This window comes from Sapajus apella, unplaced genomic scaffold, assembly GCF_009761245.1.
Source record: "Sapajus apella isolate SASKATOON/1434 unplaced genomic scaffold, GSC_monkey_1.0 scaffold71, whole genome shotgun sequence".
Lineage (NCBI taxonomy): Eukaryota > Metazoa > Chordata > Mammalia > Primates > Cebidae > Sapajus > Sapajus apella.
In genome coordinates, this window is record NW_022437011.1 from 3,689,714 (window position 1) to 3,810,601 (window position 120,888).

At 36.0% G+C, this 120,888-nt stretch overlaps 1 protein-coding gene across 2 annotated transcripts; it reads right to left on the reverse strand.

Moving 5' to 3' along the window:
- Positions 1 to 16,726: 16,726 nt before the first annotated feature.
- SPINK5 (serine peptidase inhibitor Kazal type 5) lies at positions 16,727 to 85,198 on the reverse strand. Of its 2 annotated transcripts, XM_032250297.1 has the most exons (34): positions 85,066 to 85,198; positions 83,761 to 83,786; positions 78,549 to 78,676; positions 76,508 to 76,580; positions 66,374 to 66,492; positions 63,954 to 64,017; positions 62,728 to 62,855; positions 61,212 to 61,275; positions 57,970 to 58,097; positions 56,555 to 56,642; positions 54,550 to 54,677; positions 52,914 to 52,995; positions 51,632 to 51,759; positions 50,780 to 50,858; positions 50,308 to 50,435; positions 47,522 to 47,570; positions 45,355 to 45,482; positions 43,372 to 43,456; positions 40,431 to 40,558; positions 39,230 to 39,296; positions 37,715 to 37,842; positions 36,338 to 36,434; positions 34,544 to 34,671; positions 34,055 to 34,127; positions 33,026 to 33,153; positions 32,783 to 32,861; positions 29,691 to 29,818; positions 28,883 to 28,955; positions 28,110 to 28,199; positions 27,872 to 27,999; positions 26,657 to 26,753; positions 22,711 to 22,841; positions 20,232 to 20,322; positions 16,727 to 17,120 (listed from the first exon to the last, which is right to left on the reverse strand). In XM_032250297.1, exons 1-34 carry the CDS (start codon positions 85,118 to 85,120, stop codon positions 17,064 to 17,066), a joined length of 3,303 nt encoding a protein of 1,100 aa, XP_032106188.1. In that variant the 5' UTR covers positions 85,121 to 85,198; the 3' UTR covers positions 16,727 to 17,063. The 2 variants fall into 2 exon arrangements, with proteins under 2 accessions (XP_032106188.1, XP_032106189.1); XM_032250298.1 differs by lacking the exon at positions 28,110 to 28,199.
- Positions 85,199 to 120,888: the final 35,690 nt, after the last annotated feature.

Consider the following 120,888-nt stretch of genomic DNA (forward strand, 5'->3'; position numbering starts at 1 on the left):
AATCCAAATGCCTACCAATAATAGACTGGAGAAAGAAAATGTGGCACACAGACATTACAGAATACCACGCAGTCAAAAAAGTTAATGAAATCATGTCCTTTCCAGCTTTTTCACATGCAGTATGATGTTGGCTGTGGGTTTGTCATACATGGCTTATTATTTCTTTAATACCAAGTATATTGAGAGTTTTTACCATGAATAAGTGTTGAATTCTATTAAAAGTCTTTCCTGCATCTATCGAGATAATCACATTTTTCTTTAACATCGTTATGTGATAAATTACATTTATTGATTTGCATATATTAAATCAGTCTTGCCTCCCAGGGATAAAGCCTACTTAATTGTTTTGAATACATTTTTTTTTTTTTTGATGTTCTGCTGGATTCGATTTGCCAGTATTTTACTGAGGATTTTTGCATTGGTTATTTAAATTTTTGTGGGGTCCGTTTCTAATTGTGTTTATTTGGATGTTCTCTCTTTTCTTCTTTATTATTCTAGCTAGTGATCTGTTTTACTAATTTTAAAAAAAGCAACTTCTGGATTCATTTATATTTTAAGTGATTTTTTGTGTCTCAATCTCTTTCAGTTCAACTCTGATTTTGATTATTTCTTGTCTTCTGCTAGGTTTGGGATTGGGTTCTTCTTGGTTCCCTAGTTTTATTAGTTTTGATGTTAGGTTGTTAAATTGAGATCTTTGTAACTTTTTGATGTGAGCATTTAGTGCTATGAATTTCCCTTTTAATATACCGCCTTTGCTGTGTCACAGAGATTCTGGTATGTTGTATCTTTGTTCTCATTAGTTTCGAAGAATGTCTTGATCTCTGTCTCAATCTCATTATTCACCCAACAGTCATTCTGGAGTAAGTTGTTTAATTTCTATGTAATTGTATGGTTTTGTGTGATTTTCTTAGTATTGATCTCTTATTTTGTTGCACTTTGGTCCAAGAGAGTGGTTGGTATATGTTATTTTGCATTTGCTAAGGATTGTTTTATGTCCGACTTTGTGGTGAATTTTAGAGTATGTGCCATGTAATGATGAGAAGAATGTGTATTCTGCTGTTTTTTGTTAAGAGCTCTGTAGAGGTCTATCAGGTCCATTTGGTCTAGTGTTAAGTTCAGGTTCTGAATATCTTCGTTACTTTTCAGCCTTGAGGACCTGTCTAATACTGTTAGTGGGGTGTTGAAGTCATTCATTATTATTATGTGGAAGTCTGAGCCTCTTTTAAGGTCTCTAGGAATGGGCTTTATGAATCATGGTGCTCCTATGTTGGATTCATAAATACTTAGGATAGTTAGGTCTTTTTGTTTAATTGAACCGTTTACCATTATGTAATTTTCTTTTTTAAATTTGTCTGTTTAAAGTTTATTTTGTCTGAAATTAGGATGGCAATCCCTGCTTTTTTCTGTTTTCCATTGGCTTGGTAGATTTTCCTCCACCCTTTTATTTTGAGCCTATTGGTGTCATTGCAAGTGAGATAGGTCTCTGTATGAAAGAATACCATTGTGCCTTGGTTCTTTATCCAGCTTGTTGTGTTTTTAATTGGGGCATTTAGCTCATTTAAAGTCAATGTTAGTATTGACATGTGGGGATTTTATCCTGTTGTCATGATGTTAGCTGGTTATTTTGCAGACTTGTTTCTGTGGTTGTTTTACAGCGTCATTCGTCTGTGTACTTAAGTATCTTTTTGTTGTGGCTTGTAATGGTCTTTCCTTTCCATATTTAGTGCTTCCTTCAGAAGCGTTTGCAATGCACGTCTGGTGGAAACAGATTCCTTCATCATTTGTGTGAAAAGGATCTCATTTTTTTGCTTATGAAGATTAGTTGGGCCAAATATGAAATTCTTGGTTGGAATTTCCGTTCTTTAAGAATGTTGAATATTGGCCCACAATCTCTTCTGTCTTATAGGGTTTCTGCTGAAAGGTCTGCTGTTAGTCTGATGGGCTTTCCTTTGTAAATGGCCTTCCCTTTCTTTCTAGCTTCCTTTAATATTTTTTCCTTTATTTTGACTTGGGAAAATCTGATTATTATCTGTCTTGAGGATGACATTCTTGCAAAGTATCTCACTGATGTTCTCTGCATTTCTTGAAGTTAAATATTGGCCTCTCCAGCCAGGTTTGAGAACTACTTATGGGTGGTATACTGAAATATGTTTTCCAAGTTGTTTCCATTCTCCTCATTTATTTCAGGGACACCAATGTGTTGTAGATTTGTTCTTTACATAATCCCATATTTCTCAGAGGTTTTTTTTTAATTCAATTTTATTCTTGTTTTATATTTTTGTCTGTCTTATTTCAGAAAGCCAGTCTTGAAGCTCTGAGATTCTTTCTTCATCTTGATTTATTCTGCTGTTAATACTTGTGATTGTATTATGAAATTCTTGTAGTATATTTTTCAACTTTATGAGGTTGGTTACATTCTTTCCTATACTGGATATTTTGTCTGTCAGCTGCTGTATTGTTTTATTGTGCTTCTTAGCTTTCCTAGATTGAGTTTCAACATACTTCTGCATCTCAACTATCTTCCTTCTTATCCATATTCTGAATTTTATGTCTGCCATTTCAGCTGTCTCTACCTGGTTACAAACTTTTGCTGTAGAGCTGATTCAGTCATTTGAAGGGAAGAAGGCAGTCTGGCTTTTTGAGTTGTCAGAGTTCTTGTGCTCATACTTTCGTATCTTTATGGGCTGATGTTTCTTCAATCTTTGAAGCTGCAGTCCCTTTGATGGAATGTATTCTCTTACCAGGTCCACAAGGGGGCGTAGTTTTAAAGGCAAGAATTTCCCAGTGCCATGCCCCCTCCCATCATTCTCCATCTGGGAGATTTAACGGTTTATGTTTGAATTTCGCAGGCACGGGAAGAAACTAAGAGTCAGTCACTCCAGTGGAAGTTTAAAGGAGCTCCTTTCATTGGCCAGAGGAACTTGGGAAGGTGGGAATTTCTCCCAGGATAAATTCCCCCGCTCCTTCATCCACACGGGATTTCCAGCTCTCTGGGATCCCTTCGCACATAGTGGGATCTCTCTTTCCCCTCTTGGGTTTCCCCTCTGGAATCCCCTTCCACACTCTTCGTGGAAGCCTTTCTCTTCTTCTCCTTTCCTTCTCTTTTCTCTACCTAAATGAAATCACCTTTGTGCAACACTTCTTGGGTCTGATATTTACTTTTATGAGTGTACAGTTTACTGCAGTAGTCCCTTCTCTTACTCTTAAGAGAGCGGAGACCAAGAACCAACAGCATAGACTCGGGGGAGTCATGCCTCACTAACACCCCAAAAAACCCTGGTTACACCTTGGATTTTTTTTTTTATTCTATTTTATGACCTTGAGGGTTTGATTGTGTGTGTATGTTGGATTCCATCTCCTGGCTTCATTATCGGAAGATTTTAGGGAACAAACGCTAAGCTACCAGTAGCTGGATTTTGTGCTCTAATTTTGGGTGACTGGTATCAGGCCTCAACTTTGTTTTCTGAGTCCTCGAGGTTAGAAATCCATTATGCTGGGGATGGGGGTCAAAGTGTTTCCAGAACACTGGTCACCACACCCTGATGGGCGGTGATAACCGAAGTATTTTGTAAGGTGGGGGAGGCAGAATCTGTCCTTGTTCTCACGTGCCAGCAGCAACACGACAGGGTGCATGTTCATCAACTGCTGCTTGGCGTTAGGGGATGCCAACAAAGCAATGTGGGGTATGGCTGTGGACCTTGGGGAAACTGCAGAAGAGGAAGGGAGCAGGCAGGCTGCTGCATGTCCACAGTGACTGCTCTCCTGGAGCTCTGCTGGTCAGGTGCAGTCTGCCAGTACAAGAGCTATGATGAGGGTCTCCAGCCAATGGTTGCTGCTCTGCAAGCAGACACAACAAGGCTGGGACCCCAGGAGAAGCCAGCAGACTAAAAGGTGCTCAGGTCAGACTGGCCCTGTCTGATGAGCAAGAGCTCCCTTCAGAATTTAGGTCTGACAGTTCCCCCTGAGCTAAAATCTTCCATGGGAGCAAGTTGAGCCTAGGGGGATAGGCATCCCTGACCAAGCTCCACAACAGATACTCCTGCGCCAAATGCTCTGGGTTCCATACCAAGTGGAGTGCTGCCCCTACCACTTCACTAAGCAGCTCTGCCTGCCAACTCAAGTGTCCATGGTGATTGAGGGGTCTTTTCCTGCCAGGATTCCAGACACCCATGGTGAGAACAGGTTGCTCCTTGACAGTTCAACTCAACCATTCCCCTAGAGTAGTTGAGAGCCAGGAATGAATCTCAGTGTGCTGTACGGTAGCCCCGTGCAGGGTTCCCAATAATTTTTTTCTTTATAAATTACCCAATTTGAGGTATTCCGTTATAAGCAACAGCAAATGGACTAATTATAGCCCTCAAAGAAGAGGTAATTCTGCCTCCACATCACGTTCAGATTTGAGCGGCAATATCAATACATCTCTGGTTTTCCAGCCTGCTGCTCTGTCCTGCATATTTTGGACTTTCCAGCCCTATCATCATGTAAGCCAGGGACTTAAATCTCTCACTCTCTCGCTCTCTCTCCACCTCTTTACTTGCCGCTTGTTTTCCATTAGTCCAAACTATTTTTCTTCTTTTTACTTCCTTCTTTTTTTCCTTCTTTGGACTGAGGTGTTTTTTGTTTTGTTTTGTTTTTTAGTTTTTATTATTATTTCATTTTCTTTCCCTTATTGGCTATTTAATGTTGTTTTGGGGTTTAAAAATATACAACCTTAGTTTCTCACTTTGTAACTCTAAATGTTACTATATCACTTTACTTATGGTAAAGGAAATTCACAATAGAATACTTTCATTTCTCCTGTCCCATCCTTTATGCATATAAAAAAGATAAAAATAAAACTCTAGGACTCTAGCTGCAATTAACTAAATTGTGTTCCTGAAAATTTGTATGTTGAAATTCTCATCCCTAATGTGACTGTATTTGGAGACAGGGCTTTTAGGAGGTAATTAAGGTTAAATGAGGTCATAATGGTGGGGCCTCAATCCAATAGTATTGATGGCCTTATTAAGAAAAGAAAGATAACCCTCTCCTTCTTTTCCGCTCTCCCTTTCTTGCCCTTTTCCAACCTGGACCCACTTATGTGAGGACACACTGAGAAGGAAGAAATCTGCAAGACAGGAAGACAGGTTTCACAAGGAATGAATTAACCAGCACCTTGATCTTGGACTTTTCAACCTCCAGAACTTTGAGAAAATAACTTTACATTGTTTAAGCCACGCAGTCTGTGGTATTTTGTTATAACTGAGTAACAAGTAGACTGATTGATACGCTATGTCTCTAACACCTCATATTTTTCTTTTCATCTTGATTAAACTTCTAACACTAAATTATAGCCCTTGTTACATTTTATAGTAATTTTAACTCTTTGAAAGCATGTCTCTCTCACTAGTCTGAAAATTTCTTCATGAAATGGATTCGTCTTTTGCTCATTAGTATTGTTTTTCCACACAGGAAACATTGCTTTACCCTTCAAAGCTTTTCTATATGTGTTGCTTGGAAAACACACACACACACACACACACACACACACACACACACATGCATACACACACGCACACATGCACACATACATGTCTACAGCATATCTGGCAAGTATTTAACCAACCTATGTTTAAAAACCATGTGCTCTCCACAGTTAAATTTATAGGGCATTACTGTGTTCCAAACTTACTATTAGAAAATTCTTTTCTTTTCAAGGTGAAATATCTATCTAAGCAAGTTGAATTAATGCTCTGGGTGCTTTCTATGGCATGCTAGATGAGAAAATTCTGGAGTTTTCGTCTCATGATGGTTTTGAATATATCCTCATCTTTCCCACCTCCATTAGATTTTCCTGAGGCCTTTTTAGTGACTTCAACATTTAATCAATCAGATCTTGTTTTTAATGTCCCTGCCCCTTCAACATAGTGCCTTCTTTTGCATGTGCCCATGTGTGACTGGGTACTCTTTAAATGATGATACTTAATATATATATTATACTGGTCTGTTTTGATTAGTGTTTTGGATTCTCACTTTCTCCAAATCTGAATTTTTCACTATTCATTTGTGTGCCAAAGATATTATGAGACCAATGGACAGATCCATCCTCTGACCCATGTTTACTTAAAGAAAATCAGTCTTTAAAAAATGATACGAGCAGATTCTCCTCTCACCATTATGTGTATAATGTCCACTTCCCAATTTGTACAGAAATAGAGAAAATCTTTCCATATGACTTTTAGCTTAGGAAAATGACCATAGATATTCTCCTTAAGAGAAGAATCACATCCACAGACAGGTCTGACAGTCAGTTTCTTGCTGAGAATATTTTATTGAAGACTCAAATCCATGTTTGTACCAGACTATTGCTTGCCTCCTCAGCCATCCAAGAAAAACTGGTTATCTAAGTGGAATCTGCCAAAGGAGACTGGATATCCTTAAGCTTCATGGGAAATTCAGCAAACTCCATAATTTCTCAACCAAATTGCTCCACGGCTCATTCTACAAGAAAAGTTATTATTATTTTTTTAAATGGAGGACTTTGGCAATCTTAAATGAAAAGTTTCATATTTCTAGATTAAGCCAGCTAGATGAGTGCATGGCATTAAAAAATGAGTATTTAATTACTAAGCTTTAATACAGTAGAAAATAAACATTTCATGTTAGTAAAAGCCAGAATCAGAAGCCAAAGAATCTGTAAATTTTTCTCTTAGCTACCACTTAGTGATATTGATCAAATTTTTCATTTTCTTTACATCAATTTTTTCCTTATATATATTCTTCCTCCTCTTTTCCTCTCTTTCTTTCTTTCTTTTTTTTTTTTTTTTTTGCAAAAAATAACAATAATTTTTTTTTTTTTATTAACATTAAGCCTGTTAGGTACTAAGATTGTTTCTAGCTATTTCTGAGAGAGACTCTTTCTGCAAGTAATATATTAAATTCAGCACTTATGCAACAGCATTGCGAAAGGCACATTTGTTGGAATATACATTTCCATCAGATCCACAGTGAGGTGTGTAGTCCATGGTACATGTCTCAGAATACTTGGTACACTGAATCTGCACCATCATAAACAAACAAACACAAACAAGCAAACATGTTTTATCTTTCAAATCATTAAATCATAGAAAACAAACTTTTAAAAGGTCTGAAAGGATTATTCATTCCAAAATTTCATATGCAAAAAAAAAAAATACAGCCCCTGTAGCTTACATACTTTGTCTCAACAATGGTGGGAGTCTTATCATAGCAAGGGACAGCTCAGCTCAGTTTAGGCCCTCCCTCTAACTAACTCCCTATATCTAAGTGATAAATACACCTTGTGGATTCTATCTGGTGCTTCATTTCTGAGTCAGTCCTCTCCTCATCAAACTGTCATCCATTTTATTCAGGCCCTCAGTATGTCTTGTTCAGACAGCCCCAATTGTCTGCCAATTCTCTGCCAATTCTCCTTTTTATCTGAGGTTTCAATCACTCTCCACACTGATGCCAGACTGATCTTTTAAAAACCAAAATAGACATTGTTCTTCAAATATTTAACTGATTCCCCATTAGGAGATAATCCTTTCCTGACTCGCTTATCTCTTCAGCTTTGGCTGCAATGTCTCCTGCATCTTACTCTAATTAAACCTCAGGACTGAGTTCCCAACTATTCCCTGCCCCTGGGTATCTTAGTGCCTTTGTTCTTGCCATTTTTCTATCTTGCCTGACTTTTACCAACTGTATTAATCAGGACAACTCCCACTATTTCTTTAAGTGCCATTTTAACTACTTTTAGAACAGTTTCACAATGGTACTTCTCTTTCTCACCCATCAAATTTGGTTAGGTGCCTGTCCTTAAAAAAAACTGTCTTTATTGCCACTACCCCATGTTTACAGTTCTCTTATATCACATTTTAAACTCTATTAGAATTGATGACATTCCACTCACATAGCTTTTTACCCCTGAATTGTGTCTACACTTGTTTTTAAATTTTTTCATACTTTATTTATAACTTTTTTATTGCTATGAGACTATCTTTGAGTTTTTAATTTGACATTGTCACCTTAATCTTCTAATTAATTGCAATGTTAGAAAATAACTGTATGATAGCAATATAGTCCAATTAAGGGCTATGAGTAACGTTTGTGAACTCTTATTCTTATTCTGCTATATTTCAGATCTGCTTAGGCTGGCCAGATGCCTTACCTATGAATATAAATCATCATAATTTTTAGAATACATAGTTTTAAATAGTTGTTTTCTGTGAAAATGAGGCATTATTGTAATATTTTACATTAAGAATTAGTAAAATTTCTGTATATACTTACACATTCACCTTCATGAAGTTTTCTGGGTTGAAATTCTTGACCTCTAGAAGAGAAGATTTTATTGAATATCTAATGTGATAATTTGAGATTTCATAGTCTATTGAGTAAAATAATCATTTTATGTCTTTGTCATCTTACCTAGACTGAGAATCAGAAGTTCTTGTTGAATTAACTATCCCAGTTGGTTAGTACTGATAGTAAACATCTTTAATGTATGTGTGATATTGTGCTGGCCTGGAGCCAGAACCTGAGCAATGCTATTTTTATAAAATGCAAAACTGTTTTTAAATAAGTTGCAATGGCTGCCCCATTCTCCTCACAATAACTACTGTTCTTGGCCGCTGTAAATAGAACTGCTAGTTTGTTCTGCAAAACTATGTAAAGCTGCTTACCTTTTCTTATCAGTAACTGCTAAAATCTGTGACTTCTATCACCACCCAGACGATGTGTAAACAAATGTATATCTTGACTTCTGTAAACCACTGAGGTAACAAACAGAATGACAAAAGTCCCCTAGACCTTGGAATGTCCAGAGACCCCCGCCCTTGTCTCCACCCAGGAGGTGAATCACAGAATCCCCTAGCCCTTGGAATGTCCGAAACCTTTTCATCCCCATCCTCACTCTTCACCCCCACTCCCAAGGTGGTTTTTCGGGTATAAAAAGTCTTGGCACCCTCCTTTTGACGCCACAGGTTGGAGAGACGTGAGTCCTCTGTGGTCGCCGGCATAATAAATGACCCTGCAATCTGGCATACTTTTGTCTTGGTGCTAACTTTCTACGCTCCGTCCAATACAACATATGAATATTTTGAGTCAAGTAAGAATATAAGAACATAAGATCAGCACTAAAAGTAGATTGAGCATCTTTTTTAAATCCTGTGAATATTCAGATGAAAACTTAGAGCATAATATAGTGTGAAAACATTCACAACTTTGCAATTAAGCAAAAGAAAATACACCTAAATCTTTCTCTGCCACTTAAAGTCTGTATAATTTTGTTATAGCCACTTCTTTCTAAATATTAGATATCTGCTCTCTAAAAACAGAATATGAGATAATATAATTTTAATCTCTCCTGGTTGCATTAGAGTATGAACTAACATGTACTGAGAGGCCTTATTCTGAATAGCACTTGCTGTTATACTTGACTTTAAATTTTCAAAAGGACTAGAAAATAGAAGAAAAGAGGGAAGAAAACAATAAGAAAAAAGGAGCTTACTTCTATAAGTATTCACTCTGTGTTGGCTGCTTAGCAAAGATTTGGCATGCTTTATCACAGTGAATCCCAAATGCTGTTATAATTTCTCTAAGAAATGAGAGCTAGTAGTGATTTGGGTATTTGCATAATCTACAAATTAGAATCTAGATTCCAATCTGAATGTTTGACACCAACACCCATGATTTCAACCATGAATCATAAAGTATTGAAATCATACTACCAGAAGGCTGGTAATAATCATTGTTTCATTCTTCTAAAGGCTCAGATCTTGTTAAAAGTAAAGACTTAATATTGAATTTGTAGGGCTGGTAGTGGTAAGGATATGCTGATTCCAACTATTCCTTTATACTATCATTCTATTCCCTTAACTTTTCTAGATTATCATGAGAGAAAACAGAAATTCTAAAGGATAGGTCAAAGTCATATATTTCCATATAAGCTCACAAGGTTTTATGTGTCTATGGTTAGCAGCCTAAACAGAGATAGCTATCCTCAAAGTTCTTATATGCAGAAAGAAAGCTACAGGAGATTCATGAAAATGTGACCAATATATATTTCCTGCTTGAGACTCTATTTCTGTAAATGTAATGTGGGTCTCAAATGCATATAAGTAACAGTTAATACCCTAAAGGTAGTGTATAATGTAAATGAGAATTTGGTTGAATAACATACATGTATGTTATTCATATATATGTATATGGTTGATACAAACATAATTGCAGTTTTTGCCATTACTTCTAATTAATACACAAACATACACATATATATAGATTTACATATGTAAATCCACAATACACATATACGTATATTTCTTTAGAGATAGAGCTAAGATTTTCTTTTTCATAACTTTAACAGAGCAATGTCCATGGGGTATTGAAGAAGCACACAAAAAAGTAGCATTTGTTAAACCATGTTTTAAAAGACCAAGAAGATGATTTTGGCCAACGTGGGCTTTATAATCACAATAAAAGAAGAGTTGAGGCATCAAATTGAGTATAACACTTACAGGTTTTGCATGCAAAACATGCACTCATTACTGTACGTTTTGTGGTCTGGGCCACATATTGGTTTCCAGTTTCTTGGGCATGCGATCTTCAAACCTTTAGAGTTTCTGAGACAGTCCACTTATACTTGGAACAAAAAATAATGCCCTGTATTCTCATTTTTAAATTTTATTCTTATATCAAGATGGTGAAGGGGAAGGAAGTGGAAAGAGAACTAGCCTCTTCAGCTTTTCAACAAACACATCTGGAAGATCTTCTATGGGCCACGTGTTGTGCTACAGAAAAAACAGACCAGCATATGCCCTAAATCATAAGAGAATTTTTTGTTTAACAGGGAAATATAAATCTCTCCTTTAAGGGTTCTAATGGACGTCTAAAGGAATAAGAAATGTAGAAAATCAAACACTGCATGCTCTTACTCATAGGCGGGTGTTGAACAATGAGAACACATGGACACAGGAGGGGAGCACTACACACTGGGGTCTGTTGGGGGGAAATAGGGGAGGGACAGCAGGGAGTGGGGAGTTGGGGAGAGATAGCATGGGGAGAAATGCCAGATATAGGTGAAGGGGAGGAAGGCAGCAAATCACACTGCCACATGTGTACCTATGCAACAATCTTGCATGTTCTTCACATGTACCCCAAAACTTAGAATGCAATTAAAAAACAAACAAAATATATATAATTATTAAAATAAATGTCTATTAGTTTAAAAAAAAGAAATGTAGAAAATGCTCAGAAAATTTTAAATGCTATGCAAAGATAAAAGTTTGGTTTCAGGTCAATTCAAACAGATGCATTCTAAATTTTCTTTAGATGTTAACATTTATAATTTAACGAAGGCTGAATATATTACAGTTAACAGAAACGTGCGACTATTGGAAAGAAATCCTGACTCACCAGGCGGAGAGGTAGCCCAGGCTGTGGCTGCTAGAGCAAGGATGGCAAAACAGTGAAGCCCTTCATAGTGATGGCGAATGCCAATAATGGAGTTATGCTGCTCTGAGTCAAGGAGTCCAGAGAGAGAAGAGTCTATCCCTTCCAGGTATAAATACACGCATAAAGCAGGGTCCCTCCCACATTCAAGGTTGATCTTTTCAATGATGATCAACTGTTAACTCAAGTTAGGGTATTTGCTTTCTCTTGCGGCCATTTAGTGCTATAAATTTTCCTCTAGGCATTGCTTTAAATGTGTCCCAGAGATTCTGGTATATTGTGTCTTTGTTCTCATTGGTTTCAAAGAACATCTTTATTTCTGCCTTAATTTCGTTATTTACCCAAGTCATTCAGAAGGTTGTTCAGTTTGCATGTAGTTATGCAGTTTTGAGTGAGTTTCTTAATCCTGAGTTCTAATTTGATTGCACCATGGTCTAAGAGACTGTTTGCTATGATTTCTGTTCTTTTGCATTTGCTGAGGTGTGTTTTGCTTTCAATTATGTGGTCAATTTTAGAATAAGTGTAATGTGGTGCTGAGAAGACAGTATATTGTTTTGATTTGCGGTGGAGAGCTCTGTAGATGTCTATTAGGTACATTTGGTCCAGAGCAGGTTCAAGTCCTGGATATCCCTGTTAATTTTCTGTCTCATTAATCTGTCTCATATTGACAGTGGGCTGTTAAAGTCTCCCACTATTATTGTGTGGGAGTCTAAGTCTCTTTGTAGGTCATTAAGTACTTGTTTTATGAATCTGGGTGCTCCTGTATTGAGTGTATACATATTTAGGATAGTTAACTCTTTTTGTTGCATTGATCCCTTTACCACTATGGAATGCCCTTCTTTGTCTCTTTTGATCTTCGTTGGTTTAAAGTGTTTTTTATCAGAGACTAGAATGGCAAAAACAAAACAAAACAAAACAAAACAAAACCTGTTTTGTTCGTTTGTTTTTGCTTTCTATTTGCTTGGTAAATATTCCTCCATCCCTTTATTTTGAGTCTATGTGTGTCTTTGCACGTGAGATGGGTCTCCTGAATACAGCACACTGATACGCCTTGACATTTTATCCAATTTGCGAGTCTGTGTCTTTTAATTGGGGCATTTAGCCCATTTATATTGCACTGGCTCATGCCTGTGATCCCAGCACTTTCAAAAGCCAAGGCAGGTGGATCATGAGGTCAGGAATTTGAGACCAGCTTGGGTAAAATGGTGAAACCCTATCTCTACTAAAAATACCAAAATCAGCCAGGTGTTGTGGCAGGTGCCTGTTATCCCAGCTACTTGGGAGGCTGAGGCAGGAGAATTGCTTGAACCCAGGAGGTGGAGGTTGCAGTGAGCTGAGATCACACCAGTGCACTCCAGCCTGGGTGACAGAGCAAGACTCCATCTCAGGAAAAAAAAGCCATATATATATATGGGAGCGGAGGGAGAGTCATGTGTGAATTTGATCCTGTCATTATGATGCTCACTGGTTATTATTTTACCCGTTAGTTGATGCAGTTTCTTCATAGCATCAATATTCTTTACAATTTGGTATGTTTTTGCAGTGGCTGGTACCCGTTGTTCCTTTTCATGTCTAGTGTTTCCTTCAGGAGCTCTTGTAAGGCAGACATGATGATGACAAAGTCACTCAGCATTTGCTTGTCTGTAAAGGATTTGATTTCTCCTTCACTAATGAAGCTTAGTTTGGCTGGATATAAAATTCTGGACTGAAAATTATTTTCTTTAAGAATGTTGAATATTAGCCCTCACTCTCTTCAGGCTCATAGGGTTTCTGCTGAGAGATCCACTGTTAGTCACATGGGCTTCCCTTTGCAGGTAACCCGGCCTTTCTCTCTGGCTGCTCTTAACATTTTTCCTTCATTTCAGCCTTGGCGAATCTGGTGATTATGTGTCTAGGAGTTGCTCTTCTTGTGGAGTATCTTTGTGGTGTTCTCTGTATTTCCTGAATTTGATTGTTGGCCTGTCTTGCTAGGTTGGGGAAGTTCTCCTGGATAATATCCTGAAGGGTGTTTTCTGACTTGGTTTCATTCTCATAACTTAATCTTCATTGTAACCTGTAAGATAGAAATTATTAGTTCCCATTTTATAGAAGAAACAAAGATCCAGAGAGATAAAGTATCATTTCTATTGTCATAGAGTTAGTGAGTGACAAAGTCAGGATTTGAGCTTAGATCTGTTCAGTTCCAAAGTATCTGCCCTATTGTGGGATGGAAAAAACCTGGTGTTCCTGCCTTTGCTACTTCTGCCCTATGCTTGTGGCAGGAATTACCAATCAACTACAGAATTCTTTGCTGTTGGTTCCAGAGGTAACTTGATGTTTTGCTTCATTTTTAATTTTAGATTCAAGGAGTGCATGTGCATGTTATTACAGGGGTGTATTGTAGGCTTCTAGTGTACCCATCACACAAATAGTGAACGTTACGTCAAATAGGTAATTTTCCAACCCTCACCTCTCTCTCATCCTCCTTCTGGAGTCCTCAGAGTTTATTATCTGTCTTTATGTCCATGAGTGCCACTTACTGCTGAGAATATACAATATTTGATTTTCAGTTTTTGAGTTAATTCACTTAGGGTAATGGCCCCCAACTCCATCCATGTTTCTGCAAAGAACATTCCTTCCTTTTTATGGCTGCATAAGATTCCATGGCATATATATACCACATTTTTGATCCAATCAACTGTTGACAAATACTTAGATTGGTTCCATGATTTTGCTGCTGTGAATTGCACTGTGAAAAACATCCTAGTGCAGGTGGCTTTTTAATATAATGATTTATTTTCCTTTGGTAGACACTTAGCAGTGGAGCTGCTGGGTCAAATCATAGTTCTATTTTTCGTTCTTTGAGATGTCTCCATACTGTTTTCCATAGAGGTTAAAATAATTTATGTTTTCACCAAGAGTGTGTAAATATTCACTTTTCTCCACATCCTTAGGTATTTCTGAAACCTGAAAGAAATGAGAAGGCTTCAGGCGGACAAATATATTGGCAAAAATATTTTTGAGGTTAAAATAGAAAAAAAAACACAAGAAAATTAATTGAATTGGAGAGCTTATTGAATAAGCAAATTCTGACAACTTACTGTTTTATAATAAATAATGATGACAAGCATTTATTGAGAACTTAATATGTATGAGATCTTCAGTTTGTGACATTCATAAGCTATATAACTTAATCCTCATTGTAACCTGTAAGATTGAAATTATTAGCCCCCATTTTATAGAAGAAACAAAGACGGTTTCATTTCCAGTCTTCTGTTTCAGAAAAAGGAGTTTGAAAAAGATAGATCTCTGAAAACCCCTAACACAAAATGGAATCTGAAGATCTAATTATCTAGAGAAATGCATAAGCACATGGTAGTGGTGGACAGGTGGGGCTGACAGAAATATTTTTGCTTTCCTTGGTTCCATCTCAGGATTATTTATCAACTCCTGGTTTAGAATTTTAGATTTAGTTTAGAAACTTCAATGAGATGGTTCTGGTTTCCATTTACCTCTTGCCCATCAGGATATAACTTAAGTAACTCAAAGATTAATTTACTTGATATTTGATGCAGCTATTTATTTGTTACCATTTTGGCATGGATGAAAATATATATATACTCCTAGTTTGCATACCTTCAAAAAAAATCAACTTTCAGCTTTTTAAACCCCGAGTAATGTGTTCTACATATTCACACTCTTAACCCCAATCCTTGGGCCTCACTCTATTTTTAACTTTAATTTCCTTGACCTTTTTCTATTCCTGACCTCTGCATCCTTCCCGCCCCTCACCTTTGATTCTCACTCCTGAGGTCACTGGGCCTCTCCTCATTCCCTTGTCTCATCCCGTTCTAGACTATTATATCCTCTACCCCACTCTATCCCTAAGTTGAACTCTTTCTCTGTACTGAGTGATTGCCAAGAATTGGTTAAGTCTTAAGGACGGGATAAAAATTTCTTTTGAGCATATTAATAATGATAAAATAAATATAAAAGATTTGTGTTTATATTCTAATCAAATATTTAAAATGACATAACAAAACACCTTTTCAGAAAAGCATATGTTTTAACCAGAAGAAGAGAGTTTCTGGGTTTTCTAGAAGTGAACAGGAAGAAGATAGAATCCCATATATCATGAGCTCTCTGAACCCATGCTCAACATCCTAAAATTGCCAAATAATAATACGAAGAATTCAACAGGAATTACTTCATAATTTTCATGCTTGAAAAAATTATTTATAGGCCCTTCTTCTTTTTTTTTCTTAATGTAGCATAGAAAAGAATGCACCATAGGGATAATTTATTTTCACTCAGTTACAAAGGACAAAGATCATCAAATCCTACTATAATAGAGCTAGCAGAGACTTAAAAAAAAGTTAGAGAGGAAAAATAAAAAATTAACTTCCCAAATCCAAATAAGTCTGTCACATCAGGCTAGTTCTTCTGGAGCTGAGAACACCTTGCCCCATAATGGATTTTCCATATAATTTCTCCCTATGGAGTGTATTCAGCACCAGCCCAGAATTTTCAAGTGAGCAAAGAGGCTAGGTAGACTAGGGATTTATAGAGTTTCAGCATAGAGTCAGGCAATTACAAGCATTTCATCCACCCCTATATAATGCCTGCATTCCTCCTCTGATTTCCCATGTCCATTAGCTCATGGCACCACTGAATTGCCTAATAAGGTGACCTCTATTCACATGTATCTATTGAGCACTTGAAATGTGGCAGGTCCAAATTGAGATGTGTTGTAAGTGTAAAATATACACCAATATCAAAGACTTAGTACATTTAAAAGTTTATGTTGATTACATTAATAGTTTTGATATATGAAGCTAAATGAAATATATTATTAAAATTAATAATGTTATAATGATTATTTTTAACTTGTAGAAAATTTAAAATTGCATATATGGCTTAAATTACATTTCTATTGGAGAGTGCCACTTTAGAGACTTGTACACATTGATAATAAATTTTCTTCCCAGATTATGGGTACAAGTCTGTGATATAGTTAATTGTCACGAGGTAACTCAATGAACAGACATGAGAACTTACTGGTTTGTGTCTTTGGATGGGACCTAAATAACTGAGAGACAGTTATTCCATTCATGAAAATTTAGAAAGGAGAGCTGGCATGGTAATGAATAGTTAAGATGAAGCTGATTTACAGCTAGTTCAACTTTGTGTAGCTGTTGGCTGCTGGGAAGTCATATCTCCCCACCTCTCTTCTAGACAGTTCTTCTCAACTATGACAGCAACTTAAGTAGAAAAAAAGTGAGCATTCTCTGTCCACCAGTGGGTTTAGCAAGACAAAAGGGTAGAGTTTATTCAGTTTCTGTAAAAACACATTTCTATTATCCAGACAGTGACAAAGAAATCCCAGGAAGGGTGTTCTGCTGAGTTTACTTTTATTGAACAGGCAGTTGGACAGACAGCATTGTGATCAAGACTCTTCAAGGGTACAGACTTGGTGGAGATGTCTTTGTGCCCTCAGATCACAACATCTGGGAGAAAAGAGATGGAAAAGACTGAAAGTCAGTGAGTCCATTCCCAACAGCTCTGCATTGTTTTCCATAGCAAATAAGACAATCTCTCAAGAATTCCTTGTATATACAGATGTGAAGGTAGGTGATTCAGAATTGGGGTTTATTTTTTCCCTCATGGCTTTCAACAATCTTCCTGTCTTCATCCTAGAAGAGAAGATGGGTAGGTTAGATGCTAGAACCCAGAGATATTGCAGAAATGTGGGCTGTATATTTATAGCTGCATCTTAATCAAAGAAATCCATAGATTCCTGCACTCTGCAAATAAGTAACAACTTAAAATCACTTTCCCATTTTATCACTTTGATACAACAAGTATTGAGCACCTAGCATGTACTATGTGTTGAGGTGGACACAAAAATGAACATGAGTTAACTCTGCCTTTGATTACATGCAGGCTTCATGCCGATAAAAAGAAGTAGGCGTCATTAGCACCATTTTGAAGATGAGAAAATTGAGCTTCAGAGATTAGGAACTTGTCACTGTCATGTTAGGTCATGACTTGAATCCAATTCCTTTAACGTGAATGTTTTTCTGCTGTAGCTTGTTGTAGGCCACTAGAACAGAATCAGCTGTCTTCCTTTGCCTGACTCATTCAGGCATGTGAAATCAACCTTCAAAACATTAAATCAATATTTAAAAATATTCTTATAGGGGGTGAGGGCCTCGGGAAGTTTTCTTCCACATAACTGCACATCTTCAACTAGTACCACCTGGGGCATGAGCAGAACTGTCATTCCAAACTCAAACCTCCACTTTATTGCCTACATCCACACCAGAAGGTTTTCTTTGGTTTGAAAGTAGCAAGCTTTGGTCTTCCTGAATCCTTGAAAATCCATCATGAAATTGATAGATATAGATAAGAACAGTCATTTGTTTATCTCACAAAATAATATTGGTATTTTTCTTAATATAGGAATTGCTTTCCAATATAGCAAATCGTGCTTTAATTGAGATAATGCCTTCTTGAGAGTGCTTAGTCTTTAGAATCTCCTGACAACTAAGGAATGGTAGTAGAGCACTGGAAATGAACTCAGGATATCTACATTGAACTCAAGATATTATACTGAGTGACTTTATTAAGTGACATTTTCCCCCAGGCTGACTTTCTGTAGAATGGGAAAGACAGTGATCCCTGCCCTAATCAAATGACTATTGTAAGGGCACAAACAGAAAATGCACACAAACCTCTAAAGAGCTATGTAAATCTTAGTAGTTACTGTATAATAATTATTGCATAATAGGAAGTATTATGTACTTAGTAATCAAAGTGTGGGTTCCAGCATACTCAACCTACTTTCCCAGGAAAGTTGTGACTTCCTGGACTCTTAATCTATTTTTGAGATTCCACTTTCTTAGAGAAACTTTCACCCAGAAATAAAGTTCAGACAATAGTCTTCAACCCCAGTATATACATCCTTACTAGTCATCAGAACAATGTTAGGCCATGACCAATCTGTACTACCTGTACCCAAGATCACACCCTGGAATCTTACACAGGGACCTGAAATTCCATCTGTGTCCAGGACACTTTTAATTTTTGTTTCATTAACTAATAATATAATAATTTCTGTCATTATTAATGCCCGTTATGCAGCTCCAGTGGAAAGTATACACCCAGAAATGGAAGAATGGCACTCTTTTACAACACCTTGCGTGCTGAGTTCTGGCAAGATTCTTCATTGTTTAAAGAAATACATCTTACCAGTATAAATCTATGGCAAGTTCTTTATAAAGCAGTTTTTTTCAAGTTGCCTACACAGCATGAGAGTTACAGGGAAATGTGGTCTAAGGTGTGGTCTATTGGACTGGCATAAAGCTATTTTGACTTTTCTATCCTGAGGTATATGTAACTAGGTGAATTTGTGAGGAAATGTCACAGTATATTCTGTAAATAAAATGGGGAGCAAACTACTAAGAATTTCTATATAATAATATAGGGACTAGAACACAATATAGGGACTAGAGTAAAAGTTTAAACTCTCTTTTTATGAATTCTGGTAAATAGCCAGAATAAAGGTCTTTAAGTGGGTGGTAAATAACTTTGTCGAGTCCACATGAGAAAGATAGGGTCTTTGGATTTCATTCCTGTCCTTGGCTTCCTCTACACTGCTCTCAGCTGCTAATGTGAAACTAGAAAGACTCTAGCTTATGATTCTTGTTTTCACAGTTTCCCATAGCAAAGGTTGTTTGGTAAGTGTTTTTCATATGGCCTTCTCTAGTATTGCTTGACTAAGAGCTCCAAATCTGGCTGAATAGTTTCTGATTCCATTACTCCCAGAGCTTTTTGTGGCAGTGGAAAGGAGCAAAGACAGTGTGAATAATAATAAATAGTATTATTAAGTGTAACTCATTAAAATATTATTTATTAAATGTAATATTATCAAAGTATCATTGAAAATAATTTATTAAAAATAAATAAGCACTATACCATGGTCTGTTTTTTTTAAGTTCATACTTTGGACTCTTCTCTTTTTCTAAATTCATACTTTTGTCTTAGGCATAATAATAACAGTGCCATTAATTTTTCTGACACTGTGTCAAATGCACAGAAGCCAGTCTTCATTGAATATTTTCATAGCTCATTGGGGTCTTTGGTTTAGAGTATTTATGTGATTTGCCAAAAATCTCATATATGAAGCACAGTAAAATTTGAAATTTGAAGTCATATTTATCTGGTAACAAAACATTTTCTCTTATTTGAAAATTTCTATTTTTTCACATTATATACCATCTCTCTGAGGATGACTATTCAAATACAGTCATCAGGGAGAATCTTAAACTCAGTAACATATGTTGAAACATCCTTTCAGGGGTTTAAATGAAATTGATCAACTTTTAATTCTGGGAAGTAATTTAATACAATGTAAAGTTCAAGAATATGGGCATTATATAGAAATTGTTTAAATCCAGCTCTGTCACTCTCTGACCTCTCTTGGACTCTGTCTCATCTTTTTATTGAAAATCACAGAAAATAAAACCTATCCTGAACTAAGTAATGTTATGCTGGAGACAATGCTCATAAACAGTCTATTAATGAACCCAGTAAATAGTTTAAAATATTAACTGCTACATTAGTTTTACTTATTTCAGTAATTAGTTATCCTTCCAGTGAAAAATGTGACCAATTCTGAGTCACCTGACCTAGTGTCACCTTTCTAGCCAGAGAAATGTCCATTACTCAATGGAAGGGAACAAAAGCAGAACCCACTGCTCCTCACAACATAACCATGGAGCCTAGCCTACTTGTGTACTTACAGATGTGGGCATGCTGGCAGTGGTTGTTCCTGGGGTGCTGCTCTCCTCACACTTCCCTTTACTGCGGATGTGTGTATTTTTTTGGCGTATCCTAAAACAGATCAGAGGATGCTTCAACAGTGAGGAAATTCTCAGTTATAATAAGAAAATAAATAAGGACCAACGTGCAGGACATTTGGACATCAAACCAAGCTGCATTTAGAGGGAGAATCTGGGATCTCCATTCAACTATTTTCATTTTCAGTAGACATCGTTCAGGCTGTCTCTCTTCTGCTCCAGATTTATTCCCTAGCTCTGGACCTATTCTGTCACATTTCGTATACTTACATATTCATAGAAAATATTGGAAATAAACTTGCAGATCATCTGGTCTAAAGGAGATCTTACATTTATAGATGAGAGAATCAGATCCCAGAGAGATGTTTAACTATATTAAGTACCAATAATATGATTTGGAGAATATAAAATATAACAAGACAAAAATGATACAGTCTGAACTGTATTGTTGGAATGAATCTTAAGAAGTATGAATTTTAATACTTCTTACTGGAGAAATATTATGAATCAGATATGTACTTGTTTTCCTCTGGTGATGGGAAACTCATTATCTATCAAGGCAGTACAATGTGTATTTTGGCATTGCTTACGTTGAAATTGCTCTCCTATAATTTTCTCTAAAGCCTTAGAAAGGAATATTGTTTCTTCTTGTCTCAGATAAACTGATCCTTCTTTATAATATATACTCCCAACTCCCTTAGCCAAACAAATTATCCTGAGGCATGCTTTCTTAATATTTTCATCATTTCAGTTTCTTACTCTAAAGTTCCCTTAAATAGATCATTTTTTATGGGTCTATAAAGTTGATAAAAATGTTGAAGAAAATTATGTGGCTAATTTAGGCCCTGACATTTACAAGAAAGAGGAATTGCAGGATTTCTGACTGGAAATATGATATATATAGAAATGGAATTCCTGGACAGTTATATTTATTCCTTAAACAAGAATTTCTTAATCCTTAAAACCCTACAAGGTCTATGGATGAATTTCAAGTACTCCAGGTACCAACGAATATTATGTGTGTGAATTGTTCATATCACATAATTTTTAAAAAATGTTCTTGAAAGGTTACCTTTCTTCATATCGTCTAAGGAATCTTTTGTCTTTGAAAATTTAAGGAACTACTGTCCTAGAAATAACAGTAGGATAGTGAAGAAAAAAATAACTGTATTTAGGCCCAAATTAATAAGGCCAAAATCCTGTCTGATCTACTTCCTAGCTTTATAACTTTGAACAAATTATCTGGACTCTCTGACCCTCAGATTAACCTTCTGTACAATAAAGATAACAACATTCCATAGCAGCATAGCAGTTTGCAGGGATTCAGTGACTGAAATGTGAAGGTGCCCCCCTTATCTATAAAAGAAGGATTATATTCAGATTTTATGCTCTTAAGCATATGACCTGAGGAGTGCCTTTTTCTTTTTAAATACTTTTCCAGGATTAAAAAGCAGGATATCAGGGAGTCCTATCCTCATGTTCTGGCCCTTGCTTACAGCGTCCTAAGAAGGATAAAGTAGCACATGAACTGCAGTGTAGGTCTGGGGCGAGGCGAGATGGAAAAACCAAGCTTTGTCACCAACCTCTCCTTGAAAGCTGGTCAAATGGAGGCCAGAGGAAAGGGATGCACATGGAGTCAGGGAGAAATTACTTAAAAATTTCAGAGAGCATTTGAGCACAGAAGAAACAACAAAACTAAAGCCAATAATAAAAGTATTAAAATGAATCCCTTGTGTTGAACGTAAAATAAAAATATTTTTATATCTAGCAGTTCTTCTCAACCATCTGTGAAGTCAGAAGCTCAGAGAACTGTCTCCATTTCTCCAATGACGGGAGTAAGATTCAGAATGAGATAATATGCCTCCAGATAGTCATAAATATGAGAGCAGACATCAGATCAACCATTTATTTATTGTGCTTCCTTTTGTACAGTGCACTTTCCTTTTGCAAGGTACTACTTCTTTCAAGAGGCAGGCTTAAAGAAATGAGAAATCTGTGGCTATCTTATAGGCACAAGACATTTTAGATATCATATGCTGGGCTGACTTTATATAGCAGTAGTTCTCTACTGTTTTTCTCCACTACACACAGAACAAATGATGTTCACACTCCCATGAGTGTACACAAGTTTATACCAATATTCTGCAATTTTAACCCCACTATTTTTTTTCTTTCTCTTCTACTCAGTAAAGCATATAGCAATGTAGCTAAGCAATGTAGGTAAGCAATTTGGGGAATAACCTCAAATCTTTTCTATTTTACATAAAAGTAACATAATTCACAAATTTTGAATTTTTAAGTTCTATGATGAATAAATTACTTGCTACACACTCCAAATTTATATCAGTGCATTACTATGGCTTAACACTCTAGCTGAGAAATTCTAAACTGGAAGATATGATGGGGCAGCTTGAATACTTACAGGTTTTCATGACAGAGCATACAGGGATTGTTGTAGGTCTGACCATCGTCACCACAGACAGGCTTTAAATCCTTTGGACAAAGATAACCTATCCTGGGCAATACTCGGTACTCTTTGCACATCTCAGAATCCTGAACAAGCAAAACATTAAGCAGACTTACTTGCTGACATTCAAGGAGAGCGATGGGCTTGAGAATACTTCTTGAGCTCCTTAACCCAACTCGAATAAATGGTTGTGAAAGGAGTGTGGTATAGGTTATACAAACTAAAAGATTGCTTTTGCATCATATTTGTTGGATTTAACTTTCTGAATTTGGCAATTTTTAACTAGACAAGGCAAGTAAACAAAGGAACAAGGAATAACAAAACTTTAGTAAGGCAAAACCTCTTTATAATACGTGACACAATTATCTGTCCAAAAGAAGAAAACCAGGATGATAGCATGCTAGAAATAATATTTGCCTTTTTAAGTGAAGGTACAGGTTGTATACAGCCTAGAAAGGAAAGAATCGGAGGTAAATACCCATAAATTGCATGACTTTTTGTGTCCTAGCTCTACTACTAACTAAAGAAATGACTTATCTAACTTTTCGCAGCCTTAATTTTCTCACCTGAAAATCGTAAATAATAGTAGTTCTTACTTCATATTACTGCTTTAGGGGATTAAAACAGGTAATGCATATAAGTTCATGCTTACCACAGTATCTGTCACATACTAAGTGTTCAGTAAATTTTAGTTGTCAGTATGTTTGCCATGGTAGAATATATATGTATATTTTCCATGTAAAAGAAGAAACATATTTGTTCTTTGTAGTTTTTTGAAAGTATGGGTTTAGTGATTAATGATAATAACATGAACTTGATTAATTTTTTAAAAAGGCAAAAGGTAGAGCCAAAATATAAAAAAATGGGTTCAAAAGCTAATAAGATGATGGAAGACTTAAATCCAATGGTGTCAGTAATTACATAGAATATTAATAACTAAGTACTTCAGTTAAAAGACAGAAATTATCAAACTGGAAGAATGAAAAGAATCAACCATGTAATATTTATAAGAAATATATTTATAAGTAAAAGGATGAGTCCTAAATAACTCACAATTCAAAGTAATCATAAAATTTAGAAATTAATTGAATCACAAGGAAAATATAAGCTATCAAATCCCGGCACCAAAGCAGTAATTTGGGGGTAATTTATAACTTTAACACATATATTAGAAAAGAAGAACATTCTCAAATGACTTACCTAAACTTTTACCTGAAGAAGCTAGCAAATTATGAGAATAGAAATTTTTTTAAAATAAATAATAAAGAAGAGAAATTGATGAAATAGAACACACAACAAGGCAAAAAGTTAGCTGCTTGAAAAGATTAATAAACTGATAAGCTGTTGGCGAAATTGACCAGAGTCAAGAAAACACATATTACCAATATTAGAGATGAAAGGCCATCACTATATGAACTATAAATATTAAAAGGATAATTTAGAAATGTTATGAATAACTATATGCCGAAAATATTGACAATATAGATGAAATTAATAAATTCCTTGAAAACTACTTACTGAAAACAGACACAAAGAAGATATAGAAAATTTGTTAGGATTATATCTGTTAATATTCATTTCAGAGGAGTCAAGCAGTGTTTGTTTGTTTGTTCCTTTCTTTTGATAAATGATTCAAACATCTAAATGAATTGCTTTAGGTTGTGGTGAGTTCTCCATATTGATATAAATATTCATGGAGAATTCAGATCAGTAACTTATATGAATCTCTGGCAAAGGTTAGACTCAACCAGGTATATATCCATTGTATCTTTCAGGTAGCTGGTGCTATAATGTTCAAAAGGGACTACAATGTTTCTCAGTCTCTCTCTCTTTTCTTTTTTAACGTAATATATCAACTCAACAAATTCTGTTGACTCCACCTTCAAAACAGACCAAGTATCTAACCAGCTCTCAAGAGCTCCACCACTGCTAAGATGCTGTAAACTAACATCATCTCTTGTGTGAACTACTGCAATAGCTAACTAGCTGTCCAGCCCTTGCCTCCCTGCAGTGTTTTCAATAGACAGCAGTCAAAGTTATTCCTTTAAAACGTAAATCAAATTATATTACTCTTCTCAAAACCTTCATTCAGAATACTAGGTGAAGTCTTTAAAATTGTCTACAAAATCCTTTATAACAAGCCCTCCCATTAGCTTCCTGACTCCCTCCTCTACAACTGAGGTAGCTGTATTTCAACAACACTAAGTACTTTGCTATGTTTTCTGCCTGGAATATGTTTTCCTCAGATATACCTACGGAATCAATACCCTTACATCTTGCTGCAAATGTCACCTTCTGAAAGAGTTCTTCCTTTTATATGCCACTTAAAATTGTATTCCCTCCACTCCCCATCTCAGAGTTTACTGTACCATATTTTTCTGCCTTATTGCCTCCTTGACATTATATTTTTATTTATTCATATTATTTATTCTATCTGCTTTTCCAACACACTATGAACTCCATGTAGTGAGTGCTATCTGTTTTGTTTATAGTTATAACCTAGCATACATAAGTAATGCCTGGAAAAATAGCAGGTTCTCAATAAGTATTTGTAGACTGACAAACAGACTGCTGCCTTGATGAAATGATGACTAATGAAAGATTTATTTCTCCAAAAGAAATCTCAGCTTCAAAACAGATTGTAGATTAGGAGGGAGAATGAGAGGGCTACTGGTCATATCTTATTTCTTGCTGCTATCACAGATATGATCACTTTGTGATATTTCATTTAGCTATTTACTTGGATGTGTGCATTTCTTCTATGTGACTATTATACTTCAATAATTAAAAAAAGAAGCACATATTTTGTGAATAGCTCTTCTCCATGTCTTTGGATCCCTGATGTAGAGCCCAACTTACCAGAAATATGTAATTAATGCATAGTTCATGTATGTAACACATCTATTACCCTAGTTGAACTGGATGAACAATTAGGTAAAATTTATGTTGGATACCTTTCTTTCTCCTTTTCTGGGTCATCGGCCTAGGTGTTAAAATCCTCCTTTTAGGGCCCAATCTGAGAATCTGCTTGATGATCTCATATCCTCTTTGCTTCTTTCTACTCCTCATCTTGCCAAGGTTCTACAAAGTAAATCCTATCATGCTAATGTAACCATACTTACATTACTGATGACTATCAGCAGAGAGAAAGAGAAAGAGAGAGAGATGGGACCTTGTTCTGTCACCCAGGCTGGAGTGCAGTGGTGCTATCATGGCTCATGGTAGCCTCGACCTCCTTGGCTCAAGCCATCCTTCCACCTTGGCCTCCTAAGTAGATGGGACTATGGGCACAAGGCACCATGCCCAGCTAACTTTTTTTTTTTTAATTTTTTGTAGAGACAGAGCTTCCTCATGTTGCCCAGGGTGGTCTCAAACTCCTGGGGCCAAGGGATCCACCTGCCTTGGCCTCCCACAGCGCTGGGGTTATAGGCATGAGATACCACACCCAGCCCAGCCTATATTTTAAATAAGAAGTTTTAGCTACTGCGAATTGCTAATTTGTGGAAATCTACACCTGTGAGCATGCTCAGCATAGAGTTCTAGGATGTAGAAGTGGATTTGGTTGGGGGAGGGAAGTAAGCAGAAGCTTCTTGGCCTGCTAAAATTACAGAATTGAGGCACCTGACTACGTATTACCACATTTGACATAAGTCACAATTATTCCATACTCACATTGAAAAATTTTAAATGTTCTAATAATCTCAAAGGGCACAGAATAATCCACTAATGAGAAACCCCAGAGCTCTCACCAAGCATAAACTGCATTTAGTCCTCAAAGGACTTCAGGCCGCACTGAATAAGCAAATCTCAGAGCCTTCTATGAAAACAGCCAATGGCAATAGGTTTTAAAAAATCAAGAAAATTAAATTAATAAGTAGTTTTCAGAAATAGTCCTCCTTACCAGAGAACTGAGAGAATCTAGGTTATCTTCCTCTTGAGAAGCTCTAACATGGGATGGCTTTTTTTGAAGTTTTGCCCTTTCCAAAGCTTCTGTTAGGCTAGAGAAAAAAAAAAAAGTAATTTAAAATAATATTCACAGGGAACAGTTCCTATAATTTCCAGTGAGAAGTTAAGCAATCCTCATAAAATATGACAGAGGCCGGGTGTGGTGGCTCACGGCTGTGATCACAGCACTTTAGGAGGCCTAGGTTGGCAGATCACCTGAGGTCAGGAGTTAGAGACCAGCCTGGTCAACATGATAAAACTTCATTTCTACTAAAAATACAAAAATTAGCTGGATGTGGTGGTGCACACCTGTTATCCAAGCTACTCAGGAGGCTGAGGCAGGAGAATCGCTTGACCCTGGGAGGCAGAGGTTGCAGTGAGCTGAGATTGCACCATTGCACTCCAGCCTGGGTAACAGAGCGAGACTCTGTCTCAAAAAGTAAGTAAATAAATACATACATAAATAAATAAAACAGAATCACAGAACTTTAAGATAGTGACCAGGATGACACATTAAGAAAAGTACACAATTAGGAGCTGGTTTAGAGCTTTCATCACTTAACAGAGGACAAGTGGCTTCATGTTCTTAAGTTTTGATTTTTAGAACATAAAATGAGGGTAGTATTGGTAATTCCTTCCTCAAAGAAGACTCACTGTGAAAAGCTAAATAAATTTGATTATTGTTGTGTTCACAGTGCACTTTACAACCATCATCATCATCATCATCATTAACAATGTCCATGGGTCCCCATTTCTAGTTGCTTTTTAGAATAACCCAGAAAATAAATTCCATAGCCTCAAGATTCTGATTTAATATAGTTTGGGGTGTAAAAATTTGTATTTATTTTTAGAAGGTATCTCAATTGAGTCTGATCTAGTTATGAAATAAAGATCTCAAAGAATTTCTTCTAATTATGATGTTGAAAGTTGAAAAAAGTTGCTTAATGACACAGCTAGCATACATCATGGTTAGACTTTTCATGTAGCATTTCTGTCTCCAAGTCTAAATGTACTTTCTACTATATTAGGTGTTCTCAGCTTGAGGGCCTTAATTCTAAAGACATTTTAAAAATCCTATAGGGTTCATAAACATACAAATTTATTCAATCAGCAGTTTCTAAAAATGCAGTTCCCTTGTTAGCTGCAGGGGGAGCAGAATCCTCTTACTCACAAGACAGCTCTGCACATGAAGCACTTGTTTGTATAGAACTTTCCATCAGCACCACGGACTGGGTCACTCTCTCTAGGGCAGATGAGCTCATTGTTCCTTAAATAGTTTCGAAATTCACTGCATTCATCCTAGAAAATGAGAAAAGGAAAGTGAACGTGGCTTTGTCCCTTTTTTGGCTTAGTGATTTTTTCAAACTTGGTTTTAGAAAGTCCACAATTAGCTCTGTGCTCAGACTCACTGCACTTATCCTGGCAACAGAGGCCAAGGAACCCACAGGTTGCCTAAACTTTGCATCCTCCACTTCATTCTGAACCTCTCTGCACTGGTCCTGAAAATGTAGGGAAACATAAAACAACACTGGACAGACCTTCCTGTTTTCCTCCCCCTTTCATCCATCCTTCCTTTTCCCTATTTTCCACATGAAGAATGCTTTTGACAAAAGGACAATTGCTCAGGGATCTTACTCTATAAATGTGATTGTTACTGTTACAGAACTGAATGAAGATGTCTTCTCTGCAGTCTTGAAAATCAAATAGAAAAAAAAAGCATTACGCATGCACACTACTGATTTTTTAATGCTGATAAAATCATCTGGAGAAAACAGAAAAGAAGCTAAAAGGGAAGCTTAGTTTATATTGCCTGAATTATTAAAATAAATGTCAACAATCTACCCAAAGCCTTACTTTACACTTAAAATGTCAAACATAAGCATGCAGTTAAAGTGGTAAATAATTTTACCCTCTACTTTTCAATCCATGTTTTTCCCAAGGAGGAAAGACTAAAACAATAATTGACACATACTGTTAGAGAATTTTCCACAAAATCAAAAAAGGCATCAAACCCCAAATCCCCCAAAAAATCTTCCTATGATCCAAAGTGACAATATTAGCAAAATCAATTTTCTTTGGAGTTAAGAGATTAGTATCTGTATTATTCCCAAAACTGGAGAAGAATGCAAAATTCTGAGGGTGAAAAGTAAAAGAGTTATTTTGGTATCCTTTAAGAAATAACCTTTGCATCATTTGAGGCCTTGGCAGTTGATTTCTCTTCATTATTTTTTTTTCTTTCATTAGCTTCTCTATCACTGCAGAATAAAAAAAAAATAGGGTAATTTTTCTAGAGTTGTTACTGAGTTGTCTTTAATCACGCATTTCTTCAATTCCAAACATTGGCAAATCTAACACTATTTTCTTATACCTAAAAAAAAAAAAATCTAAGAATACATTTTTATAAGCTAATCAATTCTGATTGTTGGAATTTTCATAACAATATATTTGCAGAAATGCTATCAGCTTTCATAGATTTTGTTACTATACTCTTATTCGGAACAATATGAACCTACAAGGCCCTTATTTTTCTTACATAAAACAGACTTAAGACTCTCATCTTGAAAGTTATTATATTTCTCATGTTTACTTTTCTAATTAAATTATAACTAAACTCACACTTTTGTTTGTTATTTACATAAGTATAATGCTTTTAAGTTCATAAACCGTTTTTAAATGTCCTTGAATCTCCACAAAACTATATTGTTTCCTCAGGAGGAACTGAGGCTCTGCACGATGAACTGGCCTGTCCCAAGTTACTTAGCTGATAAGCTACCTCTTCCTACCCCAGAGGTTCAAGGTATGATTATGCTTCACAATATCAAAATTAAAAAAATCTTGTGAAAGTGCTTTGGAAACTGTCTCTTCAAAAGAGAGGAGCTATTTAATCATTAATGTGTGATGCCAAGTACCTTAGGTTTTAAAAGTAGCAAAAACTATTTTCTGGGAAACAGGTACAACTATGAAATTCATTGATAAACCTTTTTACGTACAAGATGCTCTGACACATAGCACATTTATTGACGTGCATCTTGCCATACGGGCCTCGAACAGGGTTATTTTCTCTGGTGCAGATAAGCTTCCCATTTCTCTGCATGCTTCGAAATTCACGACACTGATCCTACCAACAGTAGCAAAAAAAGATGTTACTGTGATGGCATAATATTTAAAACCTGAGAACATGATTGACTGATTAGACATAAACTCATAACACAGGAAACAAAAACAGAGAAAGTAAAATTTCAGAGAAGAAATACGTTTTAAAGGCACTTTATTCAAACTCTACCTAAGAATTTTGAATCTTCCCCATTGCATCTCTCTCAAATGATTGTCTTGCTCTAATGGAATTTCTCTACTGTCTAAAGCAGCCCATCCCTTTAAAAACTATATGTATATGTATATGTATATGTATATGTATATATGTATAAACATATGTGGTATTGTGAACACCATATATATATATGTATGATCTTGCTGTGTTGTCCAGCCTGGAGTGCAGTGGTTCAATCAGAGCTCATTGCAGCCTCCAGCTCCTGGGTTCAAGCAACACTCCCACCTCAGCCTCCTAAATAACTGGAACTACAGGCATGTGCCACCATGCCTGGCTAATATTTTCAAATTTTTTGTAGAGACGGGAGTCTCTCTGTGTTGCTCGGGTTGGTCTTGAACTCTCTGCCTCAAGTGATCCTCTCACATTGGCCTCCCAAAGCACTGAGATTACAGGCATATGCCCCAATGCCCTGCCTCACCTCTTTTTAATACAATTTTCTCTAAGGCAGAGACCTAAACCTGTCTTCCTGGAAGTGCACTCAGTATTCCACACATAAAAAGTCTACTTCAAAAGCCCTGGAATGAACTAAAAGATACTCTTCTGGCAAAACATACAAACATGTAAACTTTCAGCTTTATTCCTCAACAACAATTTACCAAGAAAAAGAAAAGTATTATTAATTGCTTGAGGTGCTTTGTCATGTGGTTTAATATATTTCCTTTAGTGGTCATAAAAATCGTATAAGATAAATATTCATCATCCCCATGTTACAGATGAGAAAAGTAAATCTCAGAGATATTAAATAAAGTCAGTGTTGAATTTGTGATCAGAAACCTGCTAACCACCAGACTATACGTTTTTACTTACTTGCTTTTACAAGGCAGAGAATAAAACTCCTATTTGTGGATGAGTATATACATAGCTGCCTTTTGTGCTCATTGAAACATAACAAGCTTGAAAAGAAGCCAATGGAACCAGGTCTACAGACAGAATCTAGACTGTGTTAAAATCTTCAGAGAGCTATAGAAGTCTCTGGAACTTCCTTTAAGCCCAAAGAGCCAAAGTGGAGATATGGGAACATTACCATAAAAAATACCACAGTAACCTAGATTGTGCTTGCCCTTCTTTCTTTAAATTGTGATGTCCATAAACAGTTCCAAGCCTCACTTTTAACTGTAGCATTAAAAAAAATTCTCTGGAATTAAATACCTATCAACATATTAAATGTCTCACAACCACCATTTTCACAAATGACTGGAAGTATTTTCTTTTCCAGGTGCTCACAATACCACGTATGTCTATAACAGCACTCATCTGCCTGTATTGCAACTCTGCAATTCAGCCTTTGGCTCTTCTATTCATTACTTATGTGTAGTTACTTCTCTTAAGTTTTTCTGAATTGTAAAATTGGAACAATACTACCCACTGCATAGATTTGGGAGAGGTTTAAATATAATTACTGGTAAACTTTATTTAACTGCATTTGTAGATAAAACTGTAGCTCTCTATTTGACTCTCTCTCTCTCCACCCCACCTCGGTATTTTCTTTTTTTTTTTTTTTTTTGTTTTGTTTTGTTTTGTTTTAAGACAGGTTCTCACACTGTTGCCCAGGCTGGAGTGCAATAGTGTGATCACAGCTCACTGCTGCCTGGAATTCCTGACCTCAAGTGATCCTCCCACCTTAACCTCCCAAGCAGCTAGAGTTACAGATATGAACCATCATGCCTGGCTATTTTTTTAAATTATTATTTGTAGAGACAGGGTCTCACTATGTTGCCCAAGCTGGTTTTGAACTCTTAGGCTCAAGCAATTCTCCTGCTCTGGCCTCCCAAAACACTGGAATTAAAAGAGTGAGTCCCCACACCCTGCATCAATATTTTTTTTTATTGTTGTTCTTGTTGTTTCGCTCAATATTTTCTACGTATGCATATATATATAGTATTTTTCTGTTCGAAATTTTAAAAATAAGTATCATAAAATTAAAAATTTACCAAGATTTTAAATAGATGCCATTTACAGATCATGTGAAGTTGTGCCATAAAGTATTTTCTCAAAGCCATTCATCTACCAAAATACACAACAGATATTCCCAAAATATTTTTAAATAATGATAATTAATATTAATGTTTCATTTTCTTTAGTCACTACAGGCTTAATGAAAAGTTGCCCTGCTAATAGAAAAAAATCTTCCTGGAGAAGTTTTACTATTTTGCTTTTCTAATGGGAGGTTATCAGTGGATTAAAAGAAACTGTGCTGTGTAATATTCTACGTGTTGGTGTTGTAGTGTAGAGTACTATTCATAAAGATCAAAATTAAACACTAGGTGGCAATGAAATGCCAGGTCAAGAATTTATCACCTCAAACTCCAAACTTTTGATACTAATTTTCTTTGTAAACTTTGGCATCTGATTGCTTGATATTTATTGTTTAAAAAATCCAGAAACAACTGGGTGTGGTGGCTCGTGTAATCCCAGCAGTTTGGGAGGCTGAGACAGGTGGATTGCATGTGCTCAGGAGTTTAAGACCAGCCGGAGCAGCAGCAAGACCCTATCACAAAGGAAAGAAAAAATTCAAAAATGAAATTAGCCGGGTAACTACAATAATTTGACAATTGCCACTGGCTCTACAATTCCATCAGAATCACTTTTGGGGAATTGAAGAGTATGCTATTTATTTGCAAGATGTGGCCATGACTTCATTGTTTACCATTATATCACCAATGATTGGGACAGAGTCAGCTTTTCATGAATATTTGTTGAATAAACATTCATGAACTAGCTGAATTTAGGTATTAGTGTGTCAACATCTATTACCTCCTTGTCATTGCTCTTTTCTCCTGTGTTGCTCCTGTTTTCATCCTCTTTCTTTTTTTTTTCAGCTGCTTCCCTTTCCCTGTGGAGGCGAAGAGGGGAATGAAACATTTCAATCAAAGTGAATAAACACCACATTAATTACTAGATCTCCTTCTAAAACAATTGTCGTTTTCCCAAACTGGTAAGAAATGATTATTATACTTTAAGACTCACAGTCAAAAAGTCATTTTGAAGAATACTCACAGTTTTTCCTTACACATAGCACACTTATTGCCATGTGTCTTGCCATCTGGACCCCGGACAGGGTCACTTTCTCGAGTGCAGATAAGTTTTCCATTTTTCATTTGGCTTCTAAACTCATCACATGTATCCTGCAAAAAATGGAAAGAGCATATTGCAAGTGCTGTTTTTACATAGTATTTGATTGGATTTGAGAATCAGAGAATTTCTTTCCAAGAGGCAGGCAGCCATGTAACCTTACTGTGGTAGGCAAAATAACGGCCCACAGAGAGAGACATCCATGTTCTAATTCCTGGAACCTCCAGATATGCTACTTTACATGGCAAGGAGGAATTATGGTGAGAATATGGAATTCAGATTGCTAATCAGCTGAATTTAAAATGGGGAAGTTACCCTGAATTATCCAAGTGAGACCCATGTAATCACAAAGGTTCTTATTCATGAAAGAGGGGGACGGGTGAGTCAGTGTGAGAATGACATAGCATGAGAAGTGCTTGACTGGCCATCACTGGCTTAAGGATGGCCACAAGCCAAGGGATACAGTTAGCTTCTAGAAGTTAGACAAAGCAAAGAAACAGATCCTCACTTAGAGCCTCCACAGAGAAATGCAGCAGTACTGACACCTTGGTTTTAGCACAATCAGACCCATTTAGAACTTATGGAACCCAGAAATACAAGATAATAAATTTGCGTTATTTCAAGCAACTGCTTGTAGTAACTTATAGCAGCAGCAAAATAATACAAAAACAAAAATAAATCCAATATATTCGCAAAACCTCATTTTCCCTATCTACGAAATAAGGTTAAAAGGCCATATTCAACCAGGCTATTGAGATAATTAAATAAACTATCATTTATAAAAGTTCCTTTTAAAGTGTCAGGCTTGACCTTAGGTTTCTTCACTGAACAAGTTATCAGTGATAGTCACTGATAACTGGGTGACTCATGGCTTTCTAAGGGCAAGCTCTAGCTTGATCATATTGACACCTTCTTCCATAGTTTTGATTTGCCAAAACTCAAATAATAACTCACCTTCCCTGATACTGATCCATTCTCATTTGATCTGGAACCGGAATAATCATTTTTTCTCTCTGCCTCTCTTTCCCTGGAGGAGAAAAATGTCAATAATCATCTTCTGAACACCTATTAACCCTGGATTATGCAGTAAGTGTTCTGTGCAAATGACAAGAAGTCAGCTTTCTTCAACTGTGCTGGCCAAGAATTGGAATGGCCATCACAAAGTCTTCCTAGGATTCTGGTACAATGAAGAACAAGGGTCTATCATGATAGCACTTAGAGTTCACAGAATTGTAATAGAAAATATAACAGGAATCAGCCACTTGGTTAGCTGCCCTTGCTGAAGCATATTGTTCCTTAGGGAATGCAAGAGAAAAATGTAATATTTGAAAATTAACAAAAAGAATAATTTTCATGGAAGGAGCCATAGCAAATGAGAAATAGCCATTCATTCAGGAGAAATGTGAGTATGTTTTAGACATGCCTGTTGAGAGAAATACTTACAGTTTTGCTTTACACATGGTACACTTATTGTTGTACGATTTGCCATCAGCATCACGTACAGGCTCACTCTCCCGTGTACAGCTGAGTCTTCCGTTTTTCATTTGTTCCCGATACTCAGCACATTGGTCCTGAAAACAGAGAAGAACAAAGGCCCCTTGGGTTATTTAGTCTACTGTATTCTTAGTAAATGTTTTTTACAATCTGAGTAAGAGAAGTTCTTTCACCTCTCTTTATAGGAAACATAAGATCTAGGTCTGCCATCCACAGAGAAAAAGGGACCAGAATCACCCATGTTCTAATTATAAGAGATGAACTGTCATGGCTACTACTGCTGCTTTTAAGGATCTACACAAGGAAATTATAAATATGACTGCATTTAATAACATATATCAAATGTCAGTAAACTGTAGTTGCCTCTTGGTACACCTGGGGGATTGGTTCCAGGATCAAAACCCATGCATACTCAAGTCTGTCAGTTGGTCTGTACAACCCACCTGTACAAAAAGTTTGCCCTCCATCTATGCAGGTTTCACATCCCACATATACTGTATTTTTTTATCTAAGTTTGGATGAAAAAAAGTTATGCACAAGTGGACCTGGGCAATTCAAACCCATGCTGTTGAAGGGTCAATTGTACAACCTGCAGGCAAAATCTTTCCTGCAGCCTGTTCTTACACATAAAGTTTTACTGAAACACATCCACACTCATTTATTCAGATACTATTTTTGGCTTCTTTCCCACGACAATGGTGAGTAAAATAGTTGCAGCAGACAACATATGACCCGCAATGCCCACAGTGCTTAAAATATTTATTATCTGGCCTTATACAGAAAAAAAAATGTGCAGATCTCTGGTGCAGACAGAAGAGAGAGAAAAATGCTGGAGGAAAACTCAAAGCTCTGTAAAATATCAAGGAAGGTAGGTTTGATCAAGTTATGGACAGACAAAATGTCTATCAGACAAGTCTAATCAATAGGACCATTCCTCAAAAGGGGAACTCAGCCTCCTAAAGCAAAAAAGACGGGGAAAAAACACAGCAGCCAGAGTTTATCAAAGGTAAATATTGGGCCTTTGTCAGATCTGGAACTGAAGACACGGTTTTGATATTCTAAGATTGTAAAAATTAAATAAGGTGACCGCAACTTTATGAAACAGTGTTCAGAGACCCAAGGAGTGACCTTATATGCAACATTACCATGCTGACACTTTAAAATGTCTCAAGAAACATGCTAAACCTTTGCCTAAATGATTTTCTTTTATCCCTGTAAGAGTACTGCTAAACCAGGGAAAGCAGAATTCAGTGAGCAGAAGTAATTTCCTCAATGTCTCCCAAGTCGAGGTGGTAGGGGCAGGATCATATCCCAACCTAACTCCAAAGCCTGTGTTCTTTTGTCCTATCATGCTGCCTTGGATCAATAGGAAAGATACGTCCAAAAAGTGGGTCTGTTCAAGGCAAGAAAGAATAATGAAAGAAAATGAAGAGCATGTGATGCTGATGAGAACAATGATTGACACAATGTCTAGATTACCACAGAGGGCTCCGGAGACTGGGAAAATGTCATTACATATTGTTAATTATTTCGAAATGTAAAAAAGTCAAAATAAACCCCAGAGCAATGAAAATGTGCTGATATCTTACTCTGCAACCTTAAGGAGAAACTTCTCTATTCTCCCAAGGACTCAGCTCTGCATAAAATCGCCTTTACCATAGACTATATATATATGTTATGTCATAGTCCTACTGTCAAGGAGTTAAGCCCACTCCAGTTATTGAAATTAGAAGTTGCTCTCACCTGAGTGCCCCCTCCTCCACTGCCACTGGAACCGTATCCTGCAGCATTTCTCTGATCTTCCTCTTCTTTCTTCTTTCTTTCCTCATCTTCTTTCTGGCTGGAAATTAGAAAGTGGGAGGTAGGAAATAATAGATTACAGAGAGTGGTGTGCATTTCTATGAGTTTCTCATTATATGAACAAATCACATATGTATAGAATTATCAAGTATTAATTTAACATCTATTATGCTATAGGCTTCTCTGAAAATAAAAATATGAATTATATGGAGTCCTTTGCCAGGAAGGACTCCCATTACAGTAAAAGAACACCACATATACATCACAAACAAAATGAGATGAGTAAAAATGGGTGTGGTGGCTCACACCTGTAATCCTAGCACTTTGGGAGGCCCAGGCCGGTAAATCCCTGAGGTCAGGTGTTCGAGACCAGTCTGGCCAACAGTGCAAATTTCCATTTTGCACAGTATTTTTGCCACTTACTGTCCTTTCTGAACAAGTTTTGCAGCTTCCCATTACATATAGAATTGACCTCAAAATCTTTGGTGCACATTCAAGGTTGATAAAGTTGGTAAGTTCTGACTAAACAAAATGACTTGCTTTTTACTGTACATACTACCGTTTTCGTAATTTTATATCTTTACCTGTGCTGTTCTCTTCTCCTCTCATCACTTTCTGTCATGTCCACGTTTCACCTGAATTATAAGGTCCAGTTCCAACCCACCATAAAACTTTCTATTAACTGTCCCTTTCTTGAAGTACCATAACATACTACAGACAAATTTTTCATTTAACAATTCCTCCTTTATATTATATTATCTTATGTCCATATCTAATCTCAGTGGACTATATGATTTCTGAGAAGATCATCTATTTCATTCACCTTTGTGTAATCATTATACATATTGTACATTGTAGATGTTCAGTAAATGCTATTGAGTGACTTAAATATTCTACATGTACTTACAAACTTTGTGTAAAGACCTACTTTTCATTTCCTGAAAACGTGTTATTTTCAACAATATAGGTAAGGACTTTGACATTAAAATCTGTGTGTTTTCTTTCCAATGTGAATTGAGAGATAATCCAGAGAAAGGATCCACTTGATAGCAAATAACTTAAGAATTTTATCTAGAAAGTGTAATTGACCAGTAGGCTCTACCCCAGAACTAACAGAGAATGTAGTAACTTAGTCATATATTTTTAATTCCTGGAACTGTGAATACTGGCCATTATAAAGAAAGAACTATTTCAAATCCTTTATAGATAACCTTTTGTTTCTTTTACATGTAAGGAAAGGACAAACACAATGTATATTATCTGGCTCATTGCTTTCCCAATTTCGCCATCCCACAGTAGGAGTTTTTTTTGTGCACTCACAAGACTGCCTTACACATGGCACACTTGTTGCCATGAGTCTTGCCATCTGGGCCACGCACAGGATCATTTTCTCTCGTGCAGAAAAGTTTTCCATCGTGCAAAAGACTCCGAAATTCATTGCATGTCTCCTATAAGGAAGAGAAAAGGAAAAAGCTTGAGCTTCTTCTTAGAAGTTAATTTATTGAGTTCCTACTAAGTGCGTTATGGGAAAAAAGAGAAAATAACCTGAGGATTTTTGTTTTTGTTTCTGGCAATTATAGAGTTTAATTTCTATTTAGCGCACAGGGCTTAAGAAGAAGCCTCTATTTCTTTTTCCTTGACAGCCCCAAAGTCCAGACTAAACCTGCAACCATACACAAGACTCTTAATAAACTGGGTTCTCTGATGACTGGGCACAATCCTTGTTCAGGGATACATGAGGAAGTGAGAGAGAATAAGCAATCACTGAAGATCAAAAAGTTACTAATGGCAATTAAAATCGAGTTTGTATTTTATTCTGAATTCTTTAGTTCAAATTGAAATTCATGAGGATGAAAGAGAATTTTTCTCCTACCTCCGCTTAAACGTTCATTGCCAGGTCCCCTAACTGTCATGTTTAGCAAAAGAAAAATGATATGAGAAGAGAGTTTGTCTATATCAGTAATGTGAAAACAGAAATTATCTCATACTGAAGAATTTTCTCTTGTAGATGTTGAAGGGTAAATCTATTTTTCGTATGAACTGCTATTATTTTTAAATTTAGAATTTCGACTGTGAAATGCAACTGTAAACAAGCCAAACATACAGAATTCCAGGGCGATACTTCTTTAGAGGTTATTTTAGTATCAATAGTCTTCGATGGGGGCAGGGAAATGACCACAACTTGAAATAACCTACCTGGAGCCAGCCTTTTGGAACCCAAGGAAATATATGGGGATGCTGCTTTTTAATCTTTTCCCCAAATGCCGGGACTAAAATATAACCAGAGGTAAAGCAAGGAACACATGGATTGACCAAATGTGGTAATCCAAAACACATAGCGTGCTAGAAAGAATGTATCAGGAACTCTAGGTTTGAATTCTATTCTTTCCAGAAATTTGAAATATGAAGATATGGGTACTGATACTTATCCTCCCATTAACTTTATAAGCAAGTTCATGGTTATCTCTGAATTTTAAATCCTAATATATGGGAACAGAACAAATCAGGGGTTTGCAAACTGTGACCTGTGAGCAAAATCTGACCAGCCATCTCTTTTTATAAATAAAATTGTATTGGCATCAGCCATGCCCATATGTGTCTATGATTGTTTTAGAGCCACACAGCCAAGTTGAGTAATTGCGACAGAGATTACATGGCCACAAAGACGGAAATATCTGCTACCTGTTCTGTTAAGAAAAAGTTTCTCAACTTCTGAACTAAATGAACCTCTAGTTCCCTCACAGCTGGGGGCTTCAGTAATTCCGTAGTTATTTTTACAGAGATACTGCAAAACCTTATCCTTTCATTGCAATATAAACATTCCAGGATCACTACCATTCCAGCTTCTCTTTTAGTTTTTGGTCTGGGTTTAGCGCCTTCTTTTTCTTTTGCTTCTTGCTGGCTGTAAGAGAAGGGAGGACAAAACAATCATTCCTAGCACCCAATACATAATATTCTAAAGGAGAAATGTCTGCATAAAAATGGTCCATTACTGCGCACGCTCTCTCTCTCTCTCTCTCTCTCTCTCTCTCGACGGAGTTTTGCTGTTGGCCTGGCTGGAGTGCAATGGCGCGATCTCGGCTCACTGCAACTTCCACGTCCCAGGTTCAAGAGATTCTCCTGCCTCAGCCTCCCGAGCAGCTGGGATTACAGGCATGTGCCGCTACACCTGGCTAATTTTTTGGTATTTTTAGTAGAAACGGGGTTTCTCCATGTTGGTCAGGTTGGTCTCAAACTCCTGACCTCAGGTGATCCGTCCGCTTCAGCCTCCCAAAGTGCTAGGATTACAGGCGTGAGCCACCACGCCTGACTTTTTTTTTTTTTTTTTTTTTTTGACGGAGTCTCGTTCTGTCACACAGGCTGGAGTGCAGTGGTGCGATCTTGGCTCACTGCAACCTCTGCCTCCAGGGTTCAAGCAATTCTCCTGCCTTAGTCTCCTGAGTAGCTGAGATTACAGGCGCATGCCACCACGCCCGGCAGGTTCATTATTTCTATACCTCCACCAACTTGGCTTTCGAGTAGAAAGGTAAATATACACCTTTCTATACCATGTTCTTGTTAATGTGTTTAAAGAATAAGACACACATGCCATAGCAAACCAATGAATAAATTTTTACTACATATTTCTTTTGAAAAATAAAGATGTTGTTCTTTTCCCCAGAAAGCGTCTAAGATATCAATTAGATGTTAATACATTTTCAATTTATTAGCACCTCAGGATTACACTTTTGGATTATTTGATAGTGACCTATGCTTGCAGAGAACAGAAGTCCTAGTCCTTTTATGCCATTAGCTCCAGGGTAATTATGCTTTTAGCACATGGTTCTTTCTTTGTGGTGATTCAAGTATTGAATATTGAAGAACACTAAAAATAAATGTGCTGAGTATATGGCTTTATAATAGTAAATTTCTAAACTCAATGCAAAGACAGCCTTTATTTTCTACCTTCTGAGAAAACTTCCAATGCCACCCTCCTGCCCACCCGATGCTGATCTTCTCCTACACTCAGTAGCAGCAGTGGCCGCCACCCACTCACAAGAAAGCTTCACACATGGAGCAGGTGTTGCCGTGGATTTTCCCATCTAGGCCCTCAATAGGATCATTCTCTCTGGTACAGGGGAGTCGTCCATTCCTCACATACTGACGATATTCACTGCACAGATTCTGCCAAATGAAGGAGGAGTTAAAAATCCAATAACTGAACACTAGAAATATTCATCCACATTACCCCTTTAAAAACTAAAACATAATAATTGCATGGAAAAAGGTGATGTTGAAGGTTATGAGTTAAAATGCTTTTCAGAGACCTAGGTCACACATTATTTGGAATGTGGATTGCTGTTATTTATCTCATTCGAAAACCTTCAAGTCAAATATCATTCCACACTAGGCACTGTGAAAGATACAAAGAAGAATAATGTATGGTCTCTTAAATAAGTGAAGGAATTTGTGGCATGCAGAATAAATACCCTTTTACCAAATATGTGTAAGTGTTAATACCTGGGACCTGAGAATACGCTACCTTACATGGCAAAAACGGCTTTGCAGATATAATTAGGTCAATGACCTTGAAATGAAGACATTATCCTGTATTGCCATAATGGGCTCAATGTAAGGCTCAGTCACAAAGATCAGTCCTTAAAACTGCAAGAGTGAGGCAAAAGACAGAGTGAGAGGGAGCTGTAACTACAGAACAGTCAGAGAGATATAACATTGCTGGCTTTGTAGATAAAGGGGTCCAAGAACAAAGGAACATGGACAGCCTCTAGATCTGAAGAAAGAGACATGGATTTTCCCCTGGAGACTCCAGAAAAGGAATACAGCTCTGCCAACTCTTTGATTTTAGCCCAGTGAAATCCTTTTTAGACTTCTAGCCTATGGAATTATAAGATACGAAGTTTATGTCGTTGTTGTTATTTTTTATTTATATTTTATTTTACTTTAAGTTCTGGGATGCGTGTGCAGAACGTGCATGTTTGTTACATAGGTATACATGTGCCATGGTGGTTTGCTGCACCTATCAACCCATCATCTAGGTTTTAAGCCCCTCATGCATTAGATATTTGTCCTAATGCTCTCCCTCCCCTTTCCGCCAAGGCCCCACAGGCCCCAGTGTGTGATGTTCTGCTCCTTGTGTCCATGTGTTCTCTTAAGTGGGAGTTGAACAATGAGAAGTTTATATTGTTTTAAACCACTAAAGTGTGCTAATTGTTACAGCAACCATAGAAAACTAATACAGAGTTTTTAATTTCTTTGAAGAAAACACATAGAAGCAGCTACACATTATAATAAAACAAATGATATAATTAATTTTTTAAAAATTGTTGGCATAATAGATGATAGGTTATTCAGCATATTGTATGGATGGGAAAATCTGCAGGGAGCAGTTAACACACAGTCTGATCCATGAAAAATAGCCAGAATTTTGGTAGACAAGAGGGATATTCTGACTGTAATACCATATAGAAGGCAAAGATCATTGTACGTTGAAGAATTGGTGAATTGTCCAATGTGGAACACCGCACTGGACAATGAGATTAGACCAATAATGACATTAACAATAATGAATATAATATTGCAGAGTGAGTACTTATATGTATGACGTTGTGCTGTTGTACATGAGTAAGTTTTAGGGACTTCATAGAAATAATATACATACCAACAATATCCTTATCTTATAAGTGAGAAAGCTAATACACAAAGATGTTAACTGTGGGAATCTTACTGGTAGGGAAATAAAGCAAGGATTTGAACCCTGGCAGTCTGAGTCTAGAGTCCAATGTTTTAACCACATTGGTTTTGTAACCACAAGATGGGAAACCATGAATCAATGCTTGGCATGTCCAAGAAATCAAAAGGTGGCCAGTATAATTGGCACATGGAGAACAAAGTAGAATAACAGAAAATGTGATCTATGAAAAGTACCAGGGAATCAGACCACGTGTGGCACTTCCAGCCACTACAAGCACCTTGATTTTTACACTGAGTGAGATGAGAAGCCACTGGGTGGCATGACCTGCCTTATGTTTTTAAATAATTCCTTTGGCTTAAGAATCGAGAGTAGATTAGAGCAAAGGTAAGAGCAGTAGAAATGAGATCTTCTAAATCAGAAAAGGATAAAGAAAAGAATAATGAGGACCTAAGGCATAAACTTCAGGAATAATACAAATGGCAGAGGTGTGTAAAATCTAAGTGCATCATGAGCCTTAAAGCCAGAACTTGTGATTTAATTCTTTGTTCTCAAATTACTGACTACATATAATTATAATTATATATGATATTATTTGTGTCATATATTATAACATTTATAATATGTTAATACATAGTAAATATTAGTATATAATTACATTATATATATGACTAATTAAATATATTTCTTAACTTCTTATCTCAGCTTCCAAGTCCTATTCTATAAAATACAGATAATAATATATAACTCGAATGGCTACTACAAAAATCAGTCACAAAACTTTTACGCCATGATGCAAACAGTAGTAACTAATGTACAACTAACATTGTTATCGTCATCATGTGAGATGTTAAAGAATGCAAACTGAAGACTCAGAGATGCTTTTATCTCCTCAAAATCTCACAGAGAATGAAGTGGGATGAAAACCTAGTTGTTGTGCTGTTTTTAAGCTAAACACCCATATTCAAATATGCACTTGACAAAAATCTGAACATCTGTCTCTATTAGCTTGCATTCAGACAGTAAGATGACAATCTATATATACTTCTTTCTTGCGTAATAGTATTGACACAATTGGGAGAAAATAGTGAGTGATCTCTCTAATGCACAAGCAATTAATAGATTTAGTGTGAATAAATTGAAGAAGGAAAGAGGAGTACTCTTGTATATGAGGATCCAAACACAATTTCTCAGTTCGCAAAGTCACTAAGAATGCTGGGATGAGGAGGAGGGAGTAGGAGCCCTGCCATTTAATATTTATGTGCCTCTGATGATCTCAAACAACTACCTGTACTGCTTCTCTCTTAACTTTTTCAGCCTCAACATTGTTTATTTCTTCTTTATGATTTTTCTTCTCTTCTTCTTCAAGTTTGCTGCAATAGAAAAAGAAGATGTAGGCTGAATATGATTCCCTACTCTTTTTGGAAGTAAGTTTTTAAAAGGAATGAGGATCTTGCAGAGCAATAGTCAGATTCAGTCTTCAATGCAAATTTATCTGGTCTGAGAGATGCTTTTGCTTTGACCAATAGTGCAGATAAATTTAGTTGTTTACATTCCCCCCTCTAAAGAGGAATAATTATAAAACAAGGATGAATCTTTATTAGTCTGTGGCCCTCAGACGATCTTATTTTCTATAGGTCACTAACTTTAATTAGCTTTCTGAATAAAGCTACAATTGTTTTGATTTCATTTTACTTGTTAAACTTTTCCTCTCCAAATAGCTACCATATCAGTGATAGAAGAAAAGGGTGATGCTAAGTCAGATGATGGGCTCGAAGTCATAATAAACCATGTTTCATTTTAAACTAAAAATTTTAAATATTATTTCAGTAGAGCTAATATTTAAGTTGAAATTCAAGGTTTGGATTGCAGTAGTGATTCAAGTCCAGTAAGATTCAACTGCTAATTTTTTGAGGTTGAACACAAGTCTAATATTCTGGTATTCTTGTCATTTTCTACTGACATATAGCATGTTAATGCTAGAAAATCCTTAGCATGTACTGCATTTAGTCATTACCACAACACCAGCAAATTGAACAGGTGGGTGAAAAACCCTGGCCTCTTGAATTTCAGGCCACTGTTTCTTCTAGTGCTCTACTCTGTCAACCTCTCCTCTTAAGGAATTGTATGCATTCACTTAAGGTATAACTTAGATCTAACTTGGATCAAGACATGTGAAAGTTAGAAGGCATTAACTTTGGACCTCAACAGGGATTATTTAAATAAATATTTTTCTCAGCATTTATTTTAGGATTAAGTTCAGGAGCAGATTAAGAGCCTAAAAAAGGAGGAGAAGTAGAAGTGATAATAATTGACTTCTATATTGTCCCACACGATGGAGCTCTGGTCACAGGCTTACCTACAACACTCAGCAAAACAAAGGCCCTGAACCTGGCTTAACAAGGAGACATTTTAGTAAACATTTAGGGCATGAGCCTGTTTCCTAAAGGTTTTACTCCACACTAAGCCACTTACGAATGTGTGCATTGTATAGTAATGACCCTAAAAGGATAAATAACAATCCTCCCTATTCCATTTCTTGTTCAGGCTATTTTAATAGTCCTTATATACTGACCTCCATCCAGCTGGTTTTTCCTTAGCTCCTATCTAAATAGCCTAATAAATCATAAAATGTCAGGAGTGGGAAAGAGATCAAAAGATCATCCAGGGCCGGGCGCGGTGGCTCACCCCTGTAATCCCAGCACTTTGGGAGGCCGAGGCGGGTGGATCACGAGATCAAGAGATCGAGACCATCCTGGTCAACATGGTGAAACCCCGTCTCTACTAAAAATACAAAAAATTAGCTGGGCATGGTGGCGCGTGCCTGTAATCCCAGCTACTCAGGAGGCTGAGGCAGGAGAATTGCCTGAACCCAGGAGGCGGAGGTTGCGGTGAGCCGAGATCGTGCCATTGCACTCCAGCCTGGGTAACAAGAGCGAAACTCCGTCTCAAAAAAAAAAATAAAATCATCCAATCCAAATCACGAAACTTCTGATCTCTCTTTTTACAAATAAAGATGATCAAGTGTTAAAAAAAAATTAGCATTAAATTGAGCCTTTTCCCTTAATTTAATTAGAAAATAGAACGATAATTGAATAAAGAATAGTATTGTCACCATATGATTCAATACTACTTAATGTCCTCTCCATCTGCTTTTAAATCTTTCTAGCATACAACCCATGGTCTATACTCTACACATGCAAGAAGGATCTGAGACCAGGGGTGATCACTGATGAAGAAATTCAGTGGGAGAGATGGGGTAGACACTCACAACACACTGGCACACATGGCACACTTGTTTCCATGTATTTTGCCATCTGGGCCACGGACAGGATTATGCTCCCTGGTGCATATGAGTGTTCCATTCCTCACTTGGTCCCGAAATTCACTGCAGATTTCCTAGAAAATGAAGAAAATATTTTCTCAGAGTAGTTTTCTATCCTTCCTGCATGTTTTCCTATTGTAAGGAATAAGTAATGCAGAGTAAAATGTAAAAAGAAAAGTGATGTAGTAGTAACATGTAGTAGTAAATCAGTAAGTATTTCTAAAACTTCCATCATAAACTCAGAATTATCCTGGCACTATAGCAGATCTGAAAATAGATATATGTTCTGTTGCATTCCACGGTCTATAAAAGCTAGGAAAGATCAGAGGTGGGAAGATTCCACAGGCAGGCCTAAAGGAAAAGCCTTCCTGGAGAAAATGAGAATATTGCTCACCCATGGTTTGTCTTTAGGAGGCTGAGAAAGAAGAGAAAAAAAAATGCTTAACTTAAGAAATAAATATATACCTTGTCTAGATATGGTGGCTCACACCTGTAATTCCAACACTTTGGAAGGAGTGCTTGAGCCCAGGAGTTCAAGACAAGCCTGAGCATGATAGAAAAACTCTGAGTCTACAGAAAAATTCAAATAATAATAATAATAAATTGCCAGGTATGGTGGTGTGTGCCTGTAGTCCCAGCTACTGAGGAGGCTTAGGTGGGAGGATCACCTGAGCCCAGGAGCTTGCAATTGTAATGAGCCATGACCGCACCACTGCGTTACAGCCTGGGCAACAAAGTGAGACCCCGACTCAAAAATAAATAAATAATTTTAAAAGACATATCTTTATAAATAGAGAAGAGAACAAGTCTTATCCATGGAGAAACTGACATATTTCTGGGACTAAGTTGATTTAAAAAAATTAAATACCAGGAATGGGAGATATGGATTTGAAGCAAGGGGGTAACAATAGGAATGGCAAGAAGGAGAAATATGTTAATACCACTGGGAGATCTAAGAGGATTTGGCAGATTATCAAATATGATGGATGAAAACAAATTTTCAATTCTAATTGATCAGTGAAAAGATAGTTTCACCTAACAGAAACACTTATTTAAAAAAAATGAGTCAGTAAGAAGGTAAATTTTAAACTGTTTCAACTTTTCCCCAAATAGCGGTGAGGCTGGTACTGTTGCAGCTATTGTTAAGAAATAGAATAAACAGGCCAGGTGCCATGGCTCACACCTGTAAATCCAGCACTTTGGGAGGCCAAGCTGGGAGAATCACTTGAGGTCAGGAGTTTGAGACCAGCCTAGTCAACATGATGAAATCCTGTTTCTACTAATAATACAAAAAAAAGAAAAAAAAAAAAAACCATAGCCGAGCATTGTGGCGCATGCCTGTAGTCCCAGTTACTAGTGAGGCTGAGGCAGAAGAATCACTTGAACCCGGGAGGTGGAGCTTGCAGCAAGCCGAGATCAGGCCACGGCACTCCAGACCGGGCAACAAAGTGAGACTCGATCTCAAAAGAAAAACAAACAAAAAGAAACAGAATAAAGAAAGGTAAATCTTGCATGTAGCTATTATATGAGAATAATTCAACATCTCCACACAAGACAGATTTGGCTCTGTTAGGTATAAAATTTTAAAATTATAAATGCATGGGGAATGGACTAAAAATAACTGGAAAGTCAGAGGCCCTACTTAATGATCTTAATTGGGTACAAGAAAACTACTACTTGATCCATAGCTGGGTGGTTTCAAAGCTCAAATATGATAATATGTGCTTTCGTTTTGCAAATTTGGATGACGGAGATCTTATGCTCTCTATCTGAAATAGTAGAGATGTGAATAATGTAAACTGAAATTAGTAAATGGCATAAGTTAATACTCTAACAACAGAAATCTAATAAAAGCAAAATTTGGGGAAAATTCCTTGCAAAAAGTCAACAATCCACTTTTTATGAAATAAACTTCTAAATTTGAATAATTATAAAATTGATATTCTGGACACTTCTAATCAAAACCTTTTTTGTTCAGGTTAAAAGTGTTCTTCATTCATTTTAGGCATGAAAATTAAACAGAAAACATTTATTCTAATGAGATAAATAAGAGTACCATTGGAAAGAAAAGAAAAACGTCAGGGCACAGCATCAGCGTTCCTGAGAATATTACCTTTGTAGTTTCTCTTTTAGCCTTTGCTCTTGCTCTTTCTTCTTGTTGACTGTAAGACACCAAAAAGAAAAAGAGAGAAGAAATGGATTTTACTAGAATAGATCCCTAACTTTCATAGCTTGATTATTTATTGCTTTGACTATTCTCAAAAAATGCCAAATATCCACCCATAATAGTTTATAATTTTATTAGACAATAAACAATCATGGTTCACTCTACCTCAAGAGAGTGGTGTGCAAGAAAAAGCCCCTGAATTAGGGAGTAAACCTGTTTAACTTCCCAGTATATGCATTGCAACAGTACTTTCCTATTTGCCGATTCTTTTGCATATGTGATTACTCTTTATTTAGAGGTAACATTTATCTTTTGAGAGGCAGTATAGCATGGTGATTAAGAGGAAGGACTCTGGAGCCAAATTCTGTAAGGAAAACAAGAAGTACCTTAACCTTTCTGCGCCTTCTTCATCTTTAAGTGTGTGTGAAGGAGAGGAGGTAATAAAAGTACCTTTCTTATTGGAATGTTATGAGCATTAAATGAGTGACTACATGTAAAGTAATTAGAACAGTACCTGGTACATAATATAATAATTGGTATAATTGTCATAAGGGATTGACATCATCATTATTGTAATTATTGAAAGGAAACTTTCCTTCGAAAATTAGGAATATGATGGAAATGAAGTGAAAGAGATAGATGATATATTTTGGATAGCTAATAGTGTTGCAACTTGAGCTTCCTGGACAGGATCTACAGCACAATTGGATATATAGCACAAATAGTTCAAAATGTAGAAAAAAAATGACATAATTTGTGAAAATGTTTTAATGTGTTCCAATCAGCAAAAGACTTGCTTATAGATCAAACTAAAACTTTTTTAAAAATTGAGGAGACTGTTCACATGGTATGAAAGTGCGCAAAAACTAACTATGAGAGATAGAATAATTCTCAAAAAACATCAGTCGCCTTTGTTAACGTGTCCATAAAACATGAGGCGATAAAGGTATATTCCTTTTCAATAAAGAATTTATATATTTATGGGATAAGCTGACTAAAATAGATCCAAAATTATGGGATTTTTCATACTTCTTTATATGAAAACTGATCTAACCTTTACCATGAATCTAAGTTGACTAAAAAATTTAAGCAGCATTTTCTTTCCCCAGTGGGCAATTGTCAGAGGAAGCAGCAAAGATGACTACTTGAAGGCAGAATTAGTTGCTTGTTACTGAAAGAGTAATATAAAGGAGAAGAAAAAAGCAGGCTGAAAGGCCTTGCTAAGTGACTATATCCTGTCTATACCCCAAATCAAGAAACACATTATCTTTTTCTTCAGCTATAAGTCCTATATCCTGTCCTTACTTCTCCATCATTCTTAACTTAGTTTTGTTTTTTGTCCTTAGATTTGTTTTTTGTTTTCGCTTTGTATCTGATTTCATCTGTTTCATGTGGTTGTTGTGAAGATTGAATGAGATGAGGTAGCAAAGCTCTTAGCAAATGCCATATAATTATACGCATTCAACAAATGTTTGTTGTGATAATTATATGGTCATCATCTTAACTTTCCTTCTAATAGATCTACAGTACTCCAAGCCTCAAATGCTATGGGAAAATATGCTGGATTATATTGCTTTCTATCAGGGAAGCCTAAATAAATTAAGTCCTTTCTAAGATTCTTGGCACATGGGAAATACAATGGGATATTTCTTTAACCAAAAGATCAAGTGTTTAAGAAAATCCTAGTCATGCCTTTGAAAGGCTGTACATGCCATTCATTCTAAAGACCTATTTTAGGCACCCTATAAATAGGCACCCAACTCCTACATAATAAAACTCCCATTCTTGTCTTTCTCTGCTTTATTACAAAGTCAGTCTTCATTATGAGCCCAAATATTTCTTGCTATAGCTCTTTTCCATTTTAATTATATTCCTTAAAATCACATAGAATAAGTAGAAAGGTAGTAAACAAAAAGACTCATAAATTTTCCATGCATTATAATATTTTATATGTAATCATATGTATTTCCTATTTCATCTGATAATTTTTTCATACAACTAAAAGCAATTAGTATAATTATCATGAAGTATTCTCTTCTCTGGATAAATGATTCTAGGTTACTTCTGAGATGTCATAGAAGAAATTATTCTGCACCTCATTTTTTTAACTTGTGGTCTTACTTGACAAATAGTATTTGTACATTTTAATGTAATTCAGTGTGATGTTTTTGTAGATGTATACATTGTGATGATTCAATCACGCGATTTACAGAGTTGTTCCACAATACTTATCTTTTTTTGAAAGGTAAGGACATTTATAATTTACTCTTTCAATAATTTTGAAATATACATTCTTATTAACTATAGTCACTATGTTGTTGTCCAATACATTCCATAAATGTATTCCTCCTGTTTAAAACGTTGTACCCTTTGATCAACATCTCCTCATTCCCAAACCCCATCCTTATCTACCCCTATTCTCTGGTAAGCACCATCCTACTCTCTACTATAAGTTAGCGTTTTTTAGATCCCACATATAAGAGAGATCACACATTATATGTTTTTCTGTGTCTGGCGTATTCTGCATCTCTTTATATCATAATACTTATAATCAGAAAGCCCTCCACTTGTTTGTTGTTGCTGTTGTTTGTTTTAAGTCCATTTAAATATGACACCCAAAACTGAATGCTACACTGAAGAAGAAGATGCATTATTCACAACTGTTTGAAAGCTTCCCGTGGAAATTCCCACTGTTCAGTCCTCAGACTCTATGGGTCTATGGCTCTACTCACAAGAGGGCCTCACACATGGAGCAGGTGTTGCCATGCATTTTCCCATCTGGGCCCTGGATGGGGTCATTTTCTCTAGTGCAAAGAAGCGGTCCATTGTTCCTGGATTTGCGGTATTCACTACACAACTCCTGTGAAATTGAGAAGGGAAGTTGACAGTGTTGAACACAGGTTGAATCAGATTGCAAAAATAGCTGAAGCTTATACATTGTTTCTTAAATGAGAATCAACAATTGGCTTATTTTAGAATGGTTCACTTTGAAGGCATGGCTTTTTTAAGTGATAAAAGCAATGAACCCCTCAACCAAGAAATATTCAGATACGCACATGCGTAACTGCACAGATGCAAACACACATGAAAACACAAACTGTACAATTGTTTCATACAGTTTTAAGGAATGCATGTGTTCCCTGAACATGATCTGTGGATCCTCAGTGCCATGTCCCCCAGAGTTATTGAAGGAGATTCACTCGCCTCAAAGGAAGCTTTACTCTCAGATTGTCTTTTATTTCTTGATTCGCCTTCCTTCTTTTTCTTTTCTTCTTCTGCTTGGCTAAAAAGGCATGGTTAAAAAGAGATGAGTAAAAATCATAGAATCTCCATATTAGAAGTGATCTCAAATGTAATTTAATTTTACACTTAACAGGGATTACATTCTTGTAATGTGATATGCCTAACCCTGTGCTTACACTGTGAAATCCTCACAATTATTTTACAAAACTAGTATTATATCTCCAAATTACAAATTAAAAACTGACAGACAGAATGCGTAACTCACCCAAAGACATAGAGATAATAAGTATAGTGGAGGGATTTAAACCCTAGTCCAGAGGTGGTTTTTTAAATTTCCAGTGCTCACTACTGTATCTCTAATGACTCTCAAGCCTTTGCTTTAATCTGCCTGTAAAGTCTACTTATATCATCCTTGGCACTCCGTGGTAAATCATCCATCTTTGAAATCTTCAAACTGTTAGGAAGTTCTTCCTGGAATCCAGTGGGAATCTGTCTTCCAGGGCTTTCATCCATTGGCCCATTGGCCTCACTTTTATTCATGGAGATAAGCTAGAACTTATCCTGTTCCCACACTTAAAAACCAAAACTACTTGAATATTTCAAGATTGTGACTTTCCCCTTGCTTAAATATGAAGTCTTAATAATCTTCCAAGGACATGGATTTTTAAATACGTGTCTCCAGTCAGGCAGTTTCTCTAAATATACTTTAATTCTTTCATTTTTATGTTGAAGTAGCCCTCTCATAACCGAACATGGAAACAAAGTAGAAAGAACAAAATCATCCCTCATGTTCCCAGCTGCAGGACTACTCACAAGAACATCTCACACATGGAGCAGGTGTTGCCATGCACTTTCCCATCTGGGCCCTGGATAGGATCATTCTCTCTGGTGCAAGCAAGTTTTCCATTCCTCACAAGCTTTCGGTATTCACTGCAAAGCTCCTGTCAAGAAAGAACAAGTAAGTTGGCCGTATTTTTCATTTCTACTTTAAGCAGAAGATTCAAACATCTACATTGACAGAAACTAATGTTAAGTCTCCTTGAGCTGAGGATTTTAATTTTGTTTTTCTCAAATGTAAAATTCAATTCAACAACAAGAAAAACATCATATGCTAAGAGAGAGGAAAAAAATAAAACATAGTATGATGGCCTGAGATAATACAAGCAATACACAAGCAAATTCCACTATAATCCAAACATAATAAAATACGTACAAACATATAGGGTACAAGAAAATCTGAGAACTCAAAGTTTGGAACCATGAAATCTGACTGTGGAAACCAGGGAAAATGTCAGGGAGCAAGAATAATTTAGGTGAGACCCTGAAAGTGTAAATAGGATTTGACTGGGTGAATGAAATGAATTGGGAAATATGCACACAACATTATGAAAATAAAATAAGCTGAAAAACATAGATAGGAAGTGACATGGCACATAGCAGAGCATGATTTTCTGAATGGAAATAAAGGTACAAATAAGAAGAAAGATAATGAGATTAAAGTATATCCTGTATTTGATGATGAACTGCTTGTGGGTTTTAAGCAGAGCAGTATTATGATCTGATTTCCATTTTGAAACATTACTCAAGCTGTGTTAGGGAGACTGGTTGGGCAAGGGAAAGGATAGAATCCAGAGGAAAAATTAGGAGACTTTTATCATCAAAATCGTAGGTGACGATAACTGAGCTAAGGCTTTGGAAATTATTATGTAATATTTCAGGGATAAAAATCCTGCTTTGGGGGGGAATCAAGGTATTTTTATCTCAAATTAGATGTGAAATATCAAAAATTCATACGTAGAAAGCATATATGTAGAGTTTCTCTGGAAAGTAGTTAGCAAAAGCTAATAGTCTATAAGCGATAAAATTAGAACTCAGTTTTTTAGCTTTTAAACAATTTTTATGTAATTTTGCAGTGTTAGTTTTGAATCAACAAGAAGGGACCAATCTTCCCATATAATTCATCTCAATTCCATCCCCAGGTTGAAGAGTTAAGATATTCTGGGGATTTCTGCAGGGCAAAATCTCAGCCTTTAGGCTCTTAAAGTTTGTTCAAATTATAGCACTAAGTAGGTTTTATTGGATGGATTCTACTCACTGCATATGAGGTTGCTTTTCCAGATTGTCTTTTACTTCTAGCTTGTGCTTCAGCCTTTTTCTTTTCTTCGCTTTCTGCTTGGCTGAATAAGAGAGAAAATGAAGAGGATCCATTAGGAACAAACATATGCCATGGTTTCTCCACATAATTGCACTGTTAACTGTTCTTCCTCCTTAGGGTGGAACAATTTTGTCCCTTTATCACTATGTATCAATGAGAAACAACAAACTATCCTCCAGTATAGCATGATACTATGATTTCTTCATAATGTCTGTTTAATGTTGAAAAAAAGACAACAATAGTGAATCTGGGAAACTGGCTTTCTGTAAAATAGCTTTCTTGCCTATAGTGAGAAAAAGAGCATCACCTATGTTCATAACAGGCACCAAAACTAAAATTATGGTGACATAACACCTGAAGACTGAAAGTGGTCTTAACAAAGCATGTCTACTCATCCCCTTGTTTCTCAGAGAACATGAGCGGTAGAAGGGGCCTTGGCTACATCTCAGGATATGACTACAACCAACGTCTCCTTCTTCAAGTCCGTGGTCTATCTACCACACCATGCATACCCTAGCTTTCCTTTAAATGTAAATATTTTGCTTACTCATAGCTGTTTTATCTAAAGGACAAGATGTGAGAAAAAAACCCATAATTTCCATATACTTTTAAATAAGCTTAAATTTACTTTGTACAATGGAATTGCACAGTATGTACAGTTAATTGATGATATTTCAACCATATGTAGTTGTGAGTCAAAACAAAAAAAGCCATAGATTCTATATTAAGTTAAATACTTAATTTGAGCTGAGCCAAATAAAGTGAAAGCTATCTTAAATTTTGAAAGAAAATTGTCCAATCTAACTTATCGAGACATGTCACATTATACAAAATAAAACCCAGTGTAATTTTATAGGAGTTTAGTGTTGTTTCATGGGCAGTTTGACTTTATTCCATTTCTGCATTAAGCTCCACCTTTAGACTCTTGACTCCAATAGAAGATGAGATACCTATAAATTTCTTTTTTTTTTTTTTTTTTTTTTTGAGATGGAGTTTCGCTCTTGTTACCCAGGCTGGAGTGCAAAGGCACGATCTCAGCTCACCGCAACCTCCATATCCTGGGTTCAGGCAATTCTCCTGCCTCAGCCTCCCAAGTAGCTGGGACTACAGGCACGCGCCACCATGCCCAGCTAATTTTTGTATTTTTAGTAGAGACGGGGTTTCACCGTGCTGACCAGGATGGTCTTGATCTCTTGACCTCGTGATCCACCCGCCTCGGCCTCCCAAAGTGCTGGGATTACAGGCTTAAGCCACCACGCCCGGCCCGATACCTATAAATTTCTAAAACAGGCTCACATGTGAAGTTTCAGAAGGAGGGAGCAACTAATATTTATACAAGTTCATGTTTGTCAGGATGTTCCAGTGCTGAAAGAGGGAGTGTCCAAGGAACAAGGCGCCTTGAAACAAGTAACTCCAGGTACTTACCCCCAGCTCTATTACTGATATTTCCCACGTAACTTATTCAACTCACTTCCCTGTCTTGAGCCACAGTTTCCCCATCCATGAAACAAGATGTTTCTATTAAATAACCTGCAAGATCCCTTCTTTCTTTGACATTCTAAAACTCTATACTCACAAGTAGGCTTGACACATGGAACACAAGTTGCCATGCATTTTCCCATCTGGACCACGAATAGGGTCATTTTCTCTAGTACAGAAAAGTATTCCATTCTTTGCTTGATCTTGATATTCGCTGCAGAGTTTCTGAATAATGAATATGAGATAGTTTAGATATAGTTCTGTTTTCTATTTATTAATGTTACATGTTATTTTTACAAAGAAATTAACTGAAAAAGAGTCATCAAAGGATGAAAAACAAAAGGTTAGGATTTAGGGCCATCCAAAAATTGTGATATTTCTCTCTTTGTAATATCCATTTGCATCTTCAACAAATGTTTAAGTTAGGAATATATAAACATAAATGTGATATATTTATGTTCTTTAGCAGTCAAATGGAAAGGATAAGTAATTGCAATATAAAAAGCTAAGAAATATAATACTAGTCTGAATTAAGTGTGTACAAGTATAAAGGAAAGAATAATTCATGGAAGCTCAGAGAACTTATGTCTAAATTCTATCTTGAGAATATATTCAGGAACATAATGTGGCAAAAAGGCCATCCAAGAGGAATTAAATAGACAAAGACACAGAGGTATGAAAGAACATGTTATTTTGTGGTAATCTAACATATTTATGAATATAGTGGCTAAATAATTAATTGGATAAAGAGACTATTTGGGAAATGGTCAAAAGGAGACCTTGAAAATTGAAGACCATTACACTTTGAAAGGAATTTGGATATTACTTTTAGGCAATGGGAAAATTATAAATGTTTATAGCAGACAGTGGCAAAATCAAATCTTTGTTTTACAAAGTTTATCAACCAGATGTGTGGAGGATTTGATTGACTAGAGAGTGAAGTCAGAGACACTAATTATGTTATAATAAAAGAGAAAAAGAGAGAGAGGGAGGAAAAGAGAAAAAAGAATAGAGAGAAAGAGGGAGAAAAAGAGAAAGGAGAAAGGAAAGGGAGAAAGAAAAGGAAGGCGGGAGAAAATTGGAAATAAATGATAAAAGAGTAGTTGAAGGACATTTGAGTATTAAAATTAAAAGGACTTGGTAACCTAGGACTGAGGGGAAGAAAGCAGTTCAAAATGAGGCTTAGGCTAAGTATAGTGGCTCATGGTTGAGTAATCTTAGCACTTGGGAAAGCTGGGGTGTGAGGATAGCTTGAGAGTGGGCGGTCAAGCCTGCAGTGAATCATGATCCCCCCACTATACTCCAGCCTGGGTGACAGAAAAAAAAAAAAGAAAGAAAGAAAATGGAGTTACACAGGCAGAAGGTGGCCTGATGGGGTGGCTTACTTAGAACTGTGGACTGTGCATCATAGAAGTCTGTAAAACTGTAAGAAATAAGCTAGGGTTTCTACAGGAAGTGAAATGATCTGAATATCTCCAACAATGGAATTTTATAGCGTCACTGACTCATGGAACCATAATATTTGTTTTCATAGTCTATGAAATACAAAAACAACATGGAGGATGAATTAAATCTTGAAGGCTGAGAAAGATGGAGACCAGCAATATATAGACCAGACATGATGCCAATACATCAATGCAAAACAAAACTATTAAATGTCTAAGAGGGTAGCAGTAGAAAAACAGAGAGATGACTAGTTAAGAGATGTTTAGAAAGCAGAGCACAGTATAATTTAAAAGGATGCACATTAAAATTCAATATTAATATTGGTTTTGAAGTAAATACCTTCACAATACCTAACACACATCGAAGAATACATATCACTTTGAATTCAGACAATGTTTTGATATATTACCTTCATTTAGGCGTACAAAACTATATTATTAATGTGACTTGATTAATTTCCTCCAAATACAGCTAGAGATTGTAATGCCATAATTTTTTAATCTAAGCTTCATAAAACAATAACTATAGTTTCCAGCAAACCTACTAGTGGGGAAAATATTAAACAATACTGAAAATGCATACTACATAATATGCACTTACGCACACTCACACCCTCACGTACAAGTTATAACTAGATTGATCAAATTGATTCTCACCGAAATTTCTCTTTTAACTTTAGTTTTTTCATCAGCTTTTCCCAAATTTTGATCTGTTTTACCATTTTCCTCTGAAAAACGCTGCTTGCTGGAAAAAGATGAATAAATCAGTAGAGAGGCTTTCGATCTTTATGTTATAAAACACTTATTAGGTACAGATGAAAAATATCTAAGTTTTCCTGAGTTTTAATACAAACACTTTAAAACACCTCAAATCCCCAAAAAGATCCTTTAATTTCACCTTTATACCATTTCTTTCCATTAAATGATCTTTTTTCTCAGCTCCCTTTCTTAAAAGAAATTTAAAATTCTTCAGCTTACATTCTACCTTTTTGAAGAAGACATTCCAGTTCCCAAATACAAATAAGCTCTATGCCTATTGCTGTGTTTTTGTATCTGAATATTCTTTTTCTTATACAACAGTTTTAATTCTATTTTGCAATATATAAATACGTGCACATGTCCGTGGCTTATTTCTGCTACTGAACTGAAGCTTCTTGAGACTGGGTAATCATCATTCATATCTTCATTCATTCATTCACTCATCCTTTAGTGAGTAATTATGGTTTTTTGTTCAAATATTGACTGAGCCCTGGGCATGTAGTAGTACACAACATAAACACATATCCTGCCCTCTTGGAATTCTTGAGGCTGGTAGAGAAGACTGAAAGTCAACAAATAGTTGGAAAAATAATTGTATAATTGCCAGCTGTGATGGTGATTAGGAAAGACAATTACTAAAGATTATGAGGATTTAATTTCAATAAGGGTGGGACTTTTGGAGTTCTTATCCAAGGAAAGATAATCTGAAATGTAATCTACAAGAGGGGACATCAGCTGGCCAAGACTGGGAGGAACTGGCGTAGGACAGCACACAGGAAAGGGCTCATAGAGCTTGAGAAGCTGAAAGTGTCATGAGATGTCATCTAAGACATCACAAATGTAACGATTTGTATGTTGTGATATTTGCCCTTCTCCCAAGGTCACATGTCCCAGATAAAAAAATAAGAGTAACCCAATTAATGTATAAGCCTGAAATATCGAAGTGTTTAATGAACACTGTTACTATGGGATAATTACTGAAGAAAAACAATGGAAGTGTTGATACCTGCTTTTACCCCCATTCTGTACTAGAATTAGTTCATAAAGAAGTTCACAAAGGTCACAGGGCAATGTTCAGAAGTATGATGTAAGACAATATTCCAACTGGCAAATGGACTCCATTTGTCCTCAGAAATAGACACACATCAGAAGTGCCTACTCACTAGGTGGTATGACCATTTGTGGAGGACATAAAATTGCTCAAATCGTTCTCAACAACAAAGCTTCCTTTCAAAGTTACTTTTACTCATCAATCAAATCAATCTCCACGTCCACCTTTTGAACCGCTCCAAAAAAACTGTTTCTATACTCACAAAATCTCAGCACACAGGGCACATTTGTTGCCATGCATCCTGCCATCAGGGCCACGGACTGGATCACTCTCCCGTGTACAAAAAAGTCTTCCATTTCTCACTTGTTTTTCATATTCCTTGCAAAAATCCTTTGAAAAGACAATTATATTTATTTTACTTCATTTCATTTCAGGTTATTTTATTTTTTGAGATACGATTCTGCTCTTTTGCCCAGGCTGGAGTGCAGGAGAATGATTATAGCTCACTGAAGACTCTAACTTCTAGGCTCAAAGATCCTCTCACCTCAGCTTCTTGACTAAATGGGACTACAGACATGCACCACCACCACACCCAGCTAATTTTTTTTTGGTAGAGACTCGGTCTCATCATGTTGCTCGGGCCGATCTTGAATTCCTTGGCTCAAGTCATCTTCCTGCCTTGGCCTCCCAAAGGTTTGAAATTATAGGCATGAACCACCATACCCAGCCAACAGTAATTTTACTTACCTTTTTCTACTTTTTAATCTAGAAACTTTATAATAGATTTATTATGACAAAACATCAGGTCTAGAAGTTGGCAAATACATATAACATATTAATGAGAATTACTAAGAAATAGTAATTATAATGTCAACTACTTGGCACTTGTATCTATTATGTGGTATATTTATTAAAAGGTAAAATAGCCTCAGAAAAAATAAGGCTGACTAATAATTTTCTTGGATTAAAATTAGATATTTATTTTCACCTTTCAAATTAATGGGGGTCAGAGGGATATCTTTCATGAGGTTTCAGCACAAACACAACAAAATGAAGCAGCCAAGACAAATATATATATATATATATAGAGTGAGATGAAATGTCTAAAGGTGACTTAATATGGACCTAATCAAGAATAATCCAACCTAGTTTGTAAGTACAAAGAAACATAATATTATCCAACAGTGTTATGCTTACTTTAGTTGATTTTCTCAATGGATCTGTGGATAATTTTTATGTATTCTGCCTTCTTTATCCATGATCATTTCTGACATCATAGGTGGAAACCTCAAAGAGAGTGGATCTAATTTCCTTTCACCCTCACCTTAGAGGGGTAGACCATCAAGACTGATACTGATTTAGAAAACCTAAAAGGGAGTGATTTCCTCAGCAAAAAAATCCAAGAGAAATTTGTTTTCAGATTTCCTGATGCATTGGTCCAATACTTTCAGGCTACTTTCTGTGTTTTGAAAATTCTACTACGCAGTGAGGGCTAAACTTTACAAAAAACGATACTCTAAGCTCCTCTAGGCTTGTTGATCTCTACGCCATTAAACATTTGTGGTGTGATATAGTACTATAATGTGACCTACAAAAAAATCCTGGTCTATAACTTTTTTTCAACCGTGTGACCTTCGTCATCCCATTTCAGGCAAGAAAACATGGGCATAAAGAACATGCTGGGAGTCAAATGACCTGAGCCACCACATTGGGCCTCTCATCCAACTGGGAAACCACAGCAAAGTCCCCTCGCCTTTGGAACCACAATCTTAACACTTCCACAATGAGGTTTTTGGAACAGATGTTCTGTAGGACCTTTTCTAGATCTTGCATTCTTTGATTTTTAAAAAAATAATTCAAATTCCATTGGGATGCTTTAACAGAGAATATAACTGCTTCCTAGTAAGAAGATATTTATTTTTGGAGGAGCAATGGGTGTGCTCCAAACTTCATGGTTGTAACAATCTAGAAATAGAGACACAGAAGACAGTCACCTGATAATCATAGCTTAGCATAAAAAATTAATGCTCAATGATTCTCATAAAAGAAACAATGATAATTTTGGTTTATAAGTTGTGATTCATCCAAGGAGATTCTGAAGAAACATTCTGTATACAACTCAGTGACAAGTTAATTATAGGGAACATATTGAGCCATCACAATAAAGCAGTCCCATTCACACGTCAGGCACAATGACCCCACCAAAACAATGACCCTGGCCACTGAGAGGAAGAGGGAAGTACAGAGAGACCTGATGAACAACAAAGGAAAAGAGCTCTCTATGTCTATGAAGTAATAAAATGTTAAATATCACAGGACGACCCAAAGTTTTAGACCGAAATTTAGCAACCACCACAAAAGAACTGCTTTTTAGTTCTTGGCAAGTGTGGCGTAAACTGTAGATGGTTCTGAATACTTAGTTTTCCTAAATGTAAACCTTTAACACCCTATTTAGGATGAGAGCTTTGCTTCATTAAATAGCATTATGAAATGAAGGGCCAGCTCTTGACTACCAAAAGTGGGCTCGTTTCTTCCTTTAGGAAAACATAAACCCTACAATCTGCAAAAAAAAGAGTACACTTGTATTAGCACAAAAGTAATCTGCAGGATATAGAAACACAGTCCGACAGGAAGGTAAAATTCAGGTCATATATCCAACCTCTTTATTTTGCTGACAAGAAAAGTAAGGCCCAGGATGACTATTTGCTTAGTCTCCCACACCCAGAGCATGACAAAAACCAAGGCTAAAACTCAGGTGTTCTGACTTCTCAGCAAAAGTTTAGCCCTTTAGCAGAGAAAATGCTACCCCTCTCATTGAAACAGGTGATTTAAGAAATCCAGGCTGCATTACCTAAAGTGCCTATTCAAATTTTTTTACACTACATTGCATAATTAAATTATCAAGTAATTCAAATTATTTTAAGGGTATTTTTTAAAACACAATCTAGAAATTCGTCTGATTTTTTTTTTTTAAGCAGAACCAAGAACTTTATAAATGCAGATTTCTCTGAACAGAATAATCATAATGGCAAAGTGAATAACTTCAACTTGTGTCAATGTAATTACGCATAAAATGCACCAGTGAATATAGCGTTTAAAAGACTGTGACACTCTTTTAAAGTTATTCCTGTTTAATTTATATTATATTAAAATTTTTAAACAATTTATTCAGATTAAAATGGTTTTACAACTAAACCAAAAAGAAAGCTGGTAGAATTAAGCAGAACTTGGTTTCTCTAAACTTTCTATCTTATGCCTTCTTTCGGAGGATGGAGGATTGGGGAAACATAGATGGAAATGGCACATTTTGAACCTTAGGTAGGAAACGCTGCTTTATCTGAATCTAATGATTAACATTCTAGGAATTCAATTTGGGGAATGTTGATATTAAGAAAAATATGTAATAATAAAAGACAATGACTATTTCATTACTCAAAGGTTTAAGCATAAATTTGTTGATATTTATGGCCACAAGAACCAAATTGTGCTGGCGTGTCATTTTACCTTCTCAGCATTCCGTCGAATTCTAGTTTCGCCCTCTCGCTTGGCATTTTCAGCTTCTTTTAAACTGTGAAGAAAAGTAAACAGTTGGTCAGTTTATGACTCAATCGTATTTTCAGTATCCTCAGTCCTGTGCTACACACTTTCATATCCTCTGCTACAACTTGCTGAAATGATCCACTTACAAGAGACAAGCATTTCCCTGTCTTCAATGCCTGAGCTAGAGAAATTGCCAAAGATAAGGAAGGGTGTGAAACTGACTCACTGACAGTCAATGAGAAGCTTTGTTCTGTAAAACTGAATGGGTGTGTGACACCTTGATTGACAAACAGAAGACTGTCAGGAAAATTCCCTTTAACAGGTAGAACCAAGAGCTTTAAAATAATGCTGTGACATGGGTGAAACCAAACTGAGCATTTGAAGCATTGCCATCCACACCCTTAAGTATAAGTTTGTATGCCTCGTAAAGTATATGTTTGCTTTCATGTAAAAGTACTAGGTTGTTAATGAAAGCTACATTTGAATTGAGCTTTAAGCCCTTTCACGTATATCATTTGATTAGAGTCTCATCCTGGAGATAGGCGTGGCTATTTCAGTTCCACAGAGGAAGAAACCAGGATTTAGAGAGGTCAAGTTCCCTTTCACCTAATGTATGAAAAGAAAGAAAACCACAGAATTAGCGCAGATTTGAACACTGAGAGCACACGTCTCCTAGATAAGAAAGTGAAAATCAGGCTGATTTCCTGTCGGAGAAACCAGTTGTCATCACCCTTTTGTAAACCTGATTGGACATGTCCTTGAATTCTACAAGGATTAACTGTAATTTTCAAAGGCAGGCGTGAAGTTTACTAATCTGTTAAATCTCTGTCCTGATTGTAAAGTTCCAGTGATGTAAATATAGCAATTTAAGGCTTGCTGGCACACGAATTAAAGAGTCTAAACCTTAACAACCAGAATATGAGAGACTGATTAGGTCTTACTCACTTCTTTACCTTCAATGCCCAAGCACTGCCAGGCACTCAAAGATTAACCCAATAGCTCTTCCTTTCATAATGTTCCATGTTCCACTTTTTAAGCTAATAATAGATGCAGACACATGGCATTATTACTATTATTATTTTAATTAGACTTACATTACTTAGTAAGGGTCTCTACACATGCCCAAATTAAGCAATGGATGTCAAAAGACTGATCTAGATTATTCCATATGAATGTGGTTTCTAAATTTTAAAATATTTGGCCTTATAAAACACTATGCATTTTCAAATTATTGTAATTTAAAAGACACAAAAGTCTTGAATTTAATAACTAACATGAACACTTTATTCTCTCCTTTTAAGAAACTTCAATCAATATGAAGAAAAAGAAAAGAAGCCGTTCTGTGAGAAAGGCTATTTCACATTGTAAGGACAAAGAATTGCATGCTTCATGAACAGGATTTTATCTCCCTGGGGAGTGATTCCCAGGACAGCAACCAATTGCATCGTCATCAAGTCCACCTGGGGTTGATGGTACTTACAACAGCTCAGCACACATCGCACACTTATTGCCATGTGTCTTCCCATCAGGACCGAGAACAGGATCATTTTCCCTTGTGCATCCAAGTCTTCCATTCACTACATAGGGCCGAAAAGCACTGCATACATCCTGAAGATCAGGGAAAGGAGCTTGAGACTTACCAAGATTGTAATGCGTACAACACTAGTTTCAGAAATTTTATAGAACTCAGTCCCTCTGACATTGCCACGGGCCACTTAGGGCAGTACCAGCTGTGTAGAAGTAGCTCAGTAAGTACTGAATAATTCATGTGGTTAAACCTAAAACTCTCTTACTTTTTTTTATTTGAGAAAATAACTTTTTATTTATTTCACTTATTTTTTTTTAATTTTAATTTTTTAATTATACTTTAAGTTCTGGGATACATGTACAGAACGTGCAGGTTTGTTACATAGGTATACATGTGCCATAGTGGTTTGCTGCATCCATCACCCCATCATCAACATTAGGTATTTCTCCTAATGCTACTTGTTTATTCATTTATTTAGTCAACAGATAACCTACTATGTGCCAGAACTCAGACAGAGCACAGTCATTTCCCCTCAACTTGCTCCCAATCTCCTAGGTGATCAAAAGAGACATTACAAATAGTATGATGCTAAATGACTTGGTGGAGGTAACCTCAGGCGCTCTGGCAGCTTATAAAAAGAGCATCAGACCTTGAAAATTAGGAAAATCATTCACCTAGAAAAAGACAAGTGTGATACATATGAGATCCTTTCGTCCTTCCCCTTCCCCTACCATCACATGCTCACAAAGTGCATCATAGGAAAAAAAAAATCTACTTAATTCAAATCTCATTTTAGGTTAAGTAATTTGTCCAAGGTCTCCTAACAGCAAGTAACAATGCTAGGGTTTTAACTCAGGCAAAGTGACTGAAGTGTTGTGCCCTTTCTACTACACAAGTAGTTTCCTTTTTTATTTCTTCTTCTTTTTCTTTTCTTTCTTTCTTTTTTAAATAGAAAGCAGAAATAGAATCAAAAATTCTAACCACCAAGGTAATTTGATTCAGTTTAAGAGACTATAAATAGCTTTTTCATATTAGTGGGCAGTAGTGGGTATTCCATTTCACATAAAGCAATAATTACTTCCTTCCAAGGTTCCCACCCAAGAAGGAAGAGGAAAGCACCTACTTCCTATTTGAAGTTAGCCTCCCGTATTTCCCACAACGCTGATGTTTGACCTCACCTTCTCTGGATTACTGCTTTTACATTCCCCTTCACTTTTTACACCAATTTTGGACCCGGTTTTCCTAGAATTGAAAGTTAGCAGACACAGCAGTTTAATATTACAACTTTCCACCATGTAAAACTAACTGCTCTACATTGCATTGTCATTCTCTTTGCTCCCCCAAACAGCTGCCACATTATATTATTTTCTTACTTTTTCTAATAAGAGCCCCTGTTTATAACTTGAAGTCAAAAAAATGTAGTTAACATGGAAGAGATGGTAAAGATGCAGACTTGTAAATATGATTTATAGAAATCTATTTTTAACCTGTGTTTACAGGAGGGATCCACATCAGAAGATGGGGACAAGTAAAGCTTATAACTGGATAGTAGATGCGCCTCAGCCCCCAAGAAACTTTGTTGTTGTTGCTTTTGTTGTTTTCAATAAACAAAGCCAAATCTGTATTATCTAATATCCCACTATACTACTCTTTATTTGGGTTATGCAGACTAGTATTTTATTTTTCATAGAAAGTACATAAAGTTTTGATAATTAATTTTGTTCCGTCTAGTTGACCTTTAAGGTATATCTGAAAACACGGATCCGCAAATGTAAGAGATATTTCCTAATTTCTAAAAAGTTAAAGCAGATTACAATGATAGCATCTGTAAAACAAAAAATTAATAAAAACAATATAAAGAACAAAACTAAATATTTAAAAGTGATAAGAAAAGAGTTATTTCAAAGGATATCAGCTGAGGAACACTACAAAAATTAAAATTTCAATTTTATTGTAGAGCCTCCTACCAGCCAGAACTGCAAGGAAAACAACACGAGGAGATATATGATTCTCATTGCATAGTACAAAGAAATATACCAGAAATTAGGGGAAAGAAACTTTCACCTGAGAGATTTAATTTAAATGGGATTCCCCACATAAGACGCAGTAAGAATTAAATATATAGCATGCTAATACTTGTGCTACAAAATATATATCTGATAAAAATCTGTATAGTCTTCGTATATTTATGTTGGTTTTCTGTTTCTCTCTGTTGACCCTTGGTGAGAGTTCAGGACGTATTTTTTTTTTTTGTACTTTAGGTTCCGGGGTACATGTGCAGATCATGCAGGATTGTTGCATAGGTACACACATGGCAATATGGTTTGCTGCCTCCAACCCCCCATCACTTACATCTGGCATTTCTCCCCATGTTATCCCTCCTCACCTCCCTTGCTATCCCTCCCTTGGGCTCCCCCAAAAGACCCCAGTATGTGATGCTCCCCTCCCTGTGTCCATGTGTTCTCATTGTTCAACATCCGCCCATGAGTGAGAACATGTGTTGTGTGATTTTCTGTTCTTGTGTCTGTTTGCTGAGAATTACGGTTGCCATATTCATCCATGTCCCTACAAAGGACATGAACACATTGTTTCTTATGGCTGCATAGTATTTCATGGTGTATATGTGCCACATTTTCCTTGCAGGACATAATTTTAAAGTGAATTTCTGAAAGTACCATCATGCAAAGGATGAGAGTAGTTTAATGCAGTTTTATTTTGCTGAAAATATTTATTGCAAGGAGAGCTAAAGTTTGCAGAATCTTAAAAAGTGAATAATTATAATGTCCCTCATTAGCCTATACAAACATTGGGTTTTTATATTTGCAAAGCCTGAAGACCAGACAATTCAAGATTGAGGTCATAAGCCAGAACCTGCAAAGCCGGTATGTCATCTTGCTGGTGAAGACAATTGATAACCAAACCTAGCATTGAGGGTGGAGAAAGAACAAAACAGGGACAAGATATAGGACAGTAAAATGCCTTAGCTATTTGGTAAATGTTGAGAGATGGGAAGAGAGTTTAATACTGAAAGTCCCAATTATCTACTCTGATATTATAAATTATTAAGCACTTAGTAAACATAATTTGATGATGAAATAATTCTCTGTGAAAAAGGGTATACTCACAGATAAATAGATGATAGACAATGAATAGGTGGAAGATAAACATGTGTATATGTATATATGTATGTGTATCTATATAAATATAATCTATAATATATAATTATATAATTTGTATTTTATAGATTATAAATCTATAGTCTATTATATTAAGTCTATATTTTCTTATAGATTTTAAATGTGAAATATATAACATTCTATAGATTAAAACATATAATCTATAATCCCTCTATCCTGTCTACTTCATAAAGTGATAACCATCTGATAAATCATACATAAAAGTGCTTTGTAAAATATAAAGTGTTATGCTACATACCTTTATTGGTCTGAAGAGCAGTAAAAGAAGTGGTACTAATAATTTAGGAATGGCTAACTTCCACACAATAAATTGTTATCTTAAAGACTATAGAGAAAGCTGTGTCATGTAATTATAGAGAGAACATATTTCAGGGAGAAAGCCTACTTCAGAGAATACTCACACGTTCTCAGCACACAGTTCACATCTGTTGCCATATGTTTTCCCATCTGTGCCACAAACAGCTTCATAAATATCGAGACAGATAAAATCCCCGTCTCGTTTAAAATCATCGCAATTCAGCTGCGAAAGACATGATCAAGGAACATCAAAATATAAGAGACAAAATAGTCCTTAGATGTATAACTAGATTAACATTTTAAGTCCACAAAATATAAATTGCTGGAGAAGAAAAACATATCATGGAGACTATAGTAAGCTAATAAATTTATGGGCAATAAAACATGATCCAAGAACAGAGATAAAATTAGATTTCAAAAGAAAGGATTTCAGTATCACTTAGGCTGTCCGGGTGAAGGAGGCCAAGTCACCTCTCTGAAACTTGGCATACTGCTTGTCTGCCCAATCTGCCTGCCTTCTCCACAGAGGAGTAGTGATGCTCAGTAGATTATGAATATGAAAGCTCTTTGCTTGTAGTTTGCAAACCACAAACTACAGTAAAGTTTCTGTTATTATAAATAAGGATAGTAATTAACAGTTGGATTGCTTGTTTCATATTCCTAAGTCTGCCACTTAAGCTGTATGACTTGGACAAGTTATTTTTAAAAAAACCTTATGCTCTAGTGTCCTCATTTGCAAATGGTTATAATTTCATCAACCTCTCAGCATTATATACGGATTTAAATGTATAGCACTTGAAACAGTGCCTGGCACAGAACCATTTATTGTTATTGCCGTTGTTGTAATTTTCAATGTTTTTTCTATTGACAAGCCAAGAAAACTAAACGTCTTTAAGTAGAGCAGGAGAAAGCCCAAGCCTCTATACTAATAATATGACATATACTTGGGAACAAACCTGAATGGTAAAGAAAAACAAATGCACAAGGTAGTAACTGAAGAGTAGTGTTCAAGTCTCAGACCTGCCACCCACGCACTTCACCTCTTTGCACCTCACTTTCCTCATCAGATAAATGGAAATTCACACCCTACCCACATTCCAGATTTGCAGTAAGGATCAAACGAATTCTTATGCAATATTATCTGGCAACATATTATTGTGACTGCTAAAGCTACTAAAAAAGATACAGAGTTAACTTGACTTTAACTTTTATCTAAAACTTTTTATCTAAAGAAAACCGAATAATTTTTCATTAAAATATCACATTGAAAAATACAATTTCATGTCATTGTCAAAATAAAGACATTTTAATGATAAATATGAAACACTTAGAATGTAGACCTACGGTGAATCAGTATTTCACACAATATAAAGAATAAAAGGTGGATACAGAAGATCAAGTTGAGAAACTCTTATCTAGAAGGAAAAGAACTGAAAATATAAGAAAAGATAAAGAACATACTACAATATTCATATGTTTAGAAAGAAGTTAAAAATAGATTGAAACTATGGTAAGTAGTGCCCATATATGTTATTTCATTCATATTTGTTTATTTATTCCACAAAATTTACTACACATTATCTATGCTTCAGCATTCTTCTGGACTGTGAAGCTACCACAGGGATGGTAGAAACCAGACTCTCCTTTTTATAGAATGGACAGAAAGAAGGAAAGTCTGACTGAAGCATGAAGAAAAAGCAGGTTACTGGTTTTCTCTCAAAAATCATTCTACTGAAACTGCAGAAGCATACGGAAATTATAGATCAAACTAATTAACTCAAAACAATCACTGCTATCCCCCTTCACCAGAAAATCAACAGCAACATACTAACTAGGTCACAGGTGTAGAGAGGGGAATGACAGAGCAAGTCAAAAGGCCAGCTGGGAGATGATGAAAGCAGGTGCAAGGATTTACAACTCCACCTCCTTCCCCTCCAAACCCCAAGGAGGAGGATCACGACCTACAGAAAACACCTCTTCCTATGACAATGCCTGAGAGCTTACAGATGGATTCCTGACCTGGTGAGTGGCAGCAAACTGGAGTGGGAAAGAGTGGATTGATTCAGAACCTCCAGCTCTGGGTCTTGTCTTTTTTTCTATCTTTACACTCACCAAAAGGGCTACAGACTGAAGCTTGACCTTGAACATTACCTAACTAAATTTAGCAGAAAAAATAAATACAGCCATTATGAAATCTTACAGTAAAAATATCTGTGTACCTGAGAACTAAAAAATAGAATATACTAAACAACATGTATCAATTGAAGTAGAAGCACTGGAATGGATAGAAAAATATTTTATCAAGTCTATGCTATAGAAAAATAGGAGAAGATATCTGCATAAACAAATATAAAACAATAACAAAAAAGAAGTTATAAAGGAAGAACAAAGTAGAAATTTTGAATATGGAAAATAGTCAAATGATAATAAATCTAACAGTATAAATAATAAAGATGGGATAGGTACAAATAAATAATGAACTTGTGAACCGATGATCAGGTCAAGGAATTCTCTTAGAAGGCTAAGGAAGTAAGAAACAATTTTTCTAAAAAAGGAAAAGTCAAAGGACATTTAAAATAGTATTAGAAGTCTCCAAAAGAAGGAAATAAATATAGAAATAAATATTTGAAGAAAGGAACAATTTCTATAATTAACAAAAAATAAAAGAATAAAAGAGAGAAAAACAAGAATTTAAAACTAAAATCTAGTTAATAACACAATTGTGTTTACAGAAAATAAACGGAGGGTAAATTAACGTACATTCAGAGAGAAGACAAAGATACTGACAATAGACACAGATATTAGCAATAGAATAAGTAATTAAAAGTATGGATGATTTAGTTAAGAATAATCATAGTAAGAACAAAAATAAACCACTACCCAAAAAAAGCTAGAAAGAAGAAGCTGAAAAGTATAGTAACGGAAAATATTTTTTAAATGGAGGAACCGAGTTCTACTATAACAGAAATAACAATAAATTTGAATGGGCTAAACATACAATTAAGAGGCAATTGGTAATTGGATGCTTCAAAAAAGGAATCAAACCATGTATTGAGAAAAATTAAAACTAAAAGCATTGTAGTATCAAAATAATAACATAAATATACAAGACCAAAATGAATAAGAAGAGAGCATATGCAGCAATATTAACACTTAAAAATTATAATTTAGTACAAAAATGCATTATAAGTGACAAAGAATGACAATATATGAAATTTTAAAAAAGGCAAGGACAAGAACAGGAAAGTATAACAATCATGAGTATATATTCACCTAATAATAAAGACTTTAAATATGTCAAGCAATAACAAATAAAATGTAATAGAATTAAGGCCTGGCATGGTGGCTCACGCCTGTAATCCCAGCACTTTGGGAGGCCAGGGCAAGCAGATCACATGGTCAGGAGTTTGCGATCAGCCTGATGAACATGGTGAAACCTGGTTTCTACTAAAAATACAAAAATTAGCCAGGCACAGTGGTGTGCACCTGTTATCCCAGCTACTTAGGCGGTTAAGGCATGAGAATTCGCTTGATCTCAGGAGGTGTAAGTTGCAGTGAGCCAAGATCATGCCACTGCACTCCAGCCTGGGGGACAGAGCAAAACTCCATCTCAAAAAAGAAAAGAAAAGAAAATCAATAGCTAGAGTTAGAGATTTAACCAAACACTTCTCAGAAATTTATATGTAGAGAAAAAAGAATCTTAAGCCATTATATTTTTATAGAAAACTACAGCCAAGAAATAGAAACTTTTTTAAAAATAATAGATTAAACCTTCATAAAAGCAGAGTATTTGTTAGGTCACAAAGTCTTAAGAAGCAACATATAATTGATACTACGTCGTTTATGTTCTCTGACCAAAATTTAATAAAATTAAAAGCTAATGTAAAATATTTAAAAGTTCTACATATTTGAAAATTAGATAATTTATTACTAAATAACATTGGGGTTAGAGAAATTAAGAAATGTTTGGAAAATAATGATAAATAGAAACACTTAAAGTACAAATTTTGAGATGATTATTAATATCTTTAAATATATTTGTCAGAAATTTTTTAACAATTAAATTTAAAGAATAAAGTATTCCTCAATCCCATTGTAAAATGAGCAGGAACAAACATAAAGAAACAGGAATTAATTCCATAGAAAACAGAAACAATTGAGAATATCATCAAAAAAGCTGATATAAAAGATTTCTAGTAGGGCTTACCAAAGAGAAAAGTAATATGAAAAGTAAAAATATATGGAATGATAATTTAAAATAACCATATAAATATTGAGACATTAATACAATGAAAAGCATTTTATGAGTATTACTATGTTAATACATATGAAAACCAAATTGAATATATGACTACAAAAAGTATAAAATAACTACAGTTGTTACACAGGTCAATACACATTAATCCAATTGATATATTGGTCTGAGATATTCCCACCCCAAAATAACTCAGTCCCAATAGCTTTATAATCTGTTTTTCTGAAATTCTAGGAAAACTTGTATTAAATAATTGTTTACAAGTTATTTCAAAGCAGTTACAAGTATATAAACTGAAAAATAAAATTCTAAACAGCTTTATTGTACCTGCTAAAACAGCATTGTAATTATTGCTTTATATATTAAGATTATCTCTTTAAAAAATGGCTAGGAGAATAACTCATGTTTTCATTATTTCTGGTGCTTTTCATTTCTGTCTGTATGTACAAGCTACCTTTCAGCTAAATGACTTCCTTCATTATTATTTTTAAGGTAGTGGTGTTAACAGCAAAATCTCTCAGATTTCATTAGTACAGGAATATCTTTATTTCACTTTAATTTTTGTAGAATAGTTTTAAGGATGTAGAATATTGCTTAATCTTTTTTTTTCTTTCAGCATTTTGAACATGTCATTTTACTGCCTTCTGGCCTTCATTATTTTAGATGAGGGGCCAGCCTTTAGTTGTATACAGCCTGTATATAGGATGTGTCATTTTTCTCTTGCCACTTTCTTAATTTTCTTCGTTGTTTTTTTTTTTTATTATTATTTCAACATTTTAATCATGATGAGCCACATGTGGATGCCTTCATATTTATCCAATTTGGGGTATATTGAGTTTCTTAAATGGTGAAATTTATTTTTTGATCAAATTTAAGGCATCTTAGGCCATTGTTTCTTCAAATAATTTTTGTATTTCTTTTTTTCTCACGTCTATTTCTGGTATTCCCATTATGCATATGTTGGTTTGCTTGCTGCTGTCTCAAAAAGTGTATAATTTTGGTCATTTTTCTTCTATATTGTCTGTCTCTGTATTTCCATTGTTAGTTTCTATTAAGCTTTTTTCAAGTTTGCTAATTCATTTTTTTAAGCATTCACAAATCTGCTTTTTAGTCTCTCTATTGAACTGTTCATTTCAGTTATTATGCCCTTCAACTCCAGGATTTTCATTTCGTCTTTAAAAAAATTATTTCTCTTTTTCATTGAAAGTTTTTATTGGCTTATTCATTGTTATTATACTTCCTTGTGAATCCTCAAACATGATTTTTTTTAGTATTCTGCATACATTTTTAATAGCTACTTTAAGTCTTTGTCTGCCAAATCTAACATCTGTACACAGTTAAAGACAAATTCCATTAATTTTTTTTCTTGAGTATGGGTTATATATTCTCGTTACTTTGAATATTTTATGCCTTTTGGTGAAAATTGAATTTTTTTTAACCTAACTCACCTGGATTATAAAAATTGAACATTTTAGATAATATAGGTACTCAGGTTTATAGTTATTTCTTTAAAGATTGTTTTCACTGCTTTTTTATTCTTTTTTGCTTCTGTGGCTGAATTAAGTCTTAGGGATTTTCCTCTCTCATAATTGCAGTTGCTGATGTGCTGCTAAGAAGATGATAATAGTTTTTATTATAGTTATTTTTTTTAAGCCTTGCTTCCTATGTTTTTCTTCTATGTCTCTGTAGTTTTGTGGACAGCTAAGTATTAAACACAGTTTGTGTTCAAATACCTCAAGCTAACAAGGCTTTCATTCTGTCAGATACACCTTTGTGCATAGGGTAGGGCATGCAAAGTTCAGGCCACTTTTACATCTACCCCAGCATTTGCTTCTCACTGAGACATTTTGTGTTTATTAAGTAAATATGTACAGTTTCATGGTCAATTAAGAGTTTGGGAATATCTTGGCCCTCTTTGGGCTCTTTCACGCCTGTGTGAAGTCTCAGCCAGGAATATACTTGCTTCAATTATGACTGCAACCTCAGGCCATTTTCCTTACCCTTGGTGAAGATTGTCACTTACACTGAAAACACCTCTGGGTATGGCTTTTGCTCATTACTCCAAAAAGGTTGGCCTTCTTCAACAATGGCAATGCCGTTGCTGACATTTGTACTCTGTCCTGTATAAAACCTCCATGCCAACCAAGCCAGGGTTTGAAATGGGAGTATCCCTGAGCAAGAATATCACAGACCTCTCTTTTTATTCCTAAAGTCAGGATTTTTTCAAGATAAATGCTTCTCAGATAGGCATAGACTGCTGATCAATTTTCAGATTGCTAAAATGGTTTTCTTCATCAATTTTGTCTAGCTTTATAGTTGCTTTTTGAGGAGAGGATCTGCCAACCACGTCATTAAGTCATAGTCCGAAGTGTCACACCTTAGGAGAATTTTATGTAGATTCCCAAGCCAGATAAGAATAATTTAAGGGAGAATGTGTAGATTCATTTTACTTAAGGACATAACTGCAAATTTTCTAAATAAAACATTACTATCCAATTTATTTAAAATATAAAGTATGATTTACTCTAGGAAAACAAGAATAGTTTAACATTATGTAATATATTCAAAAATTTATTTACATTAATAAACTAAACATAAAATTATTTAAATTATTGCAAAAAAGACATTTAATAAGAAATACATATTCAGAAAATTAAAAATAGAAATTTTCAAAACTTGCTAAAGTGTATAGATAAAAACTATGATGAATTTTACACTTAATGGAGAAACTTTAGAGGTAGTCCCGTTAATATGAAGAGACAAAGGGGTATTTGATGTTCATTATCATTACTAGTGTTTAACCATTGACCTCTGGATCCTTTACCAATTATATAAGAAAAGAAAGAAAGAAAGATGTGCTAAGACTGAAAATAATATTATAAAACTTTTGTTATATGTAGATAATATGATCAACTACCAAGAACAAAAACAAAAGCTGCCTGACATAAGATTAACCTGAAGAAATAGATAGAATTTGTTTGTATCAATAATAAACAGATTAAATGCAATAAAAAACCAAATATCTTCAAAATAGTAATAAATTTACACATCTTAAAGTATTAACAAAAATTATAAAAATCTGTGAATATTTTATAAATTTTATAAAGTAGGTCAAAATTATATTAATTAATCATAAACTATTCTGTGCTCTTGAGGGGAGAAAATTAATATTGTAAAAAGTCAGTTTTACCCAAATTAATTTATAAATTCCTTGTATCCCTAAATACATTGGGTTACCAAATTCAAGATGAAAATTTTATAAATTCAATTATTTTTATCTCTGACATATATATGAAAACCATGTATCTATGCATAGGTCCATCAACTTTTAACAACATGAACTAAGTAGGAGGATTTACCATAGTAGTTATTAAAGCAATAAATGAATCTGAAAAAAAGAGGGACCTCAGAAACACGCACTTACACTCGTGTGAAAATATTGTATAATGTTAGCAACCTAAATTATGAGAAACATTGAATGAATGAATTCATCAATTAAAAGAAAAGTCTTCACATGTACCAAAAACATCAGAAATCAGAAATTATGGATGACCGGACTGAGATGGTAGAGATGGAAATGGAGAAAAGGGGTTAGACTTTGGAGGCAGCACCAACAAGATTTGTTGATGGAGTGAGTACCCGAGTTGGGAAGTGAAAGGATGACATACTAATGAAAAGAAAATTAGTAATGAAAGAGGGAGTGAGAAGATGTCTGTAGGAGGAAATTCCTTGAAATGCAGAGCACCTTATTCTTAAGAGTGAGTAGCAGGGTTGATTTTTGATGGGAGGAATCTAAGAAAAAAATGAGTACATTGTTCTGTTTTATAGCGGAGAGACAAACAACAATAATGAAAAGCACATGGAATAATTGCATGAATCCTTTTAAATACAAAGACAAGTAAACATTTAGACAGAACTAATTTGAAAGGCACACAGCCAAATATTAACTGCCTTAACTTATTTAATTTAAGTTACTACTTATTTATGTAAGTAGCTTCCCAAGTAGTGAACCATGTCACTATCAGAGTTTTATCTAGAGGGTTTTTTTTTTTAACAGTTTTTTTGGTCACTCAGGTATAAAATATTAACAGAAAGTAATTTTATATCTTAAAACTGTAATTTTAGCTTGGTGCAGTGGATCACACCTGTAATCCTAGCACTTTGGGAGGCTGACACGGGCAGATCATCTGAGGTCAGGAGTTCCAGACCAACCTGACCAACATGGAGAAATTCCGTCTCAACTAAAAATACAAAATTAGCCAGGCATGAGGGCACATGCCTGTAATCCCAGCTACTCAGGAGGCTGAGGCAGGAGAATTGCTTGAACCTGGAAGGCAGAGGCTGCAGTGAGCTGGGATCGCACCATTGCACTCCACACTGGGCAACAAGAGTGAAACTCCTTCTCAAAACAAAGCTAAACAAACAAACAAAAGCTGTAATTTTATTTTTTGAAACTCATACTTGATTAAAGTTCAATAAATTTGTGTATATATGGAAACATCTAACTAGCTCTATTTTTTAGGTAGCAAGTTTGTTAAAATCAGTATGTTTGTATGTATTTTGCTTTTTTTGTCATTTTCTCTTATTTTATATTTTTAAACACCATAGATATATCATTTTTTATGAAGAAGAGAGAGGAGGAAAAGGAGAATGGATGTTACAGAGTGAGCCACTCTCTGAATGTGACAAATAAGGCACATACAAAGTTGCCACTAAACCTTTCTGGCCCCCACAGATTTTGCAGAATATTAAAGTAGCTCTCTTTTGCAGCAGATAAAGAATTTGCAATTATTCATCAATTTTGTGGTGTCTGTTATTGTTTTAAAAGTGAAACTGGTTGAGCCCAGGCAAAGAATTTAGTAGACTAATGTTTACTACGGAGGCTGAGGTTTTCAGACATTCTTGGCTAATAATGCCAAGGAAGATGTCAGCGTGGTTAGACCATGGATGTTATAAGTAATTAAGGTGTGCTAACCCTGACTGATTATTTTAATTATGTGTTGGAACCAGCAGAGAAGAAAAAGGAAGAGGAAAGTAGAGAAGAAACTACACAGGAGACGTGGAGTGATATGAGTGGTGGTCAGCATGGCTGGTGGTAGTCCCAGCTTTGTCAATAACCCATTTGTGAGATATTGTAGGCTGGATGTTTCCACCAATCTGGGTCCTAAATTTTTATTTTTTAATTTTATTTTTAGATTTTTTGTATAAATTTAAAAAATATTATATAAATTTAAAAATGTGTAAAGTGAAATGGTTTGTATACTAGGCTCAATTTGCAGTTTCTTTCTTTCCTTTTATTTGACTTCGTAATGTTTTATTACCATTCTTTTTAACAAAGAACATTTTTCTCAAACAAAAAATTAGCCTGAGTCCCCGGCTGCAAAATAGATATAAACAAGCAACTCTAGTTGAATTAGGAGTACCCTCCAGGTACTACAACATATACAGTAAAAAGCAAAAGAGGAAAAGGAAAAGGAAATAGAATGAGCCAAATGCCTGCTAGAACATGTTAAACCCTGAGACTGGCTTTTAAAACTTAGTTTCTATTTGGTCTAAAACTCATTTTATAGATGAAAACATTGAGAGCCAGAGATACATAACATTTTCCAAGTTACATAGGCAATAAGAATTCTAAGATTTGAACTTAGTTCTACAGTTCCAGGAAAGCTCTTCTTTGGGCTAAGACAGGACAAGAGGAATGAGAAATGATGGCCTTGGAAGGCAGACATCACACTGGCTCGCTCCGCCTCTCAGTTTCTGTCAGTGCCTCAAATGTTTTCAGAGTTGGGTCATGGGTTGGGCTTATGGACAAGATGTACCAGATACTTAGCCCACCCCTGGACTAACCCATGTTCCCTCCCTTCTAAGTAGTTGGCTTTAAAACAGGTATGACCTAGTAATTAAGGAATAAGCAGATATCTCTAAGTAGAGTCGAACCTCCTCTCAAAAGTAAACATGACAGGTTGGCTCCAAATAGTCTCACCTCTGCTGGGGCAGTAGCCTTGGTAACTCTTGCTAAATCCCTGGCCCTTTTCTGCGATTTTGCTTGTTTTTCCCTGGAAGAGGACAAAGAATAGCATAGTTTAAACATTGTTGTTTGCTCAACTTTTAGAAATAACAGCGTACATGGTAAACTTAATTTTACTACTCCTCAGCCTAGTCTGGCATGTCAAAATTGGAGGTATGTTCAGAAATGGGCACAATACCTAAGATCTCCCCTGAACATTGAAAAATATCTTGAACATGGTATTATTATCATTACGGTTGAGACGGAGTCTTGCTGTGTCACAAGGCTGGAGTGCAGTGGCGTGATCTCAGCTCACCGGAACCTCCGCCTCCTGGGTTCAAGCGATTCTCTTGCCTAAGCCTCCCCCGTAGCTGAGACTACAGGCCACACCACCGCACTGAGCTAATTTTTGTATTTTTAGTAGAGATGGGGTTTCACCATGTTACCTAGAATGGTCTTCATCTCTAGACCTTGTGATTCCCCCACCTCGGCCTCCCAAAGGAACATGGTATTATTGCAGGCAAGCAATTCTACCTTTGACTGCATAACAGACTACCTTCCTGGACTACTTCCAACAGCCGGGTGGTCACCAGCTCTCAAAGCTATCTGCACTATTCTTTGAATGCAGTTTTTGAAAGACAGTATTCACATTGAAACTGCTTATACTGGCTCTAATTCCAACATCTAGGGACCCACAGAGCCAATCAATTTTCCATAAGGCAGAACTTTAGCAATCTAAGGACAGCTTTTATGCCTTGAACAGCCTCCTTTCCAAGCAAAGATACCCATTCTATTCCAACATAATTTACACAAGTAATAAAAATAATAATTGAATGAGTGACTTCAAAATGATAAACTGTCTTCAGACACTTAAGGCATTTTATCTTTGTTTTGCATTATTTTTCAGTGCATTTGTTATATTCATACTTTCAGTCTTATATTAAAACATCTGATGAAACAAGAAGAAAATTTTATAGTAAATAATATACTTGCTGGTTTACGTTCAGCTTTCAAAAGAAGAAAGAATTATTCAACCTACCCTGGGCCTCCCATCCTCTATTAAATCTTGTCTTCACTTCTTTATCTTCTTACAATCTCTTCACTAGAAGCAGTGCATGATCAAATGATCTGAGCTTCATTACCCCAATATGATCGACTATGTCAATCCCCAAATTAAATCCTGTGACACATACCGAACTGACATTTAAAAAGCCAGCCATAACATAATTATCCTAAGTAGGTAAGCTCAGCATTGGCTTGCTACCACTGTTAAAGTTTTGACAGCGGTCAAAAATTGAAGCTAACCTTCCTTTTCAAAAACAAATTAGGACACTGGTTTGAGGATTTTCAACTGATAACTCAAACCTTCTTTTACCTTTGAAGTGACAAGGGAGAGACGGAAACCAAGTTAAGAAGCATTGGATAGAGATTGGTAAACTTCCAGGATGCTAATCCTTTCTGAGCTGCAAGGAGTTGGAAACTATAATCTACCCTTCAGTTCATCTCATCCTGGAGTAATGCTAGGTGTCTAAAGACACTGGCAGCTCACAGAATCAGGGTATACCTTGCATAAGTCCTTCTGCTGGTTGGCTGCCACAAGGAGAGTCTGGCATCACACTTAAGCGGATCTTCTCAGCCCCTAGGCTGCAACAGAATCAGGTCTTAACAGGCCCAAGGAATCTGACTTTCTTTTTCAAATTCATTTTTTTCCAAAACCAGGAAGTTCAAAGTGGAACTACATCCTCAAAAGACTATAAAGTGCTACAAAAGATATTGATACCAGGTCCTCTGCTGCTTTTGGAATCTTGTTTGAGTGATTATTAAAATCTTTCTAGGTGAGTGGCAATTATCCAACTTTACCTGATGGAAGATGTCAGAGTGATCTGCTAAGCACTTTTATTTAACCATTTTGGTTTAGAAAAATGCACTTGAAAGAAAAGAAACAGAATACGTTTACCAGTTCAGAGGCTAGCTGTTCACTCAAACATTGTAAAGAAAGAAAGAAATCTTTACTCACAGTATCATTTTGCACGTGGCACATTTATTGATGAGCTTTATTCCTTCAAGACTTAGAAAAAATTTATTATCCTGGGGACAGAACAGTTTTCCGTTTTTCATAAATGCCTGAAGCCCACTGCATATTTCCTAAGATAAAGCCAAAAAACATTGTATTAGCTGAAACTACATCAAAACAAAGGTTCGGTTTGACATATATATGTAGTTATATGTATATGTCTACATATATATACATACAAGTCAAAGGTTTTATGAAGATTAGCTATAAGTATGTAAAGCCCTCAGAGAGTACCTGATACATAGTAGATATTCAATTAATAAATTATCCTCCTTCCTTCTTCGTCCTCCTTTATTATTATTATTATTTTGATGTTGGTGATGATTGTCATTATTATTACTGGAATATGCTAAGATGACATATCTAAAATACCTAGCACACAGTAGGCCAATAGTAATTGCTGTGAAAGAAATATGAAAATGTTGCTGAAGGACTGAGGCAAGGTGTTTGAGCATTGAACACTATAAAGTGTCTGCTTACATTTCCTTATGGGTGTACTGCAACATACCAGCTCCTAAAAATTTTAACAGTGTTAAATGAAAAAATGATTTCTTGGTTATACATATTTGTAAAACAATTTCCTAGGCTGGTTTATTTTCTGAAAAGGACTTGATGTCCCTTGATACATCATTTGATTTATAAGCACAGGCAGACTTACCTTAAAGCTCATACTTTCTTTTCAGTCATTCAATACATTTTATTAAAGTCCTACTATACATCACTCATTCTTTTTTAGGAGCTTAAAATATGATACATTTGTGCTACCTAGTAAAGTACTACTTTAAAATGTTATATTCCTTTTTAATTTAGAAAATTCACTATTTATTTATTTATTTATAGATGGAGTCTTGCTCTATCACCCAGGCTAGAGTACAGTGGTGTGATCTCAGCTCACTGCAATCTCTGCCTCCCAGGTTCAAGAGATTCTCCTGCCTGAGCCTCCTGAGTAACTGGGACTACAGGTGCATGCTACCATACCTGGCTAATTTTTGCATTTTTAGTAGAGATGGGGTTTCATCACGTTGGCCAGGTTGGTCTCAAACTCCTTACCTTAAGTGATCCACATGCCTCAGCCTCCCAAAGTGCTGGGATTACAAGGATGAGCCACTGCACCCAGTGAAAATTCACTAGGTCTTTAGATTAAGCCATTGGAATCTAAGGGGATTTTTGTTGTTTTTTGTTTTGATTTTTCAAAAAAAAAATCTGCCTCTTGAATCAGGAAACAAAGTTTTGCTTCAACTCTGACAAACACATCCTCTTCCAAAAAATTTACTAAAAGATTCCATTTAGGCAACTATATCTGTATCTGGGGTTTTGTACTTGTTTTTTCTCTTTTCTTTTCTTTCTTTTGTTGGAGAGTCAGGGTCTCACTACGTTGCCCAGGTCAGTCTTGAACTCTGTTAGCCTCCTATATCCTTATTATCATCATTCAGTGAGTCAGCAATCACTTATTATTATATTACTATACTTTCCTAGGTGCCACAGATACAGCATTAAGTAGAACAGGACTATACTTGCCTGGATGGAAAATAATGTACCTAATCTACTCTCTTAAAAATGGTAGACAGTTGGTAGCATTACAAAATAATTAATGATGAAGAAGAATAACTAAATAATATCACAGACTAGCCCTGGGAAATTTTGCTAAGAACAGCCTGCTAAAATAGCTCTAAGATTATTATCACTACACAGTGACTCCATTGGAGTAGCACCATAGTAATTTCAGGACACAGATTAATAACTGAGCATCTTCAGATCTATCTGATCTCTGACTTCACAGTACCAAATGCCAACTTTGTAAGTCATGCTTATCTTGCTGAGTATAATTGATTCTAAAATCCATATAATAGAATCAGAGAAGGGCCTGATGTCTTTGTAATAAAAAATATATCCCTTATGAAGGAAGTCTTATAGAAAGTGTATGGAAGAAAGACTCATGATAATCCTGGAATAAAGCTCTAAATAATTTTGAATGTTTATCATAAAAGAGTAGCATTAGGCCAGTTGCAATGGCTCATGCCTGTAATCTCAGCACTTTTGGATGCCAAGGCAGGAGGGTTGCCAGAAGTTCAAGATTCTCCTGGGCGATATAATGAGACCTTGTCTCTACTTATAAAAGATAAATTAAAAGAGTTGCATCAATCAGAATAATCCCTAAATTGGACTTCTCCAATGTCACTATTAGATGAGAGCTTGATTCCTAGAAAGACTCCATCTCTTACAAACCGAGCATCAGAGGCCCAAATAACAGGTTAAGAAACTTGTTCACAGTGATTAATCAGTTAAGATGAGATTCAATGCTATTTTTCTGAGTTATGAAATTATCCAATATATTCTCTTAGGAAACAGAAAAACATCATAAAAATGGAAAGACACAGTTGAGTTTTTCTCTGAGCAAAATGGAATACCCTTTCAATTACCATATAGAGAGGGTTGAAACAGAAGCGTACCACCAAAAGTCATCCTGAGTTGAGTAGATGACTTTTCAGCAACTGTTAACTTGTAGTCTAACTTCCAGTCCCTGGCTTGTTTTGTTACTGTTGCTGCTATTCTCTTTTTCTCATCATGTCCCAGGAAAACTGAAGCCAAGTTCTTCCCATTTCCCTCACTGGCAGAGGTCTAATCTGTTGTCCATCTCCAGATATTATAATAAGACCCTCCATTGCTGGCTGGCATTGCCCTAGCTCAGTGATGAAACACTGACCAGTTTGCTTTTGCCTGCAGAATGACTCTTTGGTGATGACAAATTTAAGCATACTTAAAATCCTTGAAGGTTACTGTAGTGCTTTTCCCTGTGGTTTAGGTTCATGTTTATGACATCTAACATGTTTTTATGATGCTGAAAGGAACCCAAGCTACTAAACTTGGAAAATAACAAAAATTGCAGCATCATAAAAAAGGCTACATCGACAGTTTTCATTTCTGACACGGTATCAAAAAACAAGAACACAAAGGTTTCCAACTAAATAATTCCTTCTTTGTGTTCTTCTTGACTTTAATACCAATGTAAGAAGTCACTAAATTTGTTTTTTAAATATTTTTCAGTGAAATAAATGTTAATGCTATAAAAATATCAGTGTAAAATTCACAATATCTGCCATAAATTACCAACCATCACCATGAACCCTGAAAAAAGAAAATGACTCTATGCAGTGAGATTTACACATAATATCCTTCTTTTTTTCCAGTATAAAACATTTAAGTGAACATGCTCTCTGCCTCCCAAAAGTCTAGCCTTTTTTTACTCTACCAAACTTTCTGGACCTCTCCTTGATCAGCAAACTTATATGAAATAGTAGAGAACATGATAAAATTCTCTAGAATACTCATGTAAGAAGTTTCTTTAAAAAAATTATTGAAGTGGCCGGTCACAGTGATTCACGCCTATAATCCCAGCACTTTGGGAGGCAGAGGCGGGTGGATCACAAGATCAGGAGATGGAGACCACTCTGGTCAACATGGTGAAACCCCGTCTCTACTAAAAATACAAAAATTAGCTGGGCATGGTGGCACTCGCCTGTAGTCCCAGGTATTCGGGAGGCTGAGGCAGGAGAATTGCTTGAACCTAGGAGGCGGAGGTTGCGGTGAGCTGAGATCATGCCACCGCACTCCAGCCTGGGTAACAAGAGTGAAATTCCATCTCAAAAAAAAAAAAAAATGATTGAAGAAAAATACAGCAAGAGTATTTTTTTAATTAATTTATTTTTGTATTGCATTTTAGGTATTGGGATACATGTGAAGAACATGCAAGATTGTTGCATAGGTACACTCACGGCAGTGTGATTTGTTGCCTTCCTCCCCTTCACCTATATCTGGCATTTCTCCCCATGCTATCTCTCCCCACCTCCTCCCCCCATCCCTCCCCCATTTCCCCCCAACTGACCCCAGTGTGTAGTGCTCCCCTCCCTGTGTCCATGTGTTCTCATTGTTCAACACCCGCCTATGAGTGAGAACATGCGGTGTTTGATTTTCTGCCCTTGTGTCAGTTCAACAAGAGTATTTTAACCATGGTTCTCAGAGTTTCATTGTAAGGAAAAGCTGTTTCACCTTTATATTTCTTTAATGTTCATGGCCAGAGATATAGCAAATTTTGCCACATATTCAGCAAAACATTTAAAATTGTGGTTTAAGTGCTGAATTAATAGCATGCATAGCAGTGTATGTATATATATATATATAAATATAAGTACATAAAATATATATGTGAGAAAGTAATTGGTCATCTTATCTTTCAAATCGATCAAAAATTGAAACTCTATTAGAAAATGACTTTTTAATTTATCAAACAAAAGAGTTTTAAGAGTTGGTAAAACACTTTCTTGCCTCTGTGCTTGAAGGTGCTTCTCTCTGGTCTGCTGTAAACTGCAAAGACCTTCATGGTTTGTTCCCCTTATGACCTTCAGATCCCTATTCTAATACTGTCTCTCCAGACAGAACTTCCCTGATTATCCCTATGAGCATGGGTACCACCTCCATTCTCAGGAATCCTATTCTGCCTTCTGATTATTTTTCTCCTAGCATTTCTCATTATTTAATGTACCATATGTTTTGCTAAGCTACTTATTAATTTATCTGTTTTCCTCCACTAAAATGTAAGTTTCAGGGCAGGAATTTCTTCTATTTTGTTTGCTTAAAAATATCCCCAGCAACTCAAACAGGGTCTGACATCTAACAGATGCTCAATAAATATGTATTAGATGAACTATATACACTGACTATATACAAGATACAGACCACACTCTTTTGCATAATAATTACTAGACTGTTTATTTCAGCTTCCCATGTGTTGCATCATGGTTTGTTCAGATGTTAAATGGAACAATAGTAGTTTGCCAGTTGATTTATTTTTTGTTTATGAAATTTTAAAGTACTTCTTTAACATAAGTTGCTTCTTGCAGACATCCATCATTATTAATACATTGTGTGTGTGTGTGTGTGTGTGTGTGTGTGTGTGTGAGAGAGAGAGAGAGAGAGAGAGAGAGAGAGAGAGAGATTCATGTCTTGATTCATAAAAGCTTGTCTGTGTTTTTGACAAAAGCTATTAGTACCTACCAGTATAATATGTTTGTATTATTAACATGAAGGTGATGGCCACAAATTATTTTTCTTTAGGAATCTTGGAATGAATTCAATGAACAGAAAAAGCAGGACTAACCTGATCTTCATTCTCACTGGCAGCATCTGGGATGAAAATGCAGAAACCAAAGTTAAGGAAATGTAAAATATTCAATAAATAAAATAAATACTTCATTTAATGCAGTGTCTTGATTGCTTTAATGACAATATATTGTAAAACCACAAATTGTTTTGAACACATTAAGATTTACTACGGTAAATAAAAGAAGATGACTGTATCAGGAGATCAGTATATACACTTACAAAGGTCTAACCACATAGAAAGTTCCAATTACCTTAGAAAATACTATTCATGTGAATTCTAACCCCATCAAAATGGCTCATCTTAAAAAGGTCCCTTTGGAGTAATAAATGGCAGCCTCCCTTTTAAAATTATAATATAACATACATGCAAAATACTATACCAATTATATTATAATTTTAAATTATATTATTTAATTTTTGATTTTTGAAATTACATTTCTGAAACTAAATTATAATTATCATTTAATTTGAAATTAATAATTATAACAATTTTTGAGATTATATTATAGTTTCACTTGAAAACTTTAATATAGCATTCGCTGAAACTATAATATAGCATTATATTTATAGAATATTTAAAATTTAATTTTCTGAAACTGACAATTCTGCCTCCTTATAGGTACCTACACATCTATTTTAGGAAAGTGGGCATTATTCGTATATGATCTCAGACTATCTCTAAGGTTCTCTTTTTTAAAATTTAAATCTTCCAGAGCAACCTAAGTCTAGGCAATTTGTGTTCTCTTAGGGTTAAATAGCAAATGTAAAAATCTACCTTCCAGCTCCCACAAAAGTCCCTTACTGTTTGGGAGAAATACTTTCAATCCATTTGCATTTGAAAACACAAGACTAAAATAAGCTAGACATTGCTTTAAAATTAAAACAGATGATTAAAATTTTAAAAATATTTCATTTATACCTATAGCATTAAAATATATATGTTATTTACAAATAAGTTTTAAATGTCTATTACATATATATGTATATGCACTATGAATTGATACATCTGGTAAGAGGAAAATGAAGAAGAATCTATTCAGTTTTCAGAACTAATAAAGAATTAATGAAAGAATTTCTTGTGGATAAAAATGCAGATCTCAAACTACTTGCCATTTCTAAAGATAACAACATAATTATAAAGGCACATATGTAAATCTTCAAAGCTCTGTGTCTGGCAAGATATTTCAGAATTATACATACCTACGTAAACAGTTTTTGGCAAGAGTAGAGGGAGAAAAGTCCCTTCCCCAGGGCTTTGAGCCGTATGGCAAGAGGCTTAGATCACACACAAATTGCTCACCTTGTATAAGGCAAAGAACCAAGGGCAGAAGCATGGACACTGTGGCTGTCTTCATGTTGAAGATGATGCAAGTTGCCTACAGGTCCACTCCGTGCATTGCTCAGCAGGTGCAATGTGACTGAACTTGGCCAGATGAAATTTACTTGTATAAATACTCAAGCACTGGTGACACCCACATAAAACCAGTTGTTCAAGGTCATAGGACGTACATACCACTCCACTTTAACTTCCTTTTTTTTTTTTTTTTTTTTTTGAGATGGAGTCTTACTGTGTGGCAACAGTGGCTCATTGGAACCCCTGTCTCCTGTGTTCAAGCGTTTCTCTAGCCTCAGCCTCCCAAGTAGCTGGGATTACAGGCGCCCACTGCCACGCCTGGCTAATTTTTGTATTTTTAGTAGAGACGGGGTTTCACCATGTTGGACAGGCTGGCCTCAAACTCCTGACCTTAAGTGATCCCCCACCTCAGCCTCCCAAAGTGCTGAGATTACAGGTGTGAGCCACTGCACCCAGCTAGCTTCCATGTTTTAGGATACCTTCATAAGTGGGAGGGGAGAGGAAAGAAAGACAGATTGGTTGTCCTACCAGTCAGGTATAGATTTAAAGATTTCCACATCTAGAGAAACCCGGGTTTCCTGTTGCTTTCATTTGTAGATGTTCTGAAGTCTCTGAGTTCAGTGTCACGGACTCATATATATGTTAGAGTTGAACAACTCTAAAATATAACATAGCAAAATTCTCATGTTGAATATATGGGGAGGCACGAACTCAGAGGAGCATTGTCTTTCTCACAAGCAGACAGTTTAGATGGAACAGGCAGAGGAGGCATCCAGCACTTGTAAGCAGGCCACACATACAGCATTCTTTCCTCTCTGTATACTGCTTCACCCTTATACATTAAAAAAGGCAGAAACTTTGGAAAAATAAAGCTTGTATGTAACTGCTTTTAAAAATTCTCCATCTGAAGGATATTTTATATCTTGAAGCCTTACTTTATATTCTAGCCAAGCATGATAATCACAAACATTGGAGACTCGGTTTAACTTTCCATAGCCCATGCTTACCCATATTACTGTTTGAAAATTTTGGCTCAATCAGTTTTCCCTAAATTAGATTTCTTCTTCTATCATCCCATTATTTAGTCTCCGAAAAAGTAAAGAAGAAACAAGCTGTTAAAAATTATAAATATGTAAATGTGACATTTTCTGAATAAAGTTTCTTCTCCTTAGTTTCTTCTTTCATCCTACAAGTAATACCTTTTTTCTACCAGCTTATTTTGCCCTAATAGCCTAAGGAAGCGCCTGAAGAAACATGTGAAGATGACTGAAACCAGAGCCAAAATGTTTCATTCCAGTGCTTCTCAGGGTCTTCACATCCATAGAAGGAAAGTTTGAGACTTTATGCAATCAAAGGCCTTTTTATGATGGTTCCAAAAAACTGATCAAGGTTAGTCAACTTTGGGACTATGCCAATATTCTGAGATTTATCTAAATGAGATAATATGTCCTTTTTTTTTCTCATGAGATAATTTATTTCCTATAAAAATGTAATCATTGAGCTGGGTACAGAGGCTTATGCCTGTAATCCCAGCACTTTGAGAGGATGAGGCGGCTGGATCATGAGGTCAGGAGATCGAGACCATCCTGGCCAACATGGTGAAACACAAAACACAAAAACACAAAATATTAGCTGGGCATAGTGGTGCTTGCCTATGATCCCAGCTACGCTGGAGGCTGAGGCTGAGGAATCACTTGATCCCAGAAGGTAGAGATTGCAGTGAGCCAAGATAGAGCCACTGTACTCCAGGCTGGCGACAGAGCAAGACCCTGTCTAAAATATGTGTATGTATATAAAATCATGGTCTGCACTATTATTGTAGCTTTGCTGCTTTCCAATGGAATAGTAAAATTAGTGACCACAGAGAGCAAGTTCAACTTGCATTACTGTTACAGGTTAGAAAATCAAATTCCATCACAGCTTAAGAGAAATGAGACAGGGTTTAGAAATCTGTTTCTATTCTATATGGTCTTTTCAATTACGTAGGGCTAGAAATGAACCCAGCTTTGGAGCAAGGTAGATCTGGGTCCAAATCTGGAGTTGTTAGCCATGTTGCCTTGGGCAAGTCACTTATTTTTTCTAAGCCTCAGTTTCCTAGTACGTAAAATAAAAATAATAACACCCACATTGTACTAGCATTATGAGGTTTAGAGACAAATCATATATATACACACACACACAGACACACACACACACATATATATAAATATGTGTGTGTCTGTGTGTGTGTGTGTGTTTGAGAAAGAGAAGAGAGGTGCTTAGAACAAATATCAAGTATATGTGATAAGCTTCGTAGTTAATGATAGTTGGTCTTGCATTTTTACAACATTGTAATAATGTGGTTGTACTAGATAATTTCTAAGATACCAAGAAAAGTCAACATCTCTTGATTGTGAATTTCACCAATACATTTACATTTACTCAGCATAGAATAATTCTCTCAACACGTTTTGAGGTGAAATTAAAGTATAAACATATATGTTCTCTTTTCCCTTTTAATTGCATTTTAAGCTGTAATGCCGAAACAAATCAAAACATTACCTGTTAAAACTTACATTGCTTGGTGTCAGTCAGCATTGATTTCTTGTGTCTGTCTCTAAAAGTGCATTCTAAATATTAACATATCCATACTAATTTTTTATCTTTCATCTGCCTTGTCAGACCATATGAAATGTGTCCTAACCATATTTTCTGTTATTGATGGTAAAAGTTTGATGCCTTAAAATAGAATCAATGATTGTGTATTATGCTCTAGTGACCCCTAGTCTAGCCCAAATGGAGAATATTCCCAGGAGTGAAAGTGGTGCTGGAGTGGAACAGAAGAACCAAAAGATGATTGCCTGTCTTAGGAATCTCTTTATGAGGAAACATTGAAAACATTGGTTTCCTTCTTACTGCAAAAGAGCTCCTCAGTGATGGCAGCCCTTTCTGAAATGACGAATAAAAAGTTTGAAACTGATATCTTTTCCAAACAGAGAAAGTAGTCAAAAGAGGATTCAGTGAGCACCACCAAAACTGGAAGTACCCATCAGCTGGCTCATTTCATCAGGGTTTTTTCTTCATTTCATTTTAGGAATGTTGTAAATCCAGAGGTGATTCATCACATGCTCTGCTAATCAGGCTTCATTCCTGAAAATTACTAAGGATATTAAATTCAAACGAATGAGATTGAAGTTTTGGAGAACTCAAGCTTGGGTCAGTGTTAGGTTATCAGGGTGTTCTTCTAACTCAGAATGTCATCCTTGTTTTCAACTCTTTCAATTATTCATCAAACACATAGAAACTTCTTTCCTCTCATTAGAAAGGAGTAGGTTTAGATTAAAAAAAACCACAAACTTTACAATCTTACACATTTATAAAGGCCAGAATCTGAAGGATACTAACACAGGGGAAAGAAATGAGAAAATTACAAAGATTGTTGTAGATCAGTGATGTTAGTACAAAAAAAGGTTATTTCCAAAATATAAAGTTACCATATCCTTCTTAAAGTCTTTTGTTTTTCTCTCCAGAGGGATCTTGGATGATGATAATAGTTAATAAATAACTATAGTCTTTTATGATTAGATTGCCTTCCACAGCTTTGAAAACAACCTGCCGTTCATTAGCTCATTTTATTTGTTTATACAGTGTTGTGAGGCAGCCAATTAGGTGTTATTATCTTTTCCTTACCTGACAAAATTGGTGTCACAAAAAAAAAACCTGCAGTAGAAACTAGCTGGCAAGGTCATCTCAGCCTTGACACTTTCTCACTTTTTATACCCTTAATTTCTCCGAGTTTCTCTGCGGCCATCTCACAGACTTTATACAGTTCAAAGATAATACAGATATCATAGCGCTTTAAACTAGATACAGCCCTATGCAAGCACACACACCACACACACACACACACACGTCACTTGAGCAAAAAGAGGTATGTTGTACCATGAGTAAAATGTATATATTCTAATAGATCTTAGAAGATGAAATAATTTTTTTTTATTTTGTACATTTTTTATTTCCTTTCCTATAATTTTAATGTTTTTCCCTATCTATTTAACATGTCTGAGTTCTCCTTTGTAAAAGACTCCAGCTGGAAAACAGCCTTTACTCCTCTTCTTATCTGGTAATGTTCTATTCTCAACTAACTTCACCCCCTCTGTGGGAATTCCTTTCTGTTTGTCTGGAAGGACTAAGGAACTATCGAGATAAGCATCTCATTTTATCTAAGAATAGAATGGGATGGGCATTGTTTGTTTACTGAGTATATAGACCCTGCTATTTATAGATATAATTCTTGCTTTTATTAGATTAGAATTAAGAAGACGGGAGTTTCAATGTCTCATTATTAACTGTATTAATATTTTCATATGGGGTTATATTTTATTTTTTAAAACAACAATCAGCATTTTCCTATAGTTGATATTATTTGAACCCCTGACCCATGGCCCCACACTGTTTATTACTTAAAAATTTAGTGCATTTGAAAGTCTCGTGGGATTTATCTTGACAATAGAAAACAGTGGTTTGAGGAGCTATAGTCTTTCAATAAATCATAATAAATCAATCCTGAAGTAGTTAAGAGTCTACTTAATTTTGGAAAAAAAATGCAAATTTTATATGTGTACTGTGTGTGTGTGTGTGTTTACAGTAAGCAAGAATGAAACTGTTAGATTTATAAACAAAGTTAGAAAAATTATCTTTATAAAAGAATGTATAAAGATATAAATTCTTTATAAGATTAAAAATTTATAAAGACATAAAATTTGCTAACGCTTTTTCATGCACTTAGGTACAGCAATAAATATAAAGATTATTTTATTCTTATAGGTAAAGAAATAGAGGTTTGGTAAGATTCTATAACTTTTCCAAGGTCATACAGCTTGTTAGCAGGGATCTTGCCAATGATGATAGTCAATGTAACAAAGACATTCATACTCCAGAGCCCAGGCTCTTAAACACTACACACTGTAGTAACAACATTAGTTACAACAGTAACTAATGTATCTCAGATATTCAGTGTTAAGTGCTAAACTGTGTCCCACCAAAAACATATATGTTGAATTCTTAAACCCCACTACCTCAGGATGTACCTATATTTGGAGATAAGGCTGTTAAAGTGGTGGCTAAATTAAAATGAGGTATAAAGTTAGGCCTTAGACCAAACTGATTGATGTCATTAGAAGAGGAAATCTGGACATACAAAAGAGACACTAGTGATCCACGCACAGAGGAAAAACTACATGAGGACACAGCAGGAAGTCGCCCATTGCAAACCAAAGAGGGAGGCTTCAGAGAAAACCAAACCGGCTATCACTTTGATCTTAAAACTCTAGCCTCCAGAAATGTGAAAATTAATAAATTTCTGTTGTTTAAGTCACCCAGTTTGTGGTATATTGTGATGGCAGCTCTAGGAATCAATACACTCATCATATATACTGACCTAGTCACACGGACACTGTGTAAAAATGTATAGAAACAGTTATACAGTTGAGAATACAGTTTTATATAAGCTCCTTTCTCTTTAAGTAACCATTATATTCCTGCAGAATAGTGTCAAAGTGAAACAGAGCTGAATATTTATTAAAAGTGGTAAGACTCACTTTATCTGGGCTATTCCAGCAGAGAAAAGAAGCTCCAGTATAAACCAGGCTCAATTCTGCTACAATCAAAAGCAAGATGCTTTTTTAATGCTGAGGTGTTCTGTATTAGTCCATTTTCTTGCTGCTGATGAAGACATATCCAAGACTGGGCAATTTACAAAAGCAAGAGGTTTGTTGGATTTATAGTCTCACATGGCTGGGGAGGCCTCACAATCACGGCAGAAGGCAAGGAGGAGCAAGTCACATCTTACATGGATGGCAGCAGGCAAAGAGAGCTTATGCAGATAAACTTCCATTTTTAAAACCATCAGATCTTTTGAGACTCATTCACTATCATGAGAACAGCACAGAAAAGACCCACCTCCATGATTCCATCATCTCCCACTGGGTCTTTCCCACAACACACAGGAACTATGGAAGCTACAAGATGAGATTTGTGTGGGAACACAGAGCCAAACTACATCATTTCACCCCGGCCCCTCCCAAATGTCATATCTTCATATTTCAAAACCGATCATGCCTTCCCAATAGTGCCTCAGAGTTTCAACTCATTTCAGCATTAACTCAAAAGTCCATAGTCCAAATCTCATCTGAGACAAGGCAAGTCCCTCTCACCTATGAGCCTATGAAATCAAAAGGAAATTAGTTACTTCCTAGATACAATGGGGGTACAGTGATTGGGTAAATACAGCTGTTACAAATGGGAAATATTGGCCAAAACAAGGGGGCTACAGATCCCAACCAAGTTTAAAATTCAGCAGGACAGTCAAATCTTAACGTTCCAAAATTATCCTTTGAATCCATGTCTCATATCCAGGTCATAATCCTGATGCAAGAGGTGGATTCCCAGGATCTTGGGCAGCTTCACCTTTGTGGATTTGCAAGATACAGACTTTGAATCCATGTCTCATATCCAAGTCATAATCCTGATGCAAGAGGTGGATTCGCAGGATCTTGGGCAGCTTCACCTTTGCGGATTTGCAGGATACAGACTCCCTCCCGGCTGCCTTCGCAGGCTGGCATTGAGTGTTTGTTGCTTTCCCAGGCACATGGTGCAAGCAATTTGTGGATCTACCATTCTTGGGGCTGGAGGATGGTGGCTCTTTTCTCAGAGCTCCACTAGGGGTGCCCCAGTAGGGACTCTGTGTGGGGATTGCAAATCCACATTTCTCTTCTGTACTGCCCTAACAGAGGTTCTCCATGAGGACCCTGGCCCTACAAAAAACTTCTGCCTGGGCATCCAGCCATTTTTTTTATTGCATTTTAGGTTTTGGGGTACATGTGAAGAACATGCAAGATTGTTGCATAGGTACACACATGGCAGTATGATTTGCTGCCTTCCTCCCCTTCACCTCTATCTGGCATTTCTCCCCATGTTATCTCTCCCCATCTCCCCACCCCCTGCTGTCCCTCCCCCATTTCCCCCCAAAAGACCCCAGTGTGTAGCGCTCCCCTCCCTGTGTCCATGTGCTCTCATTGTTCAACACCCACCTATGAGTGAGAACATGCGGTGTTTGATTTTCTGCTCTTGTGTCAGTTTGCTGAGAATGATGTTTTCCAGATTCATCCATGTCCCTACAAATGACATGAACTCATCGTTTTTTATGGCTGTATAATATTCCATGGTGTATATGTGCCACATTTTCCCTGTCCAGTCTATCATCAATGGGCATTTGGGTTGGTTCCAGGTCTTTGCTATTGTAAACAGTGCTGCAATGAACATTCGTGTGTATGTGTCCTTATAGTAGAACGATTTATAATTCTTTGGATATATACCCAGTAATGGGATTGCATCCAGCCATTTTTATACATCTTCTGAAATCTAGGCAGAGGTTTATCAACCTAGGTTCTTGACTTCTGTGCACTCACAGGGTCAACACCACATGGAAGCTGTCAAGACTTGAGGCTTGCATCCTCTGAAGTCATGGCCCCTTTCAGTCATGGCTGGAGTGGCTGTGATGAAGGGCACCAGTTCCCTAGGCTGCATACAACAGAGGGACCCTGAGCGTGGCCCAGAGGACCATTTTTTGCTCCCAAACCTCTGGGCCTGTAGTAGGAGGAGCTGTCACAAAGCTGTCTTAGGAGTTAACATCAGGCTTCTTGCTACTTATACAAATTTCTGCATCTGGCTTGAATTTCTCCTCAGAAAATGGATTTTCCTTTTTTATCACATTGTCAGGATGCAAATTTTCCAAACTTTTATTTTCCACTTCCCTTAAAAATCTGAATGCCTTTAAGAGCAACCAAGTTATCTCTTGAATGCTTTGCTGCTTATAAATTTCTTCTGCCAGATATCCTATATTATCTCACTGAAGTTCAAAGTTCCACAAATCTCTAGGGCAGGGCAAAATACTGCCAGCTTCTTTGTTAAAACATAACAAGGGTCATCTTTGCTCCAGTTCCCAACAAGTTCCTCATCTCCATCTGAGACCACCTCAGCCTGAACCTTATTGTTCACATCACAATTAGCATTTTTGTTAAGGCCATTCAACAAGTCTTTAGGGAATTCCAAACTTTCCCACATTTTCCTGTCTTCTTCTGAGCCTTCCAAACTGTTCCAGCCTCTGCCGGTTACCCAGTTCCAAAGATACTTCCACATTTTGGGGCATCTTTTCAGCAACACCTAACTCCTGGTACCAATTTAGTGTATTAGTCCATTTTCACCCTGCTGATAAAGACATATCCAAGACTGGGCAATTTACAAAAGAAATAGGCTTATTGGACTTACAGTTCCACATGACCAGGGAGGCTTTACTATCATGGTGGAAGGCATGGAGGTGTAAGTCACATCTTACATGGATGGCAGCAGGCCAAGAGAGCTTGTGCAAGGAAACTCTCACTTCTGCAACCATCAGATCTCGTGAGACTCATTCACTATCACAAGGACAGCACTGAAAAGACTCACCCCCATGATTCAGTTATTTTCCTCCGGGTCCCTCCCTAACACATGGGAATTAATAGGAGTTACAAGATGAGATTTGGTGGGAACACAGACCCAAACAATATCACATGCTAAAGGAAAAATACTAAAGGACATGGCAGAGGAGATTGGTCATTGTGGTTAGGCTATTTTTGTTTGCTAATTTACAAATGCAAGTTTTCTAAAGTAAATGCTCTAAGAAATGGGAGGTAAACAGTAAATTATTTAGGTAGCATTGAGCTTTTTAGACAGGAACTTAAGCAGGTGCTGGGTCATCGGGAACATGTTCTTGAGGTATTAGAAACTGTACTAGCATTTGTTCAAGTATCTTAGTACAGAGGGAGGTAGACAACATCTTTTGGGCTAAAAATTTGCAATTCACATTGGCCAAGGCTAAGGTCTAGTCAAAAAGAGGGTTCAGAGGAATATGATTAAAGTTTGGTCAAGGAAAGAATCTTTGCCATTAGATAAAGTAGAAAACAAACTGACGTTAACAAACTTTCAGGTTGGAATTCGCATGTTGCCTTTGTTATCACCCAGTTGACTCTCTTGTATAGATTTTATCTTTTCTGCTCCCAGGTGCTTTAATTCACACATTTTGATGTCCTTCAACAATGTGTGTAATAGAGTGAGACAGACTTCCAGAATCGTCTTGCTTTAAGACTCTTCCAGACTGAACCATGGGGGTGAGTCTTTCCAAATGCCAAATACCATCTACCAAAAATGAATGATATTCACTCTCTTCCAGACTGAATCATGGAGACGAGTTTATGCAAATACCAAATACCACCCACCAAAAATGTTTACTTGATAATGTTTCCCACTTCTAAAGCATTCATGTATTGCTTCTTCCTTTTGTGGGCTGATCTTTTCCTTCTTCTTTACTTGTATATCTTTGCTTGAAGGACTCAGCTTAGACTGCGTGTTCCCAGGGGCTCCTTCCCTGACTGTTCATAGTGTTCTTACTCTTTGCCCCTTAGTACCCAATGCCATTACTACTTCCATACCTTACACTCATGACACAGTCTTGCAATTGTAAGTTGACTTGTCTGTCTCTCCAATTAGAAAAATGAAATTTTTAATGAAATGAATAAATGAATGAGTAAAACAAAAAAAAAAACCTAAAAGCTTAATTCAGCTTTATAGTTTACACCAAATTTCCACATTACTGTTTCATTTCATCTCAGTTGCTTTAAAAAAGAAGGCTGGTTTAAAAGGAAGGTAACAAAAACATAGAGAGGCTTAGTGACTCACAACAGGCCACATGGCTTATAAGTGTTCAAGCTGAGACTCAAATCTAGGTCTTAAAGTTTAAAAACGAAGAATGTGCCAAGTTAAACAGCACTAATCATTGTGTCACACCACAAGCTTGATTCATTAAACAGAAAAAAGAAAGGAAGAAGGGAATGAGTAATAACTCTAAAATCAGGGGAATTCTCAGGCATGGGACTAACTTATGAAAATGCAATTCAAGAATTTAAAAATCTAAACCCAAAGTCAAAAAATTGTTATGGTATTTCAGATAAGCTCCATAATACTCTCCACATGAATATGACAAATATTCACTAAATGCCTGCCTTTGCCTAGCACTGTGCCAGAGAGTCCAATGTTAAAATTCTGAAAAAAAAAAAAAAAAAAAAAAAAAAAAAGATACAATCTCTGACTGAGAGGTCAAATTTTAATATTAAGATTTCTGAGCAAGAAGCTATACATAGTAAACATTTATTTACCAACCACATACCCGTGAAAAAGGTAATAACTATCTTTTTTCTACAGCATAGGGACTATTTATTCTGCCTCTTCTGGATAAAAAGTACTAGTTATGCTGTTGGGAAAAGTACTTAAAAACTGTATAGGAAATTATTTAAGTATTTCCTACAGTTATTAGCATTAATAAAGGCATTTGTTTATTATATTATATAGAGCAATTATATGTATAATTTATTATAGAATAGTGCATGTAGAATAACTTTTACAATACCAATTTGGACAGAATATGTGAAATGATATATAAATATTTATATTATGTTTATTTTATATAGCTGATCCTTAACTATAAGTTAAGCAGAGAAGGTGTTATATCCATTTTACAGCTGAGAAGCTTAAATATCTGCATGATTGACTAATTTGCCTCAAATCTATTAGCCATAAATGGAAAAGTTAAGACAGGAACTCAGGCTTCCTGACTCATGTTCTGATATATATTTTTTTCCTTGTCATTCATCTTCAACAGAGTTTTAAACACCAACTCAGTGACATTCGGATATGAAAGAAAAGGAAAATATGGAGTGAGTACAAAGAAAAGGTATACCTTCAGGAAAATAAAGAGAATTGAAAAACATCAATGCATTGAAAGAGAAAAAATAATTTAAACTAGTCTTGGTGATGATGGTAAATACTATCATTTGTAAAATGCTTACAAATTATCAGTGTTTTTCTGTATGCATTCTCATTTGCCCTCATGATCAGCCTGTAGAATAGAATAGATTGGATATGTATTAGATTTTCAGTTTCTTTAATAGATAGAAGTCTATTAAAGCAAGACTCTTTTTCCTATGTCCTTCACCATTCCTAACAATGTTAAAAATGCTTGAAGAGATAGCGTTTATAATTTTATTAGGAATCAAATAATGTGAAGGCCTTAATTGGGCAAATAAGAATATTAATATGTCTGCTTTATATCCCGAAAACAGAAACACGATTTGAGGTGTGGATTAAGGAATATACCAATTTATTTTTAAATTACAAAAATGGTTTCTGCTTCTGGCATAAATGAAATAACACAAAAAACATTCGAAAACCATGTTTTTCTTGAAAACAATGAGAAAAAATAACAGCAAAAGCAGTTATTTTTGACATTGGACATGATATTGTACAAAGCAGTGATTCTTGGGAGAGGGGAAACAAACTAAGTTATGCCTACATTGCCACAGTTCACTGCCCGTAGAAAGTTGTCAGGCTGTACCACAGAGAGGGAGAATACAGGTAGCTCCCGAGAGCTTCCCAGAGATGATTATACAAAGCTGGGTGTTTGGGAGACCAAAGGAGGTAAAATCCCCATGGTATGTTAACAAGAAGAGGAAGATTCAAAGAGACATCTTTGGAGATTTGTGGCAAATAGTTCATTTAGAATCTTCAACTGAGTACTGACAAATAAATGTATGTGAGAAAATTGCTCCAGGCTGCAGAAAGAATCACTCTAAAGATTAGAAGGAATGATATCCAGAACTTACATATGAGAGGAAATAACTTGTGTTCCCACCCATGAGTTAGAAAGAAAAACCTTGCCATTTACTTACAGATGTGAGACATGTGTTGCCCCAGTAGTAGGGCAAAATTAAACCCAAAACTTACTCTGGTTCCACCTAATAGAGCTTAAAAGCAGGCTTGACATGAATAAACTATTTCGAAGTAACCTAATTGTGTCACAGAACAAAGTTTAGGAATATTTACAGGAATACAAAAAATATCCATCACCCAACAAAGTAAATCACAATGTCTAATAGAAAATTTAAAAATACCAGACATACAAAGAAACAGTAAAAGAATCCCATAATAAGAAGAAAGAGCAATAGAAAGAAACTGACTTGATGTATTCTTCTAGCCGAAATAAAGTCACAGGAACTGAGGTTACCCTCCTGTCAGCAGCAAACAACAACAACAACAAATACAAATACAAAATATATTAAACAATTATTTTCAAGATTGTGGGCATCCATCTTTTGAAATAAGAAAAGTCATCCATGAGATAGTAAACAAACAGGCTAAATGGTAAAATTGCTCCAGCTTACTGGCTTGAGAAAATTTCTAAGCCATAGAACATGGAGAAGAAACTCATCCACAGGCACACAGACTCTCTGTTGAGGAGACAGCTCTGATTCTTGAAAGACCAGGCTAAGGCTCAGTAGTAGGGGATAATTAGCCATAGTTCTATCTTTAAAAATTTAACAGCAAGACCAAAAAAGAGTATATGGTTTCCAAGTAACTTGTGTCCCAGGACAAACTCAATATTTATAGAAATGCAAAAAGCATGCACTACTCAATCATGTAAAATTAGCAATGTCTGGCATTCAGTCTAAAATTACTAGGCATACCAAGAAGCAAGGAAATATGATCCATAAGTAGGATCATATTTGAGTCATTTTAATGACTCAAAACTGTTATGAATGTTAGAATTATAGACAAGAATATTAAAACAGTTATTTTAACTGTGTTTCATATATTCAAAAATGTAAAGCAGGGACAAGGAAGATGTAAAAATAAAACATAAACTGAATCTGAGATTAAAAATATACTAAATGTAACAACAGTAAATTTGACCTTACTGAAGAAAAGATTAATAACTTGAAGGCATACAATAGTAACTGTCCAAAATAAAACAAAAATCAAGCAAGCTGTGGGATAACTGTAAGCAGACTAATATAATTATAGTCCCCGAAAGTGGGCCTAGGAAAGTGGAAAAAATATTAGAAGTAATAATAGCCAAAATTTGTTCAAATTATAAATTAACAGGTCCAAGAATTTCAAAGAACCCTAAGCACAATGTGTGTGTGTGTGTGCCTGTGTGTGTGTGTGGGGGGGTGTAAACTGTATCAAGGCACATCATTATCAAATTGTTCAAAAATAGTGAGGTAAGACGTCTTAAAATCAGCCGGTAGGTGGGTGAGGAGGGTGAGGGAGAAGCCCTGTTATATACAAAGGAATAAAGATTAGGATAATACCAGATTTTTTTAAAACAATGTTAAGCGAAACGGAAATAAAGCAACATCTTTAAGTGACTGAAGGAAAAAACTACGAGCTAGAATTCTATCTCCCATGAAATCAACTTTTGAAAATGAGGGTGAAATAAAAACTATTTTACATAAAAGAGTTAAAATAATTCAGCACTTACAGCAGAATTGCGCTAGGAAAAATTTTAAAGGAAGATTTTTCAGGCATAAAAAAATAGAAATATGAATATGCAAAAGAAAGGAAATCACTAAAAAGAGTAGCTACATAAATAAATATTTTTTATTATTTAAATCTCTTTTGAAAATAAAAAAAACTGTTTAAACAATAACAGCAACCAAAGATTTGTAGTAAATTAATAAAAGAAGATACAATAATATGATAATGATACTTGATTCATCCAAGAGAAAGCAGAAAAGAAGAAAAGGGGAATTAAAAAACAGGTAGTATCAGCCTGGGCATCATGGTGAAACCCCATTTCTACAAAAGATAGAAAAATTAGCTAGCAATGGTGATGCCTGCCTGTAGTCCCAGCTACTTGGGAGGCTGAGGTGGGAGGATCACCTGAGCCTAGAAAGGTCGAGGCTACAGTGAGTCAGCATCATGCCACTGCACTATAGCTTGGGCAAAAGAGTGAGATCCTGTCTTAGAAAAAAAAAGTGGTGAAAATAGAAAACAATTGGTAAAAATAATAAGATGGTAGATGTAAATCTGACCATATGGATTATGTAACATTTAAATCTGGTTTATGTAAATTATGTATATATTAAATGTAAGCATATAGTTTATGTAAATGTATTATACATGAATATAGGTGATGTATGTAAATTAAAAGCGATTGACAGATTAGACTTTTTAAAAAGAGGTACCAAACTGTTTGCTGCCTAAAGAGAAATACTTTATAAAGAGATAAATAGTTTAAAAGTAAAAGAATGGGAGAAAATATATGATACTAACACAAATCCAAAAAAAAAGTTTGAGCTCCTATGTTAATATCAGACAAAATGATTCCAGAGCAAAGAATATCACCAGGGATAAAGAGAATCATTTCGTGATGACAAAGAATCATTTCACAAAGAGGACATTCCAATCCTAAATGGTTTATACTCAATAAATGAGAGAGAGCCAAGAGTTACAAAAATTGGAGGAGAGAATGTTTTCCTTGATGAAAACAAAATATTCGCATAACATGTAGAGAATTCATAGAATCTGTTTATAATAAACTTTAGTCCAAAACTGTTAACCATTGGCATTTGTAATACTTAGAAACACCTGAAATTCTTTAGGATTAAGCAGAAAACAACAACAATTGGTTCTACTTCTTACAACCTAAGAATACACAGCTAGAATCTGATTGAAATTGGAGTCAGGTATGACTCCTTTGTAAGGTACAGCTCTCTAACAGTAAAATCTGACTAGAAATAAAGCAAATGTGTATCTGGGGATGGCAGAAAAATTAGACCTTATACTTATGGATCCTTTAAATGAGCTGCTACTATCTGGGTCTTTGATGGAATAAGTGGACTTGAAACTACACACTTTTTTTTTAGACAGATTCTCACGCTGTGGCCCAGGCTGGACTGCAGTGTCATGTTCTTGGCTCACTGCAACCTCTGCCTCCTGGGTTCAATTGATTCTCGTGTCTCAGCTGGGATCACAGGTGTGCACCACCATACCCAGCTAATTTTTGTATTTAAAAAAAATTTTATATTAAAGTTCTGTAATACATGTGCAGAATGTGCAGGTTTGTTACATAGGCATATATGTGCCATGGTGGTTTGCTGCACCTGTCAACCTGTCATTTGTCCTAATGCTCTCCCTCTCCTTGCTCACCACCCCATGACAAGATCTGGTTTGTGTTGATCCCCTCCCTGTGTCCATGTGTTCTCATTGTTCAGCTCTCACTATGAGTGAGAACATGTGTATTTGGTTTTCTGTTCCTGTGTTAGTTTGCTGAGGATGATAGTTTCCAGCTTCATCCATGTTCCTGCAAAGGACATGAACTCATTTTTTTTTCATGACTGCATAGTATTCCAAGGTGTATATGTGCCACATTTTCTATATCCAGTCTATCATTGATGGGCATTTGGGTTGGTTCCAAGTCTTTGCTATTGTGAATAACCCTGCAATAGACATACGTGTGTATGTGTCTTTATAATAAATAATTTATAAACCTTTCAGTATATTCCCAGTAATGGGATTGCTGGGTCAAATGGCATTCCTAATTCTAGATCCTTGAAGAATCACCACACTGTCTTCCACAATGGTTGAACTAATTTACACTCCTACCAAGAGTGTAAAAGTGTTCCTGTTTCTCCATATCCTCTCCAGCATCTGTTGTTTCCTGACTTTTTAATGATTGCCATTCTAACTGGTGTGAGATGGTATCTCAATGTGGTTTTGATTTGCATTTCTCTAATGACCAGTGATGATGCGATTTTTTTCATGTTTGCTGGCCACATAAAGGTCATCCTTTGAAAAATGTCTGTTCATATCATTTGCCCAACTGGTTTCAGTTTTCTGCATATGGCTAGCCAGTTTTCCCAACACCATTTATTAAATAGGGAATCCTTTCCTCATTTTTTGTTTTTGTCAGATTTGTCGAAGACTGGCAAGAGAAAGAAATAAAGGGTATTCAAAGAGGAAGAGAGGAAGTCAAATTGTCTGTTTGCAGATGACATGGTTATATATTTAAAAAAACCCATCACCTCAGCCCAAAAACACCTTAAGCTGATAAACAACTTCAGTAAAGTCTAAGGATACAAAATCATTGTGCAAAAATCACAAGCATTTCTATACATCAATAATAGATAGCCAAATCATGAGTGAACTCCTATTCACAATTGCTAAAAGAACATAAAATACCTAGGAATACAACTTACAAGAGATGTGAAGCACCTCTTCAAGGAGAACTACAAACCACCGCTCCAGGAAATAAGAGAGGACACGAACAAATGGAAAAACATTCCATGCTCATGGCTAGGAAGAATCAATATTGTGAAAATAGCCTTACTGACCAAAGTAATTTATAGATTAAATGCTATTTCCATCGAACTACCATTTAATTTCTTCACAGAACTAGAAAAAACTACTTTAAATTTTATATGGAACCAAAAAGAGCCCATATAGCCAAGACAATCCTAAGCAAATGAACAAAACTGAAGGCATCACACTACCTGACTTGCAGTATACTACAAGGCTACAGTAACCAAAACAGTATGGTACTGGTACCATAACAGATATATAGACCAATGGAACAGAACAGAGGCCTCAGAAATAACACCACACATCTATTTTTTGTATTTTTAGTAGAGACAGTGTTTCACCATATTGGCCAGGCTGGTCTCAAACTCCTGGCCTTAAAGCAATCCACCCACCTCAGCCTCCCAAAGTGCTGGAATTACAAATGTGAGCTACCACACCCAGCCTAAACTACACAGTTTGAATGTTATATAGAAATTAACTAGAAGTAAAGATGAAGATGGTACAGGGTTAAAAAAAATGTTCTGTGCAGAGATTTTAATTTTACATGAGAGATTAGCAGTTACTTTTCAGAAACATGTGGCTTCAGGCTGTTTGAACATGGAGGGGTAGGAATGTGGTGATATTTCAGCAGAAGAACAACATAACCATAGACCCAAGAACAAAATGATGTGGCGCCTCCATGAGAGAATATGTAGACTCTTTCAACTGCAATAGATATACGAGAAAGGAAATGGTGAAAAATGATTCCTGAAGTGTAGAATGTCAGAATGGCTAAAATAAGAAATAATGACCACACCAAATCCTGGCAAGATTTTGGAGAAACCACATCTCTCATCCATTGCTGATGGGAAATGTAAGATGTTGCAGCCACTCTGGAAAATAGGTAGGCACTTGGTTAAAAAACTAAACATATAGTTATCACACCACTCAGTGATTGTACTCCTAGGTATTTATCCCAGAAAAATGAAAAAACATATTCACACAAAAACCTGTACACAATTGTTCATAGTAGCTTTATTTAATATAGCTAAAAGTTGGAAACAATCAAAATGTCCCACTGCGTAATGGAATCTTATTCGGCAACACAAAGGAATGAATTGTGTATACATGAGACAACATGGGTGGATCTCAAGGGCATTATGCTAAGTTTTAACAGCTCATCTCCAAAGGTCAAATGATTTATTCAATTTATATAACATTCTCAAAGTAACAAAATTATAAACATGAAAAACAAATTAGTGGTTGTCAGGGGTTGAGGATGGTGGTGGAGAGAAGGGTGGAGATGACCATACAGGGATAGAATGAGAAGGATCTTTGTGGTGATGGAAAATAACTTGTGTATTAGTCTGTTCTTGAATTGCTACAAAGAAATACCTGAAGCTGGGTAATTTCTAAAGAGAAGAGGTTTTATTTTGGCTCATGGTTCTGCAGACTGTACAGAAAGCATAATGATGGCATCTGCTTCTGGTGAGGGCCTCAGGAAGCTTCCTGTCATGGTGAAAGGCAACGGAGGAGCGGGTGTATAACACAGTAAGAGAAAGAGAAAGAGCAATGGAACAAGAAGGCCTGGGAGAGGTGTCACACTCTTTTAAACAACCAGATCTCACATGAACTGAATGAGAATTCATTACCACAGGACAGTACCAAGCCATTCAGGAGGGATCCTCCTGCATGACCCAAATACCTCCTGTCAGACCCCACCTCCAACTTTGGGCATTATCTTTCAACATAAGATTTGGAGGGGACAAACATCCAAACTTTATCAACTTGATTGAAAGAGTAATTATATGTATTCATGCAATAAAATGACGTTGAATGCACACATACATTCTACCAAAGTCAAATTCTTAGTTTTAATACTGAACTATAATTAATTAAGATATGACTGTTGGCTCTCTGACTTGCTTGCTTGGCTCTAAAGTGACTCCATTGCTCTATCTTCAGTCTGAGAGACCTTATGTGGCTCTGCCACAGCCTCTGTTGCCCTGTGACCTGCAGGTACTGGGACGTCCTTAGGCAGGATGCTAGAACATCCCCAAAGGCAGAAAATCGTGCTTCATCCTCCAGAGGTGAGAAGAATGGGAGGATGAGGCTGAAGACACAGAGGCCCCTTACTGAGCTCAGCCTTAGTAAATGAACAGAAAACTGCTGGTTTTGTCAGCCACCAATCCATTTGCTTCCACTGCCTGGCCACCTCATTCATTCCATCTCCTGTCTGGAGAACTGCAAGGAGTTCCAGGAAGAGCATCACATGATGCTGCCACATCAGCAATAGAACTGGTCATGGAGACTATGATGCCCTTCAACCACGACCACTAAACCTGCCTGGTGGAGAACAAGTTTGGTGGCATTCGGCAGGTGTACTAGGCTGGGCTGCCAGCCAACCAGACAGCAGTGCTGGGCAACAAGATGGAGTTCCACTGAAAGCTGTAGAGTGACTTAGCATGTGGAGCTGAACAGCACAAGGTGAGCCTTGATGGAATGCCCTACCTCATCATGCTCAAGGTGGGCACCGGCTGCTGGCAGGAGCAGGGAGTGGGTGGACTGGGGGCCCCACTTCACTGAATTTTACCAGCATTATAGAATTTTTGGAGTAGCCTATGAAAGAAAAATTTATGGCACCTGCCAGGAGACAAAATCATCAGCAGTGAATGAACAGTTCTCATAAATATGAACTTACTGCTGATTCAAATGAATCAAAGTCCAAAATTAGATGCAGTTTGTCCTGATGTACAAATATATGTGTCAATGAATAAAAACAAGACTCATTATTTTTTACTATTGTCATTCACAATCCATTCAGAAACTTTTACTTTTCCCTGTGAGACTTCATGCTCACTGAATTCCCATATTGAGTAAAGAACTCTTTGGTGAGTTTGTAATTCATCTTGCATATTTAGCAAATATGATTTTATCTTGAGATCCATTATAGAATTATGAGACAAATTCTATTTGAATTATAGTAGATGTGACTTTGAAAAAAAATAGAATGGGATACTCTGGAAGATATAAAATCACATTTTATTTTATAAAGTAAAAGATATGTAACGAACAATCTTGGAAGAATTGAGGGCTGGAGTAGGTTGGGTGGGAGGATCTCTCTCCATGCATGGAAGATATAAAGTTATACTTTATTATAAATATATTTATTTATATATAATATAATATATATTTATTTATATATATATTTATATATAATATAATATATATTTATTATAATATATTATATTATATAAAGATATAAAGTTACATTTTATTCATGAGTTTTCTGTTAACCCCTATTTACTACTAATAAAAATAATGCTTATATATATATATTTATTCTGTTGAGTTTAAACTGATACACTTGACAATGAAATAATTTAAACGAAACAAACATTCATGTCTATTTACTCAGTTTTTCTTTCAGCTATTTTACTTTTACTATTACAAATAAAATTGTTTTCTTAATGTCATTTTCAGATTTGCTTGCTGTTAATGTATAAAAGTACAACTGAATTGTGTATATCAGTCTTATGTCTTGTGATGCTGTTATACTCATTTCTGGGTCCTAGTAGGTTTTAGCAAATTTCTTATAAACTTTTATACGTCATCTGCAATAAAAACAATACTAACCTTTTCTTTCCAATGTGGAAGATTTTGTTTATTTTTCTTATATAATTTCAAAAAATTTCTAGTTCTGTGATAAATAATAGTAGAGGAGAAATTATTGTCTTGTTCTCAAATGTCAAGATAATATGTCCAGTATTACACCATTATAGTATTAGATATAGGTTTTTCATGAGCTCTCTTTAACAGATGTAAGACATTTCCTTGTATTCCTAATTTCCAGAAAAATTAACCATGAATGGGCGTTGGATTGATCAAACACTCTTTTGTGTCTATTGAAGAGATATTTTTGTTATTGTTGTTGTTCTTTATCCTATTATTTTTGTGTATTGCATTGATTGGTTTTTGAAGGTTAAGTCAACATTGCATTCATGAAATAATCCTTTTTGGTCATGGTGTACAGTCATTTTTATATGTTGCTAGATTCATTTCACTAGTATTTTAAAAGATTTCTCTGTGTGTATTTATCAGGGATATTGATCCATACTTGTCTGCTTGTGATGCTTTTGTCTGGCTTTAGTATTAGGGTAATACCAGCCTCACAGAATTAATTGGTAAGTGCTCCCAATAGTGTTCCTTTATTTTCCGGAAGGGTTTGTGAAGAGCTGGCATTAATCCTTCACTAAATGTTTAATAGGATTTGTCAGTTAAGCCATGTGGCTCTGGGCTTCTCGTTTTGGAAGATTTTTAATTAACTGACTTTATAAATCTTAGTTTTACTTTGGTCATTTGTGCCTATCAAGGTATTTATTTTTAATTTGTAGTAGTCTACATTTTTAGCATTTTAGGCCATTGGCATAAAAGATTCAGGAATGCAGTGTAGGTGAATGAGGCTTTGATGTTATCAATTAATGACCCAATGTTTCTTCTGTGTAGTATGAATATCGCTGTAACTGCTATAGTTAACAGCCATACATTTTGTGAATGAAATGTATTATAAATAAAGGAATCTAAAGAAAAAAAAGACTTAACTGGTGGAGGAAACTCGGTAAAGAGTACACAGAACATTTCTACACCACCTTTCAAATTCCTGTATATCTACATTTTTTAAACAAGTTTTTATAAAGAAGATTTTAAAATCCTACGTACACTTACTATGTGACCTAGCAACCTAACTCCTAGTTACTTATTCAAGAGAAATTAAAACGTATGTCCATACAAAACCCATAAGAGAATATTTGTAATGACCTGGATCATAATCACTAAACACTGTAAACAAGACAAATACACATCAACTGATGAATAGGTCAACCAACTGGCACACCTATACAATGAATTTCTACTCAAGAATTTTAAAAAAGCAAATACTATACCTGTTGCAACATGGATGAACTTCAAAAGAATTATTCTAAGTGAAAGAAGCCTGACACAAAATGTTACATACTTTAGGATACTGTTTATAGGACATTTTTAAACGGAAAAAATTTTAAGGGCATAAACCGGAACAATGACATTGGCTGGAGATCAGAGGAGGGGACTGACTGCAAAGGTACACACGGGAGCTTTTGGGGTGATGAAACTACCCGTATGTTTATTGTGCTGGTGGTTGCATAAATGATTATGCTTACCAAAATTCATGTAACTGCACACCCAAATTGTGAATTTTGCTTTTATAAAATGTATCTCAGTAAACCTAACTTTAGAAAAATATTCATATTCATTTCATACTATTTTAAAGCATTATATAGGTGTGTATTAAGGGAGACAGAAAAGGATTTTCGAAAGAAATCCTAACATTTGTTATCTCTGATGGGTAGAATTATAACGACTTTCTATGTTTCTCTTCATACTTTTCTTGTCTAATAAATATTTTGCACAAATTGGGTACTATTTTTAAGAACAAAAATGTTACTTTTAACTAAGTGAATATATATTTTTGGGGCTGGATAGAATATTGAAATTCATATAGCACACCTCCTTCCTTTAGTCTACAGATGAGGATAGGAGAACTATGAAAAACAGAGTGCATTTCCTCATTATTTGAAGTTTAAAAATAAGCAGCCTACACCCTCAATGCCACCTTTCCCTGATATGATTCAACCACAAACGTCATGATTTATTTTGACGGGGAGTAAGGGTGATAGCTATCCTTTGAAAACTCCCACACTATAATTCCAAAGAAAAGTACACTTGACTTATGAGCAACCTGGGTTTGAACTGCACAAATCCATATATACACAGAGTTTTTTCACTGAAAGGCATGTCTGAAAATACAGTATCTGAAGGATGCAAAATTGGCCTATACCAAGGACAGAATTAACACATCAGATTCAGTAGGGTAGCTATAGGACTTCAGAGTCTGCAGATTTTAGTATGTGTGAGGGTCCTGGAAATCAATCCTGGCCTATTCTGAGGAATGACTGTATTTCAGGATTTTCCTGGACCATCTTCTCCAGACTCACCCAGACAGTGCATCAACAGAGATCACTTCTCCAGTCTGCACCGTACATAGGCCAGTGACATTTTGGAAATGTGTGAAATGCTAAAAACTTTGACCTCAGGCAAATCACCTTGTGTATCATCCACTTGATAGGACTGTTGAGCAGATTGGGATGATTATATCACAGAGCTGAAGCAACTCTTATTATTGGTAACAGTCAAGCCATACATAACCAAGCCTTCTTGAGAAGGAAGCATAATTCAGAAGCTGAATGTTTGGCTTTGGAGCAATGCTACCAGGGTCAAATGGTGCCTTCTTTGCTGGATGAGGATGGGCAATTTGCCTAAATCCTCTATCTCAATTTCTTCACCACTAAACTGAAAGGTGTAATCATGATTGCCATGAGGATTAAGTTCATTCATTCATGTTATAATGCCTTTAGATGTTACTTAACACACGAGGAATGCTCAATGTTAGCTATTATTACAAGTCTCTTAATTGTTAGCCTATTGATTACATTCAACTAGAGAACATAGTAGAGCAATTCACCTCTAGGTTTCTTGAAGTGCTGAATATTTTGTGGGAAGTGCCAAAAAAAGTTCCTAATTTTAAGGGTACAATTTAGTAGTCCCCAAGATAGAGAAATCATTTACTTGTTAGTGCTCCTTCTTTTGGAGTTTATGGTACTACAAATAGTGACATCCTTGGAAGGAATTGGTTCACCTTCAATGAACAATAGCCACACATGGCTGGAGGGATTGATAGGCCACTTGAGTCATGAAAAAATGACACCTTTTCAAATAGTTCAGAAAATCAAACAGCTCATTTTAAGTTCTTAAATGTTCAAACGTTTAAAGAGAAAAAATGTCTTTTTTTTTTTTTTTTTTTTTTTTTTTTGAGAAGGAGTTTCCCACTTGTTACCCAGGCTGGAGTGCAATGGCGCGATCTCGGCTCACTGCAACCTCCGCCTCCTGGATTCAGGCAATTCTCCTGCCTCAGCCTCCTGAGTAGCTGGGATTACAGGCACGCGCCACCATGCCCAGCTAATTTTTTGTAGTTTTAGTAGAGACGGGGTTTCACCGTGTTGACCAGGATGGTCTCGATCTCTTGACCTTGTGATCCACCCGCCTCGGCCTCCCTAAGTGCTGGGATTACAGGCGTGAGCCACCGCGCCCGGCCTGAGAAGAAATGTCTTATTGAAAAAAATATATCCTTTCATACTGTTATCAATCCCTCTTATTTCTCTAACTTTCTAGCAAGGTCATGATTGTGTTCAAAATAATATTTGTTACAGAGTTAGGAACTCTGTGTTTTAATTCCAGCCCTCACAAGACTGTGAGTACAGATTACATTCCTAAATTACTCATGAGGTGAGGCACACGGAGAAATGGAGCAAGGAGACAAAAAAGAGATAGACGAATTAAACCATGCTTGTCAAGTATATCAGCCAGTGGAATAAAAACATTGCCTCTGTGGGTAGCAGTACGTGGAACATAATAGTACTCAATATATACTGAATTAATTGACAAGATCTTAGACCAGAACATTCCACCATTAAGTTACATAGAAAATAGCTATGAAAAGAGTGACAAAAGAATGAAAGTTGAGGCCAAAACTGGGCCCTTCAACTTGTGTGTGATTTTTGACACTTTTATTTATATCTGAGCCCACTTTTCTTATTTATAAAATATAAATAATAGTACCACCTATATATAAGTTTTGTTATGAAAATGTAATTAAACTGTAAATAAGGCCGGATGCGGTGGCTCACGCCTTTAATCCCAGCATTTTGGGAGGCTGAGGTGGGCAGATCATCTGGGGTCAGGATTCAAGACCAGCTGACCAACATGGAGAAACCCTGTCTCTATTAAAAATACAAAATTAGTCGGGCATATGGGGGCATGCCTGTAATCCCAGCTATTCGAGAGGCTGAGGCGGGAGAATTGCTTGAACTTGGGAGGTGGAGGTTGCGGTGAGCCGAGATCATGCCATTGCACTGTAGCCTGGGCAACAAGAGCAAAACTCCATGTCAAAAACAAAGCAAAACAAACTGTAAATGAACATATTCCACAAACTATAAGGTGCCAAGCAAAAGCTAGCCTCTATTCCTGATATTCCAAAAGCCTGGGTTAGTCCAAATTAGCATTGTGTAGGTCAAGCTGCCTCAACTCCTGCCTTCATCAGGTATACTCACCTACATGGCTAACTTATTGTATCTCTAAATCTCAAAAAAGGTAGAGGATGGGAAGAGGGAAGAACGAGCTGAAATTTTTCTTTTTTGCCCATAGATTAATTGATAATATACAATTTTTAATTAACATAAATCTTTAAAAAATACAATTTGTTGTATTGTTTGGGTGTGGTTGCATTGTAAGATGCCACTGCTCTGAGGGTGCCTGGCAGTGGCACCAGCCAAATCCACTGTGGGTGTGGAGACATCTAGAATACAAGTATCACTCCACCCTGTTGCCATGTTGCCTAATTAGCTGGTATGCATGAAGCTGAACTGGAAAACAAAGCTTAGGAGTCAAAGTAATCCCTCATCTTAGAGTTGTGATGCAATGGGAAAATGGCAGCCTACTTATGGAGGAAGTAGTGAATATTCTCTGACGTCCGTTTTCTAAGACAGGCATGTATAGAGATCTGGGCTCTACAATTCCCATGGAAGTTTACTCTTGATTCTTTGCCCATTTAGATTATATTTCTGAGCTAAAAAATAGTGATTACTCCAGGGAAACTGTTTGGCCTCAGGCCTCTTCCTCAAGGGGAAAAATGACTACCATTTTAGGGCAAAATAGTTGCCTTTGCCAGATCACACTTTCTACCTCCATTTCTCATTAAGCAGTGAGGATGAATATAGGAATGAGCCTAGTGAGACAAGGAAAAAAGAAAGAAGGCAAACCTGTTTGTTGGGCTCTGACAGGCAAACACACTCAGCCTTCTTGAGAGTATGGCTCTAGAGAGAGTTCGGTACCCAAACAACCAAGTACAGATTTACGAAGAGCCACAAAGTTACCACAGCCTTTGAACTAAAATGGGCCCTAATAGATGCTTTTCCCAAACCACAGCTTCTTTTTCAATCTTCCACTCATGCCTGATTTGGGGGATTGACTCTTCTTTCATCACCCTCAATTCCAGGGGACAAACACACTCATCTCACATGCAGCATTTTATGTCATGGGTTTAAACTTCAGTCTGCATTTTTATTAGCTTTGCTCCATTCCAGTGCCTCTCAACTAGCAGCAATTTTGCCCTTTAGGGGACATCTGGCAATGTCTAGAGACATTTTTGGCTGTCACAACAGGGGAGGTGCTGTGGCATCTGGTGAATAGTGGCCAGGGATGCTACTAAACACCTTACAATACTCAGGACACCTCCTTATCCCAGAAAAAATAATTATCCCGCTTGAAATGTTGGTAGGTGAGAAAAGGAATTCTTTCCTGTGCTTAATAACCAGAATTACCTTCAAAGCTTTGATAATTATCTTGGTAATTAGTCAATTCTGTAACAAGGGATTCTGATATGTTACTCAGAGGGGATATAGGCACGCATAGAAAAGGTCAAGTAACACTTTTTTCCTCTTTTTAAGATGGAGTCTCACTCTGCAGCCCAGGCTGGAGTGCAGTGGCACCATCTTGGCTCATTGTAACCTCCGCCTCCCGGTTCCAGTGATTCTCCCACCTCAGCCTGCTAGGTAGCTGGGACTACAGGCGACCGCCACCCTGCCTGGCTAATTTTTGTATTTTCAGTAGACGGGGTTTTATTACGTGTACCAGGCTGGTCTCAAACTCCTTACCTCATGATTTGCCCGCCTTGGCCTTCATGTGCCGAGATTACAGGCATGAGCCACTGTGTCCAGCCAACACTTATTTTTGAATAGTCTATCAAATTGGTAAGTTTCTCATCTCTGATTTTAAAAATCAAATCCTTACTCTAGTGAGTGCAGAATGCCCCCTTCGAAAATATTAAATCTATTAATTACCCATTTCAGCCAGAGATAGGACCATTTCAAAAGAAGATAGAGAGCACTGGATTTTTCATCTTGGTCTTTCTGTCTCCTCTAAGTTTTCTCATCATTACTGTGTCTTCTAGCATCTCTACAGCTGAACTTCTCTGAGATCTACTTTCCGAATCCTTTCTTTTCTTCTTTGAATGGATCCTCACCTATGCTAAAACTTTAGCAAGCTACTCAGAGACCCACAGTTTGTCACATTTTAGAGCTTTATTTGTGTTTCTAACTCTTTACTCTTACAATCATGGTCTATCTCAAACTTGGGTTCCAAGGCTTACATTCCTAACTTCCTCTCTGCTGGCTCATTTAGAACATTTCTAGGTGTCTTCTGGTCTTTTTCTGAGACTTACAATGTTTCTGCCTTTAAAGTATCTAATTTCATGTTTAAACAATAAAATGTGCTCAAATCACACCTTAAATACAACCGTAATTTACATAATAAATAGAAGTGTTATGTTTTCAAGCAGAGATGAGAACAGGGTGTTTCATCCAGCCTCCTCCCTTATCACAAGTTCAGGGAACATGACTTTTTAAATCATCAGTGTTTATCCCGGATCTAGCGCAATATGGACATGCAAAGAGGTGTGTACATATTTATTGATATATTGATTAACTGGTGAAAATGAAAAAGGAAAAAGGCAGGTAAACAGTTTGAAAATCACAGTGATGACAATTGTGAACACTTTCTCCCTGCCACGTTTTCTCCTGTGTTCAAATGCTCTGAGTTATGTCATATGTTAGCTGAATATTTCTCATGTTATGAAGAATTGTATCTTTCCACACTGAACACATTATTCAGACCTGTTGCCCCTTTCTTTATTTTAAAAATCCACTTCTCATTTTTCATTTTCTCTAACAAAAACCTTTACTCATTCATTGATTCAGTAATTTTTGAGCATCGATTTTAAAGTCCTGTGGGAATTACTGGACATAAATCAGATACAAATCTTGCCCTCAAGGAGCTTACAATACGATGGAGAAGGCATATCTCCAATATAACTTCTTTGAAACGAAAAGCTATAACTGCCGAAAGATAAAGTCCCATGGGAATTCAGACTGGGGGAATTTACTATTAGCTCAAAGATGCAATGTATAGGAGAAATAAAATTTGACACAAACCTTAAGAGATGAATGATCTGAACACATAGATATGTGGATAAGTCTCAGGAGGAGGATATTTGGGGGAAAAATGATATTGCAGTGTTTAATTAGACAGTAACAAAGGCGAATAAAAATAATGATGGATATCCTTAGAAAAAAATTTGAGTCCAAAATGCAAAGGAAACAATACATGGATCGTAGGGGCTGATTCTGCCCTATTTCTCATGGCTTTTTCTGTCTAATATTTTCTGTTAGCAAATCTCTTCTTTATAGGAAGTTAATATACACTAAGCTAACGTTATATTGAAACAAACATCTTGACTAACTATTCTGCTTTGAATATTTACTTAGTGTGGCCAAGTTCTTGCATGCCAAACTGAGGAGTAAACTCTTCATAACTTACCTCCAGAATTACAAAATACAATCAGTGGAAACAGTTGTCAATTGTGCGTCATCAGTATGGATATATCTTTATTAAAAGTTTGGTCAAAGTTAACACAAATTACATTGTAAAATGCAACTGCAGTAAACAATTTTATTGGAAATTAGTCCAGCTGTACAAATAATAATTTGAAAAAAGTAAAATGAAAAATTATCAAAGCTGCTTATAAAGAATTCTGCAAGCTTGTGCTTCTTAAGCCTATCTATAAATCCATGTATCTATCTATATCCATCTATACTTATCTTTTTTATCTGTCTACTCAAACATTCACTGGTGATAACAGTTGCTGTAAGAAATGTAACTTTTTCTGGTTCTGCTCAGAAAAAGTCTTTGACTCTGGCTAGTTTTGTTTTTGTTTTTATTTTATTTTTAACAAAGCTGATTACCATGCTCATAAACTTGGTATAGGAGAAACATTGAAATTGAAAAGCCAGAGAATGTGTTCTGTAAGTTTGGCTGCAAGTCATCTGGTCTTAGACAAATTACATTTCCTCTCTTGACAGAGATGCTTTATTTATTCACTATAGAAAATCAACCAAAAGACTTCTAATGACAATAATAGTGATTTTATCTTCTATGATGCCTGAGATGACATGTCTATGGGAAATTACCTCATATCATCTGATTTCTTTGATGAAAAGAAGCTCTGGGCTGTTTTTTGAGCATGAGAATGAATAGCCACCAATTGCACTTGGGTAGATACCTAGTCCAAGGGCAATCTATCCACAGGCTGAAGATGCTGTGCACAAAGACTTCTGATGAATAGGGCAATGGATATTATTTTAACTAAACAAAACCCTCCACCCTGCTAGAATTTGAGTAATATGATATGGAGAAAATCAATAAACTGGCAATAAAAAAAAAAAAAGACTTAAAAAGATAGCCAGGGACGCAGTGGCTCACACCTGTAATCCCAGCACTTTGGGAGGCCAAAGCGGGTAGATCACTTGAGATCAGGCATTTAAGACAAGCCTGGCCAACATGGTAAAACTGCATCTATACTAAAAATACAAAACTTAGCCCAGCGTGGTGGTGGGTGCCTGTAATCCCAGCTACTATGTAGCCTGAAACAGGAGAATTGCTTGAAGCTGGAAGGCGGAGGTTACAGTGAGCTGAGATCATGCCACCGCATTCCAGCCTGAGCAACAGAACAAGACTCAGCCTAAAAAGAAAAGGAAAGGAAAGGAAGGGAAGGGAAGGGGAGGGGAGGGGAGGGAGGGGAGGGGAGGAGAGGGAAGAAAACAAGATAGTCAACCAAGGCGAGGAGAGTAGTAGAGTCAGAAGAGATAGTAAAAGGTATAGAAAAAAAAATCCATTGCTCCCAGAGAGGAAGGCAGAAATGCTAAATATTGTGATTATATTGACACACTCTCTATAGAATATGGAATTCAAAATTGTGAATTACTAAACACTAAAACATGTGTTCGGCAGTCTAAACATACTTGTTTTTTCTTTCATGACTTTACCTTAATTGTAATGAAATATCAAAACCTTTATTAAAAAAATTCTGATACCTCAGCTTTGTAGGTTTTGATATTTCATTACAAGTAATTAAAGCACATTATCAGTCTTCCTATTTTACACTGATTTGAGCTACTTTTGCAAAGCCATTCCAGAGTTGCCCCAGGATTTCAACCTCTCCTCTTCTTCCTCTTCCTTCTCCCTTTCTTCCTCTTCTTCCCGCTTCTTTTTATTGTTGTAGAAAAAAAATAACATGGGATCTATCTTAATAAAATTTTAAGTGTACAGTACAGTATTGTTAACTATAAACAGTGTTGTACACCTCATCTCTAGAACTTTTGCAACTTGCATCATAAAATGCTATACCCAATGAAGAGTAACTTCCTATTTCCCAACCCCTTTAGCCCCTGGCAACCACCCAACTGTTTGTTTCCATGAGACTACTTTATATTCCTCAAGTAAGCAGGATAATACAGTATTTGTCTCTGTGATTGGCTTATTTCACTTAGTATAAAGCTCCCAAAGGCCATTCATGTTGTAAAATGACAGAATTTCCTTCTTATTTATGGATGAACAGTATTCCATTGTATGTATGCAGATGTCCCATTTTCCCTCTAGGATTTTTCTTTCTGATTGCCATGTATTATCTCATGATACATTCCCATTGCTGGAAGTAGCTTGGGTAAAATCTCTTCTCCTTGGAACCAACACACTACTAAGTTGGTACCAAAGTAATTGTGGTATTTGCCATTACTTTCAATGGCAAAGCCTATGAAGTATCGTTATCCCCATTTTAACATTAGAAACTGAGGCTCAGAAGGATAAAATTCTTACCCCAAACCATGAAACTAAGGGGTAGCACAGACACGCTTCAAAAGGTTTGCTCACAAAGCCTTGCCATCATGCCCTGTTCCAGCTTTAAAGTCCTAAAGGTCTGTGATACCCTATTACTAACTGAAAACAATAGGATAATATTTTTCAAAACATTCTATCTTTAGCCCATTTGGATAAGAAGGCTGCTTTACTTGTTCTAATGTGAGAAACAGATGAGAAAGTTAGTATCGTTACTGTTTATAGATGAGGAAACCTAACATCCCATCCAATCTGGAGGCTCTACAAAGAAAACTAGTGCAGAGGAGGGGGCACATGATCTAGAGCCTGCCTTCTCCACTTACAAGTGCATAAACTTTGGTGTATCACTGATACGGAAGGAGAAATAATGACATTGTTGTCATACAATAATTTGAGAATTAAGGTTAAATGAAATTTAGCCCAGTAATTGGCAAATAAAAAGTATTCAATAAATAATTGTCTTCTTTCTCCTTCATTCCAGGTGCCATCATCTCCTTTTTAAAAATTAAATAATATTGTCCCTAAAATTCATCAAACTCTCCCAGGTCAAATTAAATTGTGAATTGCATGAGGTATGATTCATCCCATAGGATTTCCTTAGATTTAAAGAATGTCATTTTATCCAGGACTACTCATGTTTATTTATGTTCACTTACTAATTTATTTCCACCCCATCTTGTTCTAAAAGGTAGTTGAGGCAGACAACTCAAATCTTGAATCAAATTGCATAGACATAAACTGATATAAACAAAATACAGCTTACTTTTCAGTGGTCTTCCAGGGAAACAATTACCTATAGAAAAGGGAAGAAGTGATGAGGCACAATGATCTGGAAGTCAGATACATTTAGAATTGAGTACTGATTTTATCCTTAAAAAGTTAGATTGTATGAAAATTGCCTTCTCTGATCCTCAGTTTCTAAAGTTGTAGAATGAGGGAGAAAGACTAGTCGATCCATCCTTTTCTTCCCAATTTTTTGATCCAAGATTTTCTTCGCCGTTTAGGGGAAGAAACACTTAAAAAGTGTTTTAAACACTTAAAAAGCACATTTCTTGATCATGTACCAAGCTCACATTAAAAAAAAAAAAGATGGGTTCAAGCTTCCCAAGATACTGCTAGAAAATTCAGAAAATTTCAGAATGTACCATCTATAGACTTTTAAAGAAAAATAAAGAAAAAGCCAGCCAGAAAAAGTATAAGTGTCTCTATTTCCCCTGATGTGAAATGAAATTGACATTGGTTGTTACTGCCAGCTGCTGTCACACTGCCCAGCCTCCATCACTCTCAAATCTGACAGTGTCGTCTGACCTATATCCCTATAACATTTACAAGCAGGGAAAGCAAGAACAGGAACTTTACAATTAGATCAGAATCTTATGCTCTAGATCTACTCTTTACCAACCATGAAAGCATTAGCAAATTACTTAAAATTTCTGAGCCTCAAGTGAGATTAAACTATTTCATAAAGCTATTACATTAATTAAATGATATTTGAAAATTCTTAGTATTCCATAGGTATCCAATAAGTGGTAACTATTAATAGTTCCTTCAAAACACTAATCTTACTTTGTGACTTCTAACCACAAAAATCCTCCAGCGACTCCCTCCCGCCTTAGAATCAAGATCTTTCTACTCATCTCTGCTTTTCAAAGTCCAGATAATTTTACTATTGCTTATTGTCTAAATATATGTAAGCCTATGTGATTCTTTGTCTTTGATATCATCTTGGCTTATGAATCTGTCTTCTTATTCCTTCATTTACCACTTTGGGAAGAGTAAAGATTTTAAAGTTAGGCAGGCTTTATTTGAATAAAGTATTCAAACTGGGTTTGAATACAGACTCTACCACTTCATACATATGGGATTTTTTCACTTAACCTAGATCTCTCTTTATTTATTTATTTATTTATTTATTTATTTATTTATTTATTGCATTTTAGGTTTTGGGGTACATGTGAAGAACATGCAAGATTGTTGCATAGGTACACACATGACACTGTGATTTGCTGCCTTCCTCCCCTTCACCTATATCTGGCATTTCTCCCCGTGCTACCTCTCCCCACCTCCCCACCCCCCGTCCCTCCCCCATTTCCCCCCAACAGACCCCAGTGTGTAGTGCTCCCCTCCCTGTGTCCATGTGTTCTCATTGTTCGATCCCTCTTTTAAAAGTGACTGTAATTCAAGGACTGTCATATTATCTTCAGTGCTTATAGCTAAGGGCCCAGAACATAATAGGCACTCAGTAGTTAGTAGTGATGGTGATAATGAGGATGATGGTTTTTCTGGCTAAGCCATATATATTCTGATTATAAAGACACTTGAACAGAAATACAGAGACTAGAGAAAGATTTTCCCCTTCAGTATTTCAATCGAGTTTTAAATAAATCAATACTGACTTACTCAGCTTGTATGTATTTCTCCAGAACTACTAGAGTTTCTAATACCTGAACCACATATACTATCTTATGCTGGCTTTTTTATATAAATGAAACATTCACCAGCCAGATGTCTTGTAGGCTGTCAGTAGCATATAATCATTAAAAGCACAGATCCTGCAGGCAAATGCCTAGCTTCACATCTGTCACTAACTATGTAAGTTCAAATAAGTTATTTTACCTCTCCTTGCCTCAGTTTATATAAACTCTGGATATTAATGATAGCTATGTCATAATTAAATAATTAAAATTAAGTATGTATATACTTATTTACATATATAGTAAGAATATATAGAAGTATACTAATTGAGAGTTTATGATGGCCAGGAACCATTCTAAGCACTATATACATCTATACACAGGCGTATAAACCTATATATACTTCCTTAACCCCTGCTCACCCCGTGCTGTGCAGCCCAGTTCCTAACAGGCCATGGGCCAGTACGAGTCTGTGGTCCTGAGGGTTAGGGATCAGTGCTCTAAACTGTTAAACTATTTAGTTTATTCTAAAGAGATTTAGTGCCACAAATGAAACGTCTCCTTACTAAGGAAGTTGTTAGAACCCAAGGCTCCCATCCTCCAGGTCACTGCTCATTCTCATTTAACTGCCCCAGTTCATTCTCTATGGAAAGTTTCCCTCTTCACAGGATTGATTAAAATTCTGTGGCTGTTCACTATTCAGTGCTCACACCTGCCTTTGTCCCAGCCAATGCGAACACACAGGACTGGCACAGAAAGGGAACTTCAGTGAGGAATTGCAAGAGCACAAGATAACAGACTTTGCTGAGAAGAAGCCACAGCACTAATAGCTGTCCTTGACTGAGCAATACTGAAGTTCCAGGCACTGTGAACACTTTGCATGCATTATCTCATTCAGTTCTTTGTAATAACACCATGAGGTAACTATCATTCCCCTCATTTCCAGGTGAGGAAACAGATTCAGTGAATTTAAGCAACTTGCCCAAGGTTTAATAGATAGAAATGAAGCACCAGGATTTGAATATAAGTCAATTTGATCCCATAGATGACTCCTAAACACTATGCATACAGATTGCCAAAACATAACTTGGCAGTAGCTTTGCATAAAGTCTTCTTTTAATCCTTTTTATCAATGACTCTTTGAAATGTGATATAGACAATTCAATTAATATGTCACAGGGGAAGAATGTTATATGTGGGTGGGCTCAGAAGTCAGCAAAGGCATCTTCAGCTACAGTAGTTTCTGACCTTACATAACAGAGGTGCATAAAATGTTCCGTGCCAAGACATGCAATGTCATCCTCTCACTGGATGACACTCACTAGATGATTCAAAGCTGTCATTCCCAATATTGTCATGGTATCATGGCAACTGATTCAGGTCAGAATTCCTGCATGTTAATTATTGCAAAACAGTGGAAAGAGCCTCTCACTCTCAGAATTCTAAAACTCCTTAGAGTTCATCTAGCCCAATCCCTTTCATTTTATAGGTTAAGAAACTGAAGCCTTACTGGCATTAAAACACTAGGTAGCAACTTGAGTGACTCTCAACAACATTAAATGGAGTGAAAGAAGCAAGACACAAAAGATTATATGGCATATAATTCCTTTTTTAAGAAGTCCCAGACAGACAAGACAAACCTATAGTAATAGAAGCTCAAACAGCAGCAATGTCTATGTCTGGGGGAAAGAGGCAATGACCATAACCAGGCATAAGAAAAACTTTGAGGCAATAGAAAAGTTTTATGCTTGGATCTAAATGGCAATTACACAGATGCATGTATACATAAATATCATCAAGCTGTATACTTAAGATCTGCAAATTTTAACGTATAGAGTTTGCCTTAATGAAAAGAAAAAAACCTGCCTATATTTTATGACACCTGTCTGAATTTCATTCTTGATTGAATAATACCTAGTTATGCTTTTCTGGTACATTTAAAATTACGTTTAGAATTGGAGACAAGGAAAATTGAGGTAGTGAACAGAGAGGAAATTTACTCAAGATCATGTGATACAGAAAAAGCTAGAATTAGATTTTCATTTCTATGCCATAATGACTTAAAAATCAATTGATTTTTAAGAGTTAAAAATCAATTTTTAAGACTTAAAAATCAATTGATTTTTAAGAGGGTGAATGGATAGACAGAATTAAATATAACACATTATTTACCCTTTCTGAATCTAGGAATGATAAAAATGAAAAATATTTGAATATTTTAAATCAGTAATTCTCAAAATACTTCAATAAAAAATGAAATACTTACAATTGTACCATTAGAAAAAAGCTTTCTAGGCTAGGCTCAGTGGCGCACGCCTGTAATCCCAGCACTTAGGGAGCCTAAGGTGGATGAATCACTTGAGGCTTGGAGTTCAACACCAGCTTGGCCAACATGGCAAAATCCCATCTCTAATCAAAATACAAAAATTAGCCACATGTGGTGGCACATGTCTGCAATTCTAGCTACTCAGGAGAAGAGGCAAGAGAATAGCCTAAACCCTGGAGGCAGAGGTTGCAGTGAGCCAAGATCATGCCACGGCACTCCAGCCTTGGTGACAGAGCCAGACCCTGTCTCAGGAAAGAAAAAAAGGAAAAAACTTTCTAGAGTCCAATGTGTTTGCCAATTTTAGTTTAAGCAAATTAAGTAACTTCGCTGGTCTGCAGAACTTCTTTTTAAGTGCTAAAAAACATTTCTAGACCAAAGGGATTCAGCTAAATGAAATTCCTACAGGAAAATAAAAGTATGTAGCATTTTCTAAAACCATTTGATCACTAAATCCTCTCCAGATTAGAGCGTTTACTAAAATCTCACTAAGCAGAAATATAGATTAGATAGAATGTTTCTATATCCTTCGGGAACTATACTGTGTTAATAAAATTTCAGTTTGTTACTCTCATTGAGTTAATAAACCATAAGTTGCCCCCTGAAAGAGGGCATTTCATCCTTCATTGCAATTTTTCCATAGACAGACTTCAAGAACTATCAATTACATATTGCAGCAATAAATAAAATTTCATTAATTTATGAAAATATTTTTATTGAGGAACACAAATCTTTTGTAGATCTCAGTGATCATCTCAACGTCTTGCTATAAATAGAAAGGAAGAGCCATCTGTTTTTCAAGGATGAGGGAAAACATCAAGTTTGGCCAAGGATAACAGGAGTAAAAATAAATGAAATGAGATGAGTGAGATAACACTTTTGCTAACCTCCAAACTCAAATTTAAACATTGTTTTTATTATTATTATTATTATTATTATTTTTTTTTTTTTTTTTTTTTTTTT

What these genes read in the sequence shown, in the direction of transcription:
- SPINK5 (XM_032250297.1), bottom strand. Translation starts at nt 85,120, where the DNA reads ATGAAGACAGCCACAGTGTCCATGCTTCTGCCCTTGGTTCTTTGCCTT. An exon ending in GGTTCTTTGCCTTATACAAG is followed by an intron (nt 83,787 to 85,065) that starts GTGAGCAATTTG and finishes TTTTCATCCCAG; the next exon opens with ATGCTGCCAGTGAGAATGAA. An exon ending in AGGCCTCAAATGATGCAAAG is followed by an intron (nt 28,200 to 28,882) that starts GTTATTTCTTAA and finishes CTACATTTTCAG; the next exon opens with GACCAGTGCAGAGAGGTTCA.